Raw genomic sequence first — 143,609 nt, 5'->3', positions numbered from 1 at the left:
CTAATGGGTCTTGTGTATGAAAAGGGGATGGTGGACACTGGGCAAGCTAAAAAACTCACCTATTACAAATCACTGTGCCTAGTTCTTTGTCAGAACAGAACTCCACAAGTCTCATCTAGAAGCAGACTTCTATTTCTACTGCTTATTAGGAGGCCCAGCATAACATGTGTCACTAAAGGTGATTGCTTCAAATGGTGAGGTATCAGTATTGGGGGGGGGGGTGAAGCTCGGATCCTCAGGAAGGATATCAAGGTCTGAGCTGTGAACCTCATCAGAATTTCTAGTCTAGATCGTAGGGCTGTTTATTTTTGCAAAGATCCTGTGATATTGGCTTGCGAGGGAGGCATAGCATAAGCTGAATCAATTATAGTGTTGAGGCATTGAGTACAAAGAAATAACACGTGAGAAGGGACGTAATGTAAGCATGTAAGGGAAGAAAATGGAATAAAACTTATGCCTGGCAATGTGGTGCGCCCATTTAGCCCCAAAACTCAGGAGGCAGAGGCAGGCATATCTTTGTGAGTTCAAGGACAGCCTGATCTCCAAAGTCAGTCCAGTACAGCCAGGGCTTGCACAGAGGAAAAATCCTGGTTTGAAAAAAAGAACAACACAAAACTCATGTATTTCATTGATGGACCTCTGAACCTCAATTAATTAATAGGACAGTACTGCTAGATGCAGGTTTGTTGGTTTACTTGAGTTCAACCTTAGGTCAGGTACTCTAAGATGGAGCCTGAACACAAGATGGAGTTGATTTGGTCTTTCCCACTGACCATGAAAGTGAGAGACACCCAGTCGTGGGAGAGACAGGACATGCAGACAGATTCATTGTACATTTCAGTGCTTCAAGTTATGTGTGATTATCCCAACACTTACACGAAACAAAAACAGCAGTAGTTAAAATACATGAGGTACTTTTGCATTTTAACTTAAAAATATTAGTTATGTCTAAGGTAAGTAGATCAAGAGACACATACTTCCTAGATATACTGAAAACAAACAAAAACTATCAGAGAAAATAGAATATTGTGGCATGATGGTGAATATTATGTTTAAAAGTTTAAAATTACTATGCTTCATAGAAATATAAAACAAAATGCCTCTAACCTGTGACCCCCACTTGGCCAAGGACAGAGGGCTTCCAGGAATGCTGGGAATTATTCTTGAAATTACCTGATTTGTTTAGGCAAGATAACAAACCATGTGTTTTCACTCCTGCAAACAAGCTTGCTTGCCCCTGGCAGCATGAGGGATGTGTGCTTTTCTGCATGTAGGCCAGATGTGAGACTGGTTTCACATAAGCAGGAAGTACATACACTTGCCAGCTTTTGCCTTTATAAACCCCTTACTGAGGTAATTCATAGCTACATCTTGAGAGTACCCTCAGGTTCAGTCCTGGCACCCTGAGTATTTGGTGCTGGTAATAACTATCATTTTGGAAAGATGAAATGTTGAAGATCAATAGTTTCCCCTTCATCCTCTATTTCATGGCTCCCATCTATGTGCTGTGTGTGTTTGTATCTGGGTACAGATGTATGAATTTGTATGTGTGGTTTAGATCACTTGCATGTGTTTATTCGTGTGTGAATAAGACAGATTTTTTTAAAGATTTATTTATTTATTACAAGTAACTACACTGTACCTGTCTTCAGACACACCACAAGAGGGCCTCAGGTCACTTTATGGATGATTGTGAGCCATCATGTGGTTGCTGGGAATTGAACTCATGACCTCTGGAAGAGTAGTCAGTACTCTTAACTGCTGAACCATCACTCCAGCCCCCAGGACCTCTGTCTTGTGTCATTTTTACCTTGCTCACTGGACACTCTCCTTGATGCTGAAAGTTGTAACTGAGGTTAGACCATCTAACAGAGGAGTCCATAGGGATCTGTCTCCTTCTGTCTCCATAGAGGTGAGATTATAGGCACACCACTGCCATGCTAGGCTTTTATGTGGATACTAATTCTAATTCATGTCCTTATATTTGCAGAAGCTTTTGTCTAGTGATTTCTAATCCATGACATGAGAAGGGCTGTTTTGATGGCTGGATTCTGCATGCATGCCTTCTCTTGTGAGCCTAAGTTAATCCACAGAGCATTTGGTTCATAAACACCACACCATGGTCAATGCTCTTTGCAGCTCTGTTCAAAGTGCAGGAGAAGCCGGTGGTAGAGTATGGTCTCTTCAGTGTCTAGTGTGTATGACTGATGAAAGCCTGCAAACTAAGGAGCACCATGGATTGTTATCGATTCCCAATTATTTTAGAATATTGGGAGCCAGGGAGACTAGCTTTAAAAGTTGTATCTTTAATATAAAAAAAGGATATTCTTGCTGAAAATGAACACAGGGGTGAAGATGCCCAGGACCAAGCAATGGCCTCATAGCATATGAGACTTTGCTGTTTCTAGGAAGTGTTGAAGGGAAGTAGCCTGGATAAATGGATGGCGTTCATAGCTGCTCTTGTGACCTCATCTCTCAGGGATTGATTTTCTCATATTTCATAAAATTAGGTAAACTTTGTCTTGTGGAGAGATGGGCAAATATATGACAGTTTTTCCACTTACATGCTACTCAGACTAAGAAACCATGTCCCACATACTAGTCACCATGACGGAAAATTGATAACTATGGTCATCCTGACTTTATCATCATCTTCCACGTCCATGTCCTAGATCCTTGTGAGCGAGGCTCTGAAAACCTTCCACTGCTTGCACAGCAGGCTCTCCCGAGGCAAGCTGCTCATTGACAGAGCACTCCCTGAACACCATGGTGCACTGCACTGGGCCATAACATGTGTTCACACAGACATACTGTGTCTGGGAGAGTTAGGGACTGGAAGACATTGACACTGAACACCCCACCTGTTTGAGCCAGTCATAAAAGTTCTATGGAATGACATGATTGACTGGCTGCTACCGTGCTTGGACTTTTCGGATATGGCAGAACACTGATTTTGTGTGTTCTGTGTTCAGTGATAATTGTGAGTACATACATAAAATCTCTTCTTAGGGGAAGAAACTGGAGCACAAGCATCTTATTTCATACCTTCCAAAGACAGTGTAGGTTCCTCAGCCTGTGAGTTGTGATGCCCCTGGGGGTTCAGTGAGTCTTTCACAGAGGTCACTTAAGTCCATTGGAAAATAAAGATATTTACATTATGATTCATTGCAACATTAGAGTTATGAAGTAGCAACAAAAATAATTTTATCATTGGGGCTCACCACAACATAAGGAATTGTATTAGAGTGCCACAGCATTAGTAAGATTGAGCACTTGCTCCACTTGTTCATATTGGGACAAATCTGCATTTTTGGGGGAGTTTTTCTGAAGTATCTACATGAGAAGTGACATGGGTGATAGTTCTGCTATCTGAAATGCCAGCAGAGCACAAAAGGGTGAGAATTCAACATCAGAAATTAGTATGATACTTTCCTAAGTGGTTTCTCTTCCAAGTCTCCAGAAAATATGGCTGAGTTGGATGTAAACGTCTCCCTTGGACATATATGAGTGTGATACTTTGATCCCCAGTTGGTGATGCAGTTTGGGAAGGATTATGAGGTATTGCTGCTTGGAGTAGGTGTGTTCAGGAGATGGGACAATTAAGACAAAGCTATTCCAAATGAGTGAGTTCTCTCTCTCTCTCTCTCTCTCTCTCTCTCTCTCTCTCTCTCTCTCTCTCTCTCTCTCTCTCTCTCTCTCTCTCTTTCTCTCTCTCTCCCTCTCCTTCTGTCTCTGTCTCTCCCCCATCTCATACTTCAGGATCAGTGATGATCTCACAGCACTTCTTTAAACTCACACCTGTATGCTTGTTACTATGTTCTCCTCAATGACAGTAGCAGACTATAATTTTCTTGAATGGGAGTCTCAAAATCTGATGTTTTCCCTTATGAATTATCCTGCTTGTGATATTTTGACCTGGCCTGGCCATAGATTATAAATTACAATAGAAGGAATGGGCCTCATCAGAAAGCAGATGGTGGAAGGAAGATGGTCCAGGGCATCACAGAACCAAGGTGCAAGTCCTTCTTATGATGAGCTATTGTACTATGACTGTTATGAGGGCTGGGTAGAGCAGACTGCTGTATCAATCTGGTCATGGCTATAGGTGTAACATGTGGCCAAGGATGTGAATTCCATACAAACTGATAAGCTGTTACAAATGACCATATTCTCTTTGACCACAGCCAGCTGTCTGCAGAGAAAACTCAAATATGTTGGTGTTACATTAAGTCCATGCTCCAGAGACTCATCTTCCACAAGTAGATGCTCAGTGGACTGAAACTCAGTGAGCTTCAGTAATTCCCAAAATTATACACCTGTATTTCCAGTCAGCTGTGCAGCCTTGGCTGACTCAGAGAGATGCTCCCTACCTGAATGTTAGTAAGGTGAACATAGCAGACTTAATCATCAAGGTTGCATATCATACTACTTGCTGATATCCACAGCTGCCGGAGCCAGCCTGTCAGCCAATGTGGGAACAAGGACTGGGTTTGTCCTGCCCTGCAGCACAGTCAACAGGGTTCCCCATAGCACCTGGGAGAGAGTGGGGGACAAGGGATGCAAGTGAGGGACAGACAGCAAGACAGGAATTCTGATCAAGCTGCAAATTTTTATTTTCTCACAATGCAATATAAAGGAGAGAAATCAGGATATAGAGAAGGGGTAAGAGGGGGCAAACATTTTCTCCAGGGAACAGTGTCTCAGAATGGTAGTAGGGGCAAACATTGACTCTAGAGAGTAATCTCTCAGGATATCATGGGGAAGCTGGCTGAACCTCATGGGGAAACTGTCTGCAGCTCTAGGCTATTGGCTAGCTAAAATGGTCAAGAGGAGGTGAAGTGAAAGAAGTTGTTATGGTAACCTAACTGCAGGTGAGCTCTGTTTGTTCTGACCAAGGCTATTTGACTAACCTGGAAACTAGTATTTTTCCTTCTAAAGTAGGCTTGAATATCTAGGATGGCTGAAAGGAGGAGGCTTTGCAATCTATGTGAGAATGGCTCCTGATATCTTCCCCTTCCCTGTATTGTAGAGAGTAGAGGTTGGACAGCCATTGAAGAATAAAGCAGATGAGGCATTACAAGGTTGGAGTAGTACCTGTCTTAGGTTTTCCACGCAGTGTTCCATAGAACTTTACCATCATTGGAGAGCTCTGCCAGTCTCCAGGGATTCCTGTCTTAGTGGGTAATGGTCCTGGGACGGTGCCTTTCATTGGCTAACTTACTCAAAAATGGTTTTGTCCTGGTGACCTTGAGTTTGATTGCTCCTTCTTGAGTCCAGACTGGAACGGCTGTGATAGGAATGCTTTTTCTGATAGGGCAAGTGATTGCGCTGTTTGGACTGTTTGGTAACTGCCCTAGGGGGCTGGGTAGCCATCTCTTGATCCTCCATAGTCAAATGATGGTAATGTACCTGGATAGGCCTAGCTGCTAAGTTATCTACCTGTTGTTTGATTAAGGTAATGAGGAGATAAAAGCTCGTGGTACAAAAGAACATAGCAATAATAGACCCACAAAAGGTCCTAGGATACTGGGTAAAAAGTTAGTGAGCCATGGAGAGGTGGAAAACCAATTTTCATACCAACTTTCTGCCTGTTTTCTTTCTCTCTTTCATTTTTCTAGTCCTTCTCTGACTCTTCTCATGCTATCTTTTACAACTCCTATTTTACTAGTATAGAAGCAGCATTCTTCTTTTAAAGGTGCACAAAGTCCACCTTGTTGAAGGAAGAGGAGATCAAGCCCTCACCTACTTTGGAGGATAACCTCAGCTAGGGAGTCAATGGAGTCGGAGAGAAAATCTATCTCCTGTTGACGTCATTGGACATCTTGGTCAATGGTGGCACTGAGCTCTGTGTACCTGGAGTTAGCAAAACAAGGGAAGGGATATCTGTCCCCACTCCCACAGCTCTGAAGCCAAGTAAAACAGAGATAATAATGGCAAAAATAGGTTCTCAGTGAGAGCTGCTCAGAAATGTGGAGCCATCAGTGGATTGATCCCATAGGTGGAAAAAAATCTTCAGAGTGGTAATCAACTAAATGAGGACCATCTTAATAAGGATGCAAAACTCAGGGATCTCTCCATCCCTTCGGCTTTGAAAAACTGAGACTTAGAGGAAAGCTGTGAGGCCACACCCACCAGGTTCCATTGGGGAGAGAATACAAAAATTGCCAGGAGAGGGGGAAAATGTTTCATTGCACAAGTGAGTGCCAGATGAGGGGAAGTTCATTCCAGTAGTGATCACACAAGGTCCCAGGCCAGATATTTGGGTTAATGAGAGGCCTGGCCAAGCACTGCTCTGCAATGGTAGCATTGGGGATCATCAGCATGGAGGGGATCACTGAGAATGGCAATTCCCTCATAAACGGGTGACTGGGAATGGTAGCACAACCAGCAATCTTCAACAAGCTCAGGGTAAGTTTCATTTAAATTAAACATTCAGTAAGAATGTTCTGATTAACTAAAGAAAGGACACGATTTTTAGTGGAAGGTGGTTGTGTGGGTGGTACAGGTAGAATGGCGGCTGGTGGCTTGGCTGATGGCCAGGGTAGAATGGTGGCTGATGGCCAGTGGGTAAATTCAGAGGGCAGGGATATGCATTTTAGAGAGGGGGCCTGGTTCGTGTCCTGGTCAGTCCCTCTAGGAGGAGCAAGACAAGGCACGAGCACAGGATTGGGTGCCATTGGGACTGGCCGGGAATGATGTAAAGGTTCTTTAAGAAGCTTAACATTGAAGATAATACCCATATCTGAGCTGGATTGGTAGAGACAAAGACCCCATTCCTAAATTTTTGCCAATTTAAATTGGGAGATGTTTCAGTGGTGGTTAGGTTAATTTGCAAAGGTATGCACCACCCATTTGTAGAGGGGTTAGAGGCCTTGCAGGAGTAGTCAAGTGAGTACTGGTTGGGGTGTAAAATTGTGTTTAACTTGGATGTAATCGCATGAGGAGGTAGGTTTCCAATATGCCTCTTCTGTGGTCTCACAGCCACAGAAGTCACAGAAAAGATCTGTTTTGCACCCACACTTACTTTGTACAGATCGGCCACGATGGAACCCAGGACAGTCATAAAACTCAGTTCCCTTCTTTTTTTTTTAAAATTAGATACATTATTTATTTCCATTTAATAATTTCCCCTTTCCAGGATCCCACCTCCCCAAAATTCCCATAAGTTCTCTTCCCTCCCCCCTGTTCCCCAATCCACATCTTCTCACTTCCCTGTCCTGGTATTCCCCTACTCTGCTGCACTTAGCCTTTGTGATACCAGGGGCCACTCCTTCCTCCTTCTTGGGCACCATTTGATATGTGAATTTTGTCTTGGGTATTCCAATCTTCTAGGCTAATATCTGCTTATCAGTGAGTGCTTACCATGGGTGTTCTTTTGAGACGGGGTTACATCATTTAGTATGATATTCTCCAGTTCTATCCATTTGTCTAATAATTTCATGAATTCATTGTTTCTAATGACTGAATAGTACTCCATTGTGTATATGTACCACATTTTCTGTATCCACTCCTCCGTTGAGGGACATCTGGGTTCTTTCCAGCTTCTGGCTATTATAAATAGAGTTTCTGGGCAGCGGCGGCAGCAGTGGCTGGTCCAGCTGAAGGGCCATCAGCAGTGGAACCAAGGTGACAGGGTCCAGGCAGGCCCTGCACCCACGACCACTGGCCCTTGCTGACCAGCTGGGCTGCAAGAAGCTGCGGATTTACGGTGCCTTTCACTGCACAAAAGCCACTTCAGAACTCTGCTTCCCTCCAGTCACGAGAGACTTGCCTCCATCTCGGTTCTTGGACTCCAGAGAGATCAGACAGACTGAGATACGCAAATATAACCCAAGGCCACCATCGCGGGAGTCTAAGCCCGACGGGCATTGGCCTGCACCCAGGCCCTGGGCTGATGGGGGGGAGGGGCATCAGGGTGCCAACCAAGCCAGGAGGTTTTTTGCCTGGGCCCGGAGCCCGTGCCGCCATTTTGCCTACAGGACACCATAGAGTTCTAGCAGGCAAAGCCAGCTAACAGGCATAGCCCGAGGCTAACATAGCGGGGTCTAGGCCCCATAGGCCCTGAACTGACCCCAAGGACTGGGCTGCTCAGTGGGCCATCTGTGTGTCAACCCGGCCAGGGTGTTGTTAGCCCAGCAGACACCCTGGTTGGGAGATCAGCTGCCCAGCAGACTGATCAGCATACACCCTGCAGCATACACCCTCAGCACTCCCTGAAGGAACAAATGGGCACCATCTGGTTCACAGACACAATCTGGGGCAAAGCACACTAGGGCTGCAAGGGCACCCAAGAGGAGGACAGCACATCAGCAATCTGCTACAGGGGAAACCCTGCCATCCAGTGTTGCAGAAATAGCCCCAGAACCCCTCAGGAGGCTCAAACAGCAGCCAGAGACAAGACCAACTAACTCCAGAGAACAAGATGGCAAAGGGCAAACACAGGAACACTACTAACAGAAATCTAGGCAATATGGCAGCATCTGAACCAAACTCTCCAACATCAGCAAGTCCTGGTTATGCCAACACACCAGAGAAACAAGATTTGGATTTAAAATCACTGTTCATGATGCTGCTAGAAGAACACAAAAAGGACATGAATGAATCTCTTAAAGAAATACAGGGGAACATGAATAAGCTAGAAACCCGTATAATGGAAGCACAAAAAACACTAAAAGTAATGCAGGAGAATAAGGCTCAAGAGATAGAAGCCAATAAAGAAGAAACGCACACAAAAAAAATTAAAGAAATGCAGGAGAACTTGAGTCAACAGGCAGAAGTCAAGAAAAAGGAAACACAAAAATCTCATAAAGAATTACAGGAAAACACAAACAAACAAATGAAGGAACTAAACAAGACCATCTTGGATCTAAAAACAGAAGTAGAAACAACTAAGAAATCACAAAGGGAGACAACTTTGGAGATAGAAAACCTTGAGAAGAAATCAGGGGCCATAGATGCAAACATAAACAACAGAATACAAGAGATGGAAGAAAGAATCTCAGATGCTGAAGATACCATAGAAACCATTGACTCAACAATCAAAGAAAATGAAAAATGCAAAAAGCTTGTATCCCAGAACATCCAGGAAATCCAGGATACAATGAGAAGACCAAACCTAAGGATTATAGGTATAGATGAGAGTGAAGATTTACAACAGAAAGGGCCAGTAAATATCTTCAACAAAATTATGGAAGAAAACTTTCCCAACTTAAAGAGAGAGATGCCTATGAATATACAAGAAGCCTACAGAACTCCAAACAGACTGGACCTGAGCAGAAATACCTCTTGCCACATAATAATCAAAACTCCAAATTCACTAAACAAAGAAAGAATATTAAAGGCAGTAAGAAAAAAAGGCCAAGTAACATATAAAGGAAGACCTATCAGAATCACACCAGACTTCTCACCAGAGACCATGAAAGCTAGAAGATCCTGGGCAGATCTCATGCAGATGCTAAGAGAACACAAATGTCAGCCAAGACTACTATACCCAGCAAAATTCTCAATCACAATAGATGGAGAAACCAAGCCATTCCATGAGAAAACCAAATTTACACAATATCTTTCCACAAACCCAGCTCTGCAAAGAATAATAGGCAGAAAACTCCAATACAAGGAGGGAAACTACACCCGGGAAAAAGTAAGATAGTAACCTTCCTTCATCAAACCCCAAAGATAACCACTCAAATATAAAAGTAGCATCAAAAATGACAGGAAGTAATAATCACTATTCCTTAATATCTCTCTTTTTTTTATTCAATATATTTTTTATTTACATTTCAAATGATTTCCCCTTTTCTGCCCCCCCCTCCCCGAAAGTCACATAAGCCCTCTTCCCTGACTGGTGTAAGGTGAAATCTCAGGGTTGTTTTGATTTGCATTTCCCTAATGACTAATGAAGTTGAGCATTTTTTAAGATGCTTCTCCACCATCTGAAGTTCTTCAGGTGAGAATTCTTTGTTTAACTCTGTACCCCATTTTTAATAGGGTTGTTTGGTTTTCTGGAGTCTAACTTCTTGAGTTCTTTATATATATTGGATATTAGCCCTCTATCTGATGTAGGATTGGTGAAGATCTTTTCCCAATTTGTAGGTTGCCGATTTGTCCTTTTGATGGTGTCCTTTGCCTTACAGAAACTTTGAAATTTTATGAGGTCCCATTTGTCAATTCTTGATCTTAGAGCATACGCTATTGGTGTTCTGTTCAGAAACTTTCTCCCTGTACCGATGTCCTCAAGGGTCTTCCCCAGTTTCTTTTCTACTAGCTTCAGAGTGTCTGACTTTATGTGGAGGTCCTTGATCCATTTGGATTTGAGCTTAGTACAAGGAGACAAGGATGGATCAATTCGCATTCTTCTGCATGCTGACCTCCAGTTGAACCAGCACCATTTGTTGAAAAGGCTATCTTTTTTCCATTGGATGTTTTCAGCCCCTTTGTCAAGGATCAAGTGGCCATAGGTGTGTGGGTATATTTCTGGATCTTCAATCCTGTTCCATTGATCCACCTGCCTGTCACTGTACCAATACCATGCAGTTTTTAATACTATTGCTCTGTAGTATTGCTTGAGGTCAGGGATACTGATTCCCCCAAACTTTCTTTTGTTGCTGAGAATAGTTTTAGCTATCCTGGGATTTTTGTTATTCCAGATGAATTTGATAATTGTTCTTTCTAACTCGGTGAAGAATTGAGTTGGGATTTTGATGGGTATTGCATTGAATCTGTATATTGCTTTTGGCAAAATGGCCATTTTAACTATATTGATTCTACCGATCCATGAACATGGGAGGTTTTCCCATTTTTTGGGGTCTTCTTCCATTTCCTTCTTCAGAGTCTTGAAGTTCTTGTCATACAGATCTTTCACATGTTTGGTAAGAGTCACCCCAAGATACTTTATACTGTTTGTGGCTATTGTGAAGGGGGTCATTTCCTTAATTTCTTTCTCAGCCTGCTTATCCTTTGAGTATAGGAAGGCCACTGATTTGCTTGAGTTGATTTTATAACCTGCCACTTTACTGAAGTTGTTTATCAGCTGTAGGAGTTCTCTAGTGTAGTTTTTTGGGTCACTTAGGTAGACTATCATGTCATCTGCAAATAATGATAGTTTGACTTCTTCCTTTCCAATTTGTATTCCTTTGACCTCCTTATGTTGTTGAATTGCCTGAGCTAGTACCTCAAGTAAAATATTGAAAAGATAAGGAGAAAGGGGGCATCCTTGTCTAGTCCCTGATTTTAGTGGGATTGCTTCAAGTTTCTCTCCATTTAGTTTGATGCTGGCTACAGGTTTGCTGTATATTGCTTTTACTATATTTATGTATGGGCCTTTAATTCCTGTCTTTTCCAAGACTTTAAGCATGAAAGGATGCTGAATTTTGTCAAATGCTTTTTCAGCATCCAATGAAATGACCATGTGGTTTTTTCTTTGAGTTTGTTTATGTAGTGGCTTGCATTGATGGATTTCCATATATTGAACCAACCCTGCATTCCCGGGATAAAGCCTACTTGATCATGGTGGATGATCGTTTTGATGTGTTCTTGGATTCGGTTGGCAAGAATTTTATTGAGTAATTTTGCATCGATGTCCATAAAGGAAATTGGTCTGAAGTTCTCTTTCTTTTTTGGATCTTTGTGTGGTTTTGGTATCAGCATAATTGTGGCTTTGTAGAAGGAATTGGGTAGTGTTCCTTCTGTTTCTATTTTGTGGAATAGTTTGAAGAGTATTGGTGTTAAGTCTTCTTTGAAGAGCTGATAGAATTCTGCACTGAAACCATCTGGTCCTGTGCTTTTTTTGGTTGGAAGACTTTCTATGTCTCCTTCTGTTTCTTTAGGATTATGGGACTGTTTAGATGATCTATTTGGTCCTGATTTAATTTTGGTATTTGGTATCTGTCAAGGAAATTGTCCATTTCCTCCAGATTCTCCAGTTGTGTTGAGTATAGGCTCTTGTAGTAGGATCTGATGATTTTTTTGGATTTCCTCAGTTTCCCTTGTTATATCTCCCTTTTCATTTCTAAGTTTGTTAATTTGGATACTTTCTCTGTGCCCTTTGGTCAGTCTGGCTAAGGGTTTATCTATCTTGTTGATTTTCTCAAAGAACCAGCTCCTGGATTTGTTGATTCTTTGTATGGTTCTCTTTGTTTCCACTTGATTGATTTCAGCCCTGAGTTTGATGATTTCCTGCCTTCTACTCCTCCTGGGTGAATTGGCTTCTTTTTGTTCCAGGACTTTCAGGTGTGTCATTAAGCTGCTAGTGTATGCTCTTTCCATTTTCTTTTTGGAGGCACTCAGGGCTATGAGTTTTCCTCTTAGCACTGCTTTCATTGTGTCCCAAAGATTTGGGTATGTTGTGCCTTCATTTTCATTAAATTCTACAAAGTCTCTGATTTCTTTCTTTCTTTCTTCTTTGGCCAAGGTATCATTGAGTAGAGTATTATTCAGCCTCCATGTGTATGTGGGCTTTCTGTTGTTTTTGTTGCTATTGAAAACCACTCTTACACTATAGTGATCTGATAGGAGGCATGGGATTAGTTCGATCATCTTATATTTGTTGAGGTCTGACTTGTGACCAATTATATGGTCCATTTTGTAGAAGATACCATGAGGCGATGAGAAAAAGGTATATTCTTTTGCTTTAGGGTGAAATGTTCTATAAATATCAGTCAAATCCAATTGGTCCAAAGCTTCAATTAGTTTTACTGTGTCCCTGTTTAGTTTCTGTTTTCCTGATCGGTCCATTGAGGAGAGTGGAGTGTTGAAGTCCCCCACAATTATTGTGTTAGGTGCAATGTGTGCTTTGAGCTTTAATAAAGTTTCTTTTACGAATGTGGGTGCCCTTGCATTTGGCGGATAGATGTTCAGAATTGAAAGTTCTTCTTGGTGGATTTTTCCTTTGACCAGCAAGAAGTGTCCTTCTGTGTCTCTTTTGGTGATTTTAGGTTGAAAGTCAATTTTATGTGATATTAGAATGGCTACTCCTGCTCGTTTCCTGTGACCTTTGGCTTTTAAGATTGTCTTCCAGCCTTTTACTCTAAGGTAGTTTTTATCTTTAACACTGAGGTGTGTCTCCTGTATGCAGCAAATTGTAGGGTCCTGTTTCCTTATCCAGTCTGTTAGTCTATGTCTTTTTATTGGGGAATTGAGACCATAGATGCTAAGAGATATTAAGGAATGGTGATTATTACTTCCTGTCATTTTTGATGTTCTTTTTATATTTGAGTGGTTATCTTCTTTTGGGTTTGAAGAAGGAAGGTAACTATCTTGCTTTTTCCAGGGTGTAGTTTCCCTCCTTGTATTGGAGTTTTCTGCCTATTATTCTTTGCAGAGCTGGGCTTGTGGAAAGATATTGTGTAAATTTGGTTTTGTCATGGAATCTCTTGGTTTCTCCATCTATGGTGAATGAGAGTTTTGCTGGGTATAGTAGTCTTGGCTGACATTTGTGTTCTCTTAGAGTCTGCATGAGATCTGCCCAGGATCTTCTAGCTTTCATGGTCTCTGGTGAGAAGTCTGGTGTGATTCTGATAGGTCTTCCTTTATATGTTACTTGGCCTTTTTCTCTTACTATCTTTAATATTCTTTTTTTGTTTAGTGCATTTGGGGTTTTGATTATTATGTGATGGGAGGTATTTCTGCTCAGGTCCAGTCTGTTTGGAGTTCTGTAGGCTTCTTGTATATTCATAGGCATCTCTCTCTTTAAGTTGGGAAAGTTTTCTTCCATAATTTTGTTGAAGATATTTGCTGGCCCTTTCTGTTGTAAATCTTCACTCTCATCTATACCTATAATCCTTAGGTTTGGTCTTCTCATTGTATCCTGGATTTCCTGGATGTTCTGGGATACAAGCTTTTTGCATTTTGCATTTTCTTTGACAGTTGAGTCAATGGTTTCTATGGTATCTTCAGCATCTGAGATTCTTTCTTCCATCTCTTGTATTCTGTTGTTTATATTTGCATCTATGGCCCCTGATTTCTTCTCAAGGTTTTCTATCTCCAAAGTTGTCTCCCTTTGTGATTTCTTAGTTGTTTCTACTTCTGTTTTAAATTCAGGATGGTTTTGCTCAGTTCCATCATTTGTTTGTTTGTGTTTTCCTGTAATTCTTTAAGAGATTTTTGTGTTTCCTCTTTCATGAGTTCTGCCTGTTGACTCAAGTTCTCCTGCATTTCTTTAAGGTTTTTTTTGCCTTTCTTCTTTATTGGCTTCTATCTCTTGAGCCTTATTCTCCTGCATTACTTTTAGTGATTTTTGTGCTTCCATTATACGGGTTTCTAGCTTATTCATGTTCCCCTGTATTTCTTTAAGAGATTCATTCATGTCCTTTTTGTGTTCTTCTAGCAGCATCATGAACAGTGATTTTAAATCCAAATCTTGTTTCTCTGGTGTGTTGGCATAACCAGGACTTGCTGATGTAGGAGAGTTTGGTTCAGATGCTGCCATATTGCCTAGATTTCTGTTAATAGCGTTCCTGCGTTTGCCCTTTGCCATCTTGTTCTCTGGAACTAGTTGGTCTTGTCTCTGGCTGGTGTTTCAGCCTCCTGAGAGGCTCTAGGGCTATTTCTTCAACACTGGATGGCAGGGTTTCCCCTGTTGCAGATTGCTGATGTGCTGTCCTCCTCTTGGGTGCCCTTGCAGCCCTAGTGTGCTTTGCCCCAGATTGTGTCTGTGAACCAGATGGTGCCCGTTTGCTCCTTCAGGGAGTGCTGAGGCTGTATTTTTTCAGGGACCTTTTTTGTGTGCTGATCACTCTGCTGGGCAGTGGAACTCCCAACCGGGTTGGTGCACACAAGGCTAGTCTGGCTGCTCGGGCCCTGAGTCTAGGCAAAAGCCTGGCAGGCCAATGTCCGAGCAAAGTTCCCCTCAGCTCTGAGTGTTAATTGGGTCTGTCAGGTGGCTAGGATGGTGGCGTGCGCGTGCTCCCTGAGAGTGCTGGGAGAATCTGCTGGGCTAACAACCTCCTGGCCAGGTCAGCACACAGATGGCCCTCCGTGCAGCCCAGGGCCTGGGTGCAGTCCAGGGCCTGACCGTCTTAGACCCCTGCTGTGTCAGCCTCGGGCTATGCCTGTTAGGTGGTTTGGTTTTGCCTGCCAGGACTCTCTGGCTTCCTGTAGGCAAAATGGCAGCAGCACTCACAGGTGCGAGTGCGTGCGCAGGCCTGGGCTAACAACCTCCTGGCCTGGTCGGCATACAGATGGCCCACCGAGTAGCCCAGGGCCTGGGGGCCGTCCAGGGCTTGACCGTCTGAGACCCCTGCTATGTCCGCCTCGGGCTATGCCTGTTAGCCAGTTTGGTTTTGCCTGCTAGGACTCACTGGGCCAGGGCAAACAACCTCCTGGCCGGGTTTGCACCCCGGTGGCCCCCCGACCAGCCCAGGGCCTGGGTGCAGGCCTATGCCTGTCGGGCTTAGACCCCTGCGATGCTGGTCTCAGGTTATATTTGCGTACCTCAGTCTGTCTGATTTCTCTGGTGTCCGAGAACCAATATGGAGGCCTCGTAACTGACTGGTGGGAGGCAGAGTTCTGATGTGGCTCCTTGGTTGGAAAGAATTTTATTGAGTATTTTTGCATCAATTAAGGGATACTGGTCTAAGGTTCTCTTTTTTGTTGGATCTTTGTGAGGTTTTGGTATCAGTGAAATTCTGGCTAAATAAAATGAGTTGGGTAATGTTCCTTCTGTTTCTATTTTGTGGAATACTTTGAAGAGTATTGACATTAGGTCTCCTTTGAATGTCTGATAGAATTCTGCACTAAAGCCATCTGGTCCTGTGCTGTTTTTGGTTTGGAGACTGTCAGTGACTATTTCTATTTATTTAGGGGTTTTGGCACCATTTACATGGTCTATCTGATCCTGATTAAATTTTGGTAGTTGGTATCTCTCTAGGAAATTGTCTATTTCATCCAGATTTTCCAGTTGTGTTGAATATAGGCTTTTGTAGTAGGATATAATAGTTTTTTTGAATTTCCTCAGTTTCTGTTGTTATATCTCCCTTTTCCTTTCTGATTTTGTTAATTTGGATACTGTCTCTGTGCCCTCTGGTTAGTCTAGCTAAAGGTTTATCTATCTTGTGGATTTTCTCAAAGAACTAGCTCCTACTTTTGTTGATTCTTTGTCTAGTTCTTTTTGTTTCTCTCTAGTTCTGTTTGTTCAGGGTTGATTTCAGCCCTGAGTTTGATGATTTTCCTGCCTTGTACTCCTCTTGGGTGTATTAGCTTCTTTTTGTTCTAAAGTTTTCAGGTGTGCTGTTAAACTACCAGTGTGTACTCTTTCCAGATTCTTTTTGTAGGCTCTCAGAGCTCTGAGTTTTCCTCTTAGCACTGCATTCACTGTGTCCCATAAATTTGGGTATGTTGTGCCTTCATTTTCATTAAATTCTAAAAAGTCTTTGATTTCTTTCCTTATTTCTTCCTTGACCAAGTTTTCATTGAGTAAAGCATTGCTCAGCTTCCATGTGTATGTGGGCTTTCTGTTGTTTTTGTTGCTTTTGAAGACCTTATTCCATAGTGATCTGATAGAAGGCATGGAATAAGTTCAGTCATCTTTTGTCTGTTGAGGTCTGTTTTGTGACCAATTATATGGTGTCTTAGTCAGGGTTTCTATTCCTGCACAAACAGCATGTCCAAGAAGCACGTTGTGGAGGAAAGGGTTTATTCAGCTTACAGTTCTGCATTGTTGTTCATCACAAAAGGAAGTCAGGACTGGAACTCAAGCAGGTCAGGAAGCAGGAGCTGATGCAGGAGCCATGGAGGGATGTTCCTTACTAGCTTGCTTCCCCTGGCTTGCTCAGCTTGCTCTCTTATAGAACCCCAAAATACCAGCCCAGAGATGGTACCACCACAAGGGGCCCTCCCGCCTTGATCACTAATTGAGAAACTGCTTCACAGTTGGATCTCATGGAGGCACTTCCCCAACTGAAACTCCTTTCTCTGTGATAACTACAGCCTGTGTCAAGTTGACACACAAAACCAGCCAGTACATATGGTCAGTTTTGGAGAAGGTACCATGAGGTGCTGAGAAGAAGCTATATTCTTTTGATTTAGGGTGAAATGTTCTATAGATATCTATTAAATCCAATTGGTTCAAAGCTTCTGTTAGTTTCACTGTGACTCTGTTTAGTTTGTGTTTCCCCAATCTGTCCATTGAAGAGAGTGGAGTGTTTAAGTCCCCCACAATTATAGTGTGGGTTGCAATGTATGTTTTAAGCTTTAGTAAGGTTTCCTTTAAGAATGCCAGTGCCCTTATATTTGGGGCATACATGTTCAAAACTGAGAGTTCTTCCTGGTAGACTTTTCCTTTGATGAGTATAAAGTGTCCTTCTGTGTCTTTTTTGATGCCTTTTGGTTGAAAGTCTATTTTATCAGATATTAGAATGGCTATTCCAACTCATTTTCTCGGACCATTTTCTTGGAAATCTGTTTTCCAGCCTTTTACTTTGAGGTTGTGTTTGTCTTTGACACTGAGATGCATTTCCTGTATGCAGCAAAATGTTGTGTCTTGTTTATGAATCCAGTCTGTTAGTCTATGACTTTTTATTGGGGAATTGAGTCTATTGATATTAAGAGATGTTAAGGAACAGTAATTCTTGCTTCCCGCTGTTTTTGACCTAATTGTTGTGTGTGTGTGTGGTTATCTTATTTTGGGTTTTGTGAAAGGAGATTGCTTTCTTGCTTTTTCTTGTTTGTAGTTTCCCTCCCTTTGTTGGTGTTTTCCATTCATTATCCTTTCAAGGGCTGGATTTGTGGAAAGATACTGTGTAAATTTGTTTTTTTCATGAAAAACCTTGGTTTCTCCATATATGATAATTGAGAGATTTGCTGGATATAGTAGTTTGGGTTGGCATTTGTGCTCCCGTAGGGTCTGCATGACATCTGCCCAGGCTCTTCTGCCTTTCATAGTCTCTAGTGAGAAATCTGGTATAATTCTGATAGGTCTACCTTTTTATGTTACTTGACCTTTTTCCCTTAGTGCTTTTAAAATTATTTCTTTGTTTAGTACATTTGGTGTTTTAATTATTATGTGACAGGAGGAATTTCTTTTCTGGTCAACTCTATTAGGAGTTCTGTAGGCTTCTTTTATGTTCATGGGCATCTCTTTCTTTAGGTTAGGGAAGTTTTTTTCTATAATTTTGTTGAAGACATTTACTGGCCCTTTAAGTTGGAAATCTTCACTCTCTTCTATACCTATAACCCTTAGTTTTGGTCTTCTCATTTTGTCCTGTATTTCCTGGATATTTTGGGTCAGTAGTTTTTGCATTTTTCATTTTCTTTGACTATTGTATCAATGCTTTCTATGGTATCCTCTGCATCTGTGATTCTCTCTTCTATCTCTTGTATTCTGTTGTTGCTTGGATCCATGACTCCTGTCTTGTTTCCTAGGTTTTCTATGTCCTGAGTTGTCTCCCTTTGTGATTTCTTTATTGTTTCTACCTCCTTTCTTTAGATATTGGATGGCTTTAATTCCTTCACATGTTTTGTTGTGTTTTCCCTTAATTCTTCAAGGATATCTCCCTGTTTACTTGTGTTCTCCTGTATTTCTTTTTTTCTGTATACATCTTCTATAATTTATTTCTATCTACCCCACCCTACCCACCTAAATGCTGGCTTGAAGCTCAATGATGCCAGAAGAATTCACTGTGTGGAGGGGACACACATTTTAGATAAGGAATATGCCAACTGTCCATTGATCAAAACGGACATGAGTATAAAAGTGATTTTATGGGTTCCTCTTACTATTGTTTTGGTTCTTTTTTTTAAAATGTATTTTTATTTTATTCGATATATTTTTTATTTACATTTTAAATGATTTACCATTTTCTGTTCCCCCACTCCCCAAAAGTCACATAAGCCCCCTTCCCTCCCCCTGTTCTCCCACCCAACCCTTCTCACTTCCCTGTTCTGATTTTGCCTTATACTGCTACACTAAGTCTTTCAAGAACCAGGGGCCACTCCTCTGTTCTTCTTGTACCTCATTTGATGTGTGGATTTTGTTTTGGGTATTCCAGTTTTCCAGGCTAATATCCACTTATTAGTGAGTGCATACCATGATTGATCTTTTGAGAATGGGTTACCTCACTTAGTATGATGTTCTCCAGTTCCATCCATTTGCCTAAGAATTTCATGAATTCATTGTTTCTAATGGCTGAATAGTACTCCATTGTGTAGATATACCACATTTATTTGCATTCATTCTTCTGTTGAGGGATACCTGGGTTCTTTTCAGCTTCTGGCTATTATAAATATGGCTGCTATGAACATAGTAGAGCATATATCCTTATTATATGCTTGGGAATCCTCTGGGTATATGCCCAGGAGTCTTTCAGAAAGAAAGAAAGCAGGATCTTTCGGAAGTGATGTGCCCAGTTTTCTGAGTAACCGCCAGACTGATTTCCAGAGTGCTTGTACCAATTTGCAGCCCCACCAGCAGTGGAGGAGTGTTCCTCTTTCTCCACATCCTCGCCAACACCTGCTGTCTCCTGAGTTTTTAATCTTAGCCATTCTGACTGGTGTAAGGTGAAATCTCAGGGTTGTTTTGACTTGCATTTTCCTGATAACTAATGAAGTTGAGTAATTTTTAAGATGTTTCTCTGCCATCCGAAGTTCTTCAGGTAAGAATTCTTTGTTTAACTCTGTACCCCATATTTTTAATAGGGTTATTTGGTTTTCTGGGGTCTAACTTCTTGAGTTCTTTGTATATATTGGATATTAGCCCTGTATCTGATGTAGGGTTGGTGAAGATCTTTTCCCAATTTGTTGGTTGCCAATTTGTCCTTTTGATGGTGTCCTTTGCTTTACATAAACTTTGTAATGTTATGAGGTCCCACTTGTCAATTCTTGATCTTAGAGCATAAGCTATTGGTGTTCTGTTCAGCAACTTTACCCCTGTACTGATGTCCTCAAGGGTCTTCCCCACTTTCTTTTCTATTAGCTTCAGAGTGTCTGGATTTATGTGTAGGTCCTTGATCCATTTGGAGTTGAGCTTAGTACAAGGAGACAAGGATGGATCAATTCGCCTTTTTCTGTATGCTGGCATCCAGTTGAACCAGCACCATTTGTTGAAAAGGCTATCTTTTTTTTTTCATTAGAAGTTTTCAGCCCCTTTGTCGAGGATCAAGTGGCCAAAAGTGTGTGGGTTCATTTCTGGATCTTCAATCCTGTTCCATTGATCCACCTGCCTGTCACTGTACCAATACCATGCAGTTTTTAACACTATTGCTCGGTAGTATTGCTTGAGGTCAGGGATACTGATACCCCCGGAATTTCTTTTGTTGTTGAGAATAGTTTTAGCTATCCTGGGTTTTTTGTTATTCCAGATGAATTTGAGAATTGCTCTTTCTAACTCTATAAAGAATTGAGTTGGGATTTTGATGGGTATTGCATTGAATCTGTATATTGCTTTTGGCAAAATGGCCATTTTAACTATATTTATCCTGCCCATCCATGAGCATGGGAGGTTTTTCCATTTTTTTAGGTCTTCTTCTATTTCCTTCTTCATAGTCTTGAAGTTCTTGTCATGTAGATCTTTCACATGTTTGGTAAGAGTCACTCCAAGGTACTTTATACTGTTTGTGGCTATTGTGAAGGGTGTCATTTCCCTAATTTCTTTCTCAGCCTGCTTATTCTTTGAGTATAGGAAGGCTACTGATTTACTTGAGTTGATTTTATAACCTGCCAATTTGCTGAAGTTGTTTATCAGCTGTAGTAGTTCTCTAGTCGAGTTTTTTGGGTCACTTAGGAAGACTATCATATCATCTGCAAATAATGATAGTTTGACTTCTTCCTTTCCAATTTGTATCCCTTTGACCTCCTTATGTTGTCGAATTGCCCGAGCTAGTACCACAAATATAATATTGAAAAGATAACGAGAAAGGGGACAGCCCTGTCTAGTCCCTGATTTTACTGGGATTGCTTCATGTCTCTCTACATTTAGTTTGATGCTGGCTACCAGTTTGCTGTATATTGCTTTTACTATGTTTAGGTATGCGCCTTGAATTCCTGTCCTTTCCAAGACTATAAGCATGAAAGGATGCTGAATTTTGTCAAATGCTTTTTCAGCATCCAATGAAATGACCATGTGGTTTTTTTCTTTGAGTTTGTTTATGTGGTGGATTGCATTGATGGATTTCCATATGTTGAACCAACCCTGCATCCCTGGAATAAATCCTACTTGATCATGGTGGATGATCATTTTGATGTGTTCTTGGATTTGGTTGGCAAGAATTTTATTGACTATTTTTGCATTGATGTTCATAAGGGAAATTGATCTGAAGTTCTCTTTCTTTGTTGGATCTTTGTGTGGTATTGGTATCAGCGTAATTGTGGCTTCAAAGAAGGAATTGGATAGTTCCTTCTGTTTCTATTTTGTGGAATAGTTTGAAGAGTATTGGTGTTAGGACTTCTTTGTAGGTCTGATAGAATTCTTCAATGAAGCCATCTGGTACTGTGCTTTTTTTCGTTGGAAGGCTTTCTATGACCCCTTCTATTTCTTTAGGGGTTATGGGATGGTTTAGATGATCTATTTAGTCCTGATTTAATTTTGGTATTTGGTATCTGTCAAGGAAATTGTCCATTTCCTCCAGATTCTTCAGTTGTGTTGAGTATAGGCTTTTGTAGTAGGATCTGATGATTTTTTTTGATTTCCTTAGTTTCTGTTGTTATATCCCCCTTTTCGTTTCTAATTTTGTTAATTTGGATACTTTCTCTCTGCCCTTTGGTCAGTCTGGCTAAGGGTTTATCTATCCTGTTCATTTTCTCAAAGAAACAGCTCCTGGATTCATTGATTCTTTGTATGGTTCTCTTTGTTTCCACTTGACTGATTTCAGGCCTGAGTTTGATGATTTCCTATCTTCTACTCCTTCTGGGTGAATTGGCTTCTTTTTGTTCCAGGGCTTTCAAGTGTGTCCTTGAGCTGCTAGTGTATGCTCTCTCCATTTTCTTTTTGGAGGCACTCATGACTATGAGTTTTCCTCTTGGCACTGCTTTCATTGTGTCCTAAAGATTTGGGTATGTTGTGCCTTCATTTTCATTAAATTCTAAAAGGTCTCTGATTTCTTTCTTTATTTCTTATTTGGCCAAGGTGTCACTGAGTAGAGTATTGTTCATCCTCCATGTGTATGCAGGCTTTCTGTTGTTTTTGTTGCCATTGAAGACCACTCTTACACCATAGTGATTTGATAGGATGCATGGGATTAGTTCGATCTTTTTATGTTTGTTGAGGTCTGACTTGTGACCAATTATATGGTCAATTTTGGAGAAGGTACCATGAGGTGCTGAGAAAAAGGTATATTCTTTTGTTTTAGGGTGAAATGTTCTATAAATATCAGTCAAGTCCAATTGGTCCAAAGCTTCAATTAGTTTTAATGTGTCCCTGTTTAGTTTTTGTTTTCCTGATCATTCCATTGAGGAGAGTGGAGTGTTGAAGTCACCCACAATTATTGTGTTAGGTGCAATGTGTGCTTTGAGCCTTAGTAAAGTTTCTTTTACGAATGAGGGTGCCCTTGTATTTGGCGCATAGATGTTCAGAATTGAAAGTTCTTCTTGGTGGATTTTTCTTTGAACAGCAAGAAGTGTCCTTCTGTATCCTCTTTTTATGACTTTAAGTTGAAAGTCAATTTTATCTGATATTAGAATGGCTACTCCAGCTCCTTTCCTGAGACCATTGGCTTGTAAAATTGTCTTCCAGCCTTTTACTCTGTGGTAGTTTTTGTCTTTCCCATTGAGGTGTTTTTCCTGTATGCAGCAAAATGTAGGGTCCTGTTTCCTTATCCAGTCTGTTAGTCTATGTCTTTTTATTGGGGAGTTGAGTCCATTGATGTTAAGATATATTAAAGAATAGTGATTATTACTTCCTGTCCTTTTTGATGTTATTTTTATATTTGAGTGGTTATCTTCTTTTGGGTTTGATGAAGGAAGGTTACTATCTTGCTTATTCCAGGGTGTAGTTTCCCTCCTTGTATTCGAGTTTTCCTCCTATTATTCTTTGTAGAGCTGGGTTTGTAGAAAGATAATGGGTAAATTTGGTTTTGTCATGAAATATCTTGGTTTCTCCATCTATTGTGATTGAGAGTTTTACTGAGTATAGTAGTCTTGGCTGACATTTGTGTTCTCTTAGAGTCTGCATGAAATCTGCCCAGGATCTTCTAGCTTTCATGGTCTCTGGTGCGAAGTCTGGTGTGATTCTGATAGGTCTTCCTTTATATGTTACTTGGCCTTTTTCTCTTGCTGCCTTTAATATTCTTTCTTTTTTTAGTACATTTGGGGTTTTGATTATTGTGTGACAAGAGGTATTTCTGCTCAGGTCCATTCTGTTTGGAGTTCTTTAGGCTTCTTGTTTATTCATGGGCATCTCTCTCTTTAAGTTGGGAAAGTTTTCTTCCATAACTTTGTTGAAGATAATTGCTGGCCCTTTCAACTGTAAATTCACTCTCATCTATACCTATAATCCTTAGGTTTGGACTTCTCATTGTGTCCTGGATGTCCTGGATGTTCTGGGATACAAGCTTTTTGCATTTTGCATTTTCTTTGACTGTTAAGTCAATAATTTCTATAGTATTTTCGGCATCTGAGATTCTTTCTTCCATCTCTTGTACTCTGTTGTTGATATTTGCATCTATGGCCCCTGATTTCTTCTCAAGGTTTTCTATCTCCAAAGTTGTCTACCTTTGTGATTTCTTAGTTGTTTCTACTTCTGAGTTTAGATCCTGGATGGTTTTGCTTAGCTCCTTCACTTGCTTGTTTTTGTTTTCCTGTAATTCTTTTTTTTTTTTTTTTTTTTTTTTGCCATTTTAAAACTTTATTTTTCATATTTTTTGGTATACTTTTTATTTACATTTCAAATGATTTCCCCTTTTCTAGCCCCCCACTCCCCAAAAGTCCCATAAGACCCCTTCCCTCCCCCTGTCCTCCCACCCACCCCTGCCCACTTCCCCTTTCTGGTTTTGCCAAATACTGCTTCACTGAGTCTTTCCAAACAAGGGGCCACTCTTCCTTTCTTGTTGTCCCTCATTTGATGTGTAGATTATGTTTTGTGTATTCCAGTTTTCTAGGTTAATATCCACTTATTAGTGAGTGAATACCATGTTTCACCTTTTGAGTCAGGGTTACTTCACTTAGTATGATGCTCTCTAGCTCCATCCATTTGTCTAAGAATTCCATGAATTCATTGTTTCTAATGGCTGAATAGGACTCCATTGTGTAGATATACCACATTTTTTGCATCCACTCTTCTGTTGAGGGATACCTGGGTTCTTTCCAGCATCTGGCTATTATAAATAGGGCTGCTATGAACATAGTAGAGCATGTATCCTTATTACATGGTGGGGGATCCTCTGGGTATATGCCCAGGAGTGGTATAGCAGGATCTTCTGGAAGTGAGGTGCCCAGTTTTCTGAGGAACCGCCAGACTGATTTCCAGAGTGGTTGTACCAATTTGCAACCCCACCAGCAGTGGAGGAGTGTTCCTCTTTCTCCACACCCTCTCTAACACCTGCTGTCTCCTGAATTTTTAATCTTAGCCATTCTGACTGGTGTAAGGTGAAATCTCAGGGTTGTTTTGATTTGCATTTCCCTAATGACTAATGAAGTTGAGCATTTTTTAAGATGCTTCTCCACCATCCGAAGTTCTTCAGGTGAGAATTCTTTGTTTAACCCTGTACCCCATTTTTTAATAGGGTTGTTTGGTTTTCTGGAGTCTAACTTCTTGAGTTCTTTGTATATGTTGGATATTAGCCCTCTATCTGATGTAGGATTGGTGAAGATCTTTTCCCAATTTGTTGGTTGCTGATTTGTCCTTTTGATGGTGTCCTTTGCCTTACAGAAACTTTGTAATTTTATGAGGTCCCATTTGTCAATTCTTGCTCTTAGAGCATACACTATTGGTGTTCTGTTCAGAAACTTTCTCCCTGTACCGATGTCCTCAAGGGTCTTCCCCAGTTTCTTTTCTATTAGCTTCAGAGTGACTGGCATTATGTGGAGGTCCTTGATCCATTTGGATTTGAGCTTAGTACAAGTAGACAAGGATGGATCAATTCGAATTCTTCTGCACGCTGACCTCCAGTTGAACCAGCACCATTTGTTGAAAAGGCTATCTTTTTTCCATTGGATGTTTTCAGCTTCTTTGTCGAGGATCAAGTGCCCATAGGTGTGTGGGCTCATTTCTGAATCTTCAATCCTGTTCCATTGACCCTCCTGCCTGTCACTGTACCAGTACCATGCAGTTTTTAACATTATTGCTCTGTAGTATTTCTTGAGGTCAGGGATACTGATTCCCCCAGACTTTCTTTTGTTGCTGAGAATAGTTTTAGCTATCCTGGGTGTTTTGGTTTTCCAGATGAATTTGATAATTGCTCTTTCTAACTCTGTGAAGAATTGAGTTGGCATTTTAATGGGTATTGCATTGAATCTGTATATTGCTTTTGGCAAAATGGCCATTTTAACTATATTGATTCTACCAATCCATGAGCATGGGAGGTTTTCCCATTTTTTGAGGTCTTCTTCCATTTCCTTCTTCAGAGTTTTGAAGTTCTTGTCATACAGATCTTTCACATGTTTGGTAAGAGTCACCCCAAGATACTTTATACTGTTTGTGGCTATTGTGAAGGGGGTCATTTCCCTAATTTCTTTCTCAGCCTGCTTATCCTTTGAGTATAGGAAGGCCAATGATTTGCTTGAGTTGATTTTATAACCTGCCACTTTGCTGAAGTTGTTTATCTGCTGTAGGAGTTCTCTAGTGGAGTTTTTTGGGTCACTTAGGTAGACTATCATGTCATCTGCAAATAATGATAGATTGACTTCTTCCTTTCCAATTTGTATCCCTTTGACCTCCTTATGTTGTCGAATTGCCCAAGCTAGTACCTCAAGTACAATATTGAAAAGATAAGGAGAAAGGGGGCAGCCCTGTCTAGTCCCTGATTTTAGTGGGATTGCTTCAAGTTTCTCTCCATTAAGTTTGATGCTGGCTACCATTTTGCTGTATATTGCTTTTACTATGTTTAGATATGGGCCTTGAATTTCTGTTCTTTCCAAGACTTTAAGCATGAAAGGATGCTGAATTTTGTCAAATGCTTTTTCCATATCCACTGAAATGACCATGTGATTTTTTTCTTTGAGTTTGTTTATGTAATGGATTGCATTGATGGATTTTCGTATATTGAACCAACCCTGCATTCCCGGGATAAAGCCTACTTGATCATGGTGGATGATCATTTGGATGTGTTCTTGGATTCGGTTGGCAAGAATTTTATTGAGTATTTTTGCATCGATGTTCATAAGGGAAATTGGTCTGAAGTTCTCTTTTTGTTGGATCTTTGTATGGTTTTGGAATCAGCGTAATTGTGGCTTCGTAGACGGAGTTGGGTAGTGTTCCTTCTGTTTCTATTTCGTGGAATAGTTTGAAGAGTATTGGTGTTAACTCTTCTTTGAAGGTCTGATAGAATTCTGCACTGAAACCATCTGGTCCTGTGCTTTTTTTGGTAGGAAGACTTTCTATGACTCCTTCTATTTCTTTAGGCACTATGGGACTGTTTAGATGATCTATTTGGTCCTGATTTAATTTTGGTATTTGGTATCTGTCAAGGAAATTGTCCATTTCCTCCAGATTCTCCAGTTGTGTTGAGTACAGTCTCTTGTAGTAGGATCTGATGATTTCTTGGATTTCCTCAGTTTCCGTTGTTATGTCTCCCTTTTCATTTCTAAGTTTGTTAATTTGGATACTTTCTCTGTGCCCTTTGGTCAGTCTGGCTAAGGGTTTATCTATCTTGTTGATTTTCTCAAAGAACAAGCTTGTGGTTTTGTTGATTCTTTGTATGGTTCTCTTTGTTTCCAATTGATTGATTTCAGCCCTCAGTTTGATGATTTCCTGCCTTCTACTCCTCCTGGAGTGAAATAGCTTCTTTTTGTTCCAGGGCTTTCAGGTATGTCATTAAGCTGGTAATGTATGCTCTCTCCATTTTCTTTTTGGAGGCACTCAGGGCTATGAGTTTTCCTCTTAGCACTGCTTTCATTGTGTCCCATAGATTTGGGTATGTTGTGTCTTCATTTTCATTGTGTTCTAAAAAGTCTTTAATTTCTTTCTCTATTTCTTCCTTGACCAAGGTATCATTGAGTAGAATATTGTTCAGTTTCCACGTGTATGTGGGTTTTCTGTTGTTTTTGTTGCTATTGAAGACCACTTTTACTCCATAGTGATCTTATAGGAGGAATGGGATTAGTTCGATCTTCTTATATTTGTTGAGGTCTGTCTTGTGACCAATTATATGGTCGATTTTGGAGAAGGTACCATGAGGTGCTGAGAAAAAGATATACTCTTTTGCTTTAGGATAGAATGTTCTATATATATCTGTTAAATCTAATTGGTCCAAAGCTTCAATTAGTTTCATTGTGTCCCTGTTTAGTTTCTGTTTTCCTGATCGGTCCATTGAGGAAAGTGCAGTGTTGAAGTCACCCACAATTATTGTGTTAGGTGCAATGTGTGCTTTGAGCTTTAATAAAGTTTCTTTTATGAAAGAGGGTGCCCTTGCATTTGGAGCATAGATGTTCAGGATTGAAAGTTCTTCTTGTTGTATTTTTCCTTTGACCAGCAAGAAGTGTCCCTCAGAGTCTCTTTTGATGACTTTGGGTTGAAAGTCAATTTTATCTGATATTAAAATGGCTACTCCAGCTTGTTTCCTGAGAGTATTTGCTTTTAAAATTGTCTTCCAGCCTTTTACTCTAAGGTAGTGTTTGTCTTTGACCCTTAGGTGTGTTTCCTGTAAGCAGCAAAATGTAGGGTCCTGTTTATGTATCCAGTCAGTTAGTCTATGTCTTTTTATTGGGGCATTGAGTCCATTGATGTTAAGAGATATTAAGGAATAGTGATTGTTACTTTCTGTCATTTTTAACGTTATTTTTTTTAAATTTGATTAGTTAACTTCTTTTGGGTTTGATGAAAGGTTACTATCTTGCTTTTTCCAGGGTGAAGTTTCCCTCCTTGTATTGGTGTTTTCCTCATATTGTCCTTTGTAGGGCTGGGTTTGTGGATAGATATTGGGTAAACTTGGTTTTGTCATGGAATATCTTAGTTTCTCCCTCTATGGTGATTGAGAGTTTTGCTGGATATAGTAGTTTTGGTTGGCATTTGTGTTCTCTTAGAGTCTGCATGAGATCTGCCCAGGATCTTCTAGCCTTCATCGTCTCAGGTGAAAAGTCCGCTATGATTCTGATAGGTCTTCCTTTATATGTTATTTGGCCTTTTTTTCAGTGCCTTTAATATTCTTTCTTTGTTTAGTACATTTGGTGTTTTGATTATTATGTGAAGGGAAGTATTTCTGTTCTGGTCCAGTCTGTTTGGAGTTCTGTAGGCTTCTTTTATAATCATGGGCATCTCTCTCTTTAGGTTAGGGAAATTTTCTTCCTTAATTTCATTGAAGATATTTGCTGGCCCTTTAAGTTGTAAATCTTCACTCTCATCTATGCCTATAATCCTTAGGTTTGGTCTTCTCATTGGGTCCTGGATTTCATGGATATTTTGGGTTACAAGCTTTTTGCATTTTGCATTTTCTTTAACTGTTGAGTCCATGGTTTTCTATGGTATCTTCAGCATCTGAGATTCTTTCTTCTATCTCTTGTGTTCTGTTGTTGATATTTGCATCTATGTCCACTGATTTCTTCCCAAGGCTTTCTATCTCCAAAGTTGTCTCCCTTTGAGTTTTCTTAGTTGTTTCTACTTCTGATTTTAGATCCTGGATGGTTTTGCTTAGCTCCTTCACTTGCTTGTTTGTGCTTTCCTGTAATTCTTTAAGAGATTTTTGTGTTTTTTCTTTCATGTCCTCAGCCTGTTGACCAAAGTTCTCCTGTATTTCTTGAAGTGTTTTTTGCGTTTCCTCATTATTGGCTTTTGTATTCTGGATTTCTTTCAATGATTTTTGTGTTTCCCTTGCAAGGGCTTCTAACTTTTGATCCATTTTCTCCTGAATTTCTTTAAGTATGTCCTTCATGTGTTCCTGTACCAGCATCATGACCAGTGATTTTAAATCCAAATCTTGTTTTACTGGTGTGATGGGGTATCCAGGACATGCTGGTAAAGGAGAATTGGGTTCAGATGTTGCCATATTGCCTTGATTTCTGTTAGTGACGTTCCTGTGTTTGCCTTTTGCCATCTAGTTCTCACTGGTGTTAGTTGGTCTTGTCAATGCTGGACTCACCAATGCAAGCTGCCCCTTCCCAGGTGGCCTCTGGTGCACAGCTTACCTCCTGCACTGCCTGGAGACCGAGCGCTGTGGCCCAGGCCGTTCAGATCCTAAAGCAGCCACCTGAAGGCTCCCGCTGGGGCCCACTGGACCCACCGGAGCACACCGACCTCTCCCCGCTGGCCGCCCAGAAGCCCCTCTTGCCTCTTGCATGTCCTGGAGATGTGGTGTTGCTGCCCAGGCTGATCTGGATCCGGAAGCGGAGAGGTCTACCGCCAGAGGCCTCAGGACTGAAGCCTAAGCTCTCTGCCACAGGATTGAGCTGTGCTGTGGGCTCCCAGACTGCCTCTGGGTGCACACCAGGTCTCCCTCACTTCCTGGAGACCGAGTGCTGTGGCCCAGGCTGTTCAGATCCCAAAGCAGGCACCTGAAGGCTCCTGCTGGGGCCCGCTGGATTCACTGGAGCACACCAACTTCTCCCCGCTGGCCGCCCGAAAGCCCCTCTTGCCTCTTGCCCCTGTCATTCTTTAAGAGATTTTTGTGTTTCCTCTTTCATGACTTCTGCTGTTTGACTCACTTTCTTCTGCATTTCTTTAAGTTTATTTGTGTGTGTGTGTGTGTGTGTGTGTGTTTCTTCTTTATTGGCTTCTATCTTTTGAGCTGTATTCTCCTTCATTTCTTTAAGTGATTTTTGTGTTTCCATTATATGGGTTTCTAGCTTATTCATGTTCCCCTGTATTTCTTTAAGAGATTCATTTATGTCCTTTTTGTGTTCTTCTAGCAGCATCATGAACAGTGATTTTAAATCCAAATCTTGTTTTTCTGGTGTGTTGGCATAACCAGGACTTGTTGATGTTGGAAAGTTTGGTTCAGATGCTGCCATATTGCCTAGATTTCTGTTAGTAGCATTCCTGCATTTGCCCTTTGCCATCTTGTTATTTCTGGCATTAGTTGGTCTTGTCTCTGGCTGGTATTTGTGCCTCCTGTGAGGCTCTAGGGCTATTTCTGCAACACTGGATGGCTGGGTTTCCCCTGTTACAGATTGCTGATGTGTTGTCCTCCTCTTGGGTGCCCTTAGAGCCCTAGTGTGCCTTGTCCCAGGTTGTCTGTGTGAACCAGGCGGTGCCTGTTTGCTCCTTCAGGGAGTGATGATGGTCTATGCTGCGGGACCTTTTCCAAGTCCTGGTCACTCTGCTGGGCAGCCGATCTCCCAACTAGGTTGGTGCACATAAGGCTAGCCTAACTGCTGAGGCCCTGAGTCTAGGCAAAAGCCTGGCAGGCTAAGGCCTGATCAAAGTTCCCCTCGGGTTATGACTGTTAATTAGTTCTGTCATGTGGCTAGGATGGTGGAGTGTGTGCACCTGCTCCCTGAAATTGCCAGGAGAGTCTGCTAGGCTAACAACCTCCTGGCCGAGTTGGCACACAGATAGCCCATCAAGCAGCCCAGGGCCTGGGGGCAGTCCAAGGCCTGTCCGTCTTAGACCCCGCTATGTTAGCCTCTCGGGCTATGACTCTTAGCTGACTTTGCCTCCTAGAACTCTCTGGTGTCCCGTAGTCAAAATGGTTGTGCTTGCCGGGCCGGGCAAACAACCTCCTGGCTGGGTTTGCACACAGATGGCCTCCCTAACAGCCCTGGGCCTGGGTGCAGGCCAATGCCCATTGGGCTTAGACCTCCTGTGATGTTGGCCTTGGGTTATATTTGCGTACCTCAGTCTGTCTGATTTCTTTGGCACCCGAGATCCAAGATGGCGGAGAGACTCTCGTAACCAACTGGCGGGGGCAGAGTTCTGATGTAGCTTCTGTGGGTTGAAAGGCACTGTAAATCTGGCACCACTTGCAGCCCGGCTGGCCAGCAAAGGTCATTGGTTGCAGGCACAAGGCCTGCCTGGACCCTGTCACCTTGGTTCCACTGCTCATGGCCCTTCCGCCGGACCAGCTGTTGCTGCTGCTGCTGCCTCTGCTGCAGCCGCTCTCTCCTGTATTTCTTTAAGGGATTTATTTATGTCTTTCTTGAAATCCTCCATGAAGCTCTCCATCAGCATCATGACCTGTGATTTTAAATCCAAATCTTGCTTTCCTGGTGTGTTATGGTATCCAGGACTTGCTGTTGTGGGAGAATTGGGTTTCTGATTGTGCCATATTGCCTTGATTTCTGTTAGCAATGTTCCCACGTTTGCCTTTTGCCATCTGGTTATCTCTGGTCTTCATTGGGCCTGCTGTAACTGGCTGGAGATTGTCCCTCTGTGTGCATGCAGGCCTATCTCAGCAACCCTGGGTGACCTGCTTTCCCCTGGCACAAATTGCTGTGGTGCTGCTGAGTTCCTGGGTGCAGGTGGAGTCCTGGTGGTGTGTGTCCCACGTGATCCTCTACTCTAGTGAACCCTGCCTACCAATCTGTTACACAGTCACAGAATCAAAGATGGCAGCCGAGACTCACTCTCCTGTATTTGTGTATTTAGCTCTGTGGTCCAGATCAACTCTGGATGCAGGCTGTGCTGGCTCTCTCCTCCGAGCTGGCTGCTGTGTGTATGTGTGTATAGCTAGCTTCCTGTGCTGCTTGGAGATGTTGCACTGTGGTGGGGGGTGTGGGGGGTGTGGGAGTGGGGGGGGGTGGAGGAGGGATGTTCCAGATCCAGAGGTGGAACCTGAAGGCTCTTGCCATAGGCCTCTGGGCAGGATCCTCTGATCTGTAGGGCAGGTCTCACCTTTGCAGGCTGCCTCCTCCTTGCTGCCTGCTGGGTATGTAGATGGATTCCTGTATTGCTTGGAGATGGTGTACTGTGGCCGGGGGGTGGGGGGGGTAGGGGGGTGGGGGGGTGTTCCTGATCCAGAGGTGGAAACTGGAAGGCTCTTACCAGAGGCCTCCAATCTGTAGGGCTGGTCTCACCTGAGCAGGCTGCCTCCTCCTCGTGGGCTTCTGGGTATATAGATGGCTTCCTGCACTGATTGAAGATGGTGCCCTGTGGCCAGGGGTGTTCCTCTCAGTTCCCTTCAAAAGAGTGCATCAGACTAGGTTGCCACAACCTGACTTAGAGATGCAGTGGACAGAGACAAAGAAGTTCTGCATTCTCTGGGAGCCTGCCATAGGGGTTGGAAGATCATTTTCTGGGGAGAAGGAGAGATCTAAAAGATGTTTGACACACCCCCCCCCAGGGCTCTCCTGCACCAAGTGCTAGCTTGCAAAGGTCAGAAGTCAGAATGTCTGGCCACCAAACTTGATTAGACAACTTGGAGGTAGCCCAGACAGGGTCCTTTCTTTCTGAGGAGCACCCATGTAAAACATGTCTAGAGGATACCCAAATCGTCTAGAGGACATCCCTGGTGAGGGTTTATGGGGAAGCTTGATTGCAGTCACTGGGGCATCCTGCCATGGTAGGGTCACCAGAAGCCGGGGTAAGCAGGCCAGGCTGAAGGGCCCCCATAGGGACCATGACTTTATTGACAGCCCTGAGGCCTTGAAGAAGCCTCCACCTACTAAGAGCCTGCTAAGTAGGTGGAGCCTACTAAGAAGCATATTTCCTTGATTACAAAGATGGGGGTATTCCAAGGGGAGGAAGAGGGCTGTATATGGCCTGTGGCTAGTTGCTCCTGTACCACCCTTCAAGCCACTTTTAACTTTTCTTGAGTTAGGGGCCACTGATCAACCCATATAGGAGTGGAGTCCTTCCAGCAGGTCTTGTCTGCATGAGTGGGGGGCACACGCATGACAGTGGTCATTATGGAAAACCTGGACTGGGGAAGCCCAGTCCTTGTCTATCTGGTCTTTGTTGGACTTGTATTGGCCATGGAATGCCTTGAGCCTCCCTACCCAGTCCACGTCCTGGTAGGAACCCTTGTTACAGCATTTTTTTGGTAAAGGCTTCACTAGGGCTGCACATGATAATGTTCATTTGAGAAAGAATATCTCAGCCCCAGAGGTTAACAGGGAGGTCCATGATGACAAAGCAGGTGGTAGGGGGTGACTGTGCCCAAATTACCTGCCTGATCTTTCCAAATAAGTGTCTTGGCACTGATCTGTGGGTTATTTGAGTGGCCTATCCCTTGAAGGGGTGTTGTGGAGGCTGTCAATGGCCAGATATTAGTCCAATGTGTTGAGGAAATGATGGTTGCATTGGCCCCTGAGTCGAGGAGACCTGTAAAAGCCTTGCAGTCTAATTTCAAGTTGAGCATGGGAGGGAGTAATCTTGTGTACCCAAAAAGTATCTGCTAATCCTGTTTCTCTCTGGCCTCTGTGTTCCTTATTATCAGTGTTGTGGAGAGCAGTTTGGAGTAGGAGGAGTAATTGGGATATAGGCTGCCCTGGAGAGATGGACATAAGTCCATCTAGGACTCTGGCCAGGACTACAATTTTGCTATAATGTGGTGAGTCCACAGGAGTGGGGATAACTTGAAATCCTCCCTTAGACAGGGAAGCCCTTCCTATGACTAGGCCAAATGTCCTTGGTGGCAGTGGACCATAAATCTCAGTCAGAAACTCTTGCACACCATCTTCAGGTTTTAAGAGTGTGCTGGTGGTGGTGCACAAGTTCACACCTGGGCTGCTGGGGTTGGCCTGTTGTAGTCAGGAGATTGAACAGGGCTGTTGGCTGGAGGGACTGTCAATTGTTGTGGCACAAACCCTATCGTCCAGGAGTTGGTCCTTGGTTAGGGAGCTGGAGGTTGCCACCACAGGGTGTTTCCCAATGTCCAGGGAGGAAGAGGACGGCCAAGAATATCTGTCCTGGATCAGCATTCATTTTGCCAATGAGGGCCTCAGTGGCAGCGAGGTCAAAGAGTAGTTGGCATTCCTTGCATTGGGCTAGGTGGGCCTGTGGATTGAGGAGTTGAATTTTGGGGCAAAGAATTTCTGGTGGCTCAGGGATGAGGACACTCACATTGGAAGTGTCTGGATTGTTTGCAATTAAAGCAAGTCTGACTGTGTATGAATGCCTGCTTTCTGAAGAGCTTCTCCAGTTGCCAGTTCTATGGCATAACTGGGTCCCATGCCTGCGCATAAGCAAATGTATTCTGCCAATGACTTAGAGTGATGTTGTTTAAGCACATCCTGGCAGGCCAGGTTGGCATTTTCCAAGGTAAGTTGTTTGAGAAATGGACTATCAGGGTCTTGGGGTCCAAAAAATTCTCAGCAGTCTCAGTAAGGTGGCTTATGAATGAAATATAGACTTTGTCTTGTCCCTGAAGGACCTTATTTACAGTGGTAGACAACCCTATTTTGGGAAGTAACTTGCTCCATGCCGTTAGACAGACCTGGCGAACCTGTGCCAGAAGTCCTGGGTAATATTTCATTTGGGCTTCTAATGTGTTAAAAGGAGGATCACCCAGGATTTTCTTTGCAGCCCAGGATTTACACTCAGCCCCTCAGTAATTTTTAGTTTTAATTTCTCTGGCTGCTTCAGCTGCCTCTGACTTCCAGAGAACAAACTTCCCCTGGAGAGCACTGCAGGAGCAAGTTGGATAAATTCCTTAGGCATGAGCTAGTCCTCAGTGAAACACTCCGAGAGAGTCAAAGTGAAAGGGGGGGGGGCGGGTTTAGAATTTTGAAATCAAGGGGCTTATAAGAGTAATCTGTGTTATGACCATCCCACCCTCATTCGGGGTCGGAGTATTAGGGGACTGATCTTCTATTTCTCCCTCCTCCTCTTCCTCACTCTCATCTGGACTTTCTTTGGGGACTTCCTGAGGAACAGTGACTAAGCTATGTAAAGAAAGTTGGAAAGCCAGGACTGGGCATTTCTTTGAAGATTTTGTCTCTGCCTTTTTCTGGGGTCCTGTCTTTGAATAAAATCCTGAAGTTAGGGTGGCCATCTGGCCCTCTAAATCTTGTAGAGCCTTTGAGAGGGCTCCCTGTTCCCTGTGGCATTCTACCATGTGACAGAGAGAAGAAATCTCCTTAGTGGCTTGCCAGTGGTCAGTGAAAGTCAAAGGGGAATTAAAAATTTCATTGAGAGGTCCATAAGGCAGAGGGGGAAGAAAAGGTGGAATCAGTTCTGAGAAACATGGCACAGTGTGTGCTGAGGCAAGAGCAATGTTGGTGGTGGTAGCAGAAACCCTAGGTGGGTTCAGAGTCACATTGTACCTCTTTGTCCTCTATGTTGGTCTTGTCCTCAGGTGACAGAGTGTCATTATCAGGAACTTGACTAGATTTCAGATTTTGTAAATAAGGACAGAGTTTCTTGCTATTTGATCTTTTTGAGAGGTCATGGGGAAGAGCAGATATGACTAGAGACTCCTTTAAATGTCCCTCTTCTATTTCAATAACAACAGAGGCAGGAGGGGTAAGAGAGTGCAGAGACAGTGTCTAGGAAGTATGTTATAACCAAGAGCACTCCCCTTCTGAGAGCAAATTCCGGAGGTCAGGCCATTGTGAGGACCTCTGAATAATATCATCATTATTATTATTATCATTATTATTATCATTAACATTATTATCAGTGACCAGTAATTAAAGGAAGTAATGGGGATTTTTTCAGGCCTAAAAGTCTTATAGGTTCCAAGAAGTATATATCAGTATGTGTTCTCTCACTGAACTGTAGGTCAATTTCACTCATGTCTCGAGTTGTGTGGGTGCTATCAGTCATGCCAGCATCATCCTGTGTTTCTGGGATCCCACGGCAGTTGCTATCTTCCAGGAACCACAATACATCAAGGGGTGTGTGACAGAATGTGATGGTGCTCCCAGTCTCCTCAATCTCAGCCATCTACACACTTGTCCCTTGGGGCTTAGCTAGAATCCAGAGTGGTGTGCTCCAGGCAGGAGAGGATGTCTGGATGTGTCATCATATGAGGGAGATGTCTTATGCATCCACAAGATTCCTCTGTGGGTCAGAATTCCAAGATGAGCTGATATCTAGTGTGTTGTATAAGTCAGGTGATCTAGACCTAGAGGAGATCTTTATACTTTTTTTCTTTACTTACCTTCTGTCTTTTGTTGTCCTCAGATGCCATGAATGTGAACAGGGAAGGCTGACTCCATCTCACCATTAAGTGGAAGAGTTAGGGGACATGCCAGGCCCTTGTTTGAAAGGGTCTCTTGGAGATGCCCTATTACTCCAAGGACATAACCACTACTTTTATTTCTGGTAGAAGATAACTTTTATTAAATGGCCAGGACATCATTACCTATTTGTTCCTTCAGTTACATTGGCTACAGCTCAAGAAGCACATAGCATCTGCAATGGTGGAGATGGATCACCTGCAATGTCTTTCTCTGAATACTGGTGGCAAATTTGCATTACAGAGATCCATGCATAGAAATTCTATCTCTAATTTCTCCACCCCTTAAATGGGGAATGACACCCCTACAAGATGATAGGAAAGAAGCAAAAATCCCAAAACAGGTCTAGGAGACAAGTTTATGGCTTTCAGTTTCTTTTGTAAAAAAATTATTTATTTATGATTTTACACTCCATATTTTATGACCCCCATCCTTCCTCCACTATTCCACATCCCATACCTCCTCTCTACACTCTGTCTCCACGTGGAAATCTCTAGCCCTCACCCCTACCTGAACTCTAAACTCCCTGGTGTCTTTAGTCTCCTGATGGTTAGGTGCATCATCTATGAATAAACAAAGACCCAACAGTCCTCTACTGTATGTGTGTTGGGGGCCTTATTTTAGCTGGTGTATGTTGCCTGATTGGTGGTCCGGTGTTTGAGAGATCTCATGGTTCCAGATTAATTGAGACTGCTGGTCCACCTGCAGGGTTGCCCTTCTCTTCAGCTTCTTTCAGCCATACCTAGTTCAACAAGAGGGGTCAGCAGCATCTGTCCATTGCTAGGGTGCAAATATCTGCATTTGATTCCTTCAGCTGCTTGTTGTGTCTTCTGGAGTGTGGTCATGCTTGGTCCCTTTTTGTGGGTGCTCCATAGCCTCAGTAACAGTGTCAGGCCTTGGGGCCTCCCCTTCAAATGGATCCTACTTCGGACCTGTCACTGGATCTTCTTTTCCTCAGGGTGGGTCCTCTCCATTTCCATCCCTGTAATCCCACTGAAATCGGGGACAAGACAAGGATCACCACTCTCCCCATATCTATTCAATGTATTACTCGAAGTGCTTGCTAGAACAATAAGACAACAAAAAGAGATCAAGGGGATACAAACTGGCAAAGAAGAAATAAAGGTATCACTATTGGCAGATGATATGATAGTATACATAAGCGGCCCCAAAATTCTACCAGAGAACTTCTCCCAGTGATAAACGACTTCAACAAAGTGGCTGGATATAAAATCAACTCAAATAAATCCATAGCCTTCCTTTATACAAATGAAAAATGGTCTGAGAAAGAAGTTAGGGAAACAACTCCCTTCACCCCACAAACAATATAAAATATTTTGGAATAACTCTCACCAAACAAGTGAAAGACCTTTATGACAATAATTTCAAGACTTTCAAGAAAGAAATAGAAGATCTCTGATAATGGAGAGATCTCCCATGCTCATGAATTGGCAGAATTAACATAGAAAAATGGACATTCTTCTAAAGCTGATCTATAGATTCAATGTAATCCCCATCAAAATTCCAACACAATTCTTCAAAGACATGGAAAAAGCAATTCTCAAATTCATCTGGAAAGACAAAATTCCAGAATATCGAAAACAATTCTTAACAATAAAAGGACAACTGGGGAAATCACCATACCTGACCTCAAGCTTTACTACAGAACAATAGTGATAAAATATGCATGGAATTGGTACAGAGAAGACTCGTTGATCAATGGATTAGAATTGAAAACCCCCCCATAAATACCACACACTTACAGACACTTGATCTTTGACAAAGAATCCAAAAATATACAATGGAAAAAAGGAAGGCATCTTCAATAAATGGTGCTGGTCTAACTAGCTGTCTGTATGTAGAAAAATGAAAATAGATCCATAATTGTCACCTTGAACAAAGCTCAAGTCCAAGTGGATCAAGGACCTCAACATAAACCTGATACACTGAATCCAATAGAAGAGAAAGTGGAAAAGAGCCTCAAACTCTTTGGCACAGAGGGAAACTTCCTAAACAGAAATCCAATGGCTCATGCTCTAAGATCAAGAATTGATAAATGGGACCTCATGAAACTAGAAATCTTCTGTAAGGCAAAGAACATAGTCAATAAGACAAACCAGCAACCTACAGATTGGGAATAAATCACTAACCACATATCCAATAAAGGCCTAATATCTAAGGTTTATAAACACTCAAGAAGATAATCACCAAAACACCAAACAACCCAATCAAAAAAAGGGCTATCAGTTTCTATAACATGAAAATCACAGCTATTTCAAGTATCCTAATGATTCATCTTGTGTTCAGAGATCAAAACAACAAAAAGTAACCCAAACCCTAAAGCAGTTATAAAAAGCATAAAAAAAGATTAGAGGTGGAAATATGTAGAGACATATCAAAGATCAAAGAAACAAAGGTCTGGAAATTTGATAGGACAAACAAATATGACAAATCCTTGGTATTAATCAGAAGACTCAAATTATTAAAATGAGAGACACAGAAGACATGAGTTAGAAAACATTGAAACCCTAAGGGCTATGAGGCAAACTTGTACTTTGGAGTGTTGACAATCCTGAAAGAAAGATATTTCTCCCTTCACAAACACACCAAAATTAAAAGGTTATCTAATATTAACCACCTGCTGCCTTCCCACTGCTAACCCATGGACATGATGATAAATTCAGAGTGTTGCAAAACATATGAAGAGATCAATATATGGACAAGATGGAAAGAGGTGACAAAATCTCCCCTAACAAAGAGAGCCTAGACCAACAGATTGATGGATCTTACCTACTGGCTGTAAGGTGTCATGAAGAATGCTCAATCTGCTTCACCAAAGGGATAAGGAAAGATAATTTTAAACAACCTACAAATCCAGTATTACTCTGATGTTGGAACCATAACTACCCATTTGTGCATGTGCGCCTACACACAAACACACACACAAATGTGACAATATCCTTGATTATCCACAGGTACATATGTTATGAGATTACTTTGTAGTTCAGATAAATTTCAACACATGCTAGAGACAGAGTTTGGTGTTCATGTAGGGTTTAGCATGGAATCCTAAAATAACTCCACACACAAAGTGCTCAACACAAGCATATAAGGAGGTCAAGGGAAGAGGCCCATGCTCAGCTGCAATGAATGAAGTATTATCTTTTTCCTAAATGTAAAATGGACGTAGGGTTACTTGTCGGCAACACACCAGTTCCAGTGATCAGGTGAGCCTAAGCAGAGTCATGCATAAGTAGCTGGAATGTTGAGAAAAGGAGAGGCTTTCGGGCACAGTGTCTATGTTCACCATGGATGGACGTCTATTAGGATCATCACAGAAAGTGCTTTTGCATGTTATTTTGTGTGTGTGTCCTTGTCTGGGTTTGGTATCCAGGTAATACCAACTGTAGAAGTGTTTTATTTGAGTATTTTGCCCCGCTCAGGCAAATTTAGGAAGCATTCCTTCCTCCCCGCTCTATTTCATGGAACAATGTGAGGGATATTTATGTTAGTTCTTTTCTAAAGGTTCTATACAGAAGTGGATCTATGAGGTCTTCAATTCTTCTTCCGAGGAGATTGATACTGCCTTGGTTTGGTTTCATTGCTCATTGTAGTGAAACCACTGGGATGATACCATCTTGCCCTGGCTCTGTTTTTCCTGCCTGGACACTCCTCAGCCTTTCTCTCCCCTTCCCCCAGAGTAGTGACATACTCCTTGTCAATGCTTTACTCCTGTTTATGACCCTGACCATGGTCCAGGCCTGCTAACCAAAATTATTAATATTTATGCTAGCTAAAACAGAACCAAAATAACTAATAGGAAGTGTAAGTCAAAAAATAATTGTCATGTGGTGTCTGGAAAATACCACTAAGCTCTGCAAAAAGACCTATGTTGCTCTGACTCCATCAAACACTGGTATAATTGTGTGGTTTTTTTGTCTTTAAAAAAATAATGTCCCTCTGAGTTGCAGCACCAAGAGACTTTGAAATGTGAGTCTGTTTTTGGTCACTTGTCAATAAAATGATTCATATATTTTTAATTGGCTTAATTTGCATGGCTGTTCTGTTTTCACTGTTGATGCTGCCTTGGCCTATATCATACATATGCCTAGAAATGTATATGGTCTAGTCATATGTATGTCAAGAAATGTATATACTTCATCAGTCACGTAGACGATTATAAATTTATTATTTACTTTAGACTTTCTGGTTACTGCGGTTTAACTTTTTAAAATAATTTCTGTTATGCCCCCACCCCAATTAATTCTTCCTTTGACTGGAGGGCCATAGTGATGTTTTTTAAGATTTATTTATTTTATATATTTGAGTACACCATTGCTCTCTTCAGACACACCAGAAGAAGGCATCAGATCCCATTACAGATGATTGTGAGCCACCATGTGGTTACTGGGAATTGAACTCAGGACCTCTGGAAGAGCAGTCAATGCTCCTAACCACTGAGCCATATCTCTAGCCCTATAGTGATGTTTTTGTGTTTACTGGAATTAATGCCATGCTAAAGTCTATGTCCGGTGGTTCTCTAAGGATCTAATTACTACTTTCTTTTCAGTATACATTTACCCTGATAAAGGCTCAACGTCTTTTCACGGAAGAAAGCATTGACTGTACATATTTGGTCTTTCCACAAGGAAGTCAAACCTCCCTTCCCTATAAACTGGCTCTTGTCTGGGAATTTGTTTTGACAGTTTTGTAATTCAGTCCAGAGTTTTATGTATTTGACTTGAAAGTTTTCTGTTTATAAAGTTCAAGTGAGAGGAGTCAGTAGGCTTATCTGTTTTATTTGTGGCCATGGTCATTAATTAGCCAGTTCACTATTTCAGGTCTGTTCCAGTCACTCCATTCATTCTGCCATATTTACTCTGCTGTTGATTCTGATAACCGAGTTGCCATGGACTCAATAGTTCTGATCCTTTACATTTGCAAGTCCTCATTCCCATCATGATGCTATTCAGAGACAGGGACCTTTGGGAAGTTATTAGATTATGAGGGTGGAACTTTCACCCACATAATTAGTGTCCTGCTAGGAAAAGAAGGACACTAACCCTAACCCTAACCCTAACCCTAACCCTAACCCTAACCCTAACACTGACCTAGTTTGAAGATCAATCAGTTGTACACTTCAGCAGGTCTGCTCATCCACAAAAGTCACGGAGAGGGGAGAATCATTTCCTGATACTCTGGAGCCTGACTCCTGTCCAGCTATGCCATGGGCTGGACCACTGCTCCACCATGGAATTTAGTCCTGCAGTCCACATGGATCTGCCTTGGAAAGTGGGGCTGTGGCTTTGGTGGGTTAGAGGCAATGGAATATCATTCTGTATATGTTACTATTTTATTTTACCATTTTACCTTCCCACAGTTATTTTCCTTTCCCCCATTCTCTCTTTTTTTAATCCATTTTATTTTATTCATTCTTTGATCATCTTGCCAACCTCATGGTCCTCTCCCAACTTTATCTTTCTCTTCTTTCTCCTTTGTCACGCACTGAGTCCAATTATAGTTGTCTGTCTGCTTGTGGTATAGGGGCGCCCACTGGAGTATGTTCCTAATTTCCTATTTTTGCATGGCTTTAATAAAATGGCAGTACTTATATTTTTATCTTTTGTTGCCACCATGTGGCAACCAAGACACGTGCATGTCTAGAGCTTTATTCAGCTATTGTGTATGTATTATTTACACAGACCATTAAGGAGATGATTAGATTATTTATATTTGTTATATATAAAAATATATATTTTTCATTTTGCCATTTTGATTGCAGAAATACATTTACTGTACTAGATTTTTAACTACTATTTTGAAGTATTCACTTATTTCTAACAAAAGCAAAATCCATTGTAAAACTTGAATCTTTACTGTACTTGGAGGGCCATGGCAGGAAGTTTCAGCTGCTTCTGAGCAGAACAGGAGCAAACATAGGGAACGCTCATTAAATAACAAGCAACAGGGAACGCTCATTAAATAACAAGCAACAGCACACAGAATATGAGACACATCCAGCACATATCATTTCTCATAATATTATTTATGCTTTATAAATCCACTAATCTGCACCCAACCTAATTTGAATAGTCTCCCACTCCTAATTCCACTTCAAAATAAGATATGCCCCACCTAGGGATCCATCCCATCTGCAGATACCAAATCCCTACACTATTGCTGATACCAAGAAGTACTTGCTAACAGGAGCCTGATATGGCTGTTTGCCGAGAAGTTCTACCAGTACCTGACCAATACAGATGCAGATACTCATAGCCAACCATTGGACTGACCTGGGGGAACCCAGTAGAAGAGCTGGAGGAAGGTCAGAAGGAGCTGAAGCTGATTGCAACCCCATCTGAAGAACAATATCAGCTAACCAGACCACCCAGCTTCCAGGGACTAAACCACTGACCAAAGAGTACACATGGAGGGAGACAGGATTCCAGATACATATGTAGCAGAGGATGGACTTATCTGACATCAGTGGAAGGGAGGAAGGCTTGATGCCCCAGCATAGGATGCTAGAGGAGTGAGGTGGGACTGGGTGACTGGGTGGAGGAGCACCCTCATAGAGGCAAAAGGGAGGAGGGATATGGGGGATGGGATGTGGGGTTTGTGGAGGGGTAACCCGGAATGGGGATATCATTTGAAATGTAAGTGTATAAAACAATTAATAATAATACAAAGATATACAATGACTCTGGAAACATGTTTTCCATCCCGTTTCCTTACCTAAATGGAGTCCTCTTGATGGTGTCCTTTGCCTTACAGAAACTCTGTAACCTTATGAGGTCCCATTTGTCAATTCTTGCTCTTAGAGCATACGCTATTGGTGTTCTGTTCAGAAACTTTCTCCCTGTACCGATGTCCTCAAGGGTCTTCCCCAGTTTCTTTTCTATTAGCTTCAGAGTGTCTGGCTTCATATTTTAATGCTTTCTTTCTCAAGCAACAAAGGGAGGCCAAGCCTCTCCCCTGAAGGCTGAAGACCAGTCTTTCTTGTTCTTCAGTGAGGCTGGTGGATCAGGTTGTTGGCTGCTATTCTTTTAGAACAGTGGGCAGGAGGAGGTCACAAACTACAAAGTGTCATCCTGAGTGAGGTAACCCAGTCACAAAAGAACTCACATGGTATGCACTCACTAATAAGCGGATGCTAGTCCAAAAGCTGAAAATAAACAAGTTACAATTCACCCAGCACAGGAAGCTCAAGAAGAAGGAGGACTTAAGTGAGGGTGCTATGGTTCTGCTGAGAAAGGGAACAAAACACTCACAGGAGCAACAAGGGAGGCAATGTGTGTAGCAGAGTCTGAAGTAAAGGCCACCCAGTGAGTGCCCTACCTAGAGATTCATCCTATAAACAGTCACCAAACCCCAACACTATGACAAGAAGCATGTACCAAACGGAGCATGTCATGGCTGTCTCCAAGAGGGGCCCTGCCAGAGCCTTACAAATACAGAGGCAGAAAGTAGCAACCAACTATTGGACTGAGCTTGGGATCTGCAATGGAGGATCTGAAGGGTGGTCCGGAGGAGCTGAAGGGGTATATAGCCCCATGGGAAGAACAATGACTTCAGACACCCAGACACCCCAAGACTCCCAGGGACTGAATCATCAACCAAGGGGTATACATGGTTCCAGCCAAAACTGTGGCAGAGGAATGACTTGTTGGGCATCAGTGGGAGGAGTGGTCTTTGGTCAGGTAAAGGCTCAATAGAGGCCCTAACAATGGGAAAAGGATGGAGGGGTTTTGGGGGGTGAGGTAGGTTTGTGTCGGATAGAGGGGCATATACATGGAGGCAAGGAGTGGGAGGAGGGGTAGGGAATCTTTGGGAAAGGGGGCTTTTGGGAGAGGGAAATTGGGAAAGGTCTTTCCATTGGCAATGTAAATGAAGAAGATACTCAATAAAAAAGCATACACTACTTAAGATAAGAACTGCAAAAAAAAAGATACAAAAAAGAAACAAAAAAGAGTATATCTCATAAAAAATCAATTGAACCATAAAAAAATCTCATTTTGTCTTAGAACTTACTGTATTTGCTGAAACAATTTTGGTTTTCTCTAAATATTAACTAACAAATGTTCTAAAGGTCTTCCTCTATTTCCTTCTTCAGAGTCTTGAAGTTCTTGTCATATAGATCTTTCACATGTTTGGTAAGAGTCACCCCAAGGTACTTTATACTGTTTGTGGCTATTGTGAAGGGGGTCATTTCCCTAATTTCTTTCTCAGCCTGCTTATCCTTTGAGTATAGGAAGGCCACTGATTTGCTTGAGTTGATTTTATAGCCTGCCACTTTATTGAAGTTGTTTATCAGCTGTAGGAGTTCTCTAGTGGAATTTTTTGGGTCACTTAGGTAGACTATCATATCATCTGCAAATAATGATAGTTTGACTTCTTCCTTTCCAATTTGTGTCCCTTCGACCTCCTTATGTTCTCTAATTGCCCAAGCTAGTACCTCAAGTACAATATTGAAAAGAAAAGGAGAAAGTGGGCAGCCCTTTCTAGTCCCTGATTTTAGTGGGACTGCTTCAAGTTTCTCTCCATTTAGTTTGATGTTGGATACCGGTTTGCTGTATATTGCTTTTACTATGTTTAGGTATGGGCCCTGAATTCCTGTTCTTTCCAAGACTTTAAGCATGAAAGGAAATGGAAGAAGACCTCAAAAAATGGAAAAACCTCCCATGCTCATGGATCGGCAGGATTAATATAGTTAAAATGGCCATTTGCCAAAAGCAATATACAGATTCAATGCAATACCCATCAAAATCCCAACTCAATTCTTCATAGAGTTAGAAAGAGCAATTCTCAAATTCATCTGGAATAAAAAAAAAAAACCCAGGATAGCTAAAACTATTCTCAACAACAAAAGAAATTCTGGGGGAATCAGTATCCTTGACCTCAAGCAATATTACAGAGCAATAGTGTTAAAAACTGCATGGTATTGGTACAGTGACAGGCGGGCAAATCAATGGAACAGGATTGAAGATCCAGAAATGAACCCACACACCTATAGCCACTTGATCCTGGACAAAAGGGCTGAAAACATCCAATGGAAAAAAGATAGCCTTTTCAACAAATGGTGCTGGTTCAACTGGAGGTCAGCATGCAGAAGAATGCGAATTGATCCATCCTTGTCTCCTCGTACTAAGCTCAACTCCAAATGGATCAAGGACCTCCATATAAAGCCAGACACTCTGAAGCTAATAGAAAAGAAACTGGGGAAGACCCTTGAGGACATCGGTACAGGGGGAAAGTTCCTGAACAGAACACCAATAGCTTATGCTCTAAGATCAAGAATTGACAAATGGGACCGCATAAAATTACAAAGTTTCTGTACGGCAAAGGACACCATCAAAAGGACAAATTGGAAACCAACAAATTGGGAAAAGATCTTCACCAACCCTACATCAGATAGAGGGCTAATATCCAATATATACAAAGAACTCAAGAAGTTAGACCCCAGAAAACCAAATAACCCTATTAAAAAATGGGGTACAGAGTTAAACAAAGAATTCTCACCTGAAGAACTTCGGATGGCAGAGAAACATCTTAAAAAATGTTCAACTTCACTAGTCATCAGGGAAATGCAAATCAAACAACCCTGAGATTTCACCTTACACCAGTCAGAATGGCTAAGATTAAAAACTCAGGAGACAGCAGATGTTGTCTCCTGAGAAAGAGGAACACTCCTCCACTGCTGGTGGGGTTGCAAATTAGTACAACTACTCTGGAAATCAGTCTGGCAGTCCCTCAGAAAACTGGGCATGCTGCTTCCGAAAGATCCTGCTATACCACTCCTGGGCATATACCCAGAGGATTACCCACCATGTAATAAGGATACATGTTCCACTATGTTCATAGCAGCCCTATTTATAATAGCCAGAAGCTGGAAAGAACACAGGTATCCCTCAACAGAAGAATGGATGCAAAAAAATGTGGTATATCTACACAATGGAGTACTATTCAGCCATTAGAAACAATGAATTCATGAAATTCTTAGGCAAATGGATAGAGCTGGAGAACATCATACTAAGTGAGGTAACCCAGTCTCAAAAGATCAATCATGGTATGCACTCACTAATAAGTGGATATTAGCTTGGAAAACTAGAATATGCAAAACATAATCCACACTTCAAATGAGGTAGAAGAAGAACGAAGGAGTGGCCCCTACTTCTGGAAAGACCCAGTGTAGCGGTATAAGACAAAACCAGAACAGGGAAGTGGGAAGGGATGGGTGGGAGAACAGAGAGAGGGAAGGGGGCTTATGTGACTTTCGGGGAGAGTGGAACCAGAAAAGGGGAAATCATTTGAAATATAAATAAAAAATATATCGAATAAAATTTTAAAAAAAGAAAAAAATAATTCAAGGTTTTTTTGAACTAATTTTGACTGTTTTATAAGATGATAAAGGGACTAAAAACAAAACAAAGCAAAAAAAACAAATATTCTAAAGAAGCTGAGTATATCCATAACCAGTCTTCCAAAGTTTCCATGACACAGATCTGTTGTAACCTTCCCATTACACCTGTTTGCCATTTGTTGCCCTCTGAAACCACATGTGATTACACAGCTATGATAAAGACCCTTGATAAACGAGCCTCAACTCATTTTCTCAGTCTCACAGCGACATCAACAGACACTACCAACTTGCTTCTCTCAGGACAGCCTTTTGTCTCCTGGAGCATGTATCTGCCACAATTAACTTAGAAAGGGAACTTTCATTTTGAATGACTGACTGTCCCTGCTCTTTTAGGTTCTCTGGTGAGGGAGCACAGAAGCCACAGAGTACAGCAAACCAAAGCAAAACTACATCAAGTATTTTTACTTAGCTCATAATCACCAAAGAAAAAGCAGCAAGCCATTGAGGAGGAGCCAGGTCCCACTAGCCCTGTGAGGACATCATCCAGCTCTTAAAATCCCCAGTCACCTCTGAAAAGGTCAACTATGGCCTTTACAGCTGGGAATTTTTATCCAAGGTTTGGCCATCAGCCTGTGGTGCTATCGGGAGGTGGTGGATCTTTTGAAAGGGGCTGGCCAGTGGGAAAAAGATAGGTCATGGAGGGGATTATGGGACTCTGCTCCCTCCTTTCTCTCCTTTGAATTCTGGTCCTTAAGAGAGTGGATCCCCCATGTTGTCTTGCCCCAGGCTCCAGAATTACAGGATAGCTAACTGTTTGAGTTTGAATCTCAAATATCTCCATAGGCTCATGTGTACAACACCTGGTCATCTGTTGATGGTTCCCATATCCAGGGAACACCAGCCTGTTATGGTAGGGAAGCCTAGTGACTAGGAATATTTATGTTCAAGGACAAAAATAAAAACTTGTGAAATGTATTCCTCACACTTCATAGGTCAAGAAGCAAAAAGTACTTGGCTGGGCTAGAATTCTTAAGCTTCACCCCCACTGACAGCTAGGATCCATATTCCAAGGATTGTACACCCTTTCAGAGCAGGACGAGCGGTGGACCAGCCAACTGCTCAAACACATGAGCCCATCGGGGACATTTGCATTCAATCTCTATGCTTCCACTACATAACTTAACAGATTTATCTTTGTGGTCTTCAGCATGGCACCCACCGGTCAGTCAAGACAGCCATTTTCCTGGCACTAAAGGCCTCTCTTTTTTTTTTTGTAAAAACTGTTTTACCTGGATGTATCCTATCCCCCAATTTCCCTGTGTGTTAGAAATTGAAACCACGGACTTGAACATGGTCAAGTGTTTTACCATCAAGCCCTAATCCCTGCCAGTGGATGTTTTGAGAGACAGTCTTGTTACAAAACGCAGGTTCACTTGGCAGTTGCCAAGTGAATCTGCGACTCTCCTGCCTCATCCTCCAAAAACACTCTGAATGAAAGTCTGAATCACCATTTCTTGCTTGCAGTATAGTCTTGCTTCACTAATACATCCATCATGATTATCTTATGGATGTAAGGTATGCTTCAAGTTCGGAGTGCTGTTTTATTGAAGCAGTTGTAAAGTGTTCACCATGTTCACAGTGCATGATCTTCTGTTTAAATGTCATTTCTGTTCACCTGAAATATGGGGTATAGGGCAAAACACGAACTGAACACAGTGTAAATTTGTATTAAGTGAAGAAATAATCACAGATAGAGACTCTTGAGAACTATGCAATTACTTTTGTTTTTATTGATTTATTTGTTATTATATGTAAGTACACTGAAGCTGTCTTTAGACACACAAGAAGGGGGCATCATATCTCATTATGGTTGTGAGCCACCATGTGGTTTCTGGGATTTGAACTCATGACCTCTGGAAGAGCAGTCAATGCTCTTAATCACTGAGCCATTTCTCCAGCCTGAATTATGCATTTATTTATCAAAATTGTTCAGTGTTTGTATTTCAAAGACAAACCCAAATCACCATTTTGAAGGTTCCTGGGTCTGGGGATTCCAGTGATGCCTTGTCCACAGATAGGAGGAATTTCAAACATTCTGTTTGTCTGTGTAGGGAAAGAGAAGAAAATCTCACATATAGTGAGTAAATCTAACGGGGTACAGAGAGCAGGGTTCTCTGCAGGAAAGCAAACTGGCCATGGTGGAGAGCAGGATCCTTCAGATGTTCTACCATAAGCAGCCAAACCCTTTGGTTAGGAAGCTAGAGGACTCTTCTGGGGTTAGTACGCCAATCCAAAGGTCCACATTTCTAGGGTTTCAGTCAGTGAGAATTGTCTGAGCTCATCTAACAAAGGTCGGGGTAGTTTTGAGGGGAAGGAGGTCAGAGGAAGGCTTGTGTGAGGAGTGCTAGGTGCTCACCTGAGCTGCAGGGGCTGCTGTATTCAGCGAATGCCACTTCATCTGAAAGACATGGGATTCAAATGTGAGAATGGGAACTTTTGAGTGAGGATTTTGTGGAGGGTAGGTGATGTCTCGGGACTGACCACTTTCCTCAGTCAGGACATGGATGATTGCTGAAAGATCATCAGACAAACCAAATGAAGGAATTTCTGCCCTTGAGCCATTGGTTGATACTGTTACCCTTGACCAACAAGATGGCTCAGTGAGGAAAGGTGCTGGCTGCCTTGCCCAACAACCTTAGTGAGTTCAGTCTTCAAGAGAGAATGAGAAAACCCATTTCCCCAAAGGGCCTGCTGACCTCCACAGGCACTATGATGTGCCAGCCTCTCACAAAATAAAGAAACAAATGTACACCAATACTGGAATCATTTACCCTGTGGGGAAAGTCAAAGTGTGCTTCTCCTACACTGTGTAAGCAGAGTACAGGCCACGATCCCTGTAGACGTGTAGCCTTTCAGGTTCTGTGCTGTGTTTCTGTTTTCCTTCAGTATTTCTTGAATTCTAGTCTGAAACATTTGGTATATCTCTTCACTTGACAGAAAAACACCCATTTAATTCCCCAGCTCTGGCTTTGTTCTCTTTCTTTGGCCATCACTGTACACATAGACTACAGTTCTCTCTCACCTCTTTATTCCTACTGTAATTATTTGTACAACTCTTCATGTTCCCATTGCTGTATTCATAAGAAGAATTGTGTGTCTTTCAACATAGGGACCCTACTTTGTAAAATGTTTGATTACTTGGGTTATGTAGACATATTTGATCCCACATGATTGCTTGGACAAGAACAAGGCATCAGTGGCTGAATAAACTGGAAATTTATAAGTGGTTGTCTGGCCTACATAATGGGCCAGTGTCTGAAAAGCAATTGTTTTTAATAGTGGGTATGATGGCATATGCCTGTAATATCAGCTTTTGTGAGGCTGAGTCAGGAGGACTGAGAATTTGGCCTAGCCTGGGGTACATAGTTTAAAAAAAAAAAAACAACGACAAAAACAACAAGTCTCTTTAGGGTCCACCACTGTCTGTTCCTCACCTGTCTCATAGTAGTCATAGACTTTCACAATGGCAGGCTGCAGGTTCTTTACTGGGATGTCTTGTTGAATGATGAAGGAGAAGGTCAGTTTCTGATTGGTCACCTGGGAAAGAGAGAAAAATGATCCAGACTCAGGAGAGGGGCCAGGGCTTTTCTTCAGCACGACTCAGTTATTGTTGGATAGCAGCTAAGCTCACAGTCAAGGTCTTCTGTAACTGCCTACCTATGTGGACGGTGAAGTGACAGGGACTTTAGACTGGGGACTTGAGAAACTGAGGTAGAGGCTCCTGGGAGTACATGAAGCCTTTCCAGTCTATGAAACATTCCAAAAATCCATATTCCTCCTCAATGTATGATATTTGACTTTGTCCATTGTGAGAGGTGTTAAATCCTTTGACTTGCTGACTTAAGACCCTATGGAGTCTCAGGAAAACCAGTAGTAAGGAAAGAAGATTTGAAGATTTGTATTATGATTATGATTGTTATTGTTGTTGTTGTTGTTGTTAGTGTGTGTGTGTGTGTGTGTGTGTGTGTGTGTGTGTGTACTTATGGAGCCCAGGAGAGAGAATCAGATCCCCTGGAACTGGAGTTACAAGCAGTTTTGTGTTGGTACGGCTTCTGTGAACTGAATTCTGGTCTTCTGAAAGAGCAGTAAATGCCCTTAACTGCTGAGTCATGTCTCCAGGAGAGAGGAAAAGAACTCAAAGTATCATGTCATATGAGGTGATGTGCCTCTAATTCTAAAGGCTTCCTTTAGAATCAAGAAAGACTGTCCACCTCGCCAAGTCTAGGGACCCGGGAAGCACCGTCTCCTGACCTACATAGATCGAGGACTATCCACCTCATCATGTCTAGGGAGGCGGGAAGGAATCGCACCTGATCCAGATATAACAGGACGTTGCTGCTGCTCACTTCTGTTCTGCTCACGTGCTCTAATCTTTCAAGCTGAAAATGAGAGAAAACCCCCACATTACTGAAAAAGCCAAGGCCTTGTGGGTGAGAGAGGTAAATGAGCTGAGGGACTGAAGGTGATAGAAAGGTGATGTTATTGAATTTATTTAAATGAATGGGAGGAAACTTTTCCAATAAGAATGAAAATATGTTTACAAAATTGGGAATGCTACTCTACTAAAGGCTGGACAGAATGCAACCTGATGTAGTAGTAGGTTATTTGACTTTTGTTTGATAAAAATAGTCACCCATTTGGTAATACTTAGCCCATATTCTCTGTGCTTTGTTATCGACCTTAGCTTATTGTTAATTTTCATAGTTCTCAAAATGTCTAAAACTACACCTACAATTATGGAATTTAATATTTTCCCCTGAATCATTATTGGCCAAGTTCTTTACACTTTAAAAGTTGTTAGCTATATTATGGACTCAATGAACTCAGACACCTTTCTTAAACTTCTTGTGCTGGCCTCTATCACAATCCATACCTATAACTGCATTTTAACAAAATCCAATTGTGTTAAATTAGTGCTAACATTGCTTTGACATGGGTTGACATAATTATATTGTTGTTGGTAGCCTCTGTGTCCAAGGATTCAGAGAATCCAAACATCTTGTCTTTGCCTGCTTACCTTTTTCACTGTTGGTTTCAATGGGATGAAACCAGATACCATCTTCACATCGACAATCACCATGTTGGAGGCTGGACGGCTCCCTGTGTAACTGAAGACCAGAGAAGTGGACAGAGATCATTTCAATAGTCTGACTCTTGCCTCCTTTGAGGTCCTCAGTAATTCCTGGTATAGCCTGTGTTATTTTTCCATATCTTAAAATATAATGCCTTCATTGTCAATATAAATAGTCTTGAAAACAGACTGCATAGCAATATCATCTGGAGAGTGCATTAAAATGGCTGGATCTGCCAGGCATGCTGGTGAGCCAGCAGCATCTGCTGAGCCAGTAAGAGACCTAATATCAAAAACTAGTATGATTGGAACCTGAGGGCTGATTGCTGGCATTGTCCTTTGACACACACACACATGTGCTGGCACTGTCCTTTGTCACACACACATGTGCTGGCACACACACACACACTCACACACACAGACACACACACACACACACACACACACACACACACACACACACAAACATGATGATATGTCATGGTATTTATGTATTCTTTCCATCCAAGATCACTTGGGTTTTGGTAGTTAGACCCTGTTGCTGGTTATATTTTTTGTGAAGCTTTTGACAAGTGTCAGAAGAACTGAATATCTTTTTCTTCTAGAAAAATGGAATTTTAAAAGACCAGGAAAGCTATTCTTTCTTGATGAAGAAGAATAACCCATGTAAAGGACTCATGGAAAAGAATAATGAATTATTTTATTATGATAGTGGGCAAGAAAGGAACCCTAAAAATAGACTAATTAGAAATTATAATTCTATAATTCTTCATTGTTCACTTTGTTAAAGTCCAGTATTTTTATTAATTTTTTACAGACAAAGCAAAATGTTAATGAAGAGACCCATTTTAGACATCTTTTAACATCTTCACTGAAGAGTTCTAGGAAGGAAGCTCCACAGTAGCTGAGAGACAGAGACAGAGACAGTTGCTCATACAGAGACAGAGACTCATGCCCATCTCATACCTGATTTCTAGTGAGATCTGGAAGCTGTTGTGGCCTTCGGGGTTATTACAAGTTAGAGGTACTGTCTGTACCTGTAGGGCAAATGCAGACTGCTGCTTCTCCAAGTGTATGTTGTATCTCAGTGTAGTCTGACAAGTAGAGAACAGAAATATTTCACCTCCATTGCACTGTGTCCTTGGGTCAGTTTTTCCCAATTTGAGCATAATGTGTGCAGGTAGGCAAAGTCAGAATTTCCATTTTGGAGAAGGAGGCTCCCAGCTACATAACCACAACTTTCCAGCATCTTACCTGAGCATACACACATCCTCCCCCTGACACAGTGATGGTGTAGTTCCCAGGAATAAATGGTAATGGAACCTGCTGCAGCAACAGGCGATTACTGTTCTCTACTTGGAACTTGTGGGAAAATAGCCCCGAAGACTGGATGGTCACCAAAGAAGATTTCTGGCTTCTGGCAAAAGTAACTGTTCCATATTTGGACAGAGCATCGAGGGCCACCACAGTGTCCTGAGAGGAATGAATAAAAACATTCAGTATAGCATCTGTTTGGAAGGTGTTGAGCAATTCCCAAAGTTTGTTCTAGCTGTGACAAACTGCCATGAGTTTTTGTTTCTAATTATTTGATCTCTAGTCTTTATTTTAGGCTTCAATATGGAATGCATTTTAGAGTCAAAAACATTCATATAGTTTTCCTTAGAGTGTCCTAGCATATGCAAATGGCCCCCCTCTAGCCAGCAGAAAATACAAATACAAATTAGATTTTGCTTCCAGCATTTATTGTTTTTCTTCTTTTGTCCCTGATTCCTATGGTTATGCCCTACTCCCATCAACAAATTTGCTTCTGCCCTTGTGGAGCCATGAGACACGCCAAGGGCCTATTCTGATTCAGTCTTACTAAACAAAAAATTATTCTCTAGTGTTGTCCTTTACTGCCTGGCCCCTCAGTGGCACACTCTGGGCAAACATACTTCATGATCCAGAAAGGATGTCTGTCACAGGATCCTTTCTGATCCCCAGAGCTCTAGTGCCACCTTGAGAACAGAGCCCAATAAGAGGGCAGAAGCATGCAGCGATGGTTTTACTGTCACAACAGGAACTGTTTATAGAAAGGAGAATGGGAAAGAACTGAATGCAAAGCAGGGTGGTTAGAATCATGGAAGTTTTCTTTTCAAGCATTTTATTTCCCCTTTAGAGGAACCTACCATCTCACTACACTCCTGTGGAGATTAGTTCTGCCATATATGCCCAGAAAACCTAGAGTATGAATTATGGTTATTACAGTAAATGTGTATCTTTGGAAATGGGAGACATTATTGCCTCATGAGAGATCTACTGACTAGATAATGAAATAAGTAGTTTACAGTTCTGATTGTTCCCAAGTATCAAGAGGTAAAATGTGGTAGCAGGACCTGCTGCTTGTTTGGAGAAAGCCTGAAGGTGACTTATTCACATAAGATTAGGAGAGTCTGTCAGGAGAAGGAAAACAGCTGTACCTTACATCAGTAGGGAAACAGACATATTGATTTGGTCTTAGGTCTCCACATGCTGTTACAGGGTGAGGGAGCTACGTCTAGGTTTCTAGATATTCCAGGATTTTTGCCATTGTTTTATATTAAGGGTTGGATCTGGGTTAGAAGTTCTCAGCAACACTGGCCTGTTTCACTAATGGTGGTATGAAAAGAACTGTGGTTGGAGACAGGAACTAAGGTAATTTATTATGGGATATATCATCCCACACTTCCTATAGACAGAATATCCAAGAGTAATATTTCCTTGGTCTTTCTCTCCTCTTCACTCTTTGATGGTTCCTGCATCTCTTGTTCAAATCCTCTAACCCCAGGGGGACTCTGAAGGAAAACCACCAACCTGTGTGGAGGAGAAGCCGCCATGGGAGTTCTGCTGCTTTGTGAGCCACTTGATGGTGCTCCTTGACAAAGCCAGGTCCTCAGGGGTGGGGCCTGGCTGGGCTGTGAGCCTAGCCATGACCACATAGGCGCTCATCTCTACTTCAGCAGAGGAAGCTTGGGGCTTGTACAAATAAGGCTCCGACTTCCTGGGTTTCTCAGGTCTTTCCCAGTGGATAGAGTCGTCTTAGGGTAAAAATAGAGAAATAATTAAAAGTGGGAGTGGTCAGGGCTAGAGAGATGGCTCAGCGGTTAAGAGCACTGACTGCTCTTCCGGAGGTCCTGAGTTCAATTCCCAGCAACCACATGGTGGCTCACAACCATCTGTAATGGGATCTGATGACCTCTTCTTGTGTGTCTGAAAACAGCTACAGTGTACTTAAATAAGTCCTTTTTTTTTTAAGTCTGAGTGGTCAATGACTGCATGTCCATATGTAGAAAGAAGGAACTATAAAAGGGTGTAGAAGGTTTTAAAATTTTCACTCACAATATGGACCGGATTGAATAATCCACAGTAAAAATCTGCAGTTGGTGCATTGGGTCATGGTTGAGAAAGACCGAGGACAGAAATGTAGAAAATATTAACTAAATTACATCCTCAGCGTGGTCTAATAGAGCTGCTGAGGAGACAATGGCAGACATGACGCTTTTACTCATTATCTTCCTCACACCCAACAAGACATTGCTTGTTCAGTGTTCAAACCAAATGACTTAGTAAACTTTCCCAGTGGGTTCAGAGTTGCAATTGAAACAGCAAACCCTCGATGCACCTTTCCACTTCATGGCCTTTGCTGGTCCTGGTAGGAATGTGTGCATCAGAGAGAAGCTAAGCTTAAACTACATTCACCTCTGTAACCTGGTTAGAGCTGTGTGCATTCTACTGTGATATGATATTTGTTGATTTCGGTCAGACTATCAGCAAACACCAAACAGAAGGCTGTTACATAGAAGGAAGACTCATTTCTTAATGGGGCAGTCCAAGGAGAAACCTCAGTGTGCCATAGAGACGGGACTAACAGGTCTTTCCATGATCCAACTGTTCTCCTACATTCTGTCACTGGAACTGGATGGAGGCAAAGATGAGAACACACATTCTCACCTTCTTTTATAGCTTCCTTATCAAGTGACTTCAGGATTTCACTTCTCTTCTCCTGATTTCCTGCCAGAGCGAAAGCATAGGCCATCAGTGCCTTAGTGTACACAAAGCTGCCCTTTCCTCCTTGCTCTATGGTCTTCCAGGATGACTCTAGGCAACTCAGGGCCTTGGCGACAACAAGATGCTGTTGGCAGAACAAGGAAAATGGAGTTATATGAAAAAGGTCCTAGCAGGTCCCAGGACAAGAATGGAGGCTATAGGGGATCATGCTTTTCAAATCAATCCTCCATACCTCCTCTACCCTCCCCTCCTCACTCTCCTTTCCTTCTCTCCCTTCCTCCTCCCCAGTCTTTCTCTCTCTCCCTACCTCCTTCCTTCTTCCCTCACTCCCCTTCTCCTTCCCTTTTCTCTCCTTTCCTTCCTTTCTCCCTCCTTCTCTTTCCCTCCTTTCCTTCTTTCCTTCTTCCTTTTTTCTTTCCTATTTTCTTCCTGTCAATAATTATCTGGCTACCCTCTCTCTCCTTTATCTTTTGGGAGCCATGTCTTTTTATAAGCTACATTCCATTTAAGATACAGACTAATAGGGATGTGTTTTCAGGTTGAGTTTTGGAATAAATCCAGGATTTCACTGAGCAAGCAGATGCTCATTAGTAGAATCTGACCAATGCAAAGCATTGTTAAAAAGAGAGAGAGAGAGAGAGAGAGAGAGAGAGAGAGAGAGAGAGAGAGAGAGAGAGAGAAAGGAAGGAAGGAAGAAAGAAAGAAAGAAAGAAAGAAAGAAAGAAAGAAAGAAAGAAAGAAAGAAAGGAAGGAAGGAAGGAAGGAAGGAAGAAAGAAAGAAAGAAAGGAAGAAAGGAAGAAAGAAAGCTGCCCCTGGCTTCAGAGAGGGTGGAAAGCCACAGGCTTTACACCAGTCTGGGATGCTGGTCCCTACCGCGTCTGGGAGTGAACTCTCCAGAAGAGCGATGGTTATGTAGGCAGAGAGCGTCATTTCATCATCTACTCCCCCCTGCAAAGAAGAAGGAGTGAGATCAACAGAATGTACAGCAAGCAATCTATCCAAGATGCCTTCCCCATTTGTTGCCAATCCATGTATTCAATGGAAATTCCCATTCATATCCCCATTATGAAAAAGTACATTCCCAACCTAGAGGCTTACTCCTATCAATGGTAAATAGTATGACCTGACTGTAAGGTGTTCTTAGGTCACGTTGCTTATAAGCAGTTCAGAAAAGGTCACCTTCATGGCATTGTTGAACAGTGATCCAGAGCTCCGGAAGCAGCCATTGTCCTTCTGCTGCTGGGAGAGCCATGTGAAGGCTTGGGTGATGTGTGATTCATCGATGAAGATGAAGGCTCGAGCTTGGGCAAAAGACTTGAGCACAAAGGCTGTGAGCCTGATGGGGAAGAGAGAGTGTGGAGATGAAGCTTCTGTTCTGAGGCAGCACTTCCTCACATGGGTGTCCAGGGGCCCGGTCCACAGTCATGAGCAATCCCTAAGGGTCTCTGAGCAGAGCATCTGGACAGTGTCTCTGGCTACTCCAAAGTAGTCTTCCATTCCTTGGTCCACTTGGATGGGCATGCTCTAGGTATAGTTTCAGGTGCTTCCTGCTTTCCTTTCTAATTGCTTCTATCTTGTATCCTCTGGTGTTTATATAACACACCTGCATGCTTATCCTAGGCTTCCCCTCAGTTCCCACGTCTTCCTTTTGTAGAGAAGAATAATCTTTCTCAAAAACTCCAGCCATATGTTTTCTGCCTCAAAAAATTAGCTCCCTCTTCTTGGTTTACTTCTGGTTTATGCCAGTCTCTTTTTCCTTTGTCACCTGTTGGTTGTTTGTCTGTGTGTTTTATCTAAATCACATAGTATTTATGTTTTGTTTTGTTTTGAAGTAAGTGGGTAATTTATTTAAAAAAAGATGTATTTATTTATTTTATGTGAATACACTGTTGCTGTCTGTTCAGACACACCAGAAGAGGGCATCAGGTCCCATTAAAAATGGTTGTGAGCCACCCTGTGGTTGCTGAGAATTGAACTCAGGACCTGTGGAAGAGCAGTCAGTGCTCTTATTCACTGAGTGATCTCTGCAGCCCTCAATAATGCATTCTTATGTAATGTAAGGTCACATGAAGAATGGCAAGGGCTTTTAAGTCTCAGTTATGAGCATCATTTGAAGGTAGCCAAGCATTTACTGATGGATGGACTTGGATCAAAATGAAAATGTCTGCTTCCTGAAGTCAGTAAAGCTCATGGGACAGAGTCAAAGCAGGTGGGCCACGAGGCAATCTGAGTTCTGCAATTCACGATCTGCGCTACCTCAGACACATCCATCTCTGGCCCAGACATCCTCTAAATTTCCATGAAGTAAGATGCTGTACAGCTGCTGTGAGGAACAAGAGCTGAGCAAGGCCTGGCACACAGTGGACTCTTCTTACCAAGTGTTTCCTTGTTTCTGTCCATATTGATCCCCAAAGGCGCTGTAGGAGCCGTCCTTGTGTTTGTAGTTCAGCTCCCTCTGATAGCCTGGAATAGAAGGCTTTGGGTGTGTGCTGAAGAAACGGATACATCAGAGAATGCTAGGCTGTACATCTGACGTCAGAGAGGCCCTCACGCATGTACCCTGGCTTATAGGACTGACCATGAACACTGCTCAGCTCTCCCCTCCAATGCTAAGCCCGTTTCTAGAGAGAATATTTACAAGAACAAGGTAGAGTTTCTGAGCCTTACTGACCAGCTCTGAGGAAGTCAAGGGCCTTGGACTTGATCTTCTGAGTCAGCTGTTGGGTTTCATTTAGATATTTCAGTACATAGATGTTGGGAGCAAAAAGGACCATGTTCTGCTCCCCACAGCCAAAGGGCATACGCAGAAGATTTTGTGTGTTTTTTATGGCTGAACTCAAGATATCACCTGGAAGGGAGAGGCATGACATCCGAATAGCCATTATCTTCAAGAACAAAATAATGCCGTTAATAGAATCACTTCTCAGTGATGTGAGGGAATTTTCTAGGTGACATGTGGTGGAACCCAGTGGGAAAGGAGGGGATAAAGACAGAAGGAGGACGTTAAAGAAATCAAGTGAAGCAGTTTGGAAGCTACATTTGGAATCATGGTGGAGGCAGGGCATCGGTAGTGACTGTTGTTCCAAGTCCCCCAGGTGTGGATTGACTCACCCATCACAGAGAAGTGGGCTCGGGATGAATCTTTCACTACTGTTTGTGGGAGCACCAGGGACAGTTTTTCTGATACCTCAGCATCTTAATAAGCAAAACAGACAAGTAGGTGATCACCTCTGAATTTCTTAAATGCCCTAAGATCAGTGGCTTCAGAACTGCATCCTAAACTTTGAGTTATTGCCTCTCTAGAAAAATGATCTTGAGGTAAATATCATAAACACACATTTCCAGGTACTACAAGCCTGTCAAGCTCCATTGCCTTCTCTTTTATCACCTGCTGCTTTGAAGCAAATCATCTGTCCAGAATGGAATGTCTGAGCCTCTGGGATCTGTGTTCTATCAATTTCCTAATTAGTTTTAATATACCCATAGGAAAATGGGTTATTGACTGAATTTTGATTAGGAAAATCCTGCTTGTGTATGTGTGTTTGTGTGTTTATGTGTGTGTGTGTCTGTGTGAACTTTGACATAAGTTAGTGTTTTCTGGGATTGGGGACTCTCAATTGAGAAAATGCCTCCATAACTAACATTGGGCTATAAGCCAGTCTTGAAGCTTTTCTTTTTTAATAATAGATGTGGTAAGTCCTGGCCCAGTGTATGCCATCTGTGGTGTATAAGAAAACAAAGTGAGCAAGGGCAGAGCAAGCTAGGAAGCTGCCCCCCTCCACAGCTCCCGCTTCAGTTCCTGCTTCCAGATTCCTGCCCTGACTTCACTTCATGGTGGACTGTGAAGGACTGTGTAAGCTGATCAACTGTCCAGGTTGCTTTTGGTCATGGTGTTTATCTCAAGGATGGAATCCTAAGCCAAATCAATGTGTGAATAAACATCCAATTTGTCAGAATAAGTGCATGGAGCAATCCTGCGCTGGATTTGTGCTTCCTAGTTCCCTGAGTTGCTCAGGAGGCTCTCTGACCTCTCCCTTGGATGGCTTTCCTACAGCAGGGATGATGGGTAGATTACATTGTCATCAGTAACTATGAGGGGAAGCACAGTTGGCTGGTTGAAAGAATAGGACTTTTGTTATCCTATCTTTAGCTTTAAAAAAAATTCTCTCTAGTGACTGCCTTCTTGCTCTTTCTTTCATGGAAACCATTTAAAGGATTTTAGTATTCTATGATGATTTTCTTCTACTCACTGCATTAGGAAATGCTACATTAGTTTACCTGCTTAACAAAGAGATTTGTTTTATTTCATTTCTTTCATTAACTTTTATATAATAATGGATTTTACATTAAATTAAAGTTATTATTATAATTTCTTTATTCTTTTAGACAAATATGTTTTGAGTAGACACTACAAGCACCCACTAACAGAGGTGCAGGCAATTGAGTCATTGCTGTGAGTGGACAGTCCCTGACCTTATACATGTCCCTCATAGGGGACAGTGAGCTTCCTCTTGTGTGATATATTGCTGTATTTTCCCTGCAATAGTTAGATTCCATTGAGGAGCAGGTATATAAAAGAGCAAGTCATAAAAACAATGACTAGAGAAACATGTTATGCTAAGTACACACCATGATTTAGCTTCACTTACATGTGAAATTTTTTCAGACATATAAATCTTTGTTTTTATTTATTATCTAACATAAAACAATATGGTATTTGCCACGATAATTTCTACATTCCCACAGCCCCTATGCCTTTTAAAAGAAAATTTCAATTGTGAGTTCTCTTCCATCATTCCCTATCTATAACTTTCTAAGTATTGAGATGGATATAGAGGTTTCTGTATTCTAAAAATAAAAAGTCTACAGTAAACAGTGAATTCCTGGGAAAACTATACTCTTGAGAACTGCATCAGGTAAGTGATGATTTTAATTTACAAGACTCAGTTTTGTTAGTGTTTGAAGGGTTTATAAGGTATACAATATTCTAATTTTCTTATAGGAATATTGCAAGATCTCTGAGTAGGCGACTTAAGTTACTGTCTCATTACAGTTTTGAAGGGTTCTCACCTGATGTGCAGAGCAGTGAGGTAAAGGTATGCTCTTTCTTGATTCCTTCAGGCTTGGACAAAAAGATAGGAAATTCAGACATGAGAAACCAAGCACGCACCTAGTATGAAAACACCGATGATGCAAGCACAACATTGCTGGAGGGAGTTGTTTTTTTTGTTTGTTTGTTTGTTTGTTTTTTTTTTGCTTTGTTTCATCTTTGTAGGGACAGCTTTACTTGTGAGGCCAACAGCTCCAGGATGTGAGAATTTTCCAGGTCAAAAAGAAGGCAATAGGGAAAGATAATAAAGACAAAGGGGCAGAGCATAATCGGAAGAAAGAGGTATAGCCTAAAGAGGACAAACGGGCTTAGATCATCCTCCCTGCCCCCAAGCTTCAGGTAAAAGACTAGGAAGGGGGAAAAGCAGAACACATATGGGTTTAAAAGCATGGGCTTGCCAGCCATGAACTATCTCAAGGTTGTATGTTATTATCTTTTATTTTTCCTCTAAATATAGTCAACATTGCTCAATTTTCTAATCATAGCACACTGCTGGATAAGAAGGTTTACTCACCTCAACTATCAGGACTTTGACTACTGTGTCCTTTCTCCCAGTCTCGGGAACTGTGGCCACCTCAGAACCACAGGGCTCTGAGGACTGTTGTGCTTCCGCAGACACAGAGAAATTCACATTCCCTGAAACAAACAGTCCAGAGAGCTGAGCTCAGATCTGCCAGGAACCTGGCATCTACCGAAGTCCCAAGATATGCAGGGTATCCCTGGTTCTAGAAGTGGTTCAAGAGCTTGTCTTGTATTTAAGAAGGAGGTAAGCACACACCTGAAGCAGTAATGCCTGAGAGATTCCTCTTGGGGACCCAAATTAGAAGAAAGTAACTGAAGAAACCCTTCCTCCACTCACCTTTTCTGGGTAGAGACCCCTTACAAATTTTTCACTCACCTAAAGATTTGGGAGTTACCAACCAGGATGAGGTGTGCCTCCCATTGGCACCAAGGCAGTAAGAATCTTGGTTTTTTCCCACTGGGACAGCTGTGAAATCAGGAGAAGCTTCCAGCTGCACAGCCATCTGTGGTCCCACAGGAAAAAAGAAATAGCAAAATAAATAAATGAAAAGAAAGATGTCACCATGGAAAGACAACGTATAATGCATGGGAGTAGGTAGGCAAAAGTCTGAAGGGGATTTGTGTTAAAAAGAGACCAAGAGGGGATGCGTTTTGAAAACATGTCTAAAATGTCATGTAAGTTGACACAGAAGACTTGCCTAGATTTCGTCCCCACATACATGTCTAGAACTTTATTTAGCTACCATCTATGTATTATGTACACAAACCATTAAAGAGATAATTATATATGTGTGTCTACTTATATTTGTTTTATTTTGAAGGCAGAATTACATTTACTATGCTAGATTTTCAACTACAATTTTTAAGTATACACCTACCTCTAGCAAAAGCAAAATCCATTGTAAAACAATATGCCATCTTATCCTGACCACAACCTCATATACCTATGAGGACCAGGTCCTTTAATTGTATACAGAGGCTACTTGGAATATCCTATCTCTGTCAGTACAGTATGTGATGTTTAAATCCTGGCAACATCACCTAATTTTACATCTTGTCCATATTGTTAAACAACCCTTTTCTCTATGTATGTAGCTAGAGTCTGGGAATTGTACAATCTCTTCCCCCCTTTCTTTCTTCTTTTCTTTTAAGTCTTAGTTATAGTTTACACACACTATTTGCTCTCTTTCCCTCTGGTCATGCTTAATTCAGAAAGGTGTTCACCCGCATGCTTGTAGGGAGGTAGTTCAGCACAGTGGCTTTGAGGGTGAAGGCTTCTCCACGGATCACGGAGTAAGGCATCGTGACCTCCACAAAGAAGGGCTGGAAGGCTTGGAGAGGTACCACAGAAGAGAGGCCAAGTCCTGTGTCATTGGACAGGCAGAGGGCTCCGGCCTTCCATTCAGTGATGGTGTCAGGGACTGTCATTTCCAATTCAGCCACTCCTGAGGAGCTGGGAGAGTGAAAATGTAAAACACTGAAAGTGAGCACATGAATTAGTTATCTCTGAGATGGTGACTGAGTGTGACACCATCCCTCTGAGTCCTTCAAAGGAGTAAGAGGAAGCAAACAGAGCAAACTGGACTCTAGAAGGCAAAATAAAAGGACTTTTAGTAACCTTGTTTTTCCAACTCAAGTCAAAGCCCCACAACATCTCGAAGTTCATATGTCATTGGAAATATGAACATAGATTTGAAGTTTTCTCTGAATTCCCATGTTCAAAATATCATACAACAGTCTTATGACTTACATGGTCCACTCCATGTAGCAGTCCCATTGTCTCCTCCATGTAAGACTGTCTCATCTACTATTCAATACGGTGATCATGAATAATTTTAACTATCAGGCATGTATGTGATATAGTTTTATTTTCATTTTCTAGGAGTGATGGAAATACATGTATTTCCTTTCTTTATGATAAAAATTAATTAAGGAAATACAAGAAGACAATGAAAAAAATTTATACCCAGCCCAAATCATACAAACGGAAATAACTTACTTTACTGTGACTATATCCCAGACCCAGGTTTCAGGAAAATATTTTCTAATGGTCTCAGTAAGTGGATCTTTAGATGGTGGCTCTTTAGGTGGTGGAACTTTAAGTGGTAGATCTATAAGTAGTGGCTCTGTACGTGGTATTGCATAATCAAATTCCAAATCAGGCACTGTGAAGTTACAATGGAAGAAATAAACATAGTACTTGAATACAATGGGACACAATGGTATAGTGTAAATGTAGTTTAATTTTCAGTTTCTTCTTGACTGTTAAACACTATAATGGTTACACTGGAAATGATGCATTGAATCACTCATTTTGGAGCAGACTGAGTAACGTTTTTGTCAAAGGTGAAACCTCACCTAGAGTAGTTGAAGGTGGAAGGAACCATGATGCATATTTTCTTAGGTTGCATATTGGATAGTGAATGCTTACAGATATAATGTGCCCCCTAGGAGGAAGGACGATCCTGGGTATCAAATCTTGTGCCTACAATGAGAATCACTCCAGGCAAGAGCTGAGTGGTGTCTACATTATTGGCAGAGATGTTCTTGCAATGTTTGCTTTTTCTTAAGATCTGCAGGATTAACCCAATAGTTTAATAGGTTTTCAATTTGCATAAAAACTGAAAGACATATAAATACAAATTTTTGGGTTAGAAATAAAAAGTTTACTACCCAAGAATCATAGCACTGGCTTGGGTTTGTACTGGCAAGAAATGTAGGATTTAAACCTGGCGATGGAGGGTCTGGAGGGTCTGTACTCTGCTTTTTTTTTTCAAGAATAAATTTACATGCAGATTTAGTTAGGGCTTCACCTGAATATTTCCTAACTGAACTCTAAGTATCTAGAAAATCTCTCCCAATTTTTTAATTCACACACACACACACACACACACACACACACACAGCTTCTTTTGTATAGGTCCTTCCCTGTGATAGCCACAACGTGTAACCTGATCTAGAACTAAGATTTTCTAGTGTTTTTTAGTTCTTCACCCATTACCTTAACAGCTACAGGGATAGTTGCCCAATTATTCCATTGTCTAGAGTACTCACAGTGCCTCAGCTCTTGTTGATTTTAGAAACTTGTGAAGATATTTCAATTTCCTTTCAAATCAGTATGAGGAAAATTAACATAGTCCAGTCAGAATAATGTTTTATTTTATGTTAATACAGATATAAATTAAATTTTGGTATTTAGAATATAAATAATAATAAAGATGGGGTTTTATGATTTCAAGTTACATTACAGAGGTAAAGTAATAAAACCTCTACATGATAAAGGTACAAAAATAGACATGTAGATCAATGGAGCAAAATACAACACCCAAACACACTCATGTAATCACGGGTATCTGAAAGTTGACATAGATGCCAAAACATACACCAGAGGAAAGACAGCATCTCCAACAAATGGTCCTGGGAAACCTGGATGGTCACATATAGAAGAATGAAAGTAGAACTATGTCTATGACCCTGAACAAAAATCAACTCCAAATGGGTCAAGGACCTCAAGATGAAACCCGAAACTGCTAGGGGAAGAACCATAGGCAGAAACCCTACAAAACACCTTTGCAAAGGACTCTGTGAATGAGACCCATTCACTTAGAAATTAAGGTAAATTCTTGAGAAATGGGAACCTCACAAAACAGAAATGCTTTTTGCCCAACTAGGGAACAAGTATTTGAGTGAAGTGGAAGCCAAGACAGTGGGAGAAAATATTTTCTAGCTATTCATCTGATAGAGGATAGAGGATAGATACCCCAACTATCTAAAAAAAAAAAAAAAAAAAAAACTAAAAAAAAAATGAAGAGTCAAGAAAACAAACAGCCCAACCTAAAAAACTGAGCTGTGGATCTGAATAGTGGCTTCAAAAGAAATTTTAAAATGTTAAGATATATCTTTTATCAATGTTTGTTATGCTAGCAATTAAGGAAATGCAGATTAAAACAACCCAGATTTCACCTTACCCCTGTCAGGATGGCTAAGGTCAACAAAACAACTGACAACAAGTGTTGGAGAAGATACAGGGAAAGGGAGCCCTCATTCCTTGTTGGTGGGGAAGCAAATGGTGCAGCCACTCTGAAAAGGACTCAGATGAGAGGAGGAGGGAAAGAGTAAATGGTTCACTGGTTGATATATGAGTGTACATGCACCCTTTCCCACCTCACACAAGATCTTGTATCCCAATAACGATTGCATTTTGCCTTATTTAAACATTGAAAATGGACCTCCAGCCTTTAAGGTCCCTGTAACAGCAGCATACCTCTGCACACATTTTTCTCTGGTAAGCTTTGGCTTCTCTTACATGGATTCTGTACATGCGCTACAATTTTGTTTTATCAGCTTCCATAAATAATTCCCATTTATTTTGTCCTGAAAATATTGATTTGTTATATTACCTGCCAGTGAAACCATGTCAAGGTACAAACAAGTCCTAGGATGCTTGATCTTCAAGTTGGTGAATGCCGTTAAACCCACATTCTAGAAAGAAAAAAATTAATCCAGCAAAATACCTCAAAATTCTGAAAAAAAGTGTGTATAAAAATTGCAGTAAATATTTCACATCTATAGTTTTACATGTTCAAGTAGAATTCCTATTCAAATTGTGTGTCTCATATTCGTTAGGGAGTACAGTGAGGAACATAGAATTTATAGTGAGGCACATGTGCAGACCTTCTTTCTGATACAACGCTGATATTTTTAGAAGTCACTCACAGCCATGCATGGTGATGCACGCCTTCAACCCCAGCACTTGAGAGGCAGAGGCAGACAGATCTCTGTGACCATGAGGCCAGCCTGCGAGAGTCTACAGAGTCAGGACAACCAGAGCTACATAATGAGAGCCTGTCTGAAAAACCAATAATAATAATAATAATAATAATAGTCAGTCACCCACTCTGTGCCAGTTTTCCCAACAGAGAAAAAATAGTCTAGACTGGTAACTTTCCAAGCTGTAGCTGTTGGAATGCTTAGGATTTGAACCCATGAACTTCCACAGGTAAGGTGGGTGGTCTGCCACTGCCTCATTTCCCTGGCCTGAGCCTAAAATTCTTTACTAATATAGCATTCACTAAGCCTAAGTAATTCACAGAGCAGCATGTGGATAGATAATAGGGCTCACCTCCACGTATCTGTAGACGTCCTTCTCTTGTCCATACGGTACTGAGTATGTGAGCTCACCAGAGGACCATTGTCTGTACAGTACACAATCTTCTTGGTTTTCAGACAAGTGGGGATGTGGAATGAAGTTGTGCTTCATAGCTGGCAGATTGTATATCTGTAAGAGTCAGGAGATGAGGGGGCGTGTGGGGAGCACATCCTGAGTTAGCTTTGGCTGACACTGTGGTTCCCAAGTTGACTGGTCGGCTCCAGCAGGGCCCTCTTCCTTGAAAGAAACTCACACAAAAAATGATAGTCACTGTGATCACTACAGATACCTGAATGTTTAAGAAATAGCTGTTCTCATCGACAGTACAGGCACCCAGTGAGTAGAGAGGGCGGTGTGTGGGGCAGTGAGCAAGGAACATCCACCCCCCCTTTAAATAACCCTTGCATTTTTAAACGAATTGCCTGTATTTGTCAGCTAAAAACAACTGCTCAAGAAATCACTTGCTTGGTGTTGGAGAGGGTGCGGAGAAAGAGGAACACTCCTCCACTGCTGGTGGGGTTGCAAATTGGTACAACCACTCTGGAAATCAGTCTGGCGGTTCCTCAGAAAACTGGGCACCTCACTTCCAGAAGATCCTGCTATACCACTCCTGGGCATATACCCAGAGGATTCCCCACCATGTAATAAGGATACATGCTCTACTATGTTCATAGCAGCCCTATTTATAATAGCCAGATGCTGGAAAGAACCCAGGTATCCCTCAATAGAAGAGTGGATGCAAAAAATGTGGTATATCTACACAATGGAGTACTATTCAGCCATTAGAAACAATGAATTCATGAAATTCTTAGGCAAATGGATGGACCTAGAGAACATCATACTAAGTGAGGTAACCCAGACTCAAAAGATGAATCATGGTATGCACTCACTAATAAGTGGATATTAACCTAGAAACCTGGATTACCCAAAACATAATCTACACATCAAATGAGGTACAAGAAGAAAGGAAGAGTGGCCCCTTGTTCTGGACTCAATGAAGCAGTATTCAGCAAAACCAGAACGGGGAAGTGGGAAGGGGTGGGTGGGAGGACAGGGGGAGAGAAGGGGGCTTATGGGACTTTTTGGAAGTGAGGGGGCTAGGAAAGGGGAAATAATTTGAAATGTAAATAAAAAATATACCGAATTAAAAAAAAAAAAGAAATCACTTGCTTAATAGACTTGGGGAAAGTAAAAATCAAAAAGGAAAAGCGTTTTGCAGGATACTTTCCAAAGCATTTTTATTTTCTGCACGGGAATCATAAAATCTCATCATTAAACTTAAATTAAATATTGGTTTAATATACATGTTAGTTTAAGACTGGAAAATTCCCAGCACTATCTGGAGTATAGATTACTGTTTTTAAATTTACATATCTACTACTGTACATTCTAAAAAGTGCTATTAGCCAGTGTCAATAATAATTTTTACAGTACTGGAGTGATCACATTTTTACTCCTAATAAGTGATTTTTTAATTCAATATAAAGAAGAGTTTTACTGTCATTATCTTGGGCAAAACTCCTGTAAATAGTGTCTGGTTTCATTTGTGCTTCTGAGAATTTTCAAAACGAGTTAAGAACCTTGCATTTTAAAATTTAAAGTTTTAAATCATATCTTTTCCCCCTTTTTTCTTTTTTTGGGTTTTGAGAAGGGGTTTCTCTGAGTAGCCTTGGCTGTCCTGGAACTCACTCTGTAGACCAGGCTGGCCTTGAACTCAGAAATCTGCCTGCCTCTGCCTCCCAAGAGCTGGGATTAAAGGAGTGCGTCCCCACAGTCCGGATTTTTTTTTCTTTTTTCTCTTATTTGGGGAACTCTTGAGATGTGCAAGATTCTGTTTGTATAAACAGTTTTGTTCAGCTCCACATGCAGTGTGACTCTGAAAGGCTGCACAGAAGGCAGCATTGCAACTCACAGAGCACCTTATTTCCTTCTTTGTCTTTGGTTAATTGACTAAAGTTTTATCATCCGTTCTTTGGGATTTTATAATGAAGAGCTCCCTTACAGATGCTGTCAGCATTAAATGCAGTAGTTTTACCTTCAAGAGCCCTAGTGACTGAACAATCACGGTTTCATCAGAACTAGGGTCACTTCCGGCTCAGAGCGTTCTCTGTTGACCTTTTGGACAAAAGCTGAAGGTACTCACCCAGGAAGGGGAGAGCTCAGCCTCAGGCTTCAGGAGCAGCACGCTTTGGTCCACAGCTCTCAGGCCACAGAGAGACTGAGGAGAAGCTGTGACCCGCAGACGGGTTTGTGAGGCGGGGAGACTTTGGGATGAGCTGAAGCTCAGGTCCACCTGTGGGAAGGAAAATCGCACTTAGAAGAGGTCGAGGGGTCGAGGGTGTGGTGGGAGTGGGGTTCCTGCTCTTGCAGCCCTGAAACCCGCCACATGGAGTCACCCTGGAACTCTGCACACACATGCTTTTCCAGATTAAGAATACTGTCCAGAAGCACAACTGAAGTTAGTTACTTCCCCTTTCTATCGCGGGACTGATTTAGGAAGACAAGAAATGTGTCAGTCAAACTCCGAAGCAACAAGAGACTACTCCGGCTTCCTGGAATTCTGGCAAATAGCTCATTTTTGGTGTGCACATGTCTGTGACTTCGGTGTAATGCACACACGTGTGCAGGTACATGTACCCATGTACCCAGCAGAGGGCAGAAGAGGGTGTGGGAGCCCTGCTCCTGCTCTCTACCTTATTCTTTTGAGAATGTCCCTCATAATCCTGGAGCTAGACTGGCAGCTGGTAAGTCCCAGCAATTCTCCTGCCTGTAGCCCCCACAGTGTTGGGCTTGGCTTTTATGAGTGCTGGAATCAGAATTCAGTGCAGCAAGTGCTGTTACCTACTTGAGCCATCTCTGCAGCCCTGAAGTTACACTCCTTCCCTCTTCCCCCATCTTCCCTTTTCCCTCTCCCTCTATCCCACGCCCCTCTCTCTTCATCTCTGCCTCTGTCTCTCTGTCTCTTTCTCTTTCTTTCCTTCTGTCCAACCTCTTTCTGCCTCTCTCTCTCCCTGTCTCTATTTCTGTGTCTCCCTCCCTCCCTCTCCCCTTCTTCCCCCTTCTCTCTCTGGTGAGGTGTTCTAAAACAGTGTTTCTCCGTGTAACCCTGGCTGTCCTGGAACTCACTCCGTAGATCAAGTTGGCCTCAAACTCAGATCTACCTGCCCTTATTTTAAAGGGCTTTTTCATGAAAAATCTTATACCTGGGGTGGAAACACCATATTCTAATTGGAAATATGTCTACATCTGCCTCTCTGTCTGGCTACTGGATCATCAGCCAATCACCTTCATGTCTCAATGCCTCCTATTCATTTCCTCCAGTGAAGCAAACTGCCGTGGACTGGGCTGTATTGAAAGGGGCTGATGGAGCAGATCAGAGGTGTCCTTAACTACTCTAGAGTAAGAAAAGCGGAGATGCTCACCAACAGACATAGTTTCAGTAGCCTAATGTGAATAGGAGCTGAAGAGTTGTGATTCAGAACACATTGAATATGCTGTGTCATAAAATTTAATACTAGCAAGGGTCTTATGTTCCTATCACCCATATAGAAAAATCACAATGAGAAACTGGAGGGAAAATAAATGTATTAACTATTGATAGGCCTGGATCCTATGACTGGTCTTGCATGAGATTATGTGACATGAAGGGTCTATGAAATGGCTTAGTGGGGAAAGTCCCCTGCTGACCTGAGCTTGACCTCTCAGACTCATGAGGGAGGAAAGCACAGACTTCTAAAACTTGTTCTCTTTCCTCTACATGGGTGCATTCACATGCACATGTGCACACTTAGATCAATACAATAAAAATGTAAGTTGCACAACTTTAAATTGATTACCAAGGATTCAGTTCTTCTCTCCTGCTCTCCACTTCCTTGCTTCCTCTCTCTTAAGTCTCCAACCAGGTGTAGGGATCGTGAATTGAAATCTGGCTCTCTGGCACTGGCCACATTTTTGCCACTGAGGCACACAGCAATGACTGGGTTAACTTATTCATCTGAAATCTCTGTCCTTAAGACTCCCCCTTTTTAAATAGAAATTTTAGGCAATAAATTCCTCACTTTGTTTCGAAGACACTTTTCAACTTCAAAGTTTACAGAATCTGCAATCACTTCTCCATCAGGCAAGATGGTGTAGATGAGCATTTTAACCACGGGTGCCATGCTGAACTGCACAGGGATCTCCAAGGCAAAGTTGCCTTTTACTGGAGCTGGAGGGAATGGAAAGAGATGGATATGGGTCAGAGTACTGACAGGAAACCCAAATAACTGAACACATGAATTTGGAGAACTGTCTATATGTTGAAGACAGTCCTCCTGTCCTGTGGGTAGTTGTTTGCATGCTATTGATCTCAGGAGAATATCACAAAGATATCTTCTACCAAGATGCTCACTGTAAAAAGTTATGTTCATTATTTATAGCTGATCATATACTAACCTATCTCTTTTATACCTCAGCATCCCAAACAGCATGTTAGATTTCCTGTTATGAAAATGGATGAGACAACTTTGACTGATGTCTCATTTATTATTCAGATGAAAGGAAGAATAATAGAGAGGAAAACCTGGTACTCGGGCTCTGAAAACTAATAATCAACTCAGAGGAGCAAGCCACACTTGGCAATAATAAGCATATACTTGGTATTAAACTTTTTCTCAATGCAATGTGCACAGTATTTACATCTCTTGGGAGAAAATTATATGTTTTTGAAGACTCTCTAATTGTTTCTGGTGAGCCTGAGGGGATTCATAAGCCTTCTCATGATGGGTACTGTGACTCCCACTTAGTGTTTGTTGAAGAACTAATTGCGTAATTCATTAAATAGCTAAATAGTTTTTATAATTGATCAATGACAAGGAAGCCCTTTTTCAGTAAATTCATTGAGCATTCACTGAGTACTACTTACTTGGAAGATAAATGTGACTGTATGGAGCAAGCAGATTTATATCTAAAACTTGCTATTACCCAGTGTCAGTAATAATATTTAAGCAATCACATAATTATTACTAATAATTCCTGTTTTAATTCAATATAAAGAAGACTTTTATTGTCATTAGCTTGGGTGAGACTCCTGTAAGTATTTAAAATCACTGGTCATGATGCTGCTAGAGGAACACAAAAAGGGCATAATTGAATCTCTTAAAGAAATACAGGGGAACATGAATAAATTAGAAACCCGTATAATGGAAAAACAAAAATCACTTAAAGAAATTCAGGAGAATAAGGCTCAAGAGATAGAAGCCAATAAAGAAGAAATGCAAAAAAAAAAAAAAAAACAACTTAAAGAAATGCAGGAGAAAGTGAGTCAAATGGCAGAAGTCATGAAAGAGGAAACACAAAAATCTCTTAAAGAACTAAAGGAAAACAAAAATAAACAAATGAAGGAACTGACCAAAACCATCCTGGATCTAAAAACAGAAGTAGACACAACTAAGAAATCACAAAGGGAGACAACTTTGGAGATAGATAACTTTGGGAAGAAATCAGGGGCCATAGACGCAAATATCAAGAACAGAAAACAAGAGATGGAAGAAAGAATCTCAGATGCCAAAGATAGCACAGAAACCATGGACTCAACAGTCAAAGAAAATGCAAAATGCAAAAAGCTTGTAACCCAGAACATCCAGGAAATCCAGGACAAAATGAGAAGGCCAAACCTAAGGATTATAGGTATAGATGAGAGTGAAGATTTACAACTTAAAGGGCCAGCAAATATCTTCAACAAAATTATGGAAGAAAACTTCCCTAACCTAAAGAGATAGATGCCCATGAATATACAAGAAGCCTACAGAACTCCAAACAGAATGAACAAGAGCAGAAATACCTCCAGTCACATAATAATCAAAACCCCAAATGTACTAAACAAAGAAAGAATATTGAAGGCAGTAAGAGAAAAAGGCCAAGTAACATATAAAGGAAGACCTATCAGAATTACACCAGACTTCTCACCAGACCATGAAAGCTAGAAGATCCTGGGTCGATCTCATGTGGACTCTAAGAGAACACATTTGTCAGCCAAGACTACTATACCCAGCAAAACCATAGATGGAGAAACCAAGATATTCCATGATAAAACCAAATTTACACACTATCTTTCCACAAACCCAGCCCTACAAAAGATAATAGGTGGAAAACACCAATAGAAGGAGGGAAACTACACCCCGGAAAAAGCAAGATAGTAACCTTCTTTCATCAAACCCAAAAGAAGATAACCACTCAAATATAAAAATAACATCAAAAATGACAGGAAGTAATAATCACTATTCCTTAATATCTTTTTAACATTAATGGACTCAATTCCCTAATAAAAAGACGGAGACTAACAGACTGGATAAGGAAACAGGACCCTACATTTTGCAGCATACAGGAAACACACCTCAGTGTCAAAGACAAAAACTACCTCAGAGTAAAAGGCTGGAAGACAATTTTACAAGCCAATCGTCTCAGGAAATGAGCTGGAGTAGTCATTCTAATATCAGATAAAATTGACTTTCAACCTAAAGTCATCATAAGAGACAAAGAAGGACACTTCTTGCTGGTCAAAGGAAAAATCCACCAAGAAGGACTCTCAATTCTGAACATCTATGCTCCAAATTCAAGGGCACCCTCAGTCATAAAAGAAACTTTACTAAAGCTCAAAGCACAGATTGCACCTAACACAATAATTGTGGGTGGCTTCAACACCCCACTCTCCTCAATGAACCGATCAGAAAATAAACAGGGACCCAGTACAACTAATTGAAGCTTTGGACCAACTGGATTTAACTGATATTTATAGAATATTTGACCCTAAAGCAGAAGAATATACCTTTTTCTCAGCACCTCATGGTACCTTCTCCAAAATCGACCATATAATTGGTCACAAGACAGACCTCAACAAATATAAGAAGATCAAACTAATCCCATGCCTCCTATCAGATCACTATGGAGGAAGAGTGGTCTTCTATAGCAACAAAAACAACAGAAAGCCCACATACACATGGAGGCTGAACAATACTCTACTCAATGACACCTTGGCCAAAGAAGAAATAAAAAAAGAAATCAGAGACTTTTTAGAATTTAATGAAAATGAAGACACAACATACCCAAATCTTTGGGACACAATGAAAGCAGTGCTAAGAGGAAAACTCATAGCCCTGAGTGCCTCCAAAAAGAAAATGGAGAGAGCATACACTAGCAGCTTAATGGCACATGTGAAAGCTCTGGAACAAAAAGAAGCTAATTCACCCATGATGAGAAGAAGACAGGAAATCATCAAAATCAGGGCTGAAATCAATCAAGTGGAAACAAAGAGAACCATACCAAGAATCAATGAATCCAGGAGCTGGTTCATTGAGAAAATCAACAAGATAGATAAACCCTTAGCCAGACTGACCAAAGGGCACAGAGACAGTATCCAAATTAACAAAATTAGAAATGAAAAGGAGGATATAACAACAGAAACTGAGGAAATTCAAAAATCATCAGATCCTACTACAAAAACCTATATTCAACACAACTGGAGAATCTGGAGGAAATGGACAATTTCCTAGACAGATACCAAATACCAAAATTAAATCAGGACCAAATAGATCATCTAAACAGTCCCATAACCCCTAAAGAAATAGAAGGGGTCATAGTGTATGGTTTCAATTGTGCTCCATGTAGTCAATATGGCCATGGAGAGAAATGAACAATAAAAGGGAAGTTATAGAAGATGTGTTTGCATGTGGTAAGTGCTCTTTGAGAAGGCAAGAATGGTAAGAACAGAGCATGGAGATAACCAGGATTCAGAGGAGACTTGGGGTTTTAATAGGAGCGGGTGCAAGAGGCCCAATTATGGGAGTGACAAGTGATTCACATTTTGGTAGAACTGAGAAAAATCACCAGGAGATGACAGGCTTACTTCACTCATAATGTCACAGCAGCTATGATTCCCTGCCCAAGACCTTACCAACAGCAAGCCAGTCAATATTCCAGCATGGAGGGGGAGGGGTTTGTGAAGACCCACTCTTAGCTGAGGAGCTACTGACAGTCGATGGCTGCTGAGAAAGAGTCAGATCCCTTCAGTGATGAGGCCCCTGGGAGACTGTCCCTGTGTCAGGGGCTGGCCTAATACCTCATTATGTACAAGCAGCACTAACTGAACTCAACAGGTTAAAAAACAGACAAAATAGGGACAGGGCCTGGAGAGGTAGGCAGGGAGGAGATTAGTGGGGAGAGGGTATGATTAAAATACATTGTGTAAATATATGTAACTTTCAAAGAATAAACTATATCTTTAAAAGTAAAAATAAAGGATTGGAAGGCAGTTCAGATGTGAAAAATCACTTGATGAAGACACGGGTTTGATTCCCACCACCGACACCAAGGTGCTCAGAATTCTGCAATTCCTGCTCCAGGATATCCAGGGGATCTGATACTGCTGGCTTTCAGAGGACCTGTACTGACTTGTACAGAGTTACCCACAAGCACCTCACACATAATTTAAAATAATAAAAATGAATCAAATACATCAAAATCAGGGTAGCTTGAATGTTAAAAATCAAGGCTGGCTCCCTTCAGATTTTTTTATGGGGGGGGGGGGGGCGGGGACAGACACTAAGATAACTCATGTGCCTTGTTGGGATAATCTGTATGTGACTGCAAGGGTTCCTCATGAAGGTTGTCTCTTGGATTACTTTGTGTATCCTGGTGTTACATATTCAGAACAGATACTTCACCATGTTGAATGATACTCAGTTTGGAACTCTTGAGCCTTTTTCCTGAAGATCATGCTGTGAGTGAGAACATACATTGGAGGACAGTGTTGGTGTCAGGACCTCTGAAATCTGGGACATCACATAGGCAACAGGGTGACCTGCATACCTGTTGCCAAGGCAACAGCCACCATATTCCCAGAATCCACTTGGCTCACCTTCCACCTTTACCTGTGACCACATCACACTCCATATATAAAGAAAGGTCCTTCTCTCTCTTTCTCCCTCTCTCCCCCACCCTTTCACTTTCTGCCGCCACCTTGCCCTTTCTTCTCTCAATAAACCTCCTGTTGGGCCTGGTGTGGTCTTTCTGGAGCCACCCAAAGGTCCTAACAGTCGGGGCCATGAGTTCCTCCTATGGAGAATGTCTATGGGGATACACAACCATGATGGCACTGCTAGCTGCTCAAAGGTGTGATTACATTGGTGAATATGTGGACACTCAGCTGGAGAAATGCTACTGTGTGGGGAAACACTTACATTCTTCCTGCTCCACGTGGTGAGTGTGGTTTCCAGTCTGGATGATGCTGCCCTGGGCCATGACCTAAAATGGCAAGTATTTCCCAAGCTTACATCTCTATTTTACAAGACTTTCTTCTAACTGTGCTAGAAGAAAAAGATGAATCTATTGTGTTCCAGGCAGAAATGCCCAGCCTAGAACCCAATGTGTCAGGAGAGAAGTGGTCAGGAGAGGAAAGGATTCTTTGTTTTTGTTTTTTGTTTGTTTGTTTCTTCAAACTGGAGCCAGAACTCACCAGGTAGTAGAAAACGAGCTCTCTCAGCCCTTCCAAGACCTTCCAATTCAGAATAAAATGTGCCTGAACTGTGTGAATCTGGTTGCAGGGCAAGACTCTGTCGTTCTCTGTCTCAAGGTAGACGTAGCTCCTGCTGAGGGAGTACACGGCGTAGGCCTCATGCTCTGCCTCTGCATGTCTTTCTCCCCTGCAAAGGGAATGGGAACAGGAATTTTCCTCCTTGTGGTAGACCTGGAGAAACAACAAAATGCTCTGCTGTAGATTGCCTAGCAGGCAGAATCTCTCTTCTGTGATGAACAGTGGATTTTCCCATCTCATTTAATGATCAAATATTTTGTACATCTTATTAAAACTGGAGGGAAATTTTATTAAATGGATTGATGTCTAACACCCTGAATTTTCAGAATCAAGGCAAATATTTATACCAGAGAAGAGAGAAAAAGAAATGTATTATTTTTATGAGACAAAGGAAACATTTATTGTGCATCTAATATATAAGGAAAAGTTTTTACAAATTTGAATTTTAGTGCATAATGAATGTGCAAAATAATGAATAACATATTCATATATTAATGTAATGTACTCTGAGCGTACTCATACACCTTAGTACCCTATCCTATGTTTCCTGCTGGATCCCTTCTTCCTTAATAGACACTCTCTGCTCTCATTCCTGTTCTTTCCCTAGATTCCACATAGGGGGATATATGGGAGACAATTTCTCCTACTCTTATACTCTTTTCTTAAATTGAGAATTTCTAAGTTCATTCATTTCTATATAGAGAAGTTGACTCTCTTGTAAATATCTGAGTAAAAGTCCAATGTACACATATTTTCAATTTTCTCTGTCCACTCATGTAATGGTGGGCTATTCCACCTGTGCCCAAGCCCATGAAATAATGACTTTGAGACAGAATTATTATGAATTATTGTTTAGTCCAAAAACTTTGGATCCTCCTGTTAGCCCCTAATTCCGTTATCCTGTTTATTCTATTCTGTTGGTTACCTCTTCTCAGTTTGGGGTGAATCTCCCAAGCCAGACTCTATCCCAGAAATTGTCTTTCTACTGGAACATCCACCTCCCTGTTTCCTGCCTAAGCTAATAGGCAACAGCATCTTATTGACAGGTGATGTTCTGTACATTGCCCAAGAGGTTCTCTATAAATACTCATCCATCAATAGGCATTAAAGTTGGCTCCATTGCCCAACTGTGCTGAGAAATGCTGAGGTTGCCATGGAGATGGAGAAGTCTCTCTCATATGTTAGCTTTGATTCATATGGACATGTATATGGGTGTGGCATACCTGTACTGTATACTGGTGTCACTATGGACTTTTGTAGATGCTCTGAGCTTAACAGGCATACTAATTTCCCTTCACACCAGCTGTGCATATAGGTTCCTTTGTCCCCATAGCCTTGCCAACATTTGCTTTCCTGATGATAGCCATTTTGATGGGTGAGATGAACTTTCAACATAGTGTCAGCCTGCATTTTATTGAGAGCCAAATGGGTTGAGCGTCTTTGCATGTGTTTCTTGACCATTTGTAATTGGTGTCTTGAAAATAGACTATTTGTTGGATCTACTGAGATGGCCATGTGATTTTTAACTCTTGATTCTATTTAATGCTATTTTACAGTTTTCAGCTTACAAATGTGAAACCATTGATGCATTTTTAGTATGAAATCAGTTTGATCATGGTACATGATTTGCTTAATGTGTTGTTGAATTTGGCAAGGAAAAATTTCAATGTGGACTTTTCTCTAATGGCCATGTGTAAATCTTGTCCGTGTATCTTCATCTAGTTGTGGTCTCAGGGTTATTTCAGATTCATAGAACAGCTCTGGAAGCATTCCTTCTTTTGAACCTTTATAAAATAATATTTCTTTTGAAGTTCAGTTCTATTCAGCAATGAGTTCTTCCCAGTGTGAGCTCTTCTTTTGTTGGGTCCTTTTAATCAGTTCTTCAATTCTATTTCTCATTGCTGATCCATTTAAGTTTTTTACATCCTTTTGGCTCACTTTTGGATGAATGCAAATATCCAGAAATCTAGTTGTTTTTTTTCTGGATTTTTTAATTTATTAGAATGAAAATTTTCAGATTATTCTCTAAGAACCTCATGGATTTCATAGTATGTTCTGTAATAGTTTGCTAATTTGCTAATTTGGGTTTTAACTCTCTTTAGGTTTAGATGAGGGCTAATCAGTTTCACATATCTTTGTGATTTCAGAGTCATCTTTGGTTTCACTGGACATTTGTCCTGTTCCCTTTAGTCGCCATCATTAACTCAGCCATATTTATTATTTCCTTCCTATGAACAGTTTTATATTTGTTCTGTTCTAGTTGTGTTAACAATTTGAGGTATAGCGTAAGGTACATTATTTAATTGATAGCTATCTGATTATTTAGTTTAGAATCTTCTTCCTTGTAGACTGTGCAAATTCTTTTTTCTTTTCTCAGAATTCCTTTTCTGCTACTTTAGTAATAAAGTTTTTCTCTATTTTTAAACTTAACTACTTAACTTACATTGTATTTTCCCCTTTCTATTTATTGGGATTGTGGGTATAGTGGTTGTTTTTAATTGCTTATATAATTACATCCATACAACTGATTTGCTTTGGTGTCGATGGATTTGTTAAAATGTCCTCCATGTTTGTGGGGTTTGGCTTTAAAGGGCCACTCACAACAAAAGGCTGATTATAGTAGCATAAGTTCTATAGCCATCACTACAGATGTATAAACTGCAACATCAAAACAGAAGAAATGTGAAAAAAATCAATGTAAGTTACTCCAAAGCTCTTAATTTTTTAATAACTGAACTCAAAGCCATTGAAGCAATGAAATATTATATAAATAATTTTACAAGTCTAATTTTAAAAATTATTAATGACAAAATTGGACCAATGTACACATAAACACACAGACACATACACACACACACATACACACACACACACACTGCCTAATGTAGTAAAGAAGAGATTATAGATTTTAGCCAAGAAATCATCAAACAAAAATTCTGAAGAAATTAATAAAAATGGAAAGCTGAGAAATAAATAGAACAAAAGACTATATTAAAAAACTAAGTGGAAAATAATAGAATAGATACAATGGAAGAAAAATACCAGGGATTATAGATAATGAAAATTTATAATTACACTTAATGAAGGATAAAGAGAAACTAAAAAAATCATGGCCACAACTTTCAAGGCCTCTGGAACCCAGTTAAAAGACAAAGCATGTAGACCTTGGTATCTCACAAAGGTAATGAATTTGAGGATAGAGAGCACCTATCCTTAACTAAATAGATAAAAATTGACTTTTAATCATTTTTACTTTAAGCTCCTTGCTTGAGTTATTTAAAACATAAATAAGTAAATAATCCTATAAAAAATACTGTGTTAAAAATGTGTTCACAACATATGCTCATACTTTTATTAATGAACAGAAGCATTTTTTGTTTTGCATTAAGAGAGTTTGGCATGGAATATTTTTTTCATTAAGCTACACATTATTGAGTTCTTGCTGTTGCAAAGCCTCAGCTTGAATCCTATGCCCTGTTCATTTCTGACTTACTTTGATACTGAGGGAATAGCCTGAGATGCCGGTGGTATCTATGGAGAATTTTGCCAGGCCATGCTGATCAGTAGTAGTAGTATTGGTGTAGCTAATGTCTTCTGCTTTGATGAAGACCTGTTCATTTGGGACAGGAGCTCCCTTGATATCCACTAGGCAGACCTAAATTGAACAAGGAAGAAAAGTATAGTCTAGGCACAGCAACATGACACAGAATGTAAGAGAAAACCCTGTTCCAGTATTATATAAAGATTCCAAAGATGCACCATCTACTTCAGTATGCAAAAGCTGATTTCCAAAAATCTATACCTGTAGAACTAGCTGTGATGTGAAAAAGTATAGAGACTGAGGGTATCATATTCTTAACTTCATAACAGATGCTTTATAAGTGTTTTCTACTTTCCTATTATCCATAAGAAATGATCAGTGAATCCATTGTGTAAAATACAGGAAGTAGATGCTCTGACACAGTCACAAGAACAACTTGTGAGGGCACAGAGGCTAATGGAGTGTGTTGTTATGAGTCTGTGGTACATGTTGCTTCACCGTTGAGAAACAGTGACACTTTGGGGTTTAAGGTTTTCAGGAACAGTAGTTATAAATAAAAACTTAGCAGCATATGTTTTAGATTTGGAACCTCTTGATAACTTTTCTCAGTCTTCAGTTTAGTTCTGGAAATTGAACTCACATACTTGGGCATGGGAAGTACAAACTCCACTACTAAGCTGGGCTTCTTATGTTGCAACCGATGATGTCAGAAACACTTAATATCAAGGAGAATGGTCTTGGTTTTGAGGTACCACCTTACAGAGTAACCATCTATGAACCAAAATGCACCTTACTTTCACAAAGTATGAAATCCCGTGTCTGAAGTGTGAATCTGCTTTCAGAAATATGAGCTTGTTTCTGGTTCTTTCAATTTTAGTTGTTGCAGATCCACTCAACTCCAATCCTGAAGAAGAAATTTGTGATGACATTGAAAGCCCAAGCTGGTTAGAGCCTTGCTTGATTTCTGAATCCTTTGAACCACCATCTCAGTGTGGAAAGGTGTCAGTTTTCACAGTTCATCGTCTTTGTTCCTTGGTTACCCACATACCTGTCCCTTCTTCTGTAACAGTTGCATTTACATGAAAAAGCAGGTTTCTGTGATGTCTTTCTTTTGATTGGAACTCAGTGATGTTGACATCTTGTGTGCTGCAGCCATTGTTGTCTAGCTGATATGTAAGATAAAAGCAAGATAACATGGCACACTGTTCAGATTGATGGTCTACTCAAACCCACACATGAGGACTTCTTTCAGAAAATGAGGATTTAGTGCATGGTGTTCTGGATATAAGCATGAGACTCAGCTCAAACACCAGGCTGCGTGTGCCATAATCATGACCAGTCACAATATTGCCTTGGCTTGATCATCTATAAAATTAATCATTACCTATTACACACTAAGTGATAATTATTAAGGACTACTAAGTAAAGTTGCAATTATAAAGTATGAAGCATTTAACTTGCATGCCATTAGGATTTAATAAGTACTTTCTATTATTAAAACAGTAACCACAGCCATGGAAGTAGCCCAATGGTGCATTTTGCTAACAGGCATGACACCGTTGGCTTGATACCTAGTGGCAGTATGTAAAGTGAGCTTCATTTCCAGAGCAAAATGGTGATTAGGAAAGTCTTCACAAGAAAAAATTGATATTATTCTGAACTGTGAAAGAGCCATCAGAATCATTAGTTAGTTCTTAATTAGATTTTAGCTTCACAGCTTGCTTTATTTTATTCTTGCCATTTCCATTGTTACAATTGTTTTTGGCTTAGTAGTATGCTTTATTTCATTTAAATTACAATGCACTAACAACTTTGGTTTTCTCCTGTTGTGGCTTTTTGTCTGGATCCCTTTCCCATTTCTGGGCTGCCTTGGCTGTCCAGCCGCAATAGAAGATGTTCATAGTCTGCAACATGATATGCCAAGGCTGATTGATACCCATGGGAGGCCTTCCCTTTTCTGAGGAGAAGGGGAGGAGAGGTTGGTGGGTAGGGGGAGAAGAGGTGAGAAGTAGGGACTTGGAGGAGAGGAGGAAGCTGTGAACAGGATAAGAAGTAAATAGATAGCTTAATTAAGCTAGGCTGGGCGGTGGTAGTGCACACCTGTAATCCCAGGACTTGGGAGGCAGAGGCAGGCAGATTTCTGAGTTGAGGCCAGCCTGGTCTACAGAGTGATTTGAAGGACAGCCAGGGCTACACAGAGAAACCCTGTCTCAGATAAAAGCAAATCCAAAATCAACAACAACAACAACAACAACAAAAAGAACTACAGGAAACATGAACAAGCAGGGAAGCATGACATGTACAAAAGGGCATAGCTTTTCACTAACTGCATCCTAGGATATGCAAATTGTCATAATGTTGGACAAATAATCCAATACTCTAGTTTTGGAAATGACTATTGACTTCAAAGAGGTTTTAAACAAGCAGGTGAAGATATATTTGTTATAGATTCAGAGTAAGAGTGAGAAAATCAGCAACGGATGTGATGTTTAATAAAAGTTAAATAGTATGTGAACCAACCAGAACATCCAATACAGTCATAGGAATAAACACATAAATACAATAATACCCCTAAGTAGAAATGATTTTGACTCTTTAATTAAGAGACACTGGGTAGGTCTCTTGCTGCAGCAATGCCAGTGGGAGAAACTGGAGCACGAGCTTGGAACAAGACTCCACAAGTTGTAAGAAAATGGCATACAAGTCAGCCATGGGAGGAAAATAACCAGTTTCAATAAGGCCAAGCTGACGAAAACCAAGACCCATGAGAAGAAAACCCTGTCAACCAAAGAGACCATTGAACAGGAAGAGAGGAGTGAAATTTCCTAGAAGCCTAGGAAGATTTCCCCACCCAATCCCCTTGTGATGTGAAAGGAGGGTCACCTGCAAGCTGCACTGTGAACTCACCCAGGGAACTCAGTTTGCTCTGTGATATTATAGAAGGTTATTTGTATGACTCAATGCAATCCCCATCAAAATTCCAAATCAATTCTTCACAGATCTAGAAAGAGCAATTCTCAAATTCATCTGGAATAACAAAAAACCCAGGATAGCAAAAACTATTCTCTACAACAAAAGATATTCTTGGAGAATCACCATCCCTGACCTCAAGCTCTACTACAGAGTGATAGTGATAAAAACTGTTTGGTACTGGTATGCAGACAGGCAGGAAGATCAATGGAATAGAATTGAAGACCCAGAAAAGAACCCACACACGTATGGTCACTTGATATTTGACAAAGGAGCTAAACAAAATCCAGTGGGAAAAAAGACAGCATTTTTAACAAATGGTGCTGGATCAACTGGAGGTTTGCATGCAGAAAAATGGAAATCAACCCATTCTTATCTCCTTGTACAAAGCTTAAGTCCAAGTGGATCACAGATCTACACATTAAATCAGACACACTGAAGTGTATAGAGGAGAAAGTGGGAACAAACCTTGAACACATGGGCACAGGGGAAAAGTATCTGAACAGAACACCAATGGCTTATGCTCTAAGAACAAGAATCAACAAATGGGACTTCATAAAACTGCAAAGCTTCTGTCAAAGGACATAGTCAATAGGACAAAATGGCAACCAACAAATTGGGAAAAGATCTTTACTAATCCTACATCCAATAAAGTGCTAATATCCAATATATACAAAGAACTCAAGAAGTTAGTCTCCAGAGACTCAAATAACCCTATTTAAAAATGGGGTATAGCGAGGGAGTGAGAGGCGGCAGCAGCAGCAGCAGCAGCAGCAGCAGCAGCAGCAGCAGCAGCAGCAGCAGCGGCTGGTCCAGAGGAAGGGCCATCAGCAGTAGAACCAAGCGGACAGGGTCCAGGCAGACCCGGCGCCCACGACCACTGGCCATCGCTGGCCAGCCAGGCTGCAAGCAGCGGCGGATTTACGGTGCCTTTCACCACACAGAAGCCACATCAGAACTCTGCCTCCCGCCAGTCAGTTACCAGGGCTCCATATTGGTTCTCGGTCGCCAGAGAAATCAGACTGAGGTACGCAAATATAACCCGAGACCAACATCGCGGGGGTCTAAGCCCGACGGGCGTTGGCCTGCACCCAGGCCCTGGGCTGATCGGGGGGTCCACCGGGGTGCAAACCCGGCCAGGAGGTTTTTTTCCTCCCGGGCCGGCGTGCGCACCACCACCATTTTGCCTAAGGGAAGCCAGGGAGACCTAGCAGGTAAAACCAAGCCGGCTAACAGGCATAGCCCGAGGCGGACATAGCAGGGATCTCAGACGGTCAGGCCCCGGACTGCCCCCAGGTCCTGGGCTGCTCGGCGGGCCATCTGTGTGCCGACCCAGCCAGGAGCTTGTTTGCCTGGGCCGGTGCGCACCACCGCCATTTTGCCTATGGGAAGCCAGAGAGACCTAGCAGGCAAAACCAAACCAGCTAACAGGCATAGCCCAAGGCGGACATAGCAGGGGTCTCAGACAGTCAGGCCCTGGACTGCCCCCAGGTGCAGGACTGCTCCGTGGGCCATCTGTGTGCCGACCCAGCCAGAGGTTGTTTATCGGGGCCGTTTGCGCACCACCGCCATTTTGCCTACGGGAAGCCAGAGAGACCTAGCAGGCAAAACCAAAACAGCTAACAGGCATAGCCCGAGGCGGACATAGCAGGGGTCTCAGACGGTCAGGCCCTGGACTGCCCCCAGGTGCAGGACTGCTCCGTGGGCCATCTGTGTGCCGACCCAGCCAGGAGCTTGTTTGCCTGGGCCGGTGCGCACCACCGCCATTTTGCCTACGGGAAGCCAGAGAGACCTAGCAGGCAAAACCAAACCAGCTAACAGGCATAGCCCAAGGCAGACATAGCAGGGGTCTCAGACGGTCAGGCCCTGGACTGCCCCCAGGTGCAGGACTGCTCCTTGGGCCATCTGTGTGCCGACCCAGCCAGGAGCTTGTTTGCCTGGGCCGGTGCGCACCACCGCCATTTTGCCTACGGGAAGCCAGAGAGACCTAGCAGGCAAAACCAAACCAGCTAACAGGCATAGCCCAAGGCGGACATAGCAGGGGTCTCAGACGGTCAGGCCCTGGACTGCCCCCAGGTGCAGGACTGCTCCGTGGGCCATCTGTGTGCCGACCCAGCCAGGAGCTTGTTTGCCTGGGCCGGTGCGCACCACCGCCATTTTGCCTACGGGAAGCCAGAGAGACCTAGCAGGCAAAACCAAACCAGCTAACAGGCATAGCCCAAGGCGGACATAGCAGGGGTCTCAGACGGTCAGGCCCTGGACTGCCCCCAGGTGCAGGACTGCTCCGTGGGCCATCTGTGTGCCGACCCAGCCAGAGGTTGTTTATCGGGGCCGTTTGCGCACCACCGCCATTTTGCCTACGGGAAGCCAGAGAGACCTAGCAGGCAAAACCAAACCAGCTAACAGGCATAGCCCAAGGCGGACATAGCAGGGGTCTCAGACGGTCAGGCCCTGGACTGCCCCCAGGTGCAGGACTGCTCCGTGGGCCATCTGTGTGCCGACCCAGCCAGGAGCTTGTTTGCCTGGGCCGGTGCGCACCACCGCCATTTTGCCTACGGGAAGCCAGAGAGACCTAGCAGGCAAAACCAAACCAGCTAACAGGCATAGCCCAAGGCGGACATAGCAGGGGTCTCAGACGGTCAGGCCCTGGACTGCCCCCAGGTGCAGGACTGCTCCGTGGGCCATCTGTGTGCCGACCCAGCCAGGAGCTTGTTTGCCTGGGCCGGTGCGCACCACCGCCATTTTGCCTACGGGAAGCCAGAGAGACCTAGCAGGCAAAACCAAACCAGCTAACAGGCATAGCCCAAGGCGGACATAGCAGGGGTCTCAGACGGTCAGGCCCTGGACTGCCCCCAGGTGCAGGACTGCTCCGTGGGCCATCTGTGTGCCGACCCAGCCAGGAGCTTGTTTATCGGGGCCGTTTGCGCACCACCGCCATTTTGCCTACGGGAAGCCAGAGAGACCTAGCAGGCAAAACCAAACCGGCTAACAGGCATAGCCCGAGGCGGACATAGCAGGGGTCTCAGACGGTCAGGCCCTGGACTGCCCCCAGGTCCTGGGCTGCTCGGTGGGCCATCTGTGTGCCGACCCAGCCAGGAGCTTGTTTGCCCGGGCCGGCGCACACCGCTGCCATTTTGCCTACGGGAAGCCAGAGAGACTAGCAGACAAAACCAAACTAGCTAACAGGCATAGCCCAAGGCGGACATAGCAGGGGTCTCAGACGGTCAGGCCCTGGACTGCCCCCAGGCCCTGGGCTGCTCAGTGGGCCATCTGTGTGCCAACCCAGCCAGGAGGTTGTTTATCCGGGCCAGTTTGCGCACCACCGCCATTTTGACTACGGGAAGCCAGAGAGACCTAGCAGGCAAAACCAAACCAGCTAACAGGCATAGCCCAAGGAGGACATAGCAGGGGTCTCAGACGGTCAGGCCCTGGACTGCCCCCAGGCCCTGGGCTGCTCGTTGGGCCATCTGTGTGCTGACCCAGCCAGGAGGTTGTTAGCCCAGCAGACTCTCCCAGCACTCTCAGGGAACTCGCGCACGCCACCATCCTAGCCACCTGACACACCCAATTAACACCCACAGCTGATGGGAACTTTGCACCGACATTGGCCTGCCAGGCTTTTGCCTAGACTCAGGGCCTGAGCAACTAGGCTAGCCTTGTGTGCACCAACCCGGTTGGGAGTTCTGCTGCCCAGATCAGCCTGGGCGGAAGCACCACATCTCCAAGTCCTGCAAGTGGCTAGCTGGGTTTCCGGGCGGCCAGCTGGGAGAAGTCAGTGTGCTCCAGTGAATCCAGCGGTCCCCAGCGGGAGCCTTCGGGTGCCTGCTTTGGGATCTGAACAGCCTGGGCAGCAGCACCCTGTCTACAAGCAGCGCAGGAGGTAAGCTGTGCACCAGAGGCCAACTGGGAAGGGGCAGCTTGCACTGGTGAGTCCAGCACTGACAAGAAAAACTAACACCAGTGAGAACTAGATGGCAAAAGGCAAACGCAGGAACGTCACTAACAGAAATCAAGGCAATATGGCAACATCTGAACCCAATTCTCCTCTACCAACATGTCCTGGATACCCCATCACACCAGTAAAACAAGATTTGGATTTAAAATCACTGGTCATGATGCTGGTACAGGAACACATGAAGGACATACTTAAAGAAATTCAGGAGAAAATGGATCAAAAGTTAGAAGCCCTTGCAAGGGTAACACAAAAATCATTGAAAGAAATCCAGGAGAATACAAAAGCCAACAAGGAGGAAATGCAAAAAACACTTAAAGAAATACAGGAGAACTTTGCTCAACAGGCTGAGGTCATGAAAGACGAAACACAAAAATCTCTTAAAGAAATACAGGAGAACTTTGGTCAACAGGCTGAGCTCATGAAAGAGGAAACACAAAAATCTCTTAAAGAATTACAGGAAAACACAAACATGCAAGTGAAGGAGCTAAGCAAAACCATCCAGGATCTAAAATCAGAAGTAGAAACAACTAAGAAAACTCAAAGGGAGACAACTTTGGGGATAGAAAGCCTTGGGAAGAAATCAGGGGACAGAGATGCACATATCAACAACAGAATACAAGAGATAGAAGAAAGAATCTCAGATGCTGAAGATTCCATAGAAACCATGGACTCAACAGTTAAAGAAAATGCAAAATGCAAAAAGCTTGCAACCCAAAATATCCAGAAAATCCAGGACACAATGAGAAGACCAAACCTAAGGATTATAGGCATAGATGAGAGTGAAGATTTACAACTTAAAGGGCCAGCAAATATCTTCAATAAAATTATGGAAGAAAACTTCCCTAACCTAAAGAGAGAGATGCCCATGAATATACAAGAAGCCTACAGAACTCCAAACAGACTGGACCAGAACAGAAATACTTCCCGTCACATAATAATCAAAACAACAAATGTTCTAAACAAAGAAAGAATACTAAAGGCAGTAAGAGAAAAAGGCCAAGTAACATATAAAGGAAGACCTATCAGAATCACAGCAGACTTTTCACCTGAGACTATGAAGGCTAGAAGGTCCTGGGCAGATCTTATGCAGACTCTAAGAGAACACAAATGCCAACCAAAACTACTATATCCAGCAAAACTCTCAATCACCATAGATGGAGAAACTAAGATATTTCATGACAAAACCAAGTTTACCCAATATCTATCCACAAACCCGGCCCTAAAAAGGATAATAGGAGGACAACACCAATACAAGGAGGGAAACTTCACCCTGGAAAAAGCAAGATAGTAACCTTTCATCAAACCCAAAAGAAGTTAAGCATTCAAATTTAAAAAATAACGTCAAAAATGATAGGAAGTAACAATCACTATTCCTTAATATCTCTTAACATCAATGGACTTAATGCCCCAATAAAAAGACACAGACTAACTGAATGGATACGTAAACAGGACCCTACATTTTGCTGCTTACAGGAAACACACCTCAGGGTCAAAGACAAACACTACCTTAGAGTAAAAGGCTGGAAGACAATTTTACAAGCAAATGGTCTCAGGAAACAAGCTGGAGTAGCCATTTTAATATCAGATAAAATTGACTTTCAACCCAAAGTCATCAAAAGAGACCCTGAGGGACACTTCTTGCTGGTCAAAGGAAAAATACAAAAAGAAGAACTGTCAATCCTGAACATCTATGCCCCAAATGCAAGGGCACCCTCTTTCGTAACTTTATTAAAACTAGAAACTTTATTAAAACTAAAAGCACACATTGCACCTAACACAATAATTGTGGGTGACTTCAACACTGCACTTTCCTTAGTGGACCGATCAGGAAAACAGAAACTAAACAGGGACACAATGAAACTAATTGAAGCTTTGGACCAATTAGATTTAACAGATATATATAGAACATTCTATCCTAAAACAAAAGAATATACCTTTTTCTCATCACCTCATGGTACCTTCTCCATGAGGGTAGAGACCATATAATTGGTCACAAGACAGACCTCAACAAATATAAGAAGATCGAACTAATCCCATGCCTCCTATCTGATCACTATGGAGTAAAAGTGGTCTTCAATAGCAACAGAAACAACAGAAAACCCACATACACGTGGAAACTGAACAATACTCTACTCAATGATACCTTGGTCAAGGAAGAAATAAAGAAAGAAATTAAAGACTTTTTAGAACACAATGAAAATGAAGACACAACATACCCAAATCTATGGGACACAATGAAAGCAGTGCTAAGAGGAAAACTCATAGCCCTGAGTGCCTCCAAAAAGAAAATGGAGAGAGCATACATTACCAGCTTAATGACACACCTGAAAGCCCTAGAACAAAAAGAAGCTATTTCGCCCAGGAGGAGTAGAAGGCAGGAAATGATCAAACTCAGGGCCGAAATCAATCAAGTAGAAACAAAGAGAACCATACAAAAAATCAACAAAACCAGGAGCTGGTTCTTTGAGAAAATCAACAAGATAGATAAACCCTTAGCCAGACTGACCAAAGGGCACAGAGAAAGTGTCCAAATTAACAAACTTAGAAATGAAAAGGGAGATATAACAACGGAAACTGAGGAAATCCAAAAAATCATCAGATCCTACTACAAGAGCCTGTACTCAACACAACTGGAGAATCTGGAGGAAATGGACAACTTCCTTGACAGATACCAAATACCAAAATTAAATCAGGACCAACTAGACCATCTAAACAGTCCCATAATGCCTAAAGAAATAGAAGGAGTCATAGAAAGTCTTCCAACCAAAAAAAGCACAGGACCAGATGGCTTCAGTGCAGAATTCTACCAGACCTTCAAAGAAGAGTTAACACCAATACTCTTCAAACTATTCCACAAAATAGAAACAGAAGGAACACTACCCAATTCCTTCTACGAAGCCACAATTACGCTGATACCAAAGCCACAAAAAGATCCAACAAAGAAAGAGAACTTCAGACCAATTTCCCTTATGAACATAGATGCAAAAATACTCAATAAAATTCTTGCCAACCGAATCCAAGAACACATCAAAACGATCATCCACCATGATCAAGTAGGCTTTATCCCGGGAATGCAGGGTTGGTTCAATATACGGAAATCCATCAATACAATCCACTACATAAACAAACTCAAAGAACAAAACCACATGGTCATTTCATTGGATGCTGAAAAAGCATTTGACAAAATTCACCATCCCTTCATGCTTAAAGTCTTGGAGAGAACAGGAATTCAAGGCCCATACCTAAACATAGTAAAAGCAATATACAGCAAACCGGTAGCCAGCATCAAACTAAATGGAGAGAAACTTGAAGCATTCCCACTGAAATCAGAGACCAGACAAGGCTGCCCCCTTTCTCCTTATCTTTTCAATATTGTACTTGAGGTACTAGCTCGGGCAATTCGACAACGTAAGGAGGTCAAAGGGATACAAATTGGAAAGGAAGAAGTCAAACTATCATTATTTGCAGACGACAAGATCGTCTACCTAAGTGACCCAAAGAACTCCACTAGAGAGCTCCTACAGCTGATAAACAACTTCAGCAAAGTGGCAGGTTATAAAATCAACTCAAGCAAATCAGTGGCCTTCCTATACTCAAAGGATAAGCAGGCTGAGAAAGAAATTAGGGAAATGACCCCCTTCACAATAGCCTCAAACAGTATAAAGTATCTTGGGGTGACTCTTACCAAACATGTGAAAGATCTGTATGACAAGAACTTCAAGACTCTGAAGAAGGAAATGGAAGAAGACCTCAAAAAATGGGAAAACCTCCCATGCTCATGGATCGGTAGAATCAATATAGTTAAAATGGCCATTTTGCCTAAAGCACTATACAGATTCAATGCAATACCCATCAAAATCCCAACTCAATTCTTCACAGAGTTAGAAAGAGCAATTATCAAATTCATCTGGAATAACAAAAAACCCAGGATAGCTAAAACTATTCTCAGCAACAAAAGAAAATCTGGGGGAATCAGTATCCCTGACCTCAAGCAATACTACACTACAGAGCAATAATGTTAAAAACTGCATGGTATTGGTACAGTGACAGACAGGAGGATCAATGGAACAGGATTGAAGATCCAGAAATGAACCCACACACCTATGGCCACTTGATCCTCGACAAAGAGGCTGAAAACATCCAATGGAAAAAAGATAGCCTTTTCAACAAATGGTGCTGGTTCAACTGGAGGTCAGCATGCAGAAGAATGCGAATTGATCCATCCTTGTCTCCTTGTACTAAGCTCAAATCCAAATGGATCAAGGACCTCCACATAAAGCCAGACACTCTGAAGCTAATAGAAAAGAAACTGGGGAAGACCCTTGAGGACATTGGTACAGGGAGAAAGTTTCTGAACAGAACACCAATAGCGTATGCTCTAAGATCAAGAATTGACAAATGGGACCTCATAAAATTACAAAGTTTCTGTAAGGCAAAGGACACCATCAAGAGGACAAATCGGCAACCAACAAATTGGGAAAAGATCTTCACCAATCCTACATCAGATAGAGGGCTAATATCCAATATATATAAAGAACTCAAGAAGTTAGACTCCAGAAAACCAAACAACCCTATTAAAAAATGGGGTACAGAGTTAAACAAAGAATTCTCACCTGAAGAACTTCGGATGGAGGAGAAGCATCTTAAAAAATGCTCAACTTCATTAGTCATTAGGGAAATGCAAATCAAAACAACCCTAAGATTTCATCTTACACCAGTCAGAATGGCTAAGATTAAAAATTCAGGAGACAGCAGGTGTTGGAGAGGGTGTGGAGAAAGAGGAACACTCCTCCACTGCTGGTGGGGTTGCAAATTGGTACAACCACTCTGGAAATCAGTCTGGCGGTTCCTCCGAAAACTGGGCACCTCACTTCCAGAAGATCCTGCTATACCACTCCTGGGCATATACCCAGAAGACTCCCCACCATGTAATAAGGATATACGTTCTACTATGTTCATAGCAGCCCTATTTATAATTGCCAGATGCTGGAAAGAACCCAGGTATCCCTCAACAGAAGAGTGGATGCAAAAAATGTGGTATATCTACACAATGGAGTACTATTCAGCCATTAGAAACAATGAATTTATGAAATTCTTAGGCAAATGGATGGAGCTAGAGAATATCATACTCAGTGAGGTAACCCAGACTCAAAAGGTGAATCATGGTATGCACTCACTAATAAGTGGATATTAACCTAGAAAACTGGAATACCCAAAACATAATCCACACATCAAATGAGGTACAAGAAGAAAGGAGGAGTGGCCCCTGGTTCTGGAAAGACTCAGTGAAACAGTATTCAGCAAAACCAGAACGGGGAAGTGGGAAGGGGTGGATGGGAGGACAGGGGAAGAGAAGGGGGCTTACGGGACTTTCGGGGAGTGGGGGGGCTAGAAAAGGGGAAATCATTTGAAATGTAAATAAATTATATCGAATAAAAAAAATTAAAAAAAAATGGGGTATAGCCAGGCGGTGGTGGTGCATGCCTGTAATCCCAGCACTCTGGGAGGCAGATGCAGGTGGATTTCTGAGTTTGAGGCAAGCCTGGTCTACAGAGTGAGTTCCAGGACAGCCAGAGCAACACAGAGAAACCCTGTCTTGAAAAAAACAAATCCAAAAAAAAAAAAAAATGGAATACAGAGCTAAACAGGGAATTCTCAAATGAGGAAACTCAAATGACTCTAAAGCACATAAAGAAATGTTTAGCATCCTTAGTTATCAGGGAAATGCAAATCAAAACAACACTGAGATTCCACCTTACACTAGTCAGAATGGCTAAAATGAAAAACTCAGGGGACTACAGATGCTGGAGAGAATGTGCAGAAAGAGGAATACTTCTCCATTGTTGATGGGATTGCAAGCTGGTAAAAACCCCTCTGGAAATCAGTTTGGCGATTCCTCAGAAAACTAGACATAGTACTACTACCTGTGGACCCAGCTATACCACTCCTGGGCATATACCCAGAAAGTGCTCCCACATGTAATAAGGACACATGCTCCACTATGTTCATAGCTGCCTTATTTATGATAGCCAGAAGCTGGAAAGAACCCAGATGTTCCTCAACAAAGGAATGGATACAGAAACTGGTATATACACACAATGGAGTACTATTCAGCTATTAAAGACAATGAATTCATGAAATTCTTAGGCAAATGGATGGAATTAGAAAGTGTCATCCTGAGCGAGGTAACCCAATCACAAAAGAACCCACATGATATGTACTCACTAATAAGCAGATGCTAGTCCAAAAGCTCAAAATAAACAATTTAAAATTCACCCAGCACAGGAAGCTCAAGAAGAAGGAGGGCTTAAGTGAGGGTGCTATGGTTCCTCTGAGAAAGGGAACAAAATACTCACAGGAGCAACAAGGGAGGCAATGTATGTAGCAGAGTGCCCTACCTTGGGATTCATCCTATACACAGTCACCAAACCCCAACACTATGACAAGAAGCATGTACCAAAAGGAGCATGCCATGGCTGTCTCCACAGGGGCCCTGCCAAAGCCTTACAAATACAGAGGCAGAAATTAGCAACCAACTATTGGACTGAGCTTCGGTCTGCAACGGAGGATCCGGAGGGTGGTCCCAAGGAGCTGAAGGGGTATATAGCCCTGTGGGAACAACAATGACTTCGGACACCCAGACACCCCAAGACTCCCAGGGACTGAACCATCAACCAAGGGGTACACATAGTTCCAGCCATAAATGTGGCAGAGTAATGCCTTGTTGGGCATCAGTGGGAGGAGGGGGTCTTTGGTCAGGTAAAGGCTCAATAGAGGCCCCAAAAAAGGAAAATAAATAGGAGGAACTTGGGGGGGAGGTAGGTTTGTGTCGGGTAGAGGGGCATATACATGGACGCAGGGGGTAGGAGAAGGGGTAGGGAATCGTTGGGGAGGGGGGGTCTTGGGGAAGGGGGAAATTGGGAAAGCTTTTACCATTGGCAATGTAAATGAAGATACTCAAAAAAATTAAAAAAATAAAAGGAGAAAAATGCAAAAAAAGGAAAGTTATTTGTATGATTAATGATAATAAAACAAACCTTATGGCCAAAAAAGGCTAGCTAATTTAGCTAACTAGACTCAAAAGCACACACACACACACACACACACACACACACACACACACAAGTGAAAGGGTAAGAAGAAATAGATCAAGAAAATGACCAGAAAGCTAAAAAGAAACAGAAATATCAATACTTGTAAATGATAAAAATTGATCTGTCCAAATTTAGTAACAAGAAATAAAATAGTCATACTGAGTAAACATGTAAATGCATCACATTTCATAAAAGAAATGCTACCAAGCAAAGGATAGATAAGTCCTGGTACAATAATAATGGGTGATTTTACTACTACAAACTCATTAAATGATCACCCGGCCAAAAATTTATAACTGTTAGGGTTTTGTATAGAAAGTTCATCAGAATTTAAACATTTCCACTTCAGCCAACCCTGAGGAGATGGGAGAGTGAGAGTGTAAAGCCCAGAAAGTGAGCACAGGAATTAGTTATCTCTGAGATGGTGACTGAGTGTGAGGAGACACCATCCCTCTGAGTCCTCCAAAGAGTTATAGGAAGTGAATGGAATAAATGGGACTCCACATGGCAAAATTAAAGGTCTTTCAGTAATCTTGCTTTTCTGGCTTACTAAGACTCAGGATATATACGAGACTTATCAAGCTCAGGGCACGAACAACTGACAAGGCTCAAGAAGTTCCTGAAACTGACAAAATTGCAAGGCTATAAACAGGCTAAAAAGGTTCATGTTCGCCAAACCAGCTCTACAGAGAATACTGAAAACAATACTTTGGACTGAAGAGAGGAATAGGCAAAGCTAGTAGGCTATAGGAAGAAACATATGAAACTATAATTGCAGAAATATAAAAAAGGATTAAAAACAAATAGTACCAAAAGTAAAAAGATAGCAACTAACACACACCTTTCAGTGATAAAATATCAATGGCTTCAACTCGCCAATCAAAAAACTTAGGGTAGTTGAATAGCTTAAGAAACAAAATCAGTCTTTTTGTTATTTTCAAGATACTCATTTTATCTTCAAAGATAGACACCACCTAAGAGCAAACAGATTGGGAAAGTATTCAAAGAAAATGACCAGAAAGCAAGCAGGATTAGTATTATAATATCTGACCAAACTGATTTCAAGCAAAAATTAATTAGATGAGATAAAGGACACTTTATTCTGATAAAGAGAACAATTAACTGAGAAGACACTACAATTATAAAATATACGAACCAACATTTAACAAACTTTCATAAAGAGAATACCACTTGATTCCAAGACACAGATGAGACAAAATTCAGGGGTTATAGTTGATTTCAGCTCCCTAATTTCCCCAATAGGGCATCTGGACAAAAAAAAAATCACAAAATCATCACAATTAAATGGCATCAATTTCCCATTTGGACCTAATAGATATTTATAGAACATTCCACGAAAACACTAAAGAATATTTATTCTTTGAAGAAGTGAATGGAAATTTTTCTAAAATAGATGATATAGTGAGACACAAAGCAAATCTGAACAAATACAGAAAAATTTAAATAACCCAGGGCACCCTATCTGACCACAATTCAATAAAGCTTAAAACCAACAGCACGAGGATTTATAAAAATTACATAACTTCATGAAAAAGAATTTTTAAACAACACACTACCAAATAATGAATGAATCAAAGAAGAACTCAAGAGAGAAAAAAATCCTGGAATTTAATGAAAATAAAAACAACACAAAAGCCTCTGGAAGCCATTCAAAGTGAGAGAAACGTGACTATCTCTGAGTGCTGGTGAAAATAAAGAAAAGAACACAAATAAATGACTCGATAATGTAAATCAAGGATCCAGTAAAAAAATGTCAATCCAAACTCTATATTAGCAGATAGGAAGAACTAATAAAAAACCAAGCAGAAACAAGTGGAACAAAATCAAAGAATCAATGAGTCTAAGAGATGGTTATTTGAGTAGATAAGAAGACCAATTTTTGGCACAACCAACAGAAAGAAAGAAAATGACCCAAAATAATAGAATTAGAAATATGCACGGTAACATTACACGGACATTAAAGAGATTTGGACTAAATGTAAGGGGATACTTCAAAATCCTGTACTGAATTAATCTAGAAAACTTAAAACAAGCAGACAAATTTCTACATTCATTCAAAACACAAATGTTCAACTAAGAAGAAATGGATAACTTCAACAGTCCCATAGACTCTATAGAGACCAACCTACTCCTGTCATTTTCCTTAATCAATATGGCTCCTTACTGTATCCAAAGACTGATCCTTATTCCTACATATGCATGTGGGTATCACTGCATCAAAGAACCTTATTTTTCTAGAGACAAAAGACCTTTATAGAGATCCACAAGCCATCAAAATGCAGAGAACTGACTATGATTGCCCAACCCCAATAATACACCTCCAATACAAACCCTACATCGAAGGATCAAGAAAAGTCACCGGACAAGGATCAGAAAAATTGTAGAAGACCACCAGAATGCCTGTTGCAAAACAGTGTCTTAGTTACAACAGGGAAAAGACACCCATAAAGTCCCAACAATGTGGTTGCCTGAACAAGACTTAAATAATGGTAAAACAAGTTAACCTGCTAATGTGAAAAGGGGAAATGTTACAAAGCCCCACTCCTAGATCAAGAGCAACAGGGAACCAACAGCTGCTGACAATGACTGAGATAAATATAAAAGTCTGTGGGAGTCAGGAGTTGCCTGGCCTTACAGATAACAGAGGTCATGCAGGCTATTGTAAAGTACAAATGACTTCTTCTATAAGGATGGATTTTATTGATCAGGAAACTGTTTAAGATAAATGTCAGAAAGGAAGACTTTGGAATCGATTCAGGTGTGGCCTTGTCTCCTCTGTTGAGGAGACAAACTTGTGTGTTTAACATTCCTGTTTTCTCTAAGGCTTATCTGTGAGCCCAAGAGCCTCATGTCCTCTACATTTCATATATTGTGGGTGAAACTACAACTTAGCATAGTCACTACCCACATCAGTAGAAAAGCTCCTCAGAAAATGAAAGGTCAAGGTACCATATGATCACCTGTCAGGAATCTATAAAAGGAACCTATATCAACATATCAAAACGTGCCCCAATACATGGCTTGTCACTTATGTGAGTCATAGACAAGTTAGACCACAAGCTAATAAACTGATATTCAGAACCCAATAGGAGAATGTTATGGTTATGGCGATTATCACCTTTTATAAAATATACCAGACTCTGACACACAACAGGGCATATTTTATGTTATGTGGGAGTTAAAATAGAACAAGAAGACAACAAAACAGAAGTTGTTCCATTTGGGAAGAGGAAGGATCTGGCAGGAGGAGAGATGGAGGGAATGGGGTAGGTCATGAAGGAGGCAACAAAGTACATAATGCACATGAATGAATACATCGTAATAAAGTCCATTGTTTTGAACAACTTATTTATATTTTATATGTTCTAATTGAAATATACTTTCTAAGATAGTGTATAGGTCATGATAGTAGTGTAGGTTACATAGGGAGATGAGGAAGACAGGTAAGAGTGATGATATAAGGAGAGCAGAGGTGGCAATGGGACAGGGGATGTGGTTGAAATATATGACAATCGTGTGTGGAAATGTTATAAACCTACTATTTCATACAATGAATATATACTCAAAATAAATTTGGTGGCCAAGTAAAGTTGTTGAAATATTCCTTTAATAGTAGTGGGTCCCAGGATTATCACTTTTACCAGTGAGGGCCTTCTGGGGATTGCACACATGCCTGGCTAGTGTTCCATCACCGAACTACAGACCAGGTCCCAGAACATCCTCTTTCAATGTCTGGGTATGTGTTTCCTCTCATCTTTGCTGTCTGCCTTTCTGATCGTTAACCTTGGGCATTTAAAACAGGCCTTTGAATAGATTCACTTACCATGGAGTTGACTTCTTTGCATCCAGTCTCTGTCTTAGCACTAATGTACTGATTTTCATGGCATATTCTTATCTTTATATGTCCCGGGACAGGCTTTCCATAGCTATATCTGTCATGAGATAAATTCACAGAGACCAAGGGTCTTTCTAAAGCAGAGACCCACTGTCTTCTCACTGATTAGGTGTAGTTTCATGACAACAAACCTGGCACATTATTATTACCTCCTGGTACCTTCTAACTCTTTGTGTTCAGAATTTATAAATAAATTAATAAATAATAAAAATTTTAGCCCTATTAAGAACCTATGGAAGCCATGGCTTTCTCCCTTTTGTGGTTCTGAAAAGGATTAAGTAAGCAAACGAGGATCCTGAACTACTAAGTTATTAGAATGAGTCGAATGGGAACCATGGGAAATGACTCAGAGGTACTCTAGCAAACCTCTTCACTCCTTTGCCTTTGTTCATTCATTTTAGTTTTTGAGCACATCCATTGTAAGCACAAGCAACTGTGAATTAAGGTGTGTGTCTTCTGTTTGATTCAGGCACATGTTACAAGTTCCTTCTTGTATGATTCTAGACTTAAATAGAAATTTTAGTTGTTGTAGTATAATGTTCTCCTTTATCAGGTACAGAAATGCAAGCAGAAGTGTCTCAAGGTTAACCTTGAGTGGTAGTGGTTTGAGCTGGAGGCAGACTGGGGGCTCTTATTTCTCTGCTCTTTCTCTCAGCCCATAAGAGGGCAGCAAGATGCCTTTATTTAGTGTCTGTGTTTTCTTCACGTGGTCAGTGGATCTTATTAGGTCCCTTCCTTTCTGCAAAGGCAGGAATTCTTTACTGCCTCATACAATTCATTTTATCCATTGATATCAGTAACATATGCAATGAATGACTGTAAGTGATGCTGAGTAATAAGGGATACAAACAAACACCACAGGGGAAACATTCTAGTGGAGAAAGGACATGATTGTAGGATTGCTACATATTCTACAAAAGACATTATCCTAGGGATTTTCTGTGTCTGAGTACATTCTTAAGGATAGAAGGACAGAAGGAGGTAACTCACTTCCCACATGCAGTCACACTGAGTATTTCATCGTGCACAGAGATGGCATTTGGGACCTTCACGTCGACATTAAATCTGGGAAGCACTATTGAGAGAGAGAGGAGACACTCAGATGCAATTGACTTGTCTAGTTGTCTAAATGCTCAGTCTCTGTCCAGAAATGGTGATTTCACATTATTAAGGCATGTCTTATTCAAATAAAGTTAGAATGTTGAATGGTTATACATTATATCACTTCCTGAAAACCACAGAGCTATCTACTTAAATAAGAAAACCAAATAAAAAACAAAACAAGTAATAAGCTTCTGAAAAAAAATCCCAGAACTTTCTGGAAGTCCTATGATGTTAGGTGGACAGCATTAACTAGAGTCAGATGGAACTCAATTTGTTCAAAACAATTCCTCCTATGATAACCAGAAACCTATGACACCTGCTTTCTCTTTTTGGTCTTCTCAGTCCATACCGTATTCCATCACGGTGAAGGAGTGCTCTTCCTTCGCCCCTGACTCTTTGAGCACCACTATCTTGTAGGGGCCCTGAATGGGCTCTGCTGCCAGGCTGAAGGACATCTGCTGAAGCCCATTCTCTGTCTTAATATCCCGCCACTGCATAATTCGGTTCATTTTTGGATCCTGTGAAAGAGGTTTAAACTGTTTAAGTAAATAAAGTATTAAGTATGAAAACATACCTAGGATCACAGTGTTGGGGATGGAAGCATTTGGGAACTTGGTAACATTCTTTTGTGGAGGGAAGAAATATAGGTGACGTGGGAAATAACAAAACCAGTTATCTCAAATGGCAGAGGGCTGCTGACAATATTCCAATAAGTAAGACAATATTCCAATATCAAGTTATTTCATAAGATTGGGTTCTCTCTGATTACAAAACACGAAAGTTTCTTACCTCAATGTAAGCCAGAGGAAACTGAAACACAAGGAAAACAATGTTAATTTAGAAGAGCAGGTCACAATCCCTTCGGCAAATCAGTTTCCGTAATTATTTACGTTGTGATTAATAACTATCAAGTCACAGTCATGAAGTAGCAACAAAAACAACAAAAAATTGGGTTGTGAATCACCACAATATGAGGAACTGCATTAAAGGGTCACTGTTTTAGGAAGAACAAGAACCACTGATTTGGAAATTTCACACACACAGCAAATTCAATAGATTTAAAGAATAGGATGTAGAATGAGAGTTCCAGCCAAAATGTGATGAACTTAATATCTAGTAACATAGTCTATTGTAAGCCAATTCACCACTTGCCTTTTAAATCTTTAAGTGGGAGAGAAATGAATCCTAAAAAGTAGTAGCAAGAGTACTTTATAACCAGCGTACAAAAAATGTTGGGATCTAAGTAAGTCATTTTTACTAGTGAATTCGGCAAGATCAACATGATACAAAAATAATGGGATACTTAGAAAAATTTTAATTGCACAGAAAATGCAGGCAAAAATGATAAATTCTATAAACTTCATTCATTCACGAAAACTATGATTTGGGGAATAACTTAATTTATATTAAGAAATCCAGGAGGCCTAGGAAGAATATTAGAAAACATTAGAAATACATGAAAAAAATCTAAAATAATGGGTAAATACATATGCACTAGACAGAAACGTTTGTTGTTAAATGATTCATACTGTTTCCAAACCAATATACATGTTGTTAACCTGTCAATCAAATTTCCAAGGCTGATTGTAGAAGTATACTCTAATAGTAAAATTTATACAAAACATCCAGGAGCAGTTGAAATTCTGAAGTGAACTCACCCTAAATAAAAATGGAAGTGCTGACCTCTGAGAAGTTCTACCCAGCATCAGAGTGAAACAGATGCAGATACCCACAGCCAAACATTGGATAGAGGTCAGGAACACTTATGGAAGAGTTGGGGGAATGACTGAAGGCCCCGAAAGAGTTACAAACTCCACAGAAAGACCAACAGAGCCAACAAAGCCAGACCCCTGGAGGCTCTCAAAGTCTGAGCCACCAACCCAAGAGCATTCATAGGCTGGAATGAGCCCCTTCTACCCCCATATGTAGCAGACAGGAAGCTGAGTCATCATGGCTACCTTGTCTGGTCCCAGTGGGAGAGGATGAGTTTAATCTGGCAGAGACTTGATGTGCCATGGTGGGGGAATACCCAGGGGAGGCCCCATCCTCTCAGAGAAGAAGAGGAGAGGAGACTGAGGGAGGGAATATGTGAGGGAGGCACTGGGAGGGGAAAGTGTGTTTGGGATGTAAATTAACTAATTAATTAAAAAGGAAATGTAACTATTTTGAATCTGGGAGGTGAACAAAGGAAGGGAGACACAGTTGGCAACATGGTGGCTGCCAGGGTGTAAGGACTTGGGCTTCATCCCAGAATCCACATAAAAAGCAGGTACAAGTATTCCCTGCAATTCCAGCTGGAGAAGGAAGCAGAACAGACAGTTTTTCACACACCTGTTTGACCCACACCTGTCCTATCAGCAAGATGTGCAGAGGCAATGGTAGCTTAGAGCTTGTGGGAGTGGCCAACCAATGACTGATCTAATTTGAAGCCCAAGCCATGAGGGGGAGCCTATGCCCGCATACTGCCTGGATGGCCAGAACGTGAAGCTAGATGGTTCACAAATCTAATGTAGAACCAAACATGACTAACTAGGGGGAAGGTCACTGAAATGATTCCTAATGATAGCCTACTGTACTCATAGGACCAGTGCTCAGCCTGGTCTTCATCAATGAGGCTTTCTCCAGTAGCTTGTGGGAGCAGATGCAGAGATCCACAACCAAACAATAGGCAGAGTTTGGGAAACGCTGAAGAAGAGTGGGAGGAAGGATTTTAAGAGCCAGTGGGGGGAAAAAGGAGCCAGAGTGGTTAAGTACATCAGGAGAAAACAGCCCACAGAATCAATAAAGTATGACCCACAGGAGTTCACAGAGACTAACGTGACAATCAGGGAGCCTGCTGGGGTCTGTACTATGCATTGGCAAGCATGCTGTGTTTGTTTAGCCTGGGTTGTTTGCAGGAGACCAAACAGTGGTTGCAGTGTGTCTTTGACTCTTTTGCCTGCTCTTGGAACCCTTTCCCCCCTTACTGGGTTGTCGTGCAGAGCCTTTATATGAGGGTTTATGCCTAGTCTTCTTGTATCTTGTTATGCTGTGTTCAGTTGATATAACTGAGAGGGCTACTTTTTTTCTGAATGGAAATGCATATGGAAGAAAGGGGATATTGTGGGGTGACTTGAAGGAGCAGAGGGAAGGGGTGCTATGGCTAGGATGTTTTGTATGAAAGAAGAATAAATAATAGCAAAAAAGTAAATATATTCTTAATAAAATTAAGACAACAGATAATTGGGAATTTTTAGACTCTCCAATAAAATGTTGTCCATTGTAATTTGTTATTTGTAAAGAACAAACTAAGTAAAACAGATTGATATTCTGTTTAGTTTTTAAGTATTTCTTTGTGAATTTTGCACAGTATTTCCTGATGATATTCACCCTTCCAGATCTACCTCCCTTCCCTTCATACCTGACTTAGTGTTCTCTCTTTTTCCATCCATTAATTCCAATTTATGCTGAATATCTATATATACTTGGCTACATGGACTTCCACCGGAGTTTGGTAGATTGACTTTCTCCAGGTAGCTGTCATAACAATAGCTTCTCAGCAAGGGGTGGGGCTTCATGTCCATCTCTCCTCTCCATGCCAGGGTTTGTTTTTATTGCATGTGCTTATGCATGCTAACACAACTGTAAGTTTATATATGCTGCTACCATGTTGGATTTAGAGAATCATTTTCTTGCATTAATTCTGCCTCTAACAGTATTCATCTCTGGCTCTTAAAGTTTTTCCTTCCTCCCAACATACTAATCTCAGTGCTTTGGGAGGTGAGGTTGTGATTAAATGTCCAATTTAGGATTTCCTATTCTATGGTCAAGCAGATACAGACAGGATCCATCCTCCCTACTGGCTAGCTTTCATACAGCTGGAAGGTATTATGCAAAATATCAAAGGAGGAAGATAATGATTAATCTCACCCAGCTGCCATATCTCTAAACAGTGAGACCCACTAGCCAGGTAAGATATGCCCACTGGTGCATTAATAGCACAAATGTCAAGTAAGCAACCAACCACTTCTGACTGGATTTAAGTGCCACTGTGGAAGATGAAATCCACACACTTTGAATCATTATAGAGACAAGGCATGGGGTTTCATGCCTCATAGATCCCAGGAGAGAACCCACTACAATTATACTGCTAAGAGACCCAGTATTAAGCCAACTATTATTGATTTGGCTTTATATTTATAGATTAAAGCACCCCTCAGCCCTCATCAGAGAAGCTTCTATTCATAGTAAAAGGTATTTAACTATACAGATACCCACAACTTGCCTAAGAACAGAGGGCAAGAAGCTGAAATCCGATTTTATTCTTAAAAGAGTTTATTTAGGGAAGAATCCAGTATTAAATTTGACGTTATAAAAATAACAGAGACTGTGTGAGAAATACCCTTGTTATACTAGAAATGGATTTCTTAAGGGTGGCACAAAGTATCAGAATCTATAAAAAAAAATGACTGAAAAACACTCACTAATCTAAAAGGTTCTATACAGTATAAGTCTCCACAAAATATAGAGAAAACCCAGAGATACTTAAACAGTAGTGGGCTACAAAATAAGGGTACTCACACATGAGGAAGCCATAGGATGACCAATGTTGACTGAGTGACAGGTACAAACAGGCAAAAGAGCTAGTATAGAAAGCAAGAAAAACTCATGCCTCAGAAGAGACTGTAAATTAGAATATTACAGTGGTATTTTCTCTTGAAGACCCTACCAATACCCATAGGTAAAAGACTTACCAACTCATTCAGGGGGTGTAGCTTTTTATCCACAGAGACAACCCGAAATTTAACTGGAAAAAGAGAGAGAGAGAGACTTTTCTAGTGAGGTTCAAGGACCCAGGCCTTCTTCGTGCCATGTTCAGGTGTCTTAATTCCTTTGCCCGCTGTCGTGCTTCATACCTGTTTGTCCTGGCTTGTACACTGGCTTGTCTGTCTGCACAAAGGCGACACTTTCTTTGTTCTTCACAAGCACTGAATTCCTTTTTCTGAATTTATGTGTTGGCCCTTTGATGTCAACGTAGAGAGACTCCACCTTATCAGAAAGGGAGAATCTAGGGATCTGGGAACAACAGGAATGCATGAGAGTTCCTTTACAATCTGACTTTCTGCAGTTCTCAGACTGCCTCACTAACCTTCTCTCCCTCTACCTCACAGAAAAGAGATGGAGGGTCCATCAGTTTCTGCTTAAATATTACATGGAGGAAAAACACTGTCAGGAAAAAAAGGATGAAAAGAAAATACAACATTTTGGCTCCCAGTCGGACAGGGCAAACAGCCCCAGGTACTGTGATATCCTGAGTTTGAGATCTTTGGGGAAGCAGGCCACTGGGCTGCTAACTGAGCCCAGGCCCTGGGCAGATGGGTGGTTCGTCTCTATGGCAGCCAGGCGGGTGTCCTGTGCCCTGTGGTTGGTCAGCACTTGGAGGGGATCCCTGCCACCATCTTCACTCCCTGATGGAGCAGACGGGCAGCACCAGGTTCACAGAGACAACCCGAGTATAGCATTGCTTAGCGCAGGACACACCAGGGCTCCAACAGCACCCAAGAGGAGGGCAGCACATCAGCAATCTGTGTCAGGAGAAACCCAGTCATCCAGTGGTGAAGAAATAGCTTTATGGGATCACAGAAGGTTCAAGCACAGGCCAGTGACAACAGGAAATTAACACCAGAGATAACCAGATGGCAAGGGGCAAACATAGGAACATTACTAACAGAAATCAAGGCAATATGGCAGCATCTGAACCCAATTCTCCAACAACAGCACGTCCTGGATACCCCAACACACCAAAAAATCAAGATTTGGATTTAAAATCACTTGTCATGATGCTGTTAGAGGAATACAAGAAGGACATAAATAAATGTCTTAAAGAAGTACAGGAGAAGATGGATCAAAACTTAGAAGCCCTTACAAGGGAAATACAAAAATCATTTTAAAAAAAAATCAGAATAATATGGGATAAGAGATAGAAGTCAATAAGGAGGAAATGCAAAAATCACTTAAAGAAATACAGGAGAATTTGGGTCAACAGGCAGAAGTCATGAAAGAGGAAACATAAAAATCTCTTAAAGACTTAAAGGAAAACACAAACAAGTAAGTGAAGGAACTGAGCAAAACCATCCAGGATCTAAAAACAGAAGTAGAAACAACTAAGAAATCACAAAGTGAGACAACTTTGGAGATAGAAAACCTTGGGAAGAAATCAGGGGCCATAGATACAAATATCAACAACAGAATACAAGAGATAGAAGAATGAGTCTCAGATGCCAAAGATACCATAGAAACCATGGACTCAACAGTCAAAGAAAATGCAAAATGCAAAAAGCTTGTAACTCAAAACATCCAGGAAATCCAGGACACAATGAGAAGACTAAACCTAAGGATTACAGTGAGGATTTACAACTTAAAGGACTAGCATATATCTTCAACAAAATTATGGAAGAAAACTTCCCTAACCTAAAGAGAGAGATGCCCATGAATATACAAGAAGCCTACAGAACTCCAAACAGACTGGACCAGAACAGAAATACCTCCCATCACATAATAATCAAAACCCCAAATGTACTAAACAAGGAAAGAATGTTAAAGGCAGTAAGAGAAAAAGGCCAAGTAACATATAAAGGAAGACCTTTCAAAATTGTGCCAGACTTATTACCAGAGACCATGAAAGCTAGAAGATCTTGGGCAGATCTCATGCAGACCCTAAGAGAACACAAATGCCAGCCAAAGCTACTATACCCAGCAAAACTCTTAATCACCATAGATGGAGAAACCAAGATATTCCATGACAAAGCCAAATTTACTCAATATCTTTCCACAAACCCAGCCCTACAAAGGGTAATAAAGGGAAAACACCAATACAAGGAGGGAAACTACACCCTGGAAAAAGCAAGATAGTAACCTTCTTTCGTCAAACCCAAAAGAAGTTAACCAATCAAATAGAAAAAAATAACATAAAAATGACAGGAAGTAATAATCACTATTCCTTAATATTTCTTAACATCAATGGACTCAATTCCCCAATAAAAAGACATAGACTAACAGACTGGATACAGAAACAGGACCCTACATTTTGCTACATACAAGAAACACACCTCAGTGTCAAAGACAAAAACTACTTCAGAATAAAAAGCTGGAAGACAATTTTACAAGCCAATGGTCTCAGGAAACGAGTCAGATTAGGCACTCTAATATCAGATAAAATTGACTTTCAACCTAAGTCATCAAAAGAGACAAAGAAGGACAATTCTTGATGGTCAAAGGAAAAATCCACCAAGAAGAACTCTCAATTCTGAACATCTATGCTCCAAATTCAAGGGCACCCTCATTCATAAAAGAAACTTTACTAAAGCTCAAAGCACACATTGCACCTAACACAATAATTGTGGGTGACTTCAACACTTCACTCTCCTCAATGGACCAATCAGGAAAACAGAAACTAAACAGGAACACAGTGAAACTAATGGATGCTTTGGACCAATTGGATTTAAAAGATATATAGAGAGAACATTTCATCCTAAAGCAAAAGAATATACCTTTTTCTCAGCACCTCATGCTACCTTCTCCAAAATCAATCATATAATTGGTCACAAGACAGAACTCAACAAATATAAGAAGATCGAACTTATCCCATGCCTCCTATCAGATCACTATGGAGTAAAGGTGATCTTCAATAGCAACAAAAACAACAGAAAGCCTACATACATATGGAAATTGAGCAATACTCAATGATACCTTGGTTAAGGAAAAAATAAAGAAAGAAATCAAAGACTTTTTAGAATTTAATGAAAATGAAAGCACAACATACCCAAATTTATGGGACATAATGGAAGCAGTGCCAGGGCTAAGAGGAAAACTCATAGCCCTGAATATCTTGAAAAGAAACAGGAGAGAGCATACACTAGCAGCTTAACAGCACACCTGAAAGTCCTGGAACAAAAAGAAACTAATTCACCCAGGAGGAGTAGAAGACAGGCATTATCAAACTCAGGGCTGAAATCAATCAAGTAGAAACAAAGAGAACCATACAGAGAATCAACAAAAGCAGGAGCTGGTTCTTTGAGAAAATCAACAGGACAGATAAACCCATAGCCAGACTAATCAAAGGGCACAGAGACAGTATCGCATTTAACAAAATTAGAAATGAAAAGGGAGATATAACAACAGAAATGGAGGAAATTAAAAAAAATCGTCAGATCCTACTACAAAAGTCTATATGCAACACAACTGGAAAATCTGGAGGAAATGGACAATTTCCTAGACAGATACCAAATACCAAAATTAAATCAGGATCAATTAGATCAACTAAACAGTCCCATAATCCCTAAAGAGATAAAAGGGGCCATAGAAAGTCTCCCAACCAAAAAAAAAAAAGCACAGGACCAGATGGTTTTAGTGCAGAATTCTATCAGACCTTCAAAGAAGACCTAATACCAATACTCCTCAAATTATTCCACGAAGTAGAAAGAGAAGGAACACTACCCAACTGAAACTGAGGAAATTCAAAAAATCATCAGATCCTAGTACAAAAGCCTATACTCAACACAAATGGAGAATCTGGAGGAAATGAACAATTTCCTAGACAGATGCCAAACACCAAAATTAAATCAGGATCAAATAGATCATCTAAACAGTCCCATAAGCCCTAAAAAAATTAAAAGGAGTCATAGTAAGTCTCCCAACCAAAAAAGGCACGGGACCAGATGGTTTTAGTGCAGAATTCTATAAGAACTTCAAAGAAGACCTAACACCAATCATCTTCAACCTATTTTACAAAGTAGAAAGAGAAGGAACACCAACCAACTCGTTCTACGAATCCTCAATTACGCGGATACCAAAACCACACCAAGATACAACAAGGAAAGAGAACTTCAGACCCATTTCCATTTTGAATATCAATGCAAAAATACTAAATAAAATTCTTGCCAACCAAATCCAAGAACACATCAAAACCATCATTCACCACGATCAACTAGGCTTCATCCCAGGGATGCAGGGATGGTTCAATATAAGGAAATCCATCAATGCAATCCACCTACATAAACAAACTCAAAGAAAAAAACCACATGGTATTTCATTATATGTTGAAAAAGCATTTGACAAAATTCAGCATCCTTTCAAGCCAAAAGTCTTGGAAAGAACAGGAATTCAAGGCCCATACCCAAACATAGTTGAAGCAATATACAGCAAACCGGTAGTCAACATCAAACTAAATGGAGACAAACTTGAAGCAATCCCACTAAAATCAGGGACTAGACAAAGCTGCCCCCTCTCTCCATATTTTTCAATATAGTACTTGAAGTTCTAGCTAGAGCAATTAGACAACATAATAAGGTCAAAGGGATACAAATTGGAAAGAAAGAAGCCAAACTATCACTATTTGCAGATGCTTTGATGGTATACTTAAGTGATACACAAAAACCTCCACCAGAGAACTCCTACAGCTGATAAACAACTTCAACAAAGTGGCCGGTTATAAAATCAACTCAAGCAAGTCAGTAGCCTTACTATACTCAAAGGATAAGCAGGGTGCGAAAGAAGTCAGGGAAATGACACCCTTCACAATAGCAACAAACAATATAAAGTATCTTGGTGTGACTCTAACCAAACAAGTGAAAGATCTATATGACAAGAACTTCAGGTCTCTGAAGAAGGAAATCGAAGAAGACCTCAGAAAATGGAAAAATCTTCTGCTGGTGAGTCAATAAACTTTCAAACACTAGTTCAGCTAATTAGGACCACATCTCATTGTGGTATATTTACACAATGGAATACTACTCAGCAATTAAAAACAATGAATTCATGAAATTTTTAGGCAAATGGTTGGAACTGTAAAATATCATCCTAAGTGGGGTAACCCAATCACAAAAGAATACACACGGAATGTAATCACTGATAAGTGGATATTAATTATCCCAGAAGCTCTGAATACTCAAGACACAACTAGCATATCAAATGATTCCAAAGAAGAAGGAAGGAGAGAGCCCTGGTCCTGGAAAGACTTGATCCAGCATTATAGGGGAGTACCAGGCTAGAAAAACGAGAGGGGGGTGATTGGGAAATGGTTGGAGAGAAGAGGGCTTATGGGACATATGCGGACAGGGAACTGGGAAAGGGGAAAGCATTTGGAATGTAAACAAAGAATATAGAAAACAAATAAATAAAAAAGAAAATACAGCATTTTGTGTAAGTAGTGTGAGTTTATGTGAGCAAAAAAAAAAAAAAACACCATCATTTTTATGGAGTAAATAGAGTTTTGATTGAAAATTAGCTCTAAGAAATGAAAGAAGATTAGCTTTATCTCTGAAACTGAGGTAGAGTGAGAGGTAATGTATTAATGGTGGTAGGAATTATGTCTTGAGGAAAGGTCTCAGAGAAGAAAGCCAGCACTTATTCAGGATATCAGGATTATGCATAGGCGATGTGGTCCTAATTAGTTGGACTGGTGTTTGAAAGTTTATTGACCCACCAGCAGAAAGTACAACGAATTGGCAAACCTTTCTTTGGGCTGTGGGCTTTTTTGAGGGAATTCCATGGGAAAGCAGTATACAAACACATTTGTCTCATCTCATTTTGTGGTGGCATGATCTCTGCTATCTGTTTACTGTGCAAATGTTGTCACTTTCTTATTGTTTTGAGTTCACAGATATGCTTCTAGATTAATCTTTTTTTTAGAAATGTGTATGGATAATATTAACTCACATTAACTCATATGTTCATAAGTATATAGAACAAATCAGGACAGGCATCTAGTACTCACAATGAAGGAAACACATTGGAACATGTCCTTGTCAACCACAAGCTCATCAAACAGGTTTCTCCTTTCCTGATGAGACATCAAGGAAGCTGTGACAGTCACTGTCTCATTCAGATGGTAGAGATGGAGGCAGATCTTCTCAGGGGTCTCGGTGTAGAGCTGGGAAGGGACCAGCACCATGTACTTCCTGGAAAGGAAGGAGTTCTGGCCATCGGATGACATTGTCTATACCTGGACTTTCACCACAGTAACCATTATTACAGCTTGCCACACAGCAGCGTGGCAAGACAATTATCAGCTCATCAACCATCAGCTTCAGCAGTGATACCTGCTGAGGCAGGTGTGAATAGTATGCGTTCTCTTCACTAAGCAGCCAGCACTCAAGTTCTAGAAAGTTCTTATTTTTAAAAATGTAAATATGAGAGGAACAATTATCCTTTCCATAAAAATTTATCATGATTATTTTTATTACCATTTTTAATTCTTTTATTTAAAATTATTTATTCATTTTATGTATATAAATATACTGTCACCATCTTCAGACACACCAGAAGAGGGCGTCAGATCTCATTACTAATGGTTGTGAGCCACCATTTGGTTGCTGGGAATTGAACTCAGGACCTCTGGAAGAGCAGTCAGTGCTCTTAACCACTGAGCCATCTCTCTAATGTGCCCCCCCAACTCCTTTTTAAAATTATTTATTTATTTTATGTATGGCAGTATACTGTTGCTCTCTTCAGACACACCAGAAGAGTGTTGTGGATCCCATTACAGATAGTTAGTTGTGAGCAACCATGTGGTTGCTCGGAATTGTATTCAGGATATCTGGAAAAGCAGTCAGTGCTCCTAACCACTGAGCCATCTCTCTAGCACCTATTTTTAATTCTTAAAAGATAACTCAATACCCTGTTTTCATTTTCTGTTACTCTTCAACATAAGATTTATAATGTGACTGTGTACTTCAAACTTGCATAATTTACCTATGTTATTCTTTAGTAAGTGCCAAAGGATACCTGTAGGAATTACTCTCTACCTTTTCCTATAATTGAAGATTTTTGTCTGCCAAAATCTAGCCTGTCATTGCAGTATCAGAGTATGCAAAATTATCACTAGCTTGCTTTTTATTTTTACCACCTTAAATATATTTTTCTGATCATAGATACAAAACAAGGCACTCAACAATATAATCCAAATTGTGTGGTTATTTTGCAAACCAAAGAAGTTCTACTGGTTGTTTAATCCAAGGTCTTTGATCTTAATAAATGTATTGTTTTAGGACACAAACATCCACAGGGTTCTGATGTGCCTGAAGTCTTATCTGTCTCAAGGTTAAACCATAGGGTACACATTTCCAACCAAAACTGTCAACAACTGAAATGCTTATGTTTCAAAGCGATTAAATAGTTTCAACACCCAAGAATGTCTCTAACCATTGGGATTTGAGACACTACTGGTTCAGTAATAAGGGGAAAGCTGTTCTAAATCACACCACACCTCAGTTTAGTAACACTGATTGCTTTAGAGTGGGAAAAAATATTTCCCAGAATCATGTAATACTAAGGTTGGAGAACATATACCATTATTTGTTAATTAAAAAGCAAAAAGAATTTAGGGAGGTTTTCAGGGGAAGGGACTATGAAGGAAATGGATGGTTTTTTGACTGGAGGAGGGGCGGTACAGAAGAGGGGCTTTGGAGATACTTACGAGTCTCCATTGAGAAAGGATGCAGAAGGCAGGAAGGCCAGAAGAACTGTAAAAAGGCCCAGCTGAGCCTGTCTGTTCTTCCACATGGTGTTGTAAGAAAGGACAGGACAGGGTTTATGGCGTCCTCCTTCTTAACACTGTTTTCAGAGTCCTCCAGTCCACCGCAGCTTATTTATGAGTCCTCTGTAAATAGGATGCTCTGCCCAAAGTGTTTAAATATCAAAACAGAATCTTTGTTCTCTGTCAGTGTGTTCAGTGGTGGCCTGAGCACAACTCAAATAAATTACAACAGTCTCAGGAAAGGCGCCAGCAGAGCTGTGCTTGCTGCTGGTCAAGGGTCAAGGCCACAGAATTTGCTTAGTCTGAGCCAGAGCAGATTTTCTCAGTCTTACTGAGCAGTAAATCTTTGCAGTACGTGGCTATACTGTGACTGTGTGACATTTGCCACCTACCTGCTTCTACTCACTTAGAATTTAGTGTCACTCTCTGGGATGTGACATCTCCGTTTCTTTTCTTCTTCATTTGAGAGTCACTAGAGTAGTCCAGGTTGGAGATTTTAAATTCTCCTGTGTCCGATCCTGCAAGTGTCTACTTTAATGGGTCTCGTGTATGAAAATGGGATGGTGGACACTGGGCAAGCTAAAAGACTCACCGATTACAAGTCACTGTGCCTAGTTCTTTGTCAGAACAGAAGTTCACAAGTCACATTGCTATCTCTACTGCTTACTATGAGGCCCAGCATAATATGTGCTACTAAAGGTGATTGCTTCAAATGGTGAGGTATCATAATTTGGGGTGCAGCTCGGATCCTCTGGAAATATATTAAGGTCTGAGTTGGGAACCACATTAGAATTTCTAGTCTAGATAATAATGCTGCTTATTTTTGCAAAGATCCTGTGATATTGGCTTGAGAGGGAGTCATAGCATAAGCTGAATGAATTATAGTGTTGAGGCATTGAGTACAAAGAAATAACACGTGAGAAGGGATGTAATGTAAGCATGTAAGGGAAGACAATATGCCAGGCACAGTGGTGCACCCATTTAGCCCCAAAACTCAGGAGGCAGAGGCAGGCAGATATTTATGAGTTCAAGGACTGCCTGATCTTCAAAGCCAGTCCAGGACAGCCAAGGCTTGCACAGAGAAAAAACCCTGGTTTGAAAAAAAGAACAACAAAAAACTCATGTATTTCATTGATGGACCTCTGAACCCCGATTAATTAATAGGAGACTACTGCTAGATGCAGGCTTGTTGGTTAACTTGAGTTCAAGCTTAGGAGAGTTCCTCTAAGATGGAGCCTGACCAAGATGAAGTCTGTCTGGTCTCTCCCACTTACCATGAGAGTCAGAGACACCCAGTCATGGGAGAGAGAGGACATGCATCCAGATTCATTGCACATTTTAGTGCTTCAAGCTATGTGTGATTATCCCAACACTTACACAAAACAAAAACAACACTGATTAAAATACATGAGGTACTTTTGCATTTTAACCTAAAAATATCAGTTATTTCTAAGGTATGCAGATCAAGAGACACATATTTCCTAGACATACTGAAAACAAACAAAAACTATCAGAGAAAATAGAATATTGTGGCATGAAGTGAATATCATGTTTAAAAGTTTAAAATTACTATGCTTCATAGAAATATAAAACAAAACGCCTCTAACCTGTGACCCCCACTTGGCCAAGGACAGAGGGCTTCCAGGAATGCTGGGAATTATTCTTGAAATTACCTGATTTGTTTATGCAAGATAACAAACCACATGTTCTCACTCCTGCAAACAAGCTTGCTTGTCGCTGGCCATATGTGCTTTTCTGCATGTAGGCCAGATGTGAGAATGGTTTCATATAAGCAGGAAGTACATACACTTGCCAGCTTTTGCCTTTATAAACCCCTTACTGAGGTAATTCATAGATACATCTTGAGAGTACCCTCAGGTTCAGTCCTGGCACCATGATTATCTGGTGCTGGTAAAACCTATCATTTTGGAAAGATGAAATGTTAAAAATCAATGGTTTCCCCTTCTTCCTCTATTTAATGGCTCCCATCTATGTGGTGTGTGTGTTTGTATCTGGGAACAGATGTATGAATTTGTATGTGTGGTTTAAATCACTTGCATGTGTTTATTCATGTATTAATAAGACAGATTTTTTTAAAGATTAATTTATTTATTACAAGTAAGTACACTGTACCTGTCTTCAGACACACCACAAGAGGGCCTCAGGTCACTTTATGGATGATTGTGAGCCATCATATGGTTGCTGGGAATTGAACTCACGACCTCTGGAAGAGCAGTCAGTGCTCGTAACTGCTGAGCCATCTCTCCAGCCCCAAGGACCTCTGTCTTGTATCATTTTTACCGTGCTTCCTGAGACACTTTCCTTGATGCTGAAAGTTGTAAATGAGGTTAGACCATCTAAGAGAGGAATCCATAGGGATCTCTCTGCCATAAAAGTCAGGCTTTTATGTGGTTACTAATTTTAATTCATGTCCTTATATATGTAGAAGCTTTTGTTTAGTGACCTCTAATCCATGACAGGAGAAGTGCTGTTTTGCTGGCTGGATTCTCCATGCATGCCTTCCCTTGTGAGCCTAAGTTTATCCACAGAGCATTTGGTTCATAAACACCACACCATGGTCAATGCTTTTTGCAGTTCTGTTCAAAGTGCAGGAGAAGCTGGTGGTAGAGTATGGTCTCTTCATTGTCTAGAGTGTATGACTGATGAAAGCCTGCAAACTAAGGAGCACCATGGATTGTTATCAATTCCCAATTATTTTAGAATATTAGGAGCCAGGGAGACTAGCTTTAAAAGTTGTATCTTTAATATCAAAAAAGGATGCTCTTGCTGAAGATGGACACGGGGGTGAACATGTCCAGGGCCAAGCAATGGCCTCATAGCATATGAGACTTTGCTGTTCCTAAGAAGTGTTGAAGGGAAGTAGCCTGGATAAATGGATGGCGTTCATAGCTGCTCTTGTGACCTCATCTTTCCAGGATTGATTTTTCTCATATTTCATAAAATTAGGTAAACTTTGTCTTGCGGAGAGATGGGCAAATATATGACAGTTTTTCCACTTACATGTCACTCGGACTCCATAACAATGTCCCACATACTAGTCACCATGACAGAAAATTGATCACTATGGTCATCCTAACTTTATCATCATCTTCCATGTCCATGTCCTAGATCCTTGTGAGCCAGGCTCTGAAAACCTTCCACTGCTTGCACAGCAGGCTCTCCCGAGGCAAGCTGCTCATTGACAGAGCACTCCCTGAACACCATGGTGCACTGCACTGGGCCATAACATGTGTTCACACAGACATACTGTGACTGGGAGAGTTAGGGACTGGAAGACATTGACACTGAACACCCCACCTGTTTGAACCAATCACAAAAGGTCTATGGAATGAGATGATTGACTGGCTGCTATCATGGTTGAACTTTTCAGATATGGCAGAACACTGATTCTGTGTGTTCTTCCTTCAGTGAGAATTGTGAGTTGTGCTTGGTCTTTGTCTTTAATTTTTTTGAGACATACTTAGGCTCATGATTTATCCCCTTTTGAGACTGTGAGGTGGATATGAGTGGGTGGATCCAGCGTGGGGTTGGGGAACCAATAGAACTGCTCTCTATTAGAGCAGATACACAAAAACTCTTCTTAGAGGAAGAAACTGGAGCACAAGCATCTTTTATCATACTTTCCTAAGACAGTGTGGGTTCCTCAGCCTGTGAGTTGTGATGCCCCTGGGGGTTCAGTGAGTCTTTCACAGAGGTCACGTAAATCCATTGGAAAATAAAGATATTTACATTATGATTCGTAACAATTGCAACATTAGAATAGCAACAAAAATAATTTTATCATTGGGGTTCACCACAAAATAAGGAATTGTATTAGAGGGCCACAGCATTAGGAAGATTAAGAACTCAGTCCTAAGATGTTCACAGAGGGACAAATCTGCATTTCTTGGGGGAGGTTTTCTGAAGTTATCTACATGAGAAGTTACATGGGAGATAGTTCTGCTCTCTGAAATGCCAGCAGAGCACAAATGGTGAATATTCAACATCAGAAGCTAGTACAATACTTTCCTAAGAGGGTTCTCTTCCTAGTCTCCAGATAATATGGGTGAGCTGGATGTAAACGACTCCCTTGGACATATATGTGTGTGATGCTTTGATCCCCAGTTGGTGAAGTGGTTTGGGAAGGATTATGAGGTATTGCCTGCTTGGAGGATGTGTGTTCAATTAAGACAAACCTATTCCAAAGTGAGTGAGTGAGTTCTCTCTCTCTCTCTCTCTCTCTCTCTCTCTCTCTCTCTCTCTCTCTCTCTCTCCCTTCCTCCTTCCCTCCCTCCTCTCCCTCCCCCCCCCACTCCTTCTGTCTCTATCTCTCTCCCCCTCTGTCATACTTCAGGATCAGTGATGATCTCTCAACACTTCTTTAGACTTATACCTTTATGCTTGTTACCATTTTCTCCTCAATGATGGTAGCACACTATAATTTTCTTGGATGGGAGTCTCAAAATTTGATCTTTTCCCTTATAAATTAGTCTGCTTGTGATATTTTGACCTGGCCTGGCCATAGATTATAAATTACAATAGAAGGAATGGGCCTCATCAGAAAGCAGATGGTGGAAGGAAGATGGTCCAGGGCATCACAGAACCAAGGTGCAAGTCCTTCTTATGATGAGCTATTGTACTATGACTGTTATGAGGGCTGGGTAGAGCAGACTGCTGTATCAATCTGGTCATGGTTATAGGTGTAAGGTGTGGCCAAAGATGTGAATTCCACGCAAACTGATAAGCTGTCACAAATAACCATATTCTCTTTGACCACAGCCAGCTGTCTGCAGAGAAAACTCAAATATGTTGGTGTTACATTAAGTTCAGGTTCCAGAGACTCATCTTCCACAAGTAGATACTCAGTGGACTGAAACTGAATGAGTTGAGTGATTCCGAATATTATACGCCTGTATTTCCTGTCAGCTGTGCAGCCTTGGCTGACTCAGAGAGATGCTCCCTACCTGAAAGTAATAACGTGAACATAGCAGTCTCTTAATCATCAAGGTTCCACATCATACTACTTGCTGATATCCACAGCTGCGGGAGCCAGCCTGTCAGCCAACGTGGGAACCAGGGCTGGGTTTGTCCTGACCTGCAAGACAGTCAACAGGATTCCGTAGAGCACCTGGGAGAGAGTGGGTGACAAGGGATGCAAGCGGGGGACAGACAGCAAGACAGGAATTCTGATCAAGCTGCAAATTTTTATTTTCTCACACTGCAATATAAAGGAGAACAAACAGGATATAGGGAGGTGGTAAGAGGGGGCAAACATTTTCTCCATGGAACAGTGTCTCAGAATGGTAGGAGGGGGTAAACATTGTCTCTAGAGAGTAATCTCTCAGTATTGTCTCTCAGAATATAATGGGGAAGCTGGCTGAACCTCATGGGGAAACTGTCTGCAGCTCTAGGATACTGGCTAGCTAAAATGGTCAAGAGGAGGTGAAGTGAAAGAAGTTGCTATGGTAACCTAACTGCAGGTGAGCTCTGTTTGTTCTGACCAAGGCTATTTGACTAACCTGGAAACTAGTATTTTTCCTTCTAAAGCAGGCTTGAGTATCTAGGATGGCTGAAAGGAGGAGATTTTGCAATCTATGTGAGAATGGCTCCTGACATCTCTCCCTTCCCTGTTTTGTAGAGAGTAGAGGTTGGACAGCCATTGAAGAATAAAGCAGATGAAGCATTACAAGGTTGGAGTAGTACCTGTCTTAGATTTTACACCTAGTGTTCCATAGAACTTTCCCGTCATTGAAGATCCCTGCCAGTCTCCAGGGATTCCTGTCTTAGGGGGTGATGGTCCTGGGAAGGTGCCTTCATTGGCTAACTACTCATCAATGGTTTTGTCCAGGGTACCTTGAGTTTGAGGGCTCCTTCTGGATTCCCGACTGGAATGGCTGTGATAGGAATGCTATTTCTGATAGGGCAAGTGATTGTGCTGTTTGGACTGTTTGGTAACTACCCTAGGGGGCTGGGTAGCCATCTCTTGATCCTCCATAGTCAAACGATGGTAATGTACCTGGATGGGCCTGGCTGCTAAGTTATCTACCTGTTGTTTGATTAAGGTAATGAGGAGATTAAAAGCCCATGGTCCAAAAGAACATAGCAATAATAGACCCACAAAAGGTCCTAGGATACTGGGTAAAAAGTTAGTGAGCCATGGAGAGGTGGAAAACCAATTTTCATACCAACTTTCTGCCTGTTTTCTTTCTCTTTCATTTTTCTAGTCCCTCTCTGACTCTTCTCATGCTATCTTTTACAACTCCTATTTTACTAGTATAGAAGCAGCATTCTTCTTTTAAAGCTGCACAAAGTCCACCTTGTTGAAGGAAGAGGAGATCAAGCCCTCACCTATTTGGAGGACAACCTCAGCTAGGGAGTCAATGGAGTTGAAGAGATAATCTATCCCCTGTTGAAGTCGTTGGACATCTTGGTCAATGGTGGCACTGGGCTCTGTGTACCTGGAGTGAGAAAAACAAGGGAAGAGTTATCTGTCCCCACTCCCACATCTCTGAAGCCAAGTAAAACAGAGATAGTAATGGCAGAGATAGGTTCTCAGTGGGAGCTACTCAGAAATGTGGAGCCATCAGTGGATTGATCCTATAAGTGGGAAAAAAATCTTCAGAGTGGTAATCAACTAAACGAGGGACCATCTTAATAAGGATACAAAACTCAGGGATCTCTCCATCCCTTCAGCTTTGAAAAACCGAGATTTAGAGGAAAGCTGTGAGGCCATTAAGGCACACCCACCAGGTTCCATTGGGGGGAGAATACAAAAATTGCCAGGAGAGGGGGGAAAGATTTCATTGCACAAGTAATTGTAGGCTTAGATGTTCATTCCACTAGTGATCACACAAGGTCCCAGGCCAGATATTTGGGTTAACGTGAGGCCTGGTCAAGCACTGCTAGGCCAAAGGTAGAGTCAGGGATCATCAACATGGAGGGGATCACTGAGAATGGCTATTCCCTCATAAAAGGATGGTTGGGAATAGTAGCACAACCAGCAATCTTCAACAAGCTCAGGGTAAGTTTCATTTAAGGTAAGAATGTTCTGATTAACTAAAGAAAGGACAAGATTTTTAGTGGAAGGTGGTTGTGTAGGTGGTACAGGTAGAATGGTGGCTGGTGGCCTGGCTGATGGCCAGGGTTGAATGGTGGCTGATGGCCAGTGGGTAAATTCAGAGGGCAGGGATGTGCATTTTAGAGAGGGGGCCTGGTTGGTGTCCTAGTCAGTCCTTCTAAGAGGAGCAGGACAAGGCATTAGCACAGTATTGGGCCCCATTGAGACTGGCTGGGAATGATGTAAAGGTTCTTTAAGAAGCTTAACATTGAAGATAATACCCATATCTGAGCTGGATTGGTAGAGGAAAAGTTGCCATTCCTAATCTTTTTGCCCATTTCAATTGGGTGATGTTCCCATGGTGGTTAGTTTAATTTGCAAAGGTATGCACCTGCATCTGACCTGCAGTGGGTCCACAGTTAGAAGGAGCACTGTGGTCTGAGGTCACCAGCCACCCTCCTGGTTGCAGCAGCTCAGCCTGGGAAGTGCCTGACCTGCAGTGGGTCCTGCAGTTAGCCAGAGTCCTACAGTCCAAGGTATCCACCATCTTGGCGCTGGCAGCTTAGCCATCTCAGCCAGGGGACTGCCTGAATTGCATGGAGTCCCAAGGTTAGACGAAGCCCTGTGGTCTGAGGTCACCACCATCTTGGCTCCTGTGACCAAGCATCCAGCTCAGCCACAAACCTGTGCCACATCTGACACGGGGAAGATCCCACTACCTAATACTCTCTAGAGAACTGACAGGAGCAAGTTAATCACCACTGCCCCTTTCCATCAGATGTGGTAGACCTGGGAGACATCAGACAAGGAGAAAATCCTACTTCCTGAAACTCACTCAGGAACAGACAGGAGCAGGGTATTCGGTAGAAGGGGGGGGGTGGAGCATTCAAGAACCAGCATCAGCAGAGCATTTGAAACCCAGCAATAAGCCCTATCCTGGGCTATTGGCCCTAAAGAGTGATCAGCTCTTGGAGGGGGTCCACACAGTGTCCACTATCTTTACTACCAAGCAGACCAGACAGGCAACACCAGGTACACAGAGATAACCCAAGTATAGCATTGCTTGGGGCAAGACACACTACGGCTTCAACAACACCCAAGAGTAGGGTAGCACATCAGCAATCTGTGCCAGGGGAAACTCAGTCATCCAGTGGTGCAGAAATAGCCTTATAGGCCCACAGGAGGTTCAAGCACCAGCCAGTGACTGCTATCACTAAACAACTAATGTCAGAGATAACCAGATGGCAAAAGGCAAATGCAGGAACGTTACTAACAGAAATCAAGGCAATATGGCAGCATCTGAACTCAATTCTCCAACAACAGCAAGTCCTGGATACCCCAACACACCAGAAAAACAAGATTTGGATTTAAAATCACTGGTCATGAGGAGCACAAAAAGGACATAAATAAAGCTCTTAAAGAAATACAGGGACGTATGAATAAGTTAGAGGCCCTTACAATAGAAACACAAAAATCACTTATAGAAATTCAGGAGAATAAGGGTCAACAGATAGAAGCCAATAAAGAGAAAATACAAAAATCACTTAAAGAAATTCAGCAGAATAGGAGTCAACAGATAGAAGCCAATAAAGAGGAAATGCAAAAATCATTTAAGAAATGCAGGAGAAATTGAGTCAACAGGCAGAAGACATGAAAGAGGAAACACAAAAAGCTCTTAAAGACTTAAATGAAAACACAAACAAACAAGTGAAGGAATTGAGCAAAACTATCCAGGATCTAAAACAGAAGTAGAAACAACTAAGAAATCACAAAGGGAGACAACCTTGGAGATAAAAAAAAAAAACAACCTTAGGAAGAAATCAGGGGCCATAGATGCAAATATCAACAACAGAATACAAGAGATGAAAGAAAGAATCTCAGATGCGGAAGATACCATAGAAATCATTGACTCAACAGTTAAAGAAAATGCAAAAAGAATAAAGCTTGTAACCCAAAACATCCAGAACATACAGGACACAATTAGAAGACCAAACCTAAGGATTATAGGTATAGATGAGAGTGAGGATTTACAACTTAAAGGGTCAGCAAATATCTTCAACAAAATTATGGAAGAAAACTTACCTAACCTAAAGAGAGGGATGCCCATGAATATACGAGAAGCCTACAGAACTCCAAACAGACTGGACCAGAACAGAAATACCTCCCATCACATAATAATCAAAACCCCAAATGTACTAAACAAAGAAAGAATATTAAGAGCAGTAAGAGGAAAAGGCCAACTAGCATATAAAGGAAGACCGATTAGAATTACACCAGACTTCTCACCAGAGACCATGAAAGCTAGAAGATCCTGGGCTGATCTCATGCAGACTATAAGAGAAAACAAATGCCAGTCAAGACTACTATACCCAGCAAAACTCTCAATCACTATAGATGGAGAAACCAAGATATTCCATGCTAAAACCAAATTTACACAGTATCTTTCCACAAACCCAGGCCTACAAAAGATAATAGGTGGAAAACACCAATGGAAGGAGGGAAACCACACCCCAGAAAAATCAAGATAGTAACCTTCTTTCATCAAACCCGAAAGAAGATATCCTATAGGCAAAGGATAGGCAGGCTGAGAAAGAAATTAGGGAAATGACACCCTTCACAATAGCCACAAACAATATAAAGTATCTTGGTGTGACTCTAACCAAACAAGTAAAAGATCTGTATGAGAAGAACTTCAGATCTCTAAAGAAGGAAATTAAGAAGACCTCAGAAAATGGAAAAATCTTCCATGTTCATGGATTGGCAGGATTAATATATTAAAAATGGCCATCTTACCAAAAGCAATCTACAGATTCAATGCAATCCCCATCAAAATCCCAACTCAGTTCTTCATAGAGTTAGAGCAATTCTCAAATTCATCTGGAATAACAAAAAATCTAGGATAGCTAAAACTATTCACAACAGCAAAAGAACTTCTGGGGGAATCAGTATCCTGGACCTCAAGTAGTACTACAGAGCAATAGTGTTAAAAACTGTATGGTACTGGTACGGTGACAGGCAGGTAGATCAATGGAATAGCATTGAAGACCCAGAAATGAATCCACACACCTATGGTAACTTGATCTTTGACAAAGGAGCTGAAACCATCCAGTGGAAAAAAGATATCCTTTTCAACAAATGGTGCTGGCTCAATTGGAGGTCAGCTTGCAGAAGAATACGAATTGATCCATTTTTATCTCCTTGTACTACTCTCAACTCCAAGGGGATCAAGGACCTCCACATCAAACCAGACACACTAAAACTAATAGAAAAGAAACTGGGGAAGACCCTTGAGGACATGGGCATAGGGGGAAATTTCTTCAACAGAACACCAATAGCTTATGCTCTAAGATCAAGAATTGACAAATGGGACCTCATAAAATTACAAAGTTTTTGTAAGGCAAAGGACATGGTCAAGTGGACAAAATGGCAACCAACAAATGGGAAAAGGATCTTCATCAACCCTACATCCGATAGAGGGCTAATATCCAATATGTACAAAGAACTCAAGAAGTTAGACCCCAGAGAGCCAAATAACCCTATTAAAAATAGGGTACAGACCTAAACAAAAAATTTTCACTTGAAGAACTTTGGCTGAGAAGCACCTTAAAAAATGTTCAACATCATTAGTCATTAGGGAAATGCAAATCAAAACAATCCTGAGATTTCACCTTACACCCGTCAGAATTGCTAAGATTAAAAACTCAAGAGACAATAGGTGTTGGTGACGATGTGAAGAAAGAGGAATACTCCTCCACTGCTGGGGGGAATGCAAGTTGGTACAACCACTCTAGAAATCAGTCTGGTGGTTCCTCAGAAAACTGGACATAACACTTCCGGAGGACTCTGCAATACCACTTCTGGGCATATACCCAGAGGATTCCCCGGCATGAAATAAGGACACATGCTCCACTATGTTCATAGCAGCCCTATTTATAATAGCCAGAAGCTGGAAAGAACCCAGATGGAGGAATGGATACAGAAAATGTGGTATATTTACACAATGGAATACTACTCAGCAATTAAAAAAAAATGAATTCATGAAATTCTTAGGCAAATAGTTGGATCTGGAAAGTGTTATCCTAAGTGAGGTAACCCAATCACAAAAGAACACACTTAGAATACAGTCACTGATAAGTAAATATTAGCTCAGAAACTCTGAATATCCAAGTAACAATTCACATATCAAATGTCTTCCAAAAAGGAGGAAAGAGAGGTCCCTGGTCCTGAAAATGCTTGTTCCAGCATTGTAGGGGAATACCAGAACAGGGAAATGGGAGGGGGGTGATTGGGAAAATGGTGGAGGGAAGAGGGCCTATGAGACCAATGGGGAGGGACGAACCGGGAAAGGGGAAAGCATTCAGAATGTAAACAAAGAATACAGAAAATTAAAAAAAACAAACAGAATTTTATTGAGTATTTTTGCATCAATAAGGGATATTGGTCTAAGGTTCTCTTTTTTGTTGGATCTTTGTGAGGTTTTGGTATCAGTGAAATTCTGGCTAAATAGAATGAGTTGGGCAATGTTCCTTCTGTTTGTATTTTGTGGAATAGTTTGAAGAGTATTGGCATTAGGTCTCCTTTGAATGTCTGATAAAATTCTGCACTAAAGCCATATGGTCCTGTGCTGGTTTTGCTTGGGAGACTGTCAATGACTATTTCTATTTTATTTAGGGGTTTTGGCACCATTTACATGGTCTATCTGATCCTGAATAAATTTTGGTAGTTGGAATCTGTCTAGGAAATTGTCTATTTCATCCAGATTTTCTAGTTGTGTTGAGTATAAGCTTTTGTAGTAGGATATGATAGTTTTCTGAATTTCCTCAGTTTCTGTTGCTATATCTCCCTTTTCATTTCTGATTTTGCTAATTTGGATACTGTCTCTGTGCCCTCTGGTTAGTCTAGCTAAAGGTTTATCTATCTTGTGGATTTTCTCAAAGAACTAGCTCCTACTTTTATTGATTCTTTGTCTAGTTCTTTTTGTTTCTACTTGGATGATTTCATCCCTGAGTTTGATGATTGCCTGCCTTGTACTCCCCTTGGGTGTATTAGCTTCTTTTTTTTCTAAAGTTTTCAGGTGTGCTATTAAACTGATAGTGTGTTCTCTCTCCAGCTTCTTTTTGTAGGCTTTCAGAGCTATGAGTTTTTCTCTTAGCACTGCATTCACTGTGTCCCATGAATTTGGGTATGTTGTACCTTCATTTTCATTAAATTCTAAAAAGTCTTTGATTTCTTTCCTTATTTCTTCCTTGACCAAGTTTTCATTGAGTAGGGCATTGGTCAGCTTCCATGTGTATGTGGTCTTTGTGTTGTTTATGTTGCTTTTGAAGACCACCCTTATTCCATAGTGAACTTATAGGAGGCATGGAATTAGTTTGATCATCTTTTGTCTGTTGAGGTCTGTTTTGTGACCAATTACAACGTCAATTTTGGAGAAGGTACCATGCGGTACTGAGAAGAAAGTATATTCTTTTGATTTAGGATAAAATGTTCTATAGATATCTATTAAATCCAATTGGTCCAAAACTTCTGTTAGTTTCACTGTGACTGTTTACTTTGAGTTTCCAAGATCTGTCCATTGAAGAGAATAGAGAGATTAAGTCCCCCATAATTATAGTGTGGGGTGTGATGTGTGTTTTAAGCTTTAGTAAGGTTTCCTTTAAGAATGCCAGTGCCCTTGTATTTGGGACATAGATGTTCAAAATTGAGAGTTCTTCCTAGTAGACTTTTCCTTTGATGAGTATAAAGTGTCCTTCTGTGTCTTTTTTGATGCCTTTTGGTTGAAAGTCTATTTTATCAGATATTAGAATGGCTATTCCAACTCATTTCCTGGGGCCATTTGCTTGGAAATCTGTTTTCCAGCCTTTTACTCTGAGGTAGTGTTTGTCTTTGACACTGAGATGTGTTTCCTGTATGCAGCAAAATCTTGGGTCTTGTTTATGAATCGAGTCTGTTAGTCTGTCTTTTTATTGGGGAATTGAGTCCATAGATGTTAAGAGATATTAAGGAACAGTAATTGTTGCTTCCTGCTGTTTTTGAAGTAATTGTTATGTTTGTGAGCTTATCTTCATTTGGATTTGTTGAAGGATTACTTTCTTGATTTTTCATGTATGTAGTTTCCCTCTCTTTGTTGGTGTTTTCCATGCACCTTTGAAGGGCTGGAACTGTGGAAAGATACTGTGCAAATTTGCTTTTGTCATGAAAAACCTTGGTTTCTCCATCTATGGTAATTGAGAGATTTGCTGGATATAGCAATTTTGGTTGGCATTTGTGTTCCCTTAGGGTCTTCATGACATCTGTCCAAGCTCTTCTGCCTTTCATAGTCTCTGGTGAGAAATCTGGTGTAATTCTCATAGGTCTAACTTTATATGTTACTTGACCTTTATCCCTTAGTGCTTTTAAAATTCTTTCTTTATTTAGTACATTTGGTGTTTTAATTATTATGTGACAGGAGGAATTTCTTTTCGAGTCAAATCTATTTGGAGTTCTGTAGGATTCTTGTATGTTCATGGGCATCTCTTTCTTTAGGTTAGGGAAGTTTTCTTCTATAATTTTGTTGAAGACATTTACTGGCCCTTTAAGTTGGAAATCTCCACTCTCATCTATACCTATAATCCTTAGGATTGGTCTTCTCATTTTGTCTTGGATTTCCTGGATATTTTGGGTCAGGAGCTTTTTTGCATTTTTCATTTTCTTTGACTATTGTATCAATGCTTTCTATGGTATCCTCTACATCTGAGATTCTCTCTTCTATCTCTTGTATTCTGTAGTTGATGCTTGGATCCATGACTCCTGTCTTGTTTCCCAGGTTTTCTATGTCCCGAGTTGTCTCCCTTTGTGATTTATTTAATGTTTCTATCTCCTTCTTTAGACTCTGGATGGCTTTAATTCCTTCCCGTTTTGTTGTGTTTTCCTTAATTCTTCAAGGACTTCTCCCTTTTTACTTGTGCTCTCCTGTATTTCTTTAAGGGAGTTATTTATGTCCTTCTTGAAACCTTCCATGATGCTCTCCATCAGCATCATGAGCTGTGATATTAAACCCAAATCTTGCTTTCCTGGTGTGTTGTGGTATCCAGGACTTGCTGTTGTGGGAGAATTGGGTTTCTGATTGTGACATATTACCTTCATTTCTGTTAGCAATGTTCCCACATTTGCCTTTTGCCATCTGGTTATCTCTGGTCTTAGTTGGGCCTGCTGTAACTGGATGGAGATTGCCCCTCTTGTGTGCATGCAGGCCTATCTCAGCAACCCTAGGTGACCTTCTTTCCCCTGGCACAAATTGCTGTGGTGCTGCTGAGTTCCTGGGTGCAGGTGGAGTCCTGGTGGTGTGTGTCCCAAGTGATTCTCTACTCTGGTGAACCATGCCAACCTGTTACACGCTCAGAGAAGCAAAGATGCCAGCCAAGACCCACTCTCCTGAATTTGTGTATTTAGCTTTGTGGTCAGGATCAACTCTGGATGCAGGCTGTGCTGGCTCTCTCCTCTGAGCTGGCTGCTGTGTGTATAGCTGGCTTCCTGTGCTGCTTGGAAATGTTGTGCTGTGGTGAGGGAGGGGAGGAGATGTTCCAGATCCAGAGGTGGAACCTGAAGCCAGAATCCTCTGGGCAGGATCCTCTGATCTGTACGGCAGGTCTCACCTTTGCAGGCTGCCTCCTCCTTGCTGGCTGCTGGGTATATAGCTGGCTTCCTGCACTGCTTGGTGATGGCATGCTGTGGCCGGAGGTGTTCCTGATCCAGAGATAGAAACTGGAAGGCTCTTGCAAGAGGCCTCTGATCTGTAGGGCTGGTCTCACTTGGGCAGGCTGCCTTCTCCTCGTGGGCTTCTGGGTGTGTAGATGGTTTCCTGTGCTGATTGGAGATGGTGCCCTGTGGCCAGGGTGTTCCCCTCAGTTCCCTTCAAAAGAGTGCATCAGACTAAGTTTCCACAACCTGGCTTAGAGATGTGGTGGACAGAGACAAAGAAGTTCTGCATTCTGTTGGAGCCTGCCATGGGGGTTGGAAGATCATTTTCTGGGGCGAGGGGGAGATATAAACGATGTTTGATCCCCCACCCCCACCCCGGGCTCTCCTGTACCAAGTGCTAGCTTGCAAAGGTCAGAAGTCAGAATGTGTTGCCACCAAACTTGATTAGACAACTTGGAGGTAGCCCAGACAGGGTCCTTTCTTTCTGAGGAGCACCCATGTAAAACATGTCTAGAGGATACCCAAATCATGTGTCTAGAGGACATCCCTGGTGAGGGTTTATGGGGAAGCTTGATTGCAGCCACTGGGGCATCCTGCCATGGTAGGGTCACCAGAAGCTGGGTTAAGCAGGCCAGGCTGAAGGGCCCCCATAGGGACCATGACTTTATTGACAGCCCTGAGGTCTTGACGAATCCTCCACCTACTGGATATTTTCTTAATTACAAAGATGGGGATATTCCAAGGGGAGGAAGTGGGCTGTATATGGCCTGTGGCTAGTTGCTCCTGTACCACCCTTCAAGCCACTTTTAACTTTTCTTGAGTTAGGGGCCACTGATCAACCCACACAGGAGTTGAGTCCTTCCAGCAGGTTTTGTCTGCATGAGTGGGGGGCACACGCATGACAGTCGTCATTATGGAAAACCTGGACTGGGGATGCCCAGTCCCTGTCTATCTGGTCTTTGTTGGACTTGTATTGGGCATTGAATGCCTTGAGCCTCCCTACCCAGTCCACGACCTGGTAAGAACCCTGTGACAGCATTTGTTTGGTAACAGCTTCACTAGGGCTGCACATGGTAATGTTCATTTAAGAAAGAATATTTCAGCCCCAGAGGTTAACAGGGAGGTCCATAATGACAAAGGGGGGGGTGACTGTCCCCGAATTACCTTCCTGATCTGTCCAAATCAGTGTTTTGGCACTGATCTGTGGGTTATTTGAGTGACCTAGCCCTTGAAGGGGTGTTGTGGAGGCTGTCAATGGCCAGATATTAGGCCAATGTGTTGAGGAAATGACGGTTGCATTGGCCCCTGAGTCGAGGAGACCTGTAAAAGCCTTGCAGTTTAATTTCAAGTTGAGCATGGGGTGGGAGGGAGTAATCTTGTGTACCCCAAAAGCATCTGCTATTCCTGTTTCTCTCTGGACTCTGTGTTCCTTATTAACAGGGTTGTGGAGGGCAGTTTGGAGTAGGAGGAGTAATTGGGATATAGGCTGTCCTGGAGAGATGGACATAAGTCCATCTAGGACTCTGGCCAGGACTACAATTTCGCCATCTTGTGGTAAGTCCACAGGAGTTGGGATAACTTGAAATCCTCCCTTAGACAGGGAAGCCCTTCCTATGACTAAGCCAAATGTCCTGGGTGGCAGTGGACCATAAATCTCGGTCAGAAACTCTTGCGCATCATCTTCAGGTTTTTAGACTGTGCTGGTGGTGGTGCATAAGTCCAGGCCTGGGCTGCCAGAGGTGGCCTATTGTAGTTGGGAGATTGAACAGGGCTGTTGGCTGGAGGGACTGTCAATTGTTGTGGCACAAACCCTATGACCCCGGGGTTGGTCCTTGGTTAGGGGGTGGGAGGCTTCCACCACAGGGCATTTCCTAATGGCAGGGGAGGAAGAGGACGGCCAAGAATATCTGTCCTGGATCACCATTCATTTTGCCAATGAGGGCCTCAGTGGCAGCGAGGTCAAAGAGTAGTTGGCATTCCTTGCGTTGGGCTAGGTGGGCCTGTGGATTGAGGTGTTGAAGTTTGGGGCAAAGAATTTCTGGTAGCTCGGGGATGAGGACACTCACGTTGGAAGTGTCTGGATTGTTTGCAATTAAAGCAAGTCGGACTGTGTATGAATGCCTGCTTTCTGAAGAGCTTCTCCAATTGCCAGTCCTGTGGCATGACTGAGTCCCATGCCTGCGAATAAGCAAATGTATTCTGCCAATGATTTAGAGTGATGTTGTTTAAGCACATCCTGGCAGGCCGGGTTGACATTTTCCAAGGCAAGTTGTTTGAGGAATGGACTATCAGGGTCTGGGGTCCAAAATTATTCACAGTAGTCTCAGTAAGGTGGCTTATGAATGAGATATAGGGTTTGTGTAGTCCCTGAAGGGTCTTAGTTACAGGGGTAGACAACCCTGTTTTGGGAAGTGACTTGCTCCATGCCGTTAGGCAGACCTGGCGAACCTGTGCCAGAAGTCCTGGGTAATGTTTCATTTGGGCTTCTAATGTGTTAAAAGGAGGATCACCCAGGATTTTCTTTGCAGCCCAGGATTTACACTCAGCCCCTGAGTGATTTTTTAGTTTCAATTTCTCTGGCTGCTTCAGCTGTCTCTGACTTCCAGAGAACAAACTCTCCCCTGGAGAGAACTGCAGGAGCAAGTTGGATAAATTCCTTAGGCATGAGCTAGCCCTCAGTGAAACACTCCAAGAGAGCCAAAGTAAAAGGGGGAGTTTTAGAATTTTGAAATCAGGGGGCTTAGAGGAGTAATCTGTGTTATGACCGTCCCCGCCCTCATCTAGGGTCAGAGTATTAAGGGACTGATCTATTTCTCCCTCCTCCTCTTCCTCATTCTCATCTGGACTTTTTTCGGGGACTTTCCAGGGAACAGTGACTCTGCTATATAAATATAGTGGGAAAGCCAGGACTGAGAATTTCTGTGAAGATTTTGTCTCTGCCTTTTTCTGGGTTTCTGTCTTTGAATAAAATCCTGGCCATCTGTCCCTCTAAATCTTGTAGAACCTTTAAGAGGGCTCCCTGTTCCCTGCAGCTTTCTACTATGAGGCAGAGAGAAGAAATCTTGTGGCTCACTGGCAGGCAGCTAAAGTCAAAGGTGAATTAAAAATCTCATCAAGAATTGAGTTGGGATTTTGATGGGTATTGCATTGAATCTGTATATTGCTTTTGGCAAAATGGCCATTTTAACTATATTGATTCTGGCAATCCATGAGCATGGGAGGTTTTCCCATTTTTTGAGGTCTTCTTCCATTTCCTTCTTCAGAGTCTTGAAGTTCTTGTCGTAAAGATCTTTCACATGTTTGGTAAGAGTCACCCCAAGATACTTTATACAAACCTTCCAAATATGATGCTCAGTGGGTGATCTCTCCCAGACAACTCCACAGGGGGCCACACATTGGCCAGAGTGTCCTGACTCCCAGAGGTTTCCCCAGAGCACCTTGGAGACAGTGGGGGACAAGAGACAAAAGAGACAGGCTGGAAGACAGGAATTCTGATCCAGCTGCAAATTTTTATTTTCACACACTGCAATATAAAGGAAAGCAAGCAGTATATAGGGAGATGGTAAGAGTGGGCAAACATTGTCTCCAGGGAACATTCTCTCAGAAGGTTAGGAGGGGCAAAACATTGGAGGGAACAAACATTGTCTCTAGGGAGTAGCCTCTCAGAATTGTCTCACAGAATCTCATGAGGAAGCTGGTTGAATCTCAAGGGGAAGCTGTCTGCAGCTCTAGGATGTTGGGCAGCTAAAATGGTCAAGAGAAGGTGAAGTGGAAAGAGGTTGCTATGGTAACCTAACTGCAGGTGAACTCTGTTCTGACCAACTCAGGTGAGTTCTGTTTGTTCTGATCAATGCTATTTGACTAACCTGGAAACTAGTATTTTTCCTTCTAAATCAGGTTTGAGTATCTAGGATGGCTGCAAGGAGGAGTATTTGAGATCTATATGAGAATGGCTCTTAGTATGGTGAGTGAGGTTGATTATAGTAAAGGCAGAAAGAAGATGCAAGAGACAGATATGGGAAGGCCTTTGGTTAACACCACGCCAGCAGCAAGTGTATTTTCTCAGTGTCTTTTAAAGGGAAGCAAAATAAAGCATGACCAATTGCAAGAAGATAAACAATGGCCACAGCTCCTTACAGGGTGAGTTTGTGGTTCACAGTATCTGTTTGACTAAGGCCATTCCTTTCATGCTAAGACAGTTCTCAAGGATGTATGTGTAAGTGGAGGAACATGGCAGGGTATAATGTACACATGTCTGAATTTAAAACAAAGACAGATGTCTGCAGACTCATTCATGATTAATCACAAGCAAGAAGTTAGCCAAAGCCTATCCCAGAAGTGCTCCCCCAAACAGCTTCATGACAATTAAGGTTTCCTTAATCTTGACCCCAAGGTGGGCATTGGCCATAAGTAGTTCCAAGGATGCCTTCTTGTTGGGGCGGTGATGTTCTACAGACCTGTCAAGTCATACTTACCTGTCTACAATAAACAGAACAGTCTTTAATTTTAGTCAAAGTCAAGGAATTTTCCCATTGGGACATGAAAATTATATCTGTGTAAATCCTTGGATGGGGGAAGAGATCCACAGGGCCTGGAGAAGATAAAAATCACAGATGATACAAGATCAGGTCAAAACTGGACAAAGCAGAAAGAGGACGAGGTTTCTGGGATGAATGTGGCTTCTCTTCTCTACAGTCACTCCCTGCCTCAGTACCTCAAGACAGAAACAGATTTCTCAGACAGCATCCAATTGGTACAAGTTGGTACAAGATGGAACCCACCAAAAAGACACACTCTTCTCTTTCTGAGTACCCATGCACCCCACAACTCTCCTCTCTAGGAAAAGATCATTCCTATACCTGCTTGCCCATGGCCCCTGTCTCCACCCAACGTGCTCATTACATTCTTCTCAGATCCTTCATTGAAATTTCCTATGGGCAAACTCTCCTTCACTCTGCTTCTTGTCCTTTTCTCCTCCCTCTCTTAACTTACACCTTTCCTTTTCTCTTCCTCTCCTCCCCTCTCCTCATCTCCCACTAGTGCTGGGGGAACTATGTATGGATGCAGTGGAAGATAATAGCTTACATTCTTCAGAGATAGGAGGGTAGAGAGCTTGTACTCTGGTTTCTGGGGATGACTAACAGGTTACAACAGGTTTTGGGGAACATGGCCTCCTCAGTTTCTGACCTAGTTTACTTCTGTGGCTTTTTGACTACACCAGGCCAAGCACAGACCTGTAGTTTAAGATCCATGAACCTGGGACTGTTCTTCAACTCTTGAATGGAGACACAAGCAAAGGCCTCCTAGTGACTTTGACTTAGGTAGGACTTAGCACTGAGATACTTTGTAATCCTGTAAATGGGATTCAGTGGGAAAACTCCTTCTAGGGTCACACACATCTTATGGTTTATATCCTTTATAAATGGATGCAGCCTATTGGTGGAAAAAGGCCTTGAAAAAGCAAAGATCAATGTTGATCGCCATTCCGACATGGTTTGCCTTGGGACTCCATTTTTCATGCCTTGTTGTCCCTTGCCTAGATGGTGGGGAGGTATAAGCATAGAGTACCTCCTCAACCCCTTTAAACCACTTCTTCTGTTATTGCTGGGGGCTTGGGTACCCCCTCAGACTGACCTTTGCTAGATATAGATGATATGTAAGGATACTTGATACTTGCTATTTTCATAATCAGTGTTCCCATCCTGAGGAGGTTCCAAGAAGTATATATCAGTATGTGTTCTCTCACTGAACTGTAGGTCAATTTCATTCATGTCTCTGGTTGTGTGGGTGCTATCAGTCATGCCAGCATCATCCTGTGTTTCTGGGATCCCACAGCAGTTGGTATCTCCCAGGAACCACAATACATCAAGGGGTGTATGACTGAATGTGATGTTGCTCCCAGTCTCCTCAATCTCAGCCTTCTACACACTTGTCCCTTGGGGCTTAGATTGAATCCAGAGTGGTGTACTCCAGGCAGGAAAGGATGTCTTTGGATGTGTCATCATATGAGGGAGATGTCTTATGCATCCACAAGATTCCTCTGTGGGTCAGAATTCCAAGATGAGCTGATACCTAGCGTATTGTATAAATCAGGTGATCTAGACCTAGAGGAGCCCTTTCTACTTTTTTTCTTCACTTAACTCCTGTCTTTTGTTGTCCTCAGATGCCATGAATGTGAACAGGGAAGGCTGACTCCATCTCCTTATTAAGAGGGAGAGTTAGGGGACATGCAAGGCCTTTATTTGAAAGGGTGTCTTGGAGATGCCCTATTACTCCAAGGATGTAACCACTACTTTTTTATGGTAGAAGATAACTTTTATTAAATGGCCAGGACATCATTAAGCCTGTTTGTTCCTTCAGTTACATTGGTTAGTGCTAAAAAAAAAAAAAAAAAAAAAAAAAAAAAAAAACACATAGAATCTACAATGGTGGAGATGGATCACCTGGAATGTCTTTCTCTGAATACTGGTGGCAAATTAGCATCAAAGAGATCCATGCATGGAAATTCTATCTCCAATTTCTCCACCCCTTAGATGGGGAATGATACCCCTACAAGATGCTAGAAAAGAAGCAAAAATCCCAAAAGCAGGTGGAGAAGACAAGTTTATGGCTATCAGATTCTTTTTTTAAAAATTATTTATGTTTTTACACTCCATATTTTATGCCCCCATCCATCCTCCACTGTTCTACATCCCATACCTCCTCTCTACACCCTGTCTCCACGTGGATGTCCCCAGACCTCACCCCAACCTGACCTCTAAACTCCCTGGGGTCTTTAGTCTCTTGATGGTTAGGTGCATCATCTCTGAATAAACAAAGACCCACCAGTCCTCTACTGTATGTGTGTTGGGGGCCTCATATCTGCTGGTGCATGTTGCCTGTGTAGTGTTCTGGTGTTTGAGAGATTTCATGATTCCAGATTAATTGAAACTACTGGTCCACCTATAGGGCTTCCCTTCTCTTAAGCTTCTTTCAGCCTTCCCTAGTTCAACAAGAGGGGTCAGCAGCATCTGTCCATTGCTAGGGTGCAAATATCTGCATGTGGCTCTTTCATCTGCTTGTGTCTTCCAGAGTGTGGTCATGCTAGGTCCCTTTTTGTGAGTTTAACCTCAGTTAACCTCAGTAACACTGTCAGGCCTTGGGGCCTCCCCATGAAATGAATCCTACTCTGGGCCTGTCACTGGTTATTCTTTTCTTCAGGATACTCTCCATTTCTATCCCTGTAATCCCACTGAAATCGGGGACAAGACAAGGATTCCCACTCTCCCCATATCTATTCAATATATTACATTAAGTGCTTGCTAGAACAATAAAACAGCAAAAAGAGATCAAAAGGATACATATTGGCAAAGAAGAAATAAAGATATCACTATTGGCAGATGATATGATAGTATACATAAGCAACCCCAAAAATTCTACCAGAGAACTTCTCCAAGTGATAAACAACTTCAGCAACATGGCTGGATATAAAATCAACTCAAATAAATAGGTAGCCTTCCTTTATACAAAGGATAAATGGTCTGAGAAAGAAGTTAGGGAAACAATTCCCTTAACAATAGCCACAAACAATATAAAATATTTTGGGGTAACTCTAACCAAACAGGTGAAAGACCTGTATGACAATAACTTCAAAACTCTCAAGAAAGAAATAGAAGATCTCTGAAAATGGAGAGATCTCCCATGCTCATGGATTGGCAGAATTAACATAGAAAAAAATGACCATCCTTCTAAAGGTGATTCATAGATTCAGTGCAATACCCATCAAAATCCAAACACAATTCTTCAAAGACATAGAAAGAACAATTCCCAAATCCATCTGGAAAGACAAAAAACTCAGAATATCGAAAACAATTCTTAACAATAAAAGAACAACTGGGGGAATCACCATACCTGACCTCAAGCTTAACTACAGAACAATAGTGATAAAAACTGCATGGAATTGGTACAGTGAAAGATTCATTGATCAATGGAATAGAATTGAAAAACACCCCCCCCAAAAAAAACCCACACACTTACAGACACTTGATCTGTGACAAAGAATCCAAAAATATACAATGGAAAAAAGAAAGCATCTTCAATAAATGGTGATGGTATAATTAGCTGTCTGTATGTAGAAAAACAAAAGTAGACCCATATTTGTCACCTTGCACAAAGCTCAAGTTCAAATGGATCAAGGATCTCAATATAAACCTGGTACACTTAATCTAATAGAAGAGAAAGTGGGAAAGAGCCTCAAACTCATTGGCACAGAGGGAAGCTTCCTAAACAGAACTCCAATGGCTCATGCTTTAAGATCAAAAATTGATAAATGGGACCTCATGAAACTGGACATCTTCTGTAAGGCAAAGAACAAAGGCAATAAGACAAATCAGCAACCTACAGATTGGGAATAAATCACTAACCACACATCTGATAGAGGGCTAATATCCAAAGTTTATAAACACTCAAGAAGGTAATCACCAAAAAACCAAACAACCCAAACATAAAATGGGCTATCAGTTTCTATCTCATGAAAATTACAGCTATTTCAAGTATCCTAATGATGCATCTTGTGTTCAGAGATCAAAACAACAAAAACTAACCAAAACCCTAAAGCATTTTATGAAATGCATAAAAAAAAGATTAGAGCTGGAAATAAGCAGAGACATATCAAAGATCCAAAAAACAAAATCCTGGAAATTTGATAGGACAAAAAAATCTGACATACCCCTGTTATTAATCACTCAGAAGACACAAATTATTAAAATGAGAGACATAGACGAGATGAGTTAGAAACATTGAAACCCTAAGGGCTATGAGGCAAACTTGTACTTTAGAGTGTTGACAATCCTGAAAGAAAAATATTTCTCACTTCACAAACACCAAAATTAATAGGTTATCTAATATTAACCATCTGCTGCCCTCCCACTGCTAACCCGTGGACATGATGATAAATTCAGAGTGTTTCAAAACATATGAAGTGATCAATATATGGACAAGATGTGAAGAGGTAATAAAATCTCTTCTAGCAAAGAGAGCCTAGACCAACAGATCGATGGATCTTACCTACTGGCTGTAAGGTGTCATGAAGAATGCTCAATCTGCTTCACCAAAGGGATAAGGAAAGATAATTCTAAACAACCTACAAATCCAATATTACTCTGATGTTGGAACCATAACAACACATTTACGCTCACACATGCACACACACACACATACACACATGTGACAATATCCTTGAATATTCACAGGTACATGTTATGAGATTACTTTGTAGTTCAGATAAATTTCACACATGCTAGAGATGGCATTTTTGTGTTCATGTTGGGTTTAGCATGGAATCCTAGGATAACTCCACACACAAAGTGGTCAACAGCAAGCTTATAAGTCCGTCAAGGGAAGAGGCCCATGCTCAGCAATGAAGAATGACATTTTGTCTCTTTGGAAATCTAAAATGGACTTAAGGTTGCTTGTCTGCAACATGTCAGTTCTAGCAATAAGGTGAGCCTAAGTATAGCCATACATAAGTAGCTGGAACTTAAACAAAAAGGAGAGGCTTTCTGGCACAATGTCTATGTTCATCATGGATGGATGTCTATGAGGTTCATCAAATAAAGTGCTTTTGCATGTTATTTTGTGTGTGTGTCCTTTCTGGGTTTGGTGTCTGGGTAATACCAACTGTAGAAGTGTTTTATTTGAGTATTTTGTCCAGCTCAGGTGAGTTTAGGAAGCATTCCTTCCTCCCCTCTCTACTTCATGGAACAATGTGAGGGATATTTATATTAGTTCTTTTCTAAAGGTTCTATACAGAAGTGGATCTATGAGGTCTTCAATTCTTCTTCCGAGGAGATTGATACTGCCTTGGTTTGGTTTCATGGCTCATTGTCGTGAAACCACTGGGGTGATACCATCTTGCCTTGGCTCTGTTTTTTCCTGACTGGACACTTCTCAGCCTTTCTTTCCCCCTGCCCCCCAGTAGTCACAGACTCCTTGTCAACCCTTTGAGCCTGTTTATGACCCTGACCATGGTCTAGACTTGTTAACCAAACATTATTAATATTTATGCTAGCTAAAACAGAACCAAAATAACAAAGAGGAAGTGTAAGTCAAAAAGTATTGTCATGTGGTGTCTGGAAAATAGCGCTAAGCTCTGCAAAAAGACCTATGTTGCTCTGACTCCACCAAACACTGGTATAATTGTGGGGCTTTTTGTCTTTAAAAAAATGTTGTCCCTCTGAGTTGCAGCACCAAGAGACGTTGAAATGTGAGTCTGCTCTTTGTCCCTTGTCAATAAAATGATTCACCTATTTTTAATTGGCTTAATTAGCATGGCTGTTCTGTTTTCACTGTTGATGTTGCCTTGGCCTATATCACACAATGCCTAGAAATGTATATGGTCTAGTCATATGTATGTCAAGAAATGTATATACTTCATCAGTCACGTACATGATTAGAAATGTATTATTTACTTTAGACTTTCTTGTTACTGCAGTTTAACTTTTTAAAAATAATTTCTGTTATGTCCCCACACCAATTAACCCTTCCTTTGACTGGAGGGCCATAGTGATGTTTTTGTTTAAGATTTATTTATTTTATATATTTGAGTACACCATTGCTCTCTTCAGACACACCAGAAGAAGGCATCAGATCCCATTACAGATGGTTCTGAGCCACCATGTGGTTAGTGGGAATTGAACTCAGGACCTCTGGAAGAGCAGTCAATTCTCCTAACCACTGAGCCATATCTCTAGCCCTATAGTGATGTTTTGTGTTTACTGGAATTAATGCCATGCTAAAGTCTATGTCCGGTGGTTCTCTAAGGATCTAATTACTGCTTTCTTTTCAGTATACATTTACCATGATAAAGGCTCAAGGTCCTTTCAGTGAAGAAAGCATTGACTGTACATATCTGGTCTTTCCACAAGGAAGTCAAACCTCCCTTCCCTGTAAACTGGCTCTTGTCTGGGAATTGGCTTTGACATTTTGTAATTCAGTCCAGAGTTTTATGTATTTAACTTGAAAGTTTTCTGTTTATAAAGATCAAGTGAGAGGAGTCAGTAGGCTTATCTGTTTTATTTGTGGCCATGGTCATTAATTAGCCAGTTCACTATTGCGGGTATTTACCAGTCACTCCGTTCATTCTGTCATGCTGACTCTGCTGTTGATTCTGATAACCGAGTTGCCATGGACTCAATGGTTCTGATCCCTTACATTTACAAGTCGTCATTGCCAACAGGATGCTATTCAGAAATGGGGACCTTTGGGAAATTATTAGATTATGAGGGTGGAGCTTTCACCCACATAATTAGTGTTCTGCTAGGAAAAGAAGGACACTAACCCTAACCCTAACCCTAACCCTAACCCTAACCATGACCTAGTTTGAAGATCAATCAGTTGTACACTTCAGCAGGTTTGCTCATCCACAAAAGTCACAGAGAGGGGAGGGTCATTTCCTGATACTCTGAAGCCTGACTCCTGTCCAGCTATGCCATGGGCTGGACCACTGCTCCACCATGGAATTTAGTCCTGCAGTCCATATGGATCTGCCTTGGAAGGTGGGGATGTGGCTTTGGTGGGTTAAAGGGAATGGAATACCATTCTGTATATGTTACTATTTTATTTTACCATTTTACCTTCCCACAGTTATTTTCCCTTCCCCCATTCTCTCTTTCTTTTAGCCATTTTATTTCATTCATTCTTTGATCATCTTGCCAACCTCATGGTCTTCTCCCAACTTTATCTTTCTCTTCTTCCTCCTTTGTCATGCACTGGTATAGGGGAGTCCACTGGAGTATGTTCCTAATTTCTTATTTTTGCATGGTTTTAATAAAATGGCAGTACTTATATTTTTACCTTTTGCTGCCACCATGTGGCAACCTAGAAACATGCATGTCTAGAACTTTATTCAGCTATTTCATATGTATTACTTACATAAACCATTAAGGAGATGATTAGACATGTGTCTATTTACATTTGTTATATATAAAAATATAATTTTTTCATTTTGCCATTTTGATGGCAGAAATACATTTACTCTACTAGATTTTTAACTACTATTTTGGAGTGTACACCTACTTCTAACAAAAGCAAAATCAATTGTAAAACTTGAATCTTTACTGTACTTGGGGGGCAGTGGCAGGACGTTTCAGCTGCTTCTGAGCTAAACAGGAGCAAACATAGGGAACAAGCATTAAATAACAAACACTGGCACACAGAATATGAGACTCATCGAGCACATGTCATTTCTCATAATATTATTTATGCTTTAAAACAATGAATTCTTGAAATTCTTAGGCAAATGGGTGGAACTGGAAAATATCCTGAGTGAGGTAACCTAATCACAAAAGAACACACATGGTATGCACTCACTGATAAGAGTATATTAGCCCAGAAGCTTAGAATACCCAAGACACAATTCACATATCAAATGATGCCCAAGAAGAAGGAAGACCAGAGTATGGATACTTTGGTCCTTCTTAGAAGGGGGAACGAAATACCCAGAGAAGGAAAATATAGAGGCAAACTGTGGGGCAGAGTCTGAGGGAAATACTATGCACAGACTACCCCATCTAGTGATCCATGCCATATATAGTTACAAAACCCAGACACTATTATCGATGCGATGCCCACAAGTACTTGCTGACTGGAGCCGAATATAGCTGTCAACTGAGAGACTCTGCTAGTGCATGACAAATTCAGAGGGGGGCCACTCTCAGCTAGCCATTGAACTGAGGACAGGGTCCCCAATGGGGGAGATAGAGAAAGGACCCAAGGAGCTGAAGGGGTTTGCAGAACCATAGGAGGAACAAAGATATGAGCCACCCAGTACTCCCAGAGCTCCCAGGGACAAAAACATCAACCAGATAGTACACGTGGTGTTACCCATGGCTTATGCATCCTCTGACGCATAGGCAGCAGAGCCTGGCCTTGTTGGACATCAAAGGGCAGAGAGGCCCCTAGTCCTGGAAAGGCTTGATGTAGCAGTGTAGGGGAATACCAGGACAGGGAAGCAGGAGAGGGTTGATTGGGGAACAGAGGGAGGGGAGATTACTTATGAGATTTTCAGGGTGTGGGGACCACAAAAGGGGGAATCATTTGAAATGTAAATAAAGAATATATCTAATAAAAAATCATTTGAACCGTAAAAAAAAAATCTCATTTTGTCTTAGAACTTACTGTGTTTGCTGAAATAATTTTGGCTTTCCCTAAACATTAAATAACAAATGTTCTAAAGAAGCTAAGTACATCCATAACCATCTTCCAAAGTTTCAATGAGACAGATCTGTTGTAATCTTGGCAGTACACCTGTTTGCCATTTGTTGCCCCCTGAAACTACGTGTGATTGCACAGCTATGATAAAGACCCTTGATAAATGAACCTCAACTCATTTCCCCAGTCTCACAGTGGCATCAACAAACACTACCATCTTGCTTCTGCCAGGACAGCCTTTTGTTTCCTGGAGCATGTATCTGCCACAATTAACTTAGAAAGGGAACTTTCATTTTGTTTTGTTTTGTTTTCTTTTTTTTATTCGATATATTTTTTATTTACATTTCAAATGATTTCCCCTTTCCTAGCCCCCCCCCCACTCCCCGAAAGTCCCGTAAGCCCCCTTCTCTCCCCCTGTCCTCCCACCCACCCCTTCCCACTTCCCCATTCTTGTTTTGCTGAATACTGCTTCACTGAGTCTTTCCAGAACAAGGGGCCACTCTTCCTTTCTTCTTGTACCTCATTTGATGTGTAGATTATGTTTTGGGTATTCCAGGTTTCTAGGTTAATATCCACTTATTAGTGAGTGCATACCATGATTCACCTTTTGAGTCTGGGTTACCTCACTTAAGATGATGTTCTCTAGCTCCATCCATTTGCCTAAGAATTTCATGAATTCATTGTTTCTAATGGCTGAATAGTACTCCATTGTGTAGATACACCACATTTTTTGCATCCACTCTTCTGTTGAGGGATACCTGGGTTCTTTCCAGCATCTGGCAATTATAAATAGGGCTGCTATGAACATAGTAGAGCATGTATCCTTATTACATGGTGGGGAATCCTCTGGGTATATGCCCAGGAGTGGTATAGCAGGATCTTCTGGAAGTGAGGTGCCCAGTTTTCGGAGGAACCGCCAGACTGATTTCCAGAGTGGTTGTACCAATTTGCAACTCCACCAGCAGTGGAGGAGTGTTCCTCTTTCTCCACACCCTCTCCAACACCTGCTGTCTCCTGAATTTTTAATCTTAGCCATTCTGACTGGTGTAAGATGAAATCTCAGGGTTGTTTTGATTTGCATTTCCCTAATGACTAATGAAGTTGAGCATTTTTTAAGATGCTTCTCCGCCATCCGAAGTTCTTCAGGTGAGAATTCTTTGTTTAACTCTGTACCCCATTTTTAATAGGGTTGTTTGGTTTTCTGGAGTCTAAATTCTTGAGTTCTTTATATATATATTGGATATTAGCCCTCTATCTGATGTAGGATTGGTGAAGATCTTTTCCCAATTTGTTGGTTGCCGATTTGTCCTCTTGATGGTGTCCTTTGCCTTACAGAAACTCTGTAATTTTATGAGGTCCCATTTGTCAATTCTTGCTCTTAGAGGATACGCTATTGGTGTTCTGTTCAGAAACTTTCTCCCTGTACCGATGTCCTCAAGGGTCTTCCCCAGTTTCTTTTCTATTAGCTTCAGAGTGTCTGGCTTTATGTGGAGGTCCTTGATCCATTTGGATTTGAGCTTAGTACAAGGAGACAAGGATGGATCAATTCGCATTCTTCTGCATGCTGACCTCCAGTTGAACCAGCACCATTTGTTGAAAAGGCTATCTTTTTTCCATTGGATGTTTTCAGCCTCTTTGTCGAGGATCAAGTGGCCATAGGTGTGTGGGTTCATTTCTGGATCTTCAATGGACCTGTTCCATTGATCCTCCTGCCTGTCACTGTACCAATACCATGCAGTTTTTAACACTATTGCTCTGTAGTATTGCTTGAGGTCAGGGATACTGATTCCCCCAGATTTATTTGTTGCTGAGAATAGTTTTGGCTATCCTGGGTTTTTTGTTATTCCAGATGAATTTGATAATTGCTCTTTCTAACTCTGTGAAGAATTGAGTTGGGATTTTGATGGGTATTGCATTGAATCTGTAAATTACTTTTGGCAAAATGACCATTTTAACTATATTGATTCTACCGATCCATGAGCATGGGAGGTTTTCCCATTTTTTTGAGGTCTTCTTCCATTTCCTTCTTCAGAGTCTTGAAGTTCTTGTCATACAGATCTTTCACATGTTTGGTAAGAGTCACCCCAAGATACTTTATACTGTTTGTGGCTATTGTGAAGGGGGTCATTTCCTTAATTTCTTTCTCAGCCTACTTATCCTTTGAGTATAGGAAGGCCACTGATTTGCTTGAGTTGATTTTGTAACTTGCCACTTTGCTGAAGTTGTTTATCAGCTGTAGGAGCTCTCTAGTGGAGTTCTTTGGGTCACTTAGGTAGACTATCATGTCATCTGCAAATAATGATAGTTTGACTTCTTCCTTTCCAATTTGTATCCCTTTGACCTCCTTATGTTGTCTAATTGCCCGAGCTAGTACCTCAAGTACAATATTGAAAAGATAAGGAGAAAGGGGGCAGCCCTGTCTAGTCCCTGATTTTAGAGGGATTGCTTCAAGTTTCTCTCCATTTAGTTTGATGCTGGCTACCGGTTTGTTGTATATTGCTTTTACTATGTTTAGGTAAGGGCCTTGAATTCCTGTTCTTTCCAAGACTTTAAGCATGAAAGGATGCTGAATTTTGTCAAATGCTTTTTCAGCATCCAATGAAATGACCATGTGGTTTTTTCTTTGAGTTTGTTTATGTAGTGGATTGTATTGATGGATTTCTGTATATTGAACCAACCCTGCATTCCCGGGATAAAGCCTACTTGATCATGGTGGATGATCGTTTTGATGTGTTCTTGGATTCAGTTGGCAAGAATTTGATTGAGTATTTTTGCATCAATGTTCATAAGGGAAATTGGTCTGAAGTTCTCTTTCTTTGTTGGATCTTTGTGTGGTTTTGGTATCAGCGTAATTGTGGCTTCGTAGAAGGAATTGGGTAGTGTTCCTTCTGTTTCTATTTTGTGGAATAATTTGAAGAGTATTGGTGTTAACTCTTCTTTGAAGGTCTGATAGAATTCTGCACTGAAACCATCTGGTCCTGTGCTTTTTTTGGTTGGAAGACTTTCTATGACTCCTTCTATTTCTTTAGGCATTATGGGACTGTTTAGATGATCTATTTGGTCCTGATTTAATTTTGGTATTTGGTATCTGTCAAGGAAATTGTCCATTTCCTCCAGATTCTCCAGTTGTGTTGAGTACAGGCTCTTGTAGTAGGATCTGATGATTTTTTGGATTTCCTCAGTTTCCGTTGTTATATCTCCCTTTTCATTTCTAGGTTTGTTAATTTGGATACTTTCTCTGTGCCCTTTGGTCAGTCTGGCTAAGGGTTTATCTATCTTGTTGATTTTCTCAAAGAACCAGCTCCTGGTTTTGTTGATTTTTTTGTATGGTTCTCTTTGTTTCTACTTGATTGATTTCGGCCCTGAGTTTGATGATTTCCTGCCTTCTACTCCTCCTGGGTGAAATAGCTTCTTTTTGTTCCAGGACTTTCAGGTGTGTCATTAAGCTGGTATTGTATGCTCTCTCCAGTTTCTTTTTGGAGGCACTCAGGGCTATGAGTTTTCCTCTTAGCACTGTTTTCATTGTGTCCCATAGATTTGGGTATGTTGTGTCTTCATTTTCATTGTGTTCTAAAAAGTCTTTAATTTCTTTCTTTATTTCTTCCTTGACCAAGGTATCATTGAGTAGAATATTGTTCAATTCCCACTGTATGTGGGTTTTCTGTTGTTTTTGTTGCTATTGAAGACCACTTTTACTCCATAATGATCTGATAGGAGGCATGGGATTAGTTCGATCTTCTTATATTTGTTGAGGTCTGTCTTGGTCGATTTTGGAGAAGGTACCATGAGGTGCTGAGAAAAAGGTATATTCTTTTGCTTTAGGATAGAATGTTCTATATATATATATCTGTTAAATCTAATTGGTCCAAAGCTTCAATTAGTTTCATTGTGTCCCTGTTTAGTTTCTGTTTTCCTGATCAGTCCATTGAGGAAAGTGCAGTGTTAAAGTCACCCACAATTTTTGTGTTAGGTGCAATGTGTGCTTTGAGCTTTAATAAAGTTTCTTTTACGAAAGAGGGTGCCCTTGCATTTGGAGCATAGATGTTCAGGATTGAGAGTTCTTCTTGTTGTATTTTTTCTTTGACCAGCAAGAAGTGTCCCTCAGAGTCTCTTTTGATGACTTTGGGTTGAAAGTCAATTTTGTCTGTTATTAAAATGGCTACTCCAGCTTGTTTCCTGAGACCATTTGCGTGTAAAATTGTCTTCCAGCCTTTTACTCTAAGGTAGTGTTTGTCTTTGACCCTTAGGTGTGTTTCCTGCAAGCAGCAAAATGTAGGGTCCTGTTTATGTATCCAGTCAGTTAGTCTATGTCTTTTTATTGGGGCATTGAGTCCATTGATTTTAAGAGATATTAAGGAATAGTGATTGTTACTTCCTGTCATTTTTGACGTTATTTTTTAAATTTGATTGGTTAACTTCTTTTGGGTTTGGTGAAAGGTTACTATCTTGCTTTTTCCAGGGTGAAGTTTCCCTCCTTGTATTGGTGTTTTCCTCCTATTATCCTTTGTAGGGCTGGGTTTGTGGATAGATATTGGGTAAACTTGGTTTTGTCATGGAATATCTTAGTTTCTCCATCTATGGTGATTGA

At 41.4% G+C, this 143,609-nt stretch overlaps 1 pseudogene; it reads right to left on the bottom strand.

The window, feature by feature from the left end:
* Positions 1–48,873: 48,873 nt before the first annotated feature.
* Positions 48,874–111,122, bottom strand: LOC127677612 (murinoglobulin-2-like; annotated as a pseudogene).
* Positions 111,123–143,609: the final 32,487 nt, after the last annotated feature.

The sequence above is a fragment of the Apodemus sylvaticus genome, chromosome 2 (genome assembly GCF_947179515.1).
Source record: "Apodemus sylvaticus chromosome 2, mApoSyl1.1, whole genome shotgun sequence".
Lineage (NCBI taxonomy): Eukaryota > Metazoa > Chordata > Mammalia > Rodentia > Muridae > Apodemus > Apodemus sylvaticus.
The sequence above is the reverse complement of the archived record's forward strand: the minus strand, read 5'-3'. Positions and strand labels throughout refer to the sequence as shown.